Source organism: Trachurus japonicus, chromosome 21 (assembly GCF_045865225.1).
Source record: "Trachurus japonicus isolate A0001 chromosome 21, Traja_1.0".
NCBI classification, from domain to species: Eukaryota; Metazoa; Chordata; class Actinopteri; order Carangiformes; family Carangidae; genus Trachurus; species Trachurus japonicus.
Genome location: NC_140927.1, coordinates 13,251,417 through 13,395,595, shown reverse-complemented (window position 1 = coordinate 13,395,595; position 144,179 = coordinate 13,251,417). Strand labels below are relative to the sequence as shown.

General features: G+C 40.8%; 4 protein-coding genes and 1 long non-coding RNA gene across 5 annotated transcripts; 3 read left to right on the top strand and 2 right to left on the bottom strand.

Moving 5' to 3' along the window:
* Positions 1–35,296: 35,296 nt before the first annotated feature.
* htr1fa (5-hydroxytryptamine (serotonin) receptor 1Fa) lies at positions 35,297–61,358 on the top strand. The gene is made up of 3 exons (XM_085765897.1): positions 35,297–35,515; positions 58,036–58,147; positions 58,786–61,358. The coding sequence occupies exon 3, from the start codon at positions 58,787–58,789 to the stop codon at positions 59,993–59,995; it is 1,209 nt and encodes a 402-aa protein (XP_085622023.1). The 5' UTR covers positions 35,297–35,515; positions 58,036–58,147; position 58,786; the 3' UTR covers positions 59,996–61,358.
* A 1,720-nt stretch (positions 61,359–63,078) lies between these two features.
* On the top strand, positions 63,079–76,219 carry znf654 (zinc finger protein 654). The gene is made up of 12 exons (XM_085764156.1): positions 63,079–63,269; positions 65,661–65,806; positions 66,008–66,089; positions 66,544–66,679; positions 67,398–67,600; positions 67,803–67,939; positions 68,135–68,276; positions 69,584–69,868; positions 69,973–71,151; positions 71,445–72,235; positions 73,048–74,102; positions 74,210–76,219. The coding sequence occupies exons 1-12, from the start codon at positions 63,144–63,146 to the stop codon at positions 74,212–74,214; spliced, it is 4,287 nt and encodes a 1,428-aa protein (XP_085620282.1). The 5' UTR covers positions 63,079–63,143; the 3' UTR covers positions 74,215–76,219.
* A 1,909-nt stretch (positions 76,220–78,128) lies between these two features.
* LOC146964858 (uncharacterized) lies at positions 78,129–85,246 on the bottom strand. The gene is made up of 11 exons (XM_085764157.1): positions 85,041–85,246; positions 83,333–83,574; positions 83,120–83,237; positions 81,652–81,804; positions 81,292–81,486; positions 80,457–80,530; positions 79,956–80,153; positions 79,573–79,710; positions 79,394–79,483; positions 79,040–79,183; positions 78,129–78,511 (listed from the first exon to the last, which is right to left on the bottom strand). The coding sequence occupies exons 2-11, from the start codon at positions 83,570–83,572 to the stop codon at positions 78,383–78,385; spliced, it is 1,479 nt and encodes a 492-aa protein (XP_085620283.1). The 5' UTR covers positions 83,573–83,574; positions 85,041–85,246; the 3' UTR covers positions 78,129–78,382.
* A 505-nt stretch (positions 85,247–85,751) lies between these two features.
* Positions 85,752–89,645, top strand: c21h3orf38 (chromosome 21 C3orf38 homolog). The gene is made up of 4 exons (XM_085765674.1): positions 85,752–86,023; positions 87,474–87,649; positions 87,955–88,187; positions 89,042–89,645. Exons 1-4 carry the CDS (start codon positions 85,852–85,854, stop codon positions 89,403–89,405), a joined length of 945 nt encoding a protein of 314 aa, XP_085621800.1. The 5' UTR covers positions 85,752–85,851; the 3' UTR covers positions 89,406–89,645.
* A 44,634-nt stretch (positions 89,646–134,279) lies between these two features.
* LOC146964856 (uncharacterized) lies at positions 134,280–139,797 on the bottom strand. The gene is made up of 2 exons (XR_015034624.1): positions 139,616–139,797; positions 134,280–134,499 (listed from the first exon to the last, which is right to left on the bottom strand). It is a non-coding gene; the product is annotated as an uncharacterized LOC146964856 (long non-coding RNA).
* Positions 139,798–144,179: the final 4,382 nt, after the last annotated feature.

Genomic DNA, 144,179 nt, shown 5'->3' with positions numbered 1-144,179 from the left:
GTGACTATGACAAATAGCAAATCAAATCAAAATGGACTTTGACAAGCCCCATTTCACCCATTTCAAGGCTGGAAATTAACATGATCAAAACAAATCCATAATATTAAGGAGACATCTGAATGTTTTTCTGTGTGACAACAGAAAAAAAAAAAATCTAAAAATCTCACCAACACGAGTATCATCCTTAAAATATTTTTCTCTTTTCTTCCAGCCAACTACTCCCACACGGGCTAAAGACCATCTTCCCAGCTGGTGAATTCAGGCTTCTTTTTGCACATTTAGACTGAGCCACCTCTGTTTTATATCAATTTGTACGCTAAAAAAAATTTAATAACAGTTTTATATCAAATCGAGACTTTACATGAAAAGGTAAGAACATTGCCCAGAAATGTTCAAATAAATTAATGACGTGTATTTGTGAGTTAGTAGGATATGGGTGATAAGAAAATCTTAACACAAATTTTGTTACACAGCCACTTGTCTTGTGATGATCTGAAGTCTGTTTTTGATATCATGGCTGCTGTTCGGAACAAAGACATAATACTTGCAAATTTTAAAACTACACTGTTGAGAATTATTATAATATACTAAAATATTCAATATGATGTTGAAAATATTTCTGAATGTAAGGGTCAAGGATCTTCAGACCTGGGGAGAAGTAAAAAGAAAAGATAATCAAAGGGCAAGGGAATGGAAAAGGCAGACCTTTCCCATGGATAGACAAGTAGACACACACGCATGTGCACACACACACACACACACACACACACATACACACACACACACACACACACACACACACACACACACACACACACACACACACACACACACACACACATACACACACACACATACATATGCACATAAAGAGCCTAAACTTAATTAGTGAAGAGACTATGAGTCAAAGGGGTTCTCTTAAAGCACCTGTCCTAGATCTACCGCCTCCCTCCACACCCACCTCCAACCCTGCTTTATGTACACACACACGCATGCACACGCGCGTGCACACACACACACACACACACACACACACACACACACACACACACACACACACACACACACACACATGTAAATACATTGTTCCAATGTTCTCATTCACTATAAGTGTAATCTCTCATGCTGGTAATAAAAACAAAGTACAAGAAAAAAGCACAGCAGGACAGAGGAAAGCAGACACAGAGATACAAACACACACACACACAGACACACACGCACACACACACACACACACACACACACACCATTCACTGGGTGCAGTGGGAGCAGAGTGCGGTGACACATTCTCACAGGTATCACATCCGTGCGTACACTGTACCAGGTGGACAGCGTGTGTGTTTGCATACAACCGTGTATGTGTGTGTAAGCGAGAAAGCCGGAGAGTGTGTGTGGAAAACATCTCAGGGGGCTTACCCTGATGTGTAATAAGCTTGCCAGCATGTTTGTGTGTGCCAGTCTCTCTCTTTCTCTCTCTCTCTCTCTCTCTGTATATGTGTGTGTGTATGTGTGTGGGCTTGAGGAAAATGTCATGACTCTTTAAACCACAGGAAGTTGCAGTAAATACAGCCCAGTGGTTCGTTTTGTATGGAACTTAATTACCTGCTCATTAGGAGTTCAGCAGCTTTTAATGGAAACAGTGTATGTGAGTGTGTTCATATGTGTGTGTCTATGCACTGTTGCACAGTAACACTCAGTAAACAACGTGAACAATGATACAGAGCATACAGTAAATTATGTTTATGGGTGTGAAACCTAAATCACCTAACATGATTATTGATTTTGATCTGATACAAACTGTTGCTATGATTTTTTTTTAAATTTTTCATTTATCTACAGGGAGGTAAGTTAAAGTCCCTGTACAGACTTTTCATTTTGGCGGCCCCTGTGGACGAAAGCGGTGGTGTTTTGCCGGAATGAAGACTGCATTTCACTATCATGAAGACATTTGTCTGCCCGGCGCATGTAGATTTGTTTTGGAAACGTCGGAAAGAAGACGGGACTTGCTTTGAAAACTTTTTTTTATTTTTTGCAGTTATCTGCAGCGTGCGTAGTAATGTATCTATTCGTATCATTTTGTCAGTGGTCCAACCCGACCAGGCCTTCCAGAGGTATAGAATTAGACTACTTAGAAATAGCGTGTATTCACACTGATGGGCTCATTTGCTGTTGTAGGTAACAGAGACACATCAGCAGAAACCAGAGACTTTTCTTATCCAGTTAAAAGCTCCGTACTGGGGCTTTAATTGGTTTTACTTGCCTATTACATTTTTCACTGGCCAATGCAGTGTGAGGCATACAGTGTTTTATTCCTGGTGTCAAATATCTCTCTCAGCCAAGAAAACCGAAGTAAGCTTTGTGCTGCAGTCAATTTTCCAGGGTTTTTACTTGAGAAAGGATTTGACTGTTGAGTGTGGGTGGATACATTTCCTTTAATATTGCACAGTAAACTTGATTGGACCTATGCCAGTGCCACAACAGTGAATTCTTTAAAAAGACCTTGAATAACTCATTCCACACCAGTGTACATTTTCCAAATGTACATAAACTTCTAAACTGAGTATTGCCCAAAACATGTGTTTTTACCTAGCTGCACTGTGGGAGAGGGGCGTTGAGAGTGAAACTGATAGCTGAGAAAGGTTTTTTGTCTTGTTTTTGAATCTCTGTGTTCATTCATTATGCAGGGATGAACTCTGAATGAGGGTTGTATGTTTGAATACTTCATGGCAGAGGTCAGATCTCCTTATGAATATCAAGCAAATCTTATGCATCTCTACGACAACCATCTGGCCCCCATCACTAACTGCAGCACAAACACCACCCAAACACATCTGAGGAGGCTAATTTCATCAACATATTCAACAAACCCCGCTGAGAACAGCAAAGGTTAACTGTCCATAGGAGGAGACGAGACGCTGCTCTCCTCGTCTCTCACAGATCACAATCTCTCATCGTAAGTAAATGTCAAATATTTGGTGGTCCTCATATTCACATGCAGTTTTCACTTTAGTATGAAAAGACCACTTCACGTTCGTGTCAAGTGTTTTGCTTTCATTTATTTTTCAACCAAAACAAAAACACTGGAATCATATTACACTATGGGTCTGTTAAACAATTTCTCATTTCCTCCTACAGTACAATACAGGAGGAAATAAAATATGAAGGGCTTTCAGCCACACAGTTACCATTAAGTTAATCCTGTTTAAACAAGGTAAATGGCAAGCATTTTAAATTGGCAAGTAACCTTTAATTCACAATAAGTGCAGCAAATCTTATCGCTTCACCTCACAGTCCGCATGAAAGGTTCCATACAAGGTAATAAAAGTGAATAGATTCATTGTAAACAGTAAGTCATGACAGCAGTGCAGTAAAAGAGAAGAAATACAATGATGGCATAAACCTACTGTGAGATTCCAGCTGGGAAGTTAGCCTCCTGCATTTCCTTTGAACCCTAAAGCCACACTTCAGCCACTGAGCCTGAGCCATCAGCACACCCTGTCCCTGTGTTGCTTCTGAAATCCATGCAAACATTATTGGGCTTGCTAAATATATTTATTGCACAGCGTGCTGAATGTTTAAAGAGACTTTTATTTTACAATCCATATACAATTGCTGCAGCAGACCAGTTTCCCCGCAAGTCTTTACATAGTCAACACTGCTGCTGGCATGCTGCTCTTCATGACTCGGTTCTTGTTATTTTTCCTCCTCTTCTCTTTGCAGTGTGTCCACTGTTTGAAGGGCAAATAAGCTGAATAATGAAATGCTGCAGAATGATAAGCAAATCTAACAGATGTATGACTTTGTCGAAAAGAAGTGAGAGGAATAAAGATGGGGCAACGTTCATATACATGGATGGACCAGACATTATAGAATCATAGACTGGAGACATGTTGTATGTGAAAGTAACATTTGTTGATGTTTTCACCACTCGTGAAGTGACATTTGATTCCTTTAAAAATCATTTCCTCCCAGGCTGCTGTGTGCGCCGCAGTGTTTTCCACTAAGATTAAAAAAAACAACAATAACAAAAAAAAAACACACACACATCAAGTTCAACAGCACAAGTCTCATGTGTCGTGCATCAGGGTTATTTTAAAAAAAAACAGGCTGTTCCTGATGCACAGCATTGTGTCCTAAGGGTTGTGATGCAAAATGTTCAAAGATATGAAATAGAAAGGGGACAGCAGAGGGAGTAGAACAAAGGGACTGAGATGGAAAGAGACTGGAAAAGGGGGGGAACAAAGGAATAAGACATTAAAACACACACAGAACATGATGAACACATATGTACATGTGCTATGTAATCAACTTCATTCAAGTCTTTACTCTGTACTGGCAACAAGAAAAAAAATAATGGTGAAAAAAAGATACAAGATGGATGTAGGCGGTAGCTAGGCAACTGGCACCAAGACAGGGCAGTTTACTCATGTGCCCTGTAAGTCTACAGGCTTTATGAGTTTCCATCTACGCCTTCAGCAGCTGAACGAGGGCTGAAATGAATTGGGTAAATGGTTAAGTTGACTGTGACACCACAGAGAGATATTATACACGAATCAGTCACAAGATTGAAATTCACCAAATTCTAAATGTTGTTCTCACTTTCACTGCTCTAACTAACTTGACATGTAGCCTACTTCAAGATATTGGTCAATGTGATAAATAATTACTTCAAAATACCCTTAAGGCATCTTAAGATACTTGTCTGTGCTTATCATCCTTCACAGCTATACCTCTGAGGCCAAACTGCCCCTCACGGGTATGAAAATCTGACCTTGCCCTCCTCAATTCTACTCAATAGAGTAGGTTTTAAGGCTTCTATTATCACTTTATGCTATTTGGAACATGCAAGGTTATATCTAGGCTTGTCTGAATGATGCATTTGATGACAAAGAAACACCACATTGCAGCACCTGCTACCTTGATGAAGTCTTTACCTCACCTGACCAGCAGGGGGCTACAGTGCAGCAAGCACCTCTTTTTCTCAAAGAACAAGAGGAAAAGAAAAAGACAAAGGGAGATGGAGAGAGATGATTGCACGATTATCAGTACAAGAAACTCTCTGTTATCTTCTCCTCCAACTGAGATCTTCTCCCCAAGCCCTTTAACCCCAGCTTTATGCTCTAGTTTCTCATTCATGAACACAGCTGCAGATTTTACCCTCGCTCCCGCTGACAAGCTCGACTGTGCTCAGCTCATTACGCAGAGAAATTAGAGCTGGTGTTTGAAGGAGAAATCATTACATGTGATCAGGGCATTCGTTAAACTCGAACAAAATGTATTTAAAAAGATGACAGGCTCCTGCCAGTCTGACTGATAGGCTGGTTAACTTGATGTTAGGTAATTTATTTATCAGGATCCATTCAGGCTTGTAACTTACCGACAGCTGTTCACATACAATAAAAGGCAGGATATTATGCACAGGCACAAGCATCACAGTTAAAGCGTAGGGTGGTGCTGCGTTCTTCTTATCCCTCTCTGGCAGACATCAGCTCATACCATAGTGTCTACAGCTGCTGTAAAAACTGTTTACTTCTATTCTGCTGCACTACAAAGCAATGAGTGAATATGTGAAAGACACTGGGGCTGTGGGACTTCAGAGTTTAAGGATTGTTTTGAAAATGTTTGCCTTTTGAATCAACTCTACAAATCATCTCACTTTCAACCTCCTTTTTCACACTGCCTGCTAAATTGTTTGTGATGTTTGTCTTTATATTGTAGTTTTTTTGAAGCTGCTTTTTTTCTTTTATTTTTTTTTTAACCATTTCACAGCGAATTGTTACAACTCTGCAGGACCTTCAGCTCTACAAAGTATCAAAACTCAGTGTACACCCACCCAGCCACAAAAGAGATGATCTAAGTAACTTGCTAGTGAACATAATGGAGCATTTAGCGGCTGGGGAGTTAAACATCACCTTCTGGAGATGATGCAAAACACATTAGAGCCAGGAGGTGACTAAATAATGCTCTCAGATTATTGGGTAGACCCTGCTATTTGTTGAATATCTTAAAATGCAATTGTAACACATTTGCACCATCAGCTACAGAGTGAGATGTGTTAACAGTGTCCAAAAGCAATCAATAAAGAATTCAACCATCAGCACTGCAAACAAGTTAAAAGCACACTGCTAAACTAGTCAGATAACAATTGCCTATTTGCAAATGCAGCAAATAGGAAGCATTGTGCTCTTATTGTGCTAAGCTTTAAAGTTTAATGTACAATACTACTTTCTTTTTGGCCCTTTAGACCCACAGAACCTTTTTAACATTTTCTAAATTCCCTAAAATCCTCACTGATTCTACATTTCAAAAGTTGCACCAAGCAATAAACCAACCAATTTCTTAGTTTCTGAACAGTTGACCTCCCTGAGAGAAGGCTGTTAACTGCCATTGTTAAGGATTTATAGGAAAGTGTCACTCAGCTCAAAGCTTATCCTGACCACACTGCATTAATTCAATAGACCATTCGTGTGCCTGAGTGTCTTTGATGGTGCTATAGGGGCAGATTAAACATGAAAGGATAGCACTGATAGGTATGGGGTCTGCCACTGGTACACTAATAAGCACCAGGCAAGGCAGTGCTGTAGGACAGCTCTGGGTTTACATAATATGCAGGCCGGGTGTTGTCTGTAGTGACAGGAAGAAAGGGAGAATGAGACAGCAGTACTTGTTTTGTGCCTGTGGCTCTTCCCACCTCAATTCAAAGAGCTGCAGTTATAAAAGGAACACAAAAAGTAAATTAAAACAAGAGACAATTACACAACTGATAATGCAATTATTGGTGGAAGCACAATAAATTCTAAAAACAACAAGTCCTCTCCTGCTCTGTTTATCTCTCTCTTAGTCACTGCCTCTGTGTGTAGGAAAGACCAGAGCTCAGATCAAACGGTCGTGGTGATGAAAAGAGCAGGTCTCTGAGGGCTGATAGAGAAAGGAAGGGATGAGACAGAGATCAGAGAGAGGGAACAAATGAAGGCTAATTTGCCCTGATGATCCAGACTGTAACTAAAAAACTTCAAAGAGTCGCAGCTGTAACTCAAGAGCATTCGTCAGATTTTGTGATTGCACTTGGATCATCTCAATCACCTCAAATTCATCTTACTGTTACTTTTCAAGATATTTATATATTACTTACAGGCTTACATATTCCAGTTTAAGTCTTCCCTGCTGTTACCTTGAAGCCACCTCCGCAAGACTGTGTTTGAAAGGAACTGAGCTGAATGGTATGCAATCTAGCTGCTGACAGCAAACTGTTAATTGTTCATGAGGATCCTTCAAAATTTAATATAATTATGAATCTATGTGGATGGAATGATTAACTCCACAATATTTGTTTGTCATGCCAGCAAGTCATAAAAAAATATAAAACAAGTTTTACAAGCTAAAAGTTTATGTTTTTCTGTAACATCCACACATTACATTTATCAAATCTTGTGAGGTTTGGATATACTACAGAGAATAACTGCAATGTTATTACAGTAGGAGTTAAAGGGCTTTATTTTACCAGTCCAAATCACAATGAACAAATGCTCAAGGAACAAGCTAAATGCACTGTGTGCCCATACAACCTGTTATTTTCACAGCAGGAAAAACTACTATGCAGTTCAATGAGGTTTTATTTAGTCTCTTAAACATGGGTGTTTTTTTATTTTATTTTAATAAGGAATCAAGAGTGCCATCTCCTATTTCCTATAAAAGCCAGGTGCATTTGCACCTTGGTGCATTGCTATTAAAATGGCCATTTAGATTCTGTTTGTGGAGATCACATGATCACATGCTGTGTGAGTGACCATTGAGTCATGCAACACACAATATGCCATTCTGTATATATGACCCAACCTTTTGTAATTGTAATGTGCCAAAGAAATATCTCATGCACATTTTTGTTTGTGCTCACATTGTACACCCATAATAATTATAATACCAATAATTTGTTTAATAAAAGTAAACAATGTAGAAAAACACATAATGATAATTATAAACATTCATACATACGGTAATGCATAGGCCTACAGTGTGCATGCACATGCAAATACAAAAGCTTATTCAACTGGAGACAAGTGGAGTCCAAGGCAATAAGAAGGTCTTCTTTGATGAGGTTTCTGCACTGTGTTTTGTCCTAAATCTGGATCGGAACTCTTCAACAGGTTGTTGTGTGGTACATGAGGGGAAGGATAGTATATGATTTGTATCAGAGAGCAGAAGACGGGGAGACATGATTTTATCAGTGATGCAAATTATATAGCTGAGCCCTTAACACACATTTTTAATCTTAGTCTCAGCACCAATACACTCCCAAAAGTTTGGAAATCTGCCTTTGTCCTCCCCCTGTTAAAAGGGGGTGACCCTTCTGACGTAAATAACTACAGGCCTATTTCAAAATTATGCATTGTTGCTAAAATATTGGAAAAAATAATCAGTGAACAACTAAAAGATTTTTTAGACTCAAATAGTATTTTAAATAACTTCCAACCTGGCTTCAGGAAGCAACACAGCACGGTCACGGCTGCCCTGAAAGTTTTTAATGATTTAATTGAAGCACTTGATCTTAAAAAAGTATGTGTTGCCCTTTTTATCGATCTCTCTAAAGCTTTCGACACAGTTGATCACAAGATATTGATCAAAATCTTGAGAAAAATTGGCATTTCTAACCAGGCTTCCACCTGGTTTGCTGATTACCTGTCTAACAGGACTCAGGCAGTCCAGTTAGCCAATGTCACATCATCCTCACTCGAGATCACTAAAGGTGTGCCCCAGGGGTCGGTCCTTGGACCTATTTTATTTTCTATTTATATAAATGATCTCTGTGTCAATTTGTCAAATGCTGCTTACCACTTTTATGCTGACGACACTGTCATTTATTGTTGTGCGTCCTCTGTTGTGCATGCATATGAGCTGTTACAGTCTGCTTTTAATGTTGTACAGGCCCGACTACAAAGTCTCAAACTGGTTTTAAACACCAGCAAATCAAAAATAATGGTCTTCTCAAAAGCTACCTACTCAACTGAAAATTTACCCTCTGTAATAACTGCTCAAGGAAACCCATTCGAGGTTGTTACTAAGTATAAATACTTAGGTTTCCTCCTAGATACGGAGCTTTCGTTTAAATTGCACATTGATAACTTGGTAAAAAAACTCCGGCTAAAGCTTGGCTTCTTTTATAGAAATCGTGTGTGTTTCTCTCTGCGTGTGCGTAAATTGCTTGTGTCGTCAACTTTCCTACCAGTAGTTGACTATGGAGATGTGTTGTACATGTGTGCTTCGTCCAAAAGCCTAGCAGCTTTGGACACTGTATATCACAGTGCATTAAGGTTTTTCACTGGTTGTGGTCGTCTCACTCATCACTGTCAGCTCTACTCGAAGTCCGGGTGGCCATCTCTGAGCACCCGGAGAGAAACTCATTGGTTGCTTATGATCTATAAGGCTCTCCTTGGTATGGTTCCTCCCTACCTCTGTTCACTCCTCCGTCGAACAGAAAATCGATATGCCTTAAGGTCCAGTGATATCTATTGTTTGAGCATTTCTAGAGTGCGGACCGAATTAGGGAAAAAAGCGTTCAGTTATGCCGCTCCATTAACATGGAACAACCTCCAGGCCGAACTGAAATTGTCTGAACTTGTATCTCTTGGTGTATTTCGACACTTCTTAAAGGTCCGACAACAAAAATCATTTGAGCGGTGCCTTTGCTGACCAACCTTGTCACCTTGACCTCCTGCTCCCTGCACTTTTTGTTTTAACCTCCATTGTAACATGGCCCTATTTAATATAATGTAATACTGTAATGTATATTGTTGTATGTTGTATTTTGTAATTTATAATGTTGACGACGTGTGCTGCTGCCCTCTTGGCCAGGTCGCCCTTGAAAATGAGATCTCGATCTCAACGGGTCTTTTACCTGGTTAAATAAAGGCTAAATAAAAAAAATGTGGGCATGGGGTCAAGAAGGCAAGTGGTAGATCTTGAGATTTTAACAAGGTTGATAACATACTGCTCATCAATAGTGGAGGAAACGGTTAGCAGGGAAATTTTGAAACTGCTGTTAGAAGGAAATGGTTTTCCATAAAACCACAGCAGAGTTTTACAGAGGCAGGGAGAGGGGGTTGTTTTGCTGGTTGAAGTACAGTAGCTTGTTGAGTTCCAGGTGTAGCAACTGGGGCCAAATGCAGGCAACCAAGAAACTGTTTATGAGCTTCATTGAGGCACAGGGGGGTTATTGATGACAGGTGAGGGGGCTGAAGGGCAGACAAACCAAACAGGAGCAGACTGACGGAAAGTTGTGGACAGATGGAGAATCGTAGAATCAGCACGTCAGGTCGGACCAGGAGCACTCACTGAGTAAGGAGTTCCTACTGAAGCAAGGGCAAACCACACACCCACAGGCAGACAGGAGATAGACAGATGAAATGATGTTTCCTAGAGCAGCGATGGGGTGAGGTGGGCAGAGACAAGCTGAGTCAAAACCACAGAGTCAGTCGGAGAAAAAATGCTGGAAGGTCTGGCATTGGCGCTGAGACAGTCTGGCAATGTTTGGTATGGCAACTATACTGTCTGCTGGTTTGATCGGTGAGGTGGTGCAGCTGGGAAAAACAGGTGTTAATGATGAGGCTGATGAGAAGGTGTGGCATCATGGAGAATGAAGGCGGGACTGAAGTGACCTTCACAGCAGCAGGCAGAGCAGACTGTAACACTAGGGTTGCCTTGTCCATTGGAAGTAATAGTGGAGTTGTAAGTGGCTTGTTTAGTGCATCCTTATTGGCTCTATGATCTTTGTATTCTGGTGTGATCGGTTGGCTACCAACTGCCTTCATTATATAGTGCTCTGATGTAATCCATCCAATCTCTGATGTAATTGTGACAGAAGGACACAAGTTGAGCAAGATGAGTGTGTCTGCCAGGAACACATCATATTTCTAAACCTAGCCAGTTTGTACCATCATTTAATTGGTTGGGCTCAGTTTCCAGTATATGTATGAGATCAGTATGTTAAAGCTGGGGTATAGGATTTGTTTTCCCATTCAGCTATCAGTAAGGAATAGAAAGGTCTGTGTGTTTGGGGCAAACACAGTGTTTCTGTATGTCTCTGTATGCAGCCGCTTGAAAAGCCTACAGCTCTCAGTATCTTTGAACAATCATCTATTTTGGTCTGGGGGTTCCTGATTGGTTGAGGGGCTGGCCCTACTCTGTCCTCCCAATTAGGTCGGCCCTTCAACCAATCAGGAACCCCCAGACCAAAATAGATTTGATTGTTAAAAGATACTGGGGGCTGTGGGCTTGTTTTAAAGCCTACCCCAACTTTAATGCTCTTTGTAAGTAGCTAATGGTGCAGGAGGAACGAAGCCAGTGAGAAGGGACAAGGATACCAATGCTGAAAAAGACAGCCTTATGATTACCTACAAGTGTAAAATCAGAGCCATATTGTGGGAGGGGTACCAGAAGAGCAGACAAGATCCATTGTATTACTGATGACTGGATGAAAAAATCAAGAGAAAAGGATTGTATAATTGTGAATTCTGCAGTGAAAAAACATTCATTTGAGTCCACATGGTCAGGCCACCAAAAAAGGAAAAGAAAAAGTGACAGTGGCAGATTTCCAAATGATGTAGCCTGATGTGCAGCAGGCACAAATAACTAATATGTGGTCAACCACCCAGTCCATCTGTGAGAGGTTTGTCCATGTACACAAACGGTGGGTGCTCAAGTGGGCACAAGGGTATTTGCTATTTAGACAACATAGCTGCTGGAAAATGACAGCTGCATCAGTCTGAAACATTTGTGTTTTGCTTTGCACCTGGTGTAAGGTAGGGTTAATAGACTCCATGGTTTATGCTTTGACAATAGTTGTAATATTTCCAGCATTTGCCTGTGCAGTATCTTCTCCTGTGGTGTACAAAGAACACACAGAACATCAACATCGACCTCATTGTTAAAAGGTTTTGCTGTAAAAGGTCACTTGTCAGGAAAGCAGAACGTCAAATTCTTTAGGTCTGTGGATGAGTGGCAGTCTCTGCAGGTGTTGTACTCTGGTGGCTCACAGTCATTCTTTGTAGAGCTGATTGGCTTTGAATTGCAGCTCCTGTTGTGCTGTCACACCTCTGTTCAGTCTCTTCCGTGATGTCTCATAGCATTTGCCACGCAGACTAATAAAACGCCTCACTGGGGTGAAATGTGACTCCATTGCCTTGAGGAAAAAAAAAACAAAAAACGGGTAAGAAACAGAAACACACAATTTATCAACAACGCCCAAAGTTACTGAGTCACCATGGCAACAACTGATAGCACAGCAGCAGATCACTTGTCAGTCAAAACATCTCCGGAGAGAAGGGTTTTATGGATGGAAAGGGATGCTGTAAAAGGCTTCGCAGTTAAAAAAAAGATGAATAAAAATAATTATTAATTAAACTGCCGCCAAGGGGAGGCATCTACATAAAACAACAAAAAATGTATATGCTTTCCAATTTCTGCTGTAAATACAGAGTTTAAAAAAGACTCTAAGTATGAAACTATGGTGTTCCTCACAACATCACACGACAACAAGACCAATTGTTGAAATGAGCCTAAGTGTAGTACTGCCTCTTCATCTCAAGAAAGGAGCTCCAGGAAGCACAAGCACATCGTCACCAGCATAATCCGTTTGTCTAAACTACCAAGATGTCTCTCTTTGACTTTAATATGACCTCAGTGTTCCAGAGCACACTGGTGACCTTTAGCCTTTATTATTGACCATGTTTCACAATGTTGCTCAGTCTAAGGTTGAGTTTATGAGTTTATACGGATCAGTTGATAAAATGAGTCATTTCTGTTGTGCTGCTGCTTGGTTGGAACAAAAACCTGCAGCAACACCGGCCCTTTGTGGAATGAGTTGCCCATTCCCTGCTGTAGAACATACAGTGTTGACCCAGCTGTCAGTAATGGCTGACACATCCCTTCCATTGATTTTGTGTCCATAAATAAGCTTTCTTGGAACTGCGCACCTTTGTTGTGCCAAGGAGAGAAACATAGAGTTGTTACTGGTGGACATGGTGATCATATTGGTACACAGTCACCTACAGGAAATGAAACAACATAAGTGTCAAGTTTCTGAACACCTCATTTCTAACATTGGTTGGTCTCCAACAACTACTATGGGAAAAGTCCGTTCCCATGTTTTATTTTGTTTACCAGTTAGCTGGTTTGATGGTCCATAGTAAAATGTTCTATGGAGTATGTAGCATTTTATTCATTTTGAGGCAGTATTATCACCATCATTGTTATTATTTGATTGTCTGATACTGATACACCAGTATGTATGCTGCATTTCAGTACAGTGTCTGGCCAAGTACTAATATACCTTAGGGAACTTAACCATTTACCATTTATTTAATTCCCACAATAGCTTTTTAAAAATTCAAACTTGCAAGTCTCCTATAACCAGTATAGTTTAATAAAGAATCAACTAAACAATCACCACCCAAATTAAGTTGAACTACTATGTATTAAAGGTTCAGTGTGTAAAATGGGGAGAAAACCGTAACATCTAGCATTCAGATTCTAGATCGCAGCACTCACACCCTGGCTTGACACTCACCCCTCCCGTCGGGAAAGTGACGATGGCCTCCGAGGACAAAAAAAAAAAAGTGTTTACCAAGACTGAGACGACTTGCAAAACGTGCTCTCTGGCTGGCTGGATCTTCCGTTCGGGCTGCCATACAAACATGGTGGTGCAAGATGGCGACACTGCAAGACCCTTGCTACTGTATATGTATAAAAGAAGAATTATAAGGCTACGAAAACCAAACAAATTTTATTTTATGGTGATTATACACATATACAAATATATTCATGGGTAGTATAGTCAGATTTTGCCAATAAACCATGCCAATTATTACATACTGGACCTTTAAGCAGCATTGAAGTGAAATATTCACATAAACATGAGTTGAATACTTCAGTGAATGTGTTTTGTTACTTTTAACCACTGTGATATATTTCTACATGGACTCACTCATTTAAGCAACCACTGTGCTAATGTGGAAGACAACTGCTGTTTTTTGTGGGGTGTCGCCGGTACAAAGGTAAAATGTGTCAGCATGGAACGGAAATGAGAAAACGAGCTGTCATTCTCCAGCAGCTCTGATGTTAGGATAAGGTTTGCCTGCTGTTATGCTGTGACAGACTGACGCTCATTCACGAGGTTATCGTCTATAAAGTAAAAATGACAATGCATGGGGGTGGACTGTCAGGGATGAAAATGTATCAAAACTTGTCTTTATCTGATGCTGCAGTCAGGTAAAATCACTGGGAAGATGTTCTCGTCTTATCTGCAAAGTAATTACACCTGAGATTTCCAATCAGTGGTAATTGCATGAACAAGGTTACTGTATATATTGTGAACAGTGCAGCTTCCTCAGTTTTCTCCACATGGTAAAGAACTACTTGAACAAGTAAGAAAGCTGACTGTGAAACTTCAGAAAGACAGGTATTGGGCACAAAAGCACAAGTCTACTGTATGTGAGTCAGAGCACATTTGCAGAGGTGGTTAGGTCAGGGAGAGCCTTTCAACCAATAATAGAAAGGGCAGTGTCTGTAACGCTGCACAATATCTGTTTACACAACTTTGCAATGAAGGCTTCACAGGTACATTCTTCTGACTTGGCTCAACGAGTAACTTTGGAAATGTGTAGATCAGACAATGAGACAGTTACAACAGTGTTTAAAACTGCTGTATTAAACTATTAAACAACATGAAAAGAAGCCTGATGGATGTTGGCCACACATCCTAATGTCATGTCAAACTATATCAGTTTGGCATGGACCTCTTCGCCAGAACTACCACAGTACTGATAAAGAAAGACAAAGGTGGGTGCGTACTGGAACAGGGAATACATGAGTTCAAAAGGTGTTGGCAAGATGACATTTAAAGATGGCACTATGCATTCAGGTTTGTACACCCAATTGCTGAATGAATAGATGACTCATCCCCATTCTCGAGAGGCTTGGCAGCAGAGGAATTTACCAACATGACAGTCATCCCGAATACAACACAGCTAAACCCACACAAGAATTTTTAAAAGAGAAAAGAGCCAAAAAAAACTATGACCTGGTCAAGTATGCCCCTTGGACATGAATCTAACTGAAAACCTTTGCAGTATTTTAAAGACGACGGTAAAACAACAAAAGCCCTGCAGCAAAGAGTAGCCAAAAGATAAGTGAAGAATAGCAGAATATCTCTCCTCAGATTTGTGTAAGACTGTTATCATCCACTCACAGGACCATCAAATCCATCTTGAAATGTAAAGGCTAACACATGTATATAAAATAATATCACAAAGCAACCTCGCTGATGAAGTCAGTACTGACTTTTGTTGCAACTGATTCTTGAACATGTATTTTTCATTGCAGTTCAAAAGACACTTTTCTTCATGTTTTTAAAGCTAACTGGCCTCCAACGTCTTGAGCTTTGGATAAAAACAGATAGAAGTTGAGTGGTATTGATATAGGCAGTTTTGTTGTGTGTTCTCACACTGTCAATGAATATATTTTTCCGCAGAGTCCCAGTCGAGATCCGACGAGCGTTGTGGAGATTTGAGAGGAAATCACACATTGTAATCTGTGCAGCCCTATATTGTCCTTTTCTCTCAATTGCAGTTGGAGTTTTCATTTAAGAAAAACAAGATGTGTTTACATGAGTGTTTCACATGAAAACAATGTGTCAAATTCATTTCTTTCCATGTTAAACTTCTCTTGAGCTCCTTCAAAAGCTGTTGCATTTACTTTCATGTTTCTTGGCTTGTACTCTACTTCACTATCATTTGCTGAGCATTTCATGGATTGTCACAACCAACTGTGAGTCAGTGGAATAGTGGGCAACGATGGTAAGAATGTGTTTGTGTGCATGCAGTTTGTAAAAAAAAATGGGCCCAGTACAAACAACCAGTACAAACAGTGGTCAGGATCACCACAGGATTCCTTTCAAATAAGTGAGAGCAATAAAGCTAAAGAAAAATATAACCTCTTCCCTGATAGTTTGACCTCTTGTCAGTGTAACACAACTTGAAATGATGACAGAAAGTGTCAGAAAGTGTTGGATAGTGTTGAACTCCAGCTGTGCAGATGTATTATACAGCAACCTGCCTGTATTCTTGGCCCAGCTGGATGATGCAGACTCTCAAACGCACAGGCTGTGGAGCTTGTTGCTTCAACAGAAACACAGCGTGATAATGAGGAAACGAAACACTCCAGTGACTCAATATTCTCATCCATCGTTGTGACCTGGACATTTTAGAGGCATGAGCATCTCCTCCTTTCTCCTTGGATTGCATGAAAGCTCCCATCTGCTCGAGAGCATCTGTAAAAGCTGGATCACTGGAAGACACATACTGCATCACAGGTATACACAGTATGTACTTGATTGAACACCTATAACTATGAGCCACATTGTTGTGTCTTCATTTATTTCTTTAAAATAGAAATTCTACTATGTGTTTTCTCAAATACATCCAACATACTCGGTATGTTTGGAAACTTGGGGCTTTGCACTGCTGTGTTTTGGATTGAAAGCAAAGTTAATCATGTATTACCATCTGTCTTGTGACTACTTTATCAGATGGGTGCCATCCTTCATTTCTGTTGCAGTGAAACAGCCAAGAGTAACAACTCTTTACACATGCACAGTTCATTGTAACTTTATTAATATGAATAGCCTAGCTTTTTGTGCAGTTGATGAATCAAATATTTAAATTAATGAATATTTAATCAAATTAATGTATATGTATATGTATAACATATGGCATTGTAATGTCGTCTAAAGACTTTCCCTCTCTGACATGCTCACATATTTATTTGTAAGGACCCAACATTGGGTGTTTTCACTACTGCACTACTACACATAATTCTATGAACACTGGGGCTGATTTTAGTTTTTGTTGGGGGTTATGTCATCTTGAAAACTCTAATTTCTGTTGCAATGAGTATTCGTAGACCAAAAAAAATGGCAATGAGTCAGAAATTGTAGATTACAGGTTTGGGGCCAGTATTCACTTTGGTGATTCTGACACACAGTTAAACACAAAATACTGTATTCTGTAACTACACCTGTGTTCTACATTGAGTTATTCACCGTGGTTTTCTTGAATGCTTTAGACCCAACATGCCTCTTCTTTAAACCCAGAGCCAGTGACTGACCGGCCGCTTCTCTTGGCTGTATCAGAAGATGTAATCCCAGCCATGAATCCCCACACTCTCTGAGTAAACTGGCAGAACATGAGCCCACAAATCCATGGCAACAAGCTTCTACAGGGTTTACACATCGAGTGCAGCCTCAGCCCCAACTGCTCATTCTGTGTTTCTTCTGTCCATATGTCTCATCCTCTGCATCTCCAGTCCTCTGAGTATTGAATGAAATATCCAGTCAGGGGGGTGTTGATTTTGTCAGTTGATCTTCAGTGCCTAAATATACTTGCCAAACCACACCAACAAAATGAAGGTGTTCCTACAGGGACTGAAACATATCAGTGCACAACAGCAAAGAAGACATCCACTAAAATCAAGTTGTGCTTTGAAACTGATGTTTTGGCAATTCATAGACTAGGGTGGCACTGTGGCGCAGTGGATAGCACGGTCAATCCTCAACCCTGGGGCCTCTCTGAGTGGAATTGTGAACAATCCTCTCCTTCCTCCCACAGTCTAATCTCATGCATCACAAGTAGTCAGGCACTGTTCATTTAATATATTATATAATATTAGTACATATTATGTATAATAATATCTCTTATGCAGCTGAAAAAACAGATTGAATTTTGTAGCGGCCTGTTACAGCTTTACAGTTCTCTACACCTTTAATTGGAAGTCCAATGTCTCACCTTGTATAACTTGTGGCTTGTTAGCATATCCAGCAGTTACAAAACAACACATTTATCTGGGGTCAGGTTTCTGGCCATCTAGTTAATATCGGTCTCTGTTTTCCTTTATTTTAATTCTGTTTTTGCCATCTTGAAGAATAAAGCTCCCCTGTTAACCAGCAAGTCACTGCTCTGTCAGTCAGTTGGTGTTGAGTAGGTAGACAGATACAGTGAACCTAGAAGCAGCTGCCTGCTGTGACTGGAATTGAAACAATGGGCTACAACTCATTACGAAGGTCTGTGCAGCTGAGGTGAGCAGCTGATATGCATGATGCTTCTCAGCAGGCTCATAAGTGTCAGAAATGTGACTCAACAAACGTAGACTGTGGGTTTGTGCAGCGTCTGGCATGACATTCTGGTACCATCCTGCTTCCCCTGTCTGTTGCTGCAACATCCCCTTCGCTGTGGGAAACAAACTCTGAGCCAGCAACACGCATGCTGAAAATGGCAAGTGCTGACTGTGAGTGAATGTTTTCTGTGGTGTTTTGTATGGGGAAATTATCCGATTTAATTTATTCATCTGTTAATTTAATGTTCACTTGTTCGAGCAAAACAAGTTCCCCTCTGAGTCACAGACACTATTTTGCAGTGTGTGTTGCGTGTATAATGAATGGTGGAAGCCTTTAAAAAAAAGGAAGATGGCAGAGCAGCTCTCCAGTGGAAATGCAGGACAGTTCAGTCGCCTAGCAGCCTATCTCTGGCATTGCGCTTCCCAGTCCGTCTAGCTCAGGTCGTCTAGCTCAGGTCACCATCGATCTGGATCCATATTGGATTATCTTTACCCTGGGACCTCTACTGCCTGTTCTTCTCCTCTGCCCCCCTTTCACCAGGGACTTCAAGCACAGAAACCCCACCAGAGATCCTCTGTGAACAGGAGATATTCATCAGGTTGTTTGTTCACACCAAAAAGCATCATGAGTGTCATAGGCAGCATTTTCAATTAATGCTGGCGTAGAAAGGCGTCGGGTGTCTGATGACGAGTCGACACTGTAGAGCTCTCAGGTCCTCAGAACAGCCCCTGTTGGAGGTTCCTTTCGCAAATTTTAAACAGTGGGGGGATCGTGCCTTTTCGATAGCTGCCCAGAAATTGTAGAATAGAATAGAATAGAACTCCTTACCCCCTGAATTACATTTTATTAATGACCTGGCACTCTTCAAGTCGAATCTTAAAACTCATTTAGAAAGGCCTTTTGTTTGTTATAATATCCTGTGACATTTGTCATTTGTCATGTATTTTAAAAGTGTTCTCTTTCTCTTTGTATCTGTTATGTAAGCACTTTGTTCATCATTCCATGTTGTAAGGTGTTATATAAATAAACGTATTATTATTATTAGTAGTAGTAGTAGTAGTAGTAGTAGTAGTAGTAGTAATATTATTATTATTAGTATCATTATTATTATGAATGCTAAACAAGTTAATGTTCTCTCCTTTGCCTCATCGGATTCTCCTCCTATGGAAGAGTTGTTCGCCCCTTCAAACACATTCTAGCTGTGGAACCTATTATCATTTTTAAAACTGGAAAAGATCAAATTCACAGTTCAGCACATCTGCATCTAAGATATGCACATGCACATATTTTCAGTGGAGAATGGAAAGTAAAAGTACAAATCAAAGTCATTTGTTTCTTTAACCAATATCACAAAATCTCTTCAAACGAAACAAGGTTAGATCAAAGACACAAGTTTTAGGTGGGTGATCTGGGTCATTTGGGGACTTTCAGAGGATGAGGAAGCTGTTGGTGTGTGTTTCAGTTTGCTCAAAAGACGCTGCACTGTGACTTTCTAATGAGCTCCGCACAGTGTTGAAGTCACCACAGCCATAGCTCATGTTTGCTGCCACAACACACTGTGAGTTTGCCCAATTAGATGGAGTGTTTACAAATGAAAAACACGCTCAGTTTTGGTCTCCTCCTGCCTGTCTTGTAACACACACACACACACACACACACACACACACACACACTTAAAATATTACGCAACAAATCTGCTCATAATTTTTTATTTATTTTTTGTTTTTTGCTACATCATATTGCGGTATATCCCACTAATGGAAACCTGTATGTGCACTCTTTCCCCTCAGCATCACCTTGACATCATGAAATACCATCCTACCTCTCTGCCTCTCACTTGACATTTAGACCAAACCTGAACAACTGAAATGAATCTGCTTTTGTTATTGAAGGACAGATAAAGCTGATAAAAAAAATAGAGAGTCTGACACTAATAACTTCCCCTGTGCACGGACACACTCACACACACAAACAAACAACCACAGTAAATCATCCCTCCTTAGAGCACTGCAGCTCCCTGAACAAACACACGCCAATGCTACTACTGGTGCTACTGGGCAACACTTAGGGGAAGGAGCTGCCCTGTCAGACGGTGGGAAGGACCATAACTAGTTTTTGACGAGATAATGACACAGAGTTGAATTTGCCTGGACAAAAAAAAAAATCAAAGTAAACGAAATGTTCCATTTCCCAGAGAAAGATTCTCTTTTGGGCTTTGAAGGTTTTTTTCTGTAATTGCTAGGTTGTTTCATTCCCTTTCCGTGGGTAATAGATGCTGTGGAAATGAATACAGGTCCTTCTGGAGAGAGAGAGTGGAGCAGGAAGTCACTCAGGCAGAGATAATCCTGCACTGGCATGAATGAAGAAACACACACTGACTCTCAGTCTGGGCACACGGCAATAATCTGAGCTCAGTATATCCCCAGATGAGTTAGAGAGGAGAGGAATGATCATCGTTCTCATCTCCTGCGCCCTTTGGGCTCTTAACCTTTTAACAAAAAGCTTTTCAAGGCTATACCCATGGCAGTTACCTTGTAACAGTCAACAGTTCTGACTTTTATGCTCATGTTAGTTCACACATTGTGGGCAAAAGCATTCTTCTGCTCTGAAGAACATGTCTTGTCTATGTCATTGGAGGGAGCGGGGATTACCTGGCAACATGTTCACTTAAAGGTTTCAACAGTATCAGCGCTTGAGGAGTCATCTCCCACTGAGGCAGGTTAGACAGCATCTTACATTGCCTCACATTGTGACATATTCAATCATCCCTGTATACAGAGATAGGTGCGTATACTGTTGCTGGAGCACGGAGAGTCATCATGGATGAATAGAGCTTGGAAAGTAAAAATACAAGCATGTGATGATACATACTGAGAGATCTGAGAGTGGAGTGGAGTGCAGGAATATCATAACCAATGAGCACTTGGCAGAGTTTTACACAGAAGAAAATGGAAATAACATAACAAAAGATCAAATGAGAATGACCTTGTTCACGTGCAAAAAAACAACAAAGCAAATAGTGGTTTCAACAGACATTTTGAAAAGTGCATGTTTTCTCTTCTTAAAATCTTGTGCACGACCATATATGACTAATTTATCCACAAAGGATTTATTTTACTGGTTAATGCAGACACATTGTGACATTTGCAGTAGGACAAAGTGGGACATTTTATTCACATCTTCAGGTATAGTCTTTTCACAGCCCAGGAGGTTCTGACTCACTTTTCTGGCAAACACCTCCGTCATGTCCAGCTGCTCACTCCAGTGAATACATTCCCTCAAGAAACTGCAGTAGATAGCAGCGTTAGTCAGCCCAAGCCAGACCTGAAATGTCTCAACAACAATTGACTGGAGAGCCGTGAAATTCTGATATTATGTAGTAATGGCATCCACAGAATTACTGCTTTCAATGCTGGTGATGTGATGGTGTAACTTTTCTATAAGTATGATCAAGATCTTGACTTTCTATTTCTTCAATGTGGCTGTTTATCCCCCCAAAAATTCAATATCTAAATTATTCACAAATTAATTTAGAAAAATATCCCATCACCCCCAAAATACCGGTAATCCTGGGACCCTCTGGGGGTCTCAAGCTAATCTCAAACACCACTGTGGTAATTGTGCAGGTAAGTATCACACTGTTGTACTGTTACATAGTAGCTGCTTTCATTTATTTCATTTTTGTGCAGAAATTCTTATGGGGGCATTCACTGAAACTGAAATGAGTGAGCTCAGCTTAATAATTCATGAAATGGAACATAATGCAGTAGCCACAGGAAGAATTTATATGGAAGGTTTGTCTGAGCAAAATGCAGCAGAGCTCATCAAAAGGAGCATTTTAACTAGAGTGAAACTGGGTTTCACTCACACACACCCCCACAAACACACACACCCACATGTATCCCGAAACCCTCAATCACCACTGCTTGTGCTGAAATAATGCGAGTTAGAAAATTACTGCAAATTTCGGAGCCACAGTTGCTTTGTAATAACAATGACAGAAGGCTTGACCACACACACACTTCACAGCTGTACAATGCAAATCATTGGACATATACAAGGAGCATGTTACAGATAGTAATGATGTGCCTGTGCCTGGTATTATGTATGTGTTATGTATGAAACACAGGTGGTTGAGGTGAGAAATTGAGATGGGATCCCCGGCCATTCTGTCTCGTCACCTTTCACCTCACACACTCAAGGTTGTCCACCACATGCCTGCGATACTTGACAAAAACTTAAAGTAGCACTATCGCAAATTCCAATACTTTGTTCAGCCACTAGATCGGGCCAGTGGTGCAGCGTATCGGATATACACCCTTGTCTTCTTTACATAGGGTGCCGTTCAGGAGGTGGTGCTAAGCTTGTCTCATAACAAAAGGAATTCTGCATTTGCTCTACAGGCACTACACTGTTGGCTATATTTTGTGTGCAGATAGTTACTATGGCTCCCCTGGACCTATTTATTCCATATTTCAGTTTTACTGCTACTCCTGTATTTGCGATAGTGCTACTTTAAACAGTGTCACAACAGCAGAGAGAAATACCAAGATAAGCAGCAATGTGTTGGTGTGTTTCTGTGAATGTTAATGGCTTAAAAAATGTTTTTCCTCTCACAGCGACCAGCTGTTTTGTAAATGTCTACCATTTGCTATCAGAGAAAAAACACACTGAGCAACAAACAAAATCAGTGTTTGTCCTCCAACTGAACATAGTTTCATTAATTTCTACTCGTTTATTACTGCAGATGAAAGTGTATGCTGCTGACTCAGTTGAAAAGTAAATTCTCAGTTGTGCATTGTTAGATCCCTGTATTTAGCCCCTTACCAAGGCTTCCTACCGGACCAGCTCTTTGTTCTGCCGGGGGTGATGGCCCTGGCTGAAGGCTTGATTCCTTTTGGCCCCAGGAAATTATTCCTTACATGGGCTGAAAATACCCAAAGAGGAACAACGGCTCTGGCCTCGTTCATCACCAGGCTGATCAAACCCAGGAGGGTGATCACTGCTCTGGGCTCAGAGGGCTCTGTTCCCCCGGCTGAGGCTTCCACACGGGGCGGGACATGGACAGAAATGACAACAATCAGACAAAGACAAAGGGAGAAACTGAGGCTAAATACACAAAGGAAGAGTTGGTGCAATCAAGACAGGTGAAACACATTAGCTAATTAAATGGGCGGGGAACTTCACAGGAAGACAGCAGTAAGACACGGACTTCAAAATTAAACAGGAACTAAACTTAAAGTAGAAGTAAGCAGAATTTTTGTGTTAATATAAGTCTTCAATAGTTATATCTTCCGACAGCAATCACTTCTATAGAGTGTTTGGTCTGAAACACGGGTCTGTCAGTCACTCTGCTCTGCTGAAAGCCGAGGAGAAAACTTCCCTTGTGTCCTACAACCTTTATCCAATGAGGAGAGAGAACGGCATAAAGGGGCGGTCCTCTCTGTGTGTGCAGCCAAGGGATGCATGTGAATGTGGTGACGTAGGGACGAGGGCAGGGACTGCTAACTCTATCGGCTGACAAGAAGTTAGCCAAAACGACCAGATCGCTTACTTCTGCTTTAACTTTACAGGGGAACACAGAGGACATTACTTCCCCATTTCTCTCCTGTCATCATGACTGTCCTTTCGGTCTCCTCTCCTTGGCCTGCCTCAGCCTGTCCCCAAGCCAGGTCTCAATTTCATAACATGCCCCAACCACTGCCCTCCAACTCTGGTTACTTCCTCTAATGGTTTACACTTTACAGCCATCATTTCATCAGTTCACAGGTTTCAACACAAATCTCAAAATAGCAAAAAACACATAAGACTTTCTCACCCTAACCTTACCATTAGTTACAATCGTAACTCAAATGACTATCCCTCCCTATCCTCACCATTGGTTACATGTTGATATATTTACCTAATTTTTAATTAATACATAACTTTATATGGTCATCTTTTCCTTCTGCATACAGAGTGCTAGGTATATTTTCATTGCACACCTCCTATTTCCTAACTGCACTTCCTCTTTTATAGGCCAGTGTATCCGACAGTAGGCCATATATTTCTCAAGTCTTGTCTTGTTACTGTTGTTACCGTTGTTGGTTTTAACAATCATTACTTATAAAGCAAGCAAACACATAACAAACCTCTGCATTCTTAGAATGACATTGATTTTAATAGTCCAGTCCATGCTGTTATAAGAGGCCTATAAGAGGCAGCTGCTACTCCTGATTTGGCTGATCAGGGAAATTAGAGCAATCGTCTTAGATGTCCACTTATTAGAAACCACCACTGAAAAGCTGTATGGTTCATCATAAGGAAATGTTCCTCTTAAGGCCATCTTAAAATAATCTTCCAGTGTAATTATATTTTTAAAAAGATATATGTAAATCTGATTAAATGGCCCCATTTAATAAAATTGACCCCCATGTTAACTTGAGCTCTAATGGAGGTTAAGAGGTAAAGATCCCACCAGAAAAAGTCTTGGACTCAGTATGACAACTACAAGATCAAGCCATAAAGAATCATTGAGGTTGTTACTACTGTATGCTTTACAGTGTTTGTAAAAAGGTTCTGCTTCTAGTGGAAAGAGCCATTTCTGCTGGAAGGAAGACAGCTTCAAATGAAAACAGCAAACAAATTACCTGCCAGCCCCCGGGTCTGCTCCTCACCAAGCATTATCTGTGCTTTCATTATTTGATAGCATATGAGCTAAATGAAGGTGGACACTGAAAATGATTTTGGTGTGATTTTGTTATGACCCGGCCTCTGTTTACTTGTTCAGTGCCGGCAGAGGAAAAGAGAAGGTAAGATAAGCAGAGGCCTCTTTAGGGAATTAAATCCATGCTGGGACGATGTTGTCTGAGCCCATCTGTAAACAGAGCATAAAGACTGTGACAAGACTGCCACATGTTTAATAGAAAATCTGCCTGAAATGTTCCTTGAAGCATTAACTTGTATAATTATAGCTGAGCATCAAAGGAATAGTGATGAAATAATTTGCTTTCTTGGGGAAAATTAGCTGGAGTGCAGCACCCCTCCTCCAAAAACTTGTTAGTATTTATACATCCAATAGATGCAGTATGTACCACCCTGATGGATGAAGCCTCCTTGGTGTCACCCAAAGGTTACTGAAGAACAGTTGTGAAGCTCAGAGCTGGTTGCTCCGTTGTCTCCACCTTATCGGTGTCTGACTCTGTCCAACTCACACCCACTCCAAAAACAGGCATCGAGGAGAGGCAGAGGGCAGGCCCAGACTCTGGTGGATGCCAGTTTGTGGCAAACATACATTCACCCACCTGTCACTCAAAGCAGCATGTCCTCAGTTATGCAGAACTTTAAGCCTTAATAAAATTTAAGTGACTCAGTAAAATAAAATCCCACTCACTCATTAGCTGTTTTGAAACTGGAAACCAGCCATAAAGGCTAAACCTGTTTTTGTACAAGGCTGTTAACATGTTTATTCTGCTGAAAATTTTGATATTTCAACATGGGAAATGAATCACTAATGCTGCCAGCCTCAAGCTTGGAAGAAGTGCAGTTTTTTGGTACTCCTGCGTTGGCTTCATTTTTCAGCCTTGGAGGTTGCTGCTCGGTAGCAGCATTAAAATTGATTTGCAGTCTTGTTTTTGGAGACCTAACAAATCTAACGTCAATGTTCACTCTCCTTGGTTCTGTTTTGGTCTCTACTAACAGCTAAAGGAAATATCTGGCTCTTTTTCTCTTAAATGCTTCATCATTTCCACAAGATAGAGACTGTATAGGGTATTGTACTGGGCCTAAGTTTTGAGAGCCCTTCCCTCTTGTTGCTGTTGAAAACAAGACCTTGAACGCAGTAAGAGCTAAAAAAGAAAAAAAAAAAGAAAAGAAAAAAACTGTTGGGTGCAGAGAAACGTAAAATGAACTTGAAAGAAGTTGTAAAGCTTTTGTAGAGCAGAGAGGAGCTTGAAACATGTTTCTGAATGAAGTTGTGCCATATACAGTAGTAGCTCTGACTTGTACAACTCCACGAATGGGCAGATATGTGGGTAGAAGGAGGAGTGTTTGAGGGAAAAATAAGAAAACCAGGAATGTATGTTTTGAGTCTTTGAGCTGTCACATGCAGAGCTGCTGCTTGTTGTCCCAGCAAATGCCAGTCAGAGCATTCAGCTGTATACTGCCTTTAGCCAAAAGACAGGCTGCAAAACCACTCAAGTGGGCCGGAGACCCATCTCACTTTTTATCAGAAGTCAGCTTTGTTCTTGTTCAGGAAGGGGAGCAAATGCAGGTTCTTCAGCTTTTAAAAACATTAATGCTGTCAGTGTTCAATGTCACCCTGTTTAAACCACACATAAGCAACTGACTGAAGATGCATATTTCCATATCGCTTTTAACTGAAAAATACTATGCTGTGTTACTATTGCATCCCTGATTGAGAGTGTCAATTTAATCCGACCTCGGTGAAATTTAAAGAATCTGTGTGAACTGCCCATTTTAAGGTGCAATGAATCCAAAACATTGGCAAAAGCCAATCAGTCATTGTCTGTGGATTCTACTGGCACTGCAAATCGAGCAAGAACAACAAAAAAAAGATTTGCTATTTCAGTGGCAGGCACCGTGAGCAGTTTGATTCATTTGCCATAGAGAAAGTTTGTGCCCAAAAGAGGTTTGGCAAAGACCTCAAGGACATGGAGCCCATGGGAATAAAAAAAAACACTTGAGCCAATGACTAGATTTAGAAAAAGAGATGCCAGGTGGTTCAATTTGTGTTTCAGCAGGTTTGAATGATGACTATTTCTCTTGCACAGGAGAAAAAATAGCCTTCTCTCAGGGACTATTGTCTTAAATCAATGCTGTGTGTTCCCTTGCCCATTACAATACATCAACGGTGGAAGATGCCCTCATCTCCCCATTCAGTGAGTGTGTGAGTGAATGTAATGGCAGCAGGCATTTGCAGTGCCATTCATCAGCTTGGAATGGTATTATCTGCATCTGTCAGTCTTTTAAGTAATGCCTCAGTCACCACAGAGATATGTGAGAGACTTCTATCAAAGCCTGACTTATCTCCTGTCAACTGAGCTGGACATGCATTAGTGTTTGCGTACAAGTGAGCTTTTGTGCTTATGAGCGTATGTGTTGGCTTGTTAGTGTGAGGCAGCAACCTGTATTATACTGTTTGCGAACCAGCTCTCAGGTGTGGCACTGTGTGTGGCTGCCTCTGTGTTGTTTGGCTGAACTGTCAGGGTAAACCTGCTGCAATCAGCTGTAATGCGTCATCTGGCATCGACCAAAGCAGTGTCGGACAAGTTAGTGCTTTTAGACACATGACACCTATGATCCCTTTTTAGTCTGAAGCTGTCAGGATTTTTATGCTGACACAAAATATACTTGGATCTGACTATTTATATTCCAAACACAGCAATTAAATACAACCACCATGGACGGTTTAGAAAACCCTCTAAATCAGTTTTAGGACCATCAGAGGACATTTAAACACCAGCGGACGCCAGACTAACGAAGCCAGACACTTACATGGGTTCTGCATCTCCATACGGCAGAGTGACACAGGTTTCATCAAAACCTCCTACACAGTTAGCAGTGGTTTGTGCCAAACTGCAAACCGCTATTAGGAGGATAAATGATTTGTAGTAGTTACTGCAGGCTACACTTGATGAACTGTATTTACAGTGAAGCAGTTCCGACAGAGGCTGGGCGGACTACTGATGTGTATGCAGCGTGGGTCTTGGCTTTGTCACTGGACAAAGTGCTCTGAGCAGCTTTTCCTCCCTTGCAATATCAATGAGATGTTGGCTTGACTTAGAGCATTTCTGCAATTTATGGCCCCAGTAGGTGTTTTATTATAGTGGAATGGATTCTTAACTATTTTGTAAAGGAATGTTTATATCTGGTCGGAGCCAAGCCTTGTGTATGTTATGTAAGTCTAAAGTTTATTAGTCACCATAATGGAATTGTCCTCGACAACCCAGCGTCTTGAATATTACATTTATATACAGCTAATTTGCAATGACAAATCATGATGTAATGTTCACAAACTGCATATTTGTTTTCGTACTAAAACATCTGATCTTATTATAATATCCACTAACAGTGACTGCAGCATTATTAAACTTTTTACATAAAGATATTATACAGTCTTTCTAAAACTTTAACGACATGGAGCCGGAGAGTCAAAGGGATTGGATAGAGGGTACGAGACAGAAATTGACCAATATTGGTAAATTTCCCTGAAGACTTTAAGTAATAATTTGTTTAAATGTTTGAGCAATAAGAAGAAGGCTCTCTCTCTGGAAATGCTGTTATAAGTCTCAGCAAATGAGGGCAACCAAAAATATAAGATAAACATTTCTTTATTGAGATTCAGCAGCATTATGCAAAATGCGGAACGTGTGAACGTTGTCACAGTGCAATGCAATCTAAACACAGTCATCCTACATTAAAATGCCTTTAATGGAGGAGGTTTTTTAGTTGATCCTGAGAGTGATTCAGCTTCACAGTGATTTCTGAATCTGCAGTTTGTGTCGGTGCTGCTCGTGCGACATGTTCCTGAGGCTGAAGGCTGCTGGAACACAAGCACTCGTCCCCTGAACATGTCACATCTTGTTCAGAGCTACAATCTTTGAAGCGCATCATATTACATAGTTATAATACAGCGCCATCATTTTCAAAGTTGCTTGCCAGCAATCAAAGTAGGTGCTTGTTAGACAAATCAAGATTTATTTGTGTACGAATCCGCCTCTGCTTCACTCTCACCAATTTTATCACAGCCTGAGGCAGAGGTAAGGAGAAAGTGGCTTTCATTAAAATAGTAAAAATCACTTTACAGGACAGCTCTTTGTGTGCTCACATTACTTTCTGTGTGTGTGTGTGTGTGTGTGTGTGTGTGTGTGTGTGTGTGTGTGTGTGTGTGTGTGTGTGTGTGTGTGTGTATCTGTTTCGAGGAAACAACCTAAGCTGTTGTTTTCTCGAGAGAACAGTCTCCAGGCTGCATGTCAAGCACTGCAGGCCTGGATCTGCTTTCACACTCCTGGATGATATTAGCAGCGTGTGGGCCAGTGAATTGTTTCTACTAACAAGCGCTACCGGTTTAGCCAAAGCCTGATATGGCTTATCATTTCATCTGAAGGGGCTCCATGGATGTCCAGAAACTGTTTAAAAGACATCAGTGACAGAGGGATATGTAGTTTATTTATTATGTAGGCCCTACATACACTGTCCTGCTGCTGTAAATAGTCTCTTGCGCATTAAAATTCATGCACTATTAACGTTTTGGCTAAAATGTGCCCTGTAAAAAACAAAAAACTTTAAAAGATGAAACTGACTCACCAACTCAAGTGCAAAGAAATTGGGTTGTGACTTCCAAAGGGTGATGAAGATGGAACGTATGAGGGATGCACTGTTGAATTTGCTGTGTTCTTTTTCTTTTAAAGTATATTTTGGTGGCTTTTTGCCTTTAATTGACAGTATAGTTGAGTGAGACAGGAAATGAGGAGGCAGAGAGAGGAGGAATGACATGTAGCAAAGGGCCACCAGGGTCGGGATTCGATCCAGAGCCGGCTGCAGCGAGGACTGTAGCCTCTGTATATGGGGTACCTGCGCTACCTAGCCGCCCCTTTGCTATGTTTTTTTGACAAAAGGAAGACATTTTTAAAAATTACACCAGATTTACCTTTTAAGTGCTTCAGGTCAAAGACTCAGAGTCCTTGTTATTGTTCGGACCTCTTGAAGGATTAACGGGTATCTAAATCATACTAGTCTAAGTTGCAAATCAGCAATTGCCAGGCAACAGCACTGAGCAAGTGGTCCAGGTTCTGCTTTGAAGGCTTCAACAAAAGAATGGTAGTGCAGAGTATTATGTCTTTTGTTGCTCAGTCTTCAAAGCAGAGCCGGCTCTATAGTAAAGTCTGTTTGACAGCAAACTATACAGTTGGACGTTATTAGGTAATCATAATGTCACGATGACATTAAAGAAACGGTACCATCCTTCTGTCTCTCTTTCATGACTAATAGCTGATGAACACATTGCTCTTGTGTGACCCAAGGTTGTTTCTCACCATATACCCTCACTACTGTTCCCACGCTGTGAAAAGAACATTTGGTTCAAATTATTTGTGTTGCTCTTGATATGCAATTGTGTAGGTGGTCGAATGGCTGACTTGTTTTGGCAAAAATGGTCTGCAATTCAGTAAAACAGAAGAATCATATCTGACTGCTCTTTTATCAAGTGCTCCTTCATTCTGAAACCTCTAATTTATCCCTCTCATTGAGGAATAGCATTTCAAGAATCAAAGGCCCCAGTAGGAGTTGAAGTGTGTGTACACAAGAGAAAGAATTGAAATTGTAAGTTTGGATAATGAGTGTCCCTGGAGCAATTTTCATAATGTGTGCATTGATCAGACTTGACACGAGCCACACACTCACACCCGTGTGATGATTCAAATGAGTCCTAATCAGCACCAGAGCTGTGTTATGACACACGAGAGGCTGACATCTCTGCAGGGGTGTCATCACAACTTAACCATATTTTACTGATCTAATACCATGCACACACACACAATTCAAACTTTGCATCAAATACTTAGAAAGCTTCTGGATTGACAGAGATATCAGCACTGTGATCAAAGCACTGGAAAACAACAAACTGCAGAGGATTCCCATTCGGCTCTCGGCTTTCCTCAAAGGTTGCTTAAACTCTACACGAGCAGGAGAGGCGATAACGCGGCTTAGTGGTCGTCACAGTAAGACTCATTCAAACGCTCACCCTGCTCCCTCCTGAATTCAGCTTGTGTTCTCATTGCAGATGTATTCTCCTGTCATCCAAAGAGACAGAAGCACTAAAAACAATCAAAGAATTATCAAAGGTGTGAAGCATGAGTATTGGTCACTCTAGCAGCGCTTCCAGAAACCTATAATTTGCATTCCAAGTTAATAATAGAAGCACTTGGTGGGTGTTCAGCCTCCACAATGTGATGAATGCAAAGTTATTTCTGGATGCTCCAATCGAAAGGTGAAGAGATAAGGATGTGTTTTACTCACATGCGGGAAATATAGCTTATGGGGTTTTTTTGCTATCTCTCATGAACTTTTTTTTTTATTTGTTTCATCTTAATTGCCTGAATTGCTCTCAGTAATCTCAGTTCTACTCTGTAGATGCATGTAAAGCATGTGCACATGCACATTTATACACTTCCTCCATGTTTATCCCAACCCCTCCTTGTCACAAATCTTTGCAACAAGACAAACACATTGTGATGCCATAAAGACAACACTGAATAAAACATAAGATTGTCAGTGAGGAGTCCATACTGATGTAACCCCTTGTTATTGTGAGCTATTTAGAAATTCTGTGTTATCTAAATGAATGGCAGACAGCAGCCCAGCTCTGTGGTCTTGCAGGATACCTGCAGAGTGTGTGTGGGGAATCTGCTGACCTTGTTGCGCAACTCGCATGATGACATAGATGAGTGAGTAAAAACTGAATGTGCAGTGGTAGGAGTAGATGAGCAAACCATGCGTTTTCATTTCACTGTTGCAAACTGAACATGACTAGAGGCTTTGTCTCTGAAAACAGATATCTGCAGAATCTGGCTGAAGGAAAGACATGAATGCTCAGAAAAAGCAAAAGTCCTGCAGATACATTATCGAAGCGAGTGATGATTATTGAATGAAATGTTTCAACCATTCAGAGATGGTGCTGTTGTTTTTTTTCATCCAACATCCAATTGTTAACCAGTGTTAAACATTAAACTGGCAGATTTTGTGGAGTATAGACAATGACAAGCAGACATGCATGACTTAACCATAATCATAGTTAATTAATTTCAACCTTCAGATCAGAAATACAATAAGAGAAAAATCTTTAATTGCTAATGGCAACAACAGGGCTGAATGTTATTTTTCTATGCAGGGATCCTGATTGTGCCTTGTAACAGAGAATGGAAATGAAGCCTCGGAGTGTGTGAAAAGCTTCAGTATTTCAACACAATAAGATAATGCAGACAAAGGTGAAGGCCATGTTGGCGGTAAGGGATGGAGCATAAGTTTTTTGAGGTGACAGGAAAGTCAGTAAGACTTTTTCTAAGTGGATTAAGCTCTTGCCCACAGGCGGAGGGCTCAATGTGGTGTCTGTGCAAAAACGCTCTCTCTCTCAGTTCACGAAGCATGATATTATTGTTCACGTTTGACAGCCGCATGTGCAAGACCCCTGAGGACAGGGAACACACATTCTTGTCACATTTACACATTACACATTACGTTTTGTTTTGTTTTTTTTGGATCATTTTTCATGGTAGTTAACAAATTCCTGGTTTCTTTATTGACCAACAGGGAAATTAAATCAGGTCTGCATTTTCTGGGAAAATCCAGGGTACAGTAAACTTTTATAAAGCACAGACTTTCACTGCAATTTTCCACATAACCTCCTTTTTTTGTTTTTCTCCTCCTCATCATTTTAATGCAAGTTGTTTTTTTGTTTTGTTTTGTTTTTTTTGTCTTGTCTTGTCTTTATGACAGACCCACCACTTTCTCATAATATTTGCACTGCAACTACTGTAAACTGCAGTTAAAGCTGAAATCATTTACATTTTTATTGCTATAGTTGTTGTGCTGTTTGCCAAAGCCTCAGGAATGTAAGAAAGGTGCATCACATAATGCTCCTGTCAAATGTATATTAATTATTATAGCCTACCGGCTTTTAATATAAATTAAAGATGTATTTCTTTATTCCAACATTCTTTAATGAAAGTCAGTGCTGAATTATTGGCAAGGGAGTCATTAAAACTTAAATACACAGCATCTAATGTTGTTGTGAGTGTTTACTTGCTTTGTTGACACATTTGAAAAATTACATTCATGGAGTAAACCTACACCTACACAACTCTAGCTGGAAATAATTACTTCCATCATAAAAAGGAATTTTCCCTGATAAGAAGACACAGTTCTGCGAATGAAAAGTTGGAAAGACAACACATTTTTGAGGGATTATTTCCTGGCAGTGACTGCAAATCAAAAAGCTTTTGAATGCACTTCAAATATGTCACACTGAAGCCGAGGCTGTATATATATATATTATAAACATATTCTATCAATGAGTCTAATCATTTACAACAAAAACATAGTCATTTAAAAGCAGGCAGGCGCCATTATTAAAGCCAAAATAAATGTCCTCATGTTAAAGCATTAGAGCACATTTCATACATTCCACACAGGATTATTTAGAGAGTTTATTTTGTTTTTTTTTGTTTTTTGAGGGGTTGTTGATTTTTTTAACAGTGAAATTAATTTTATAGGGGTTCCTAGCATTTCATAAAGATGGAGGAAAATGTGTTAAGTGTGTGGTGACTTCCCACAGTTACTCAAGCGCAGTTCATGAGAGCTCTTACCGCCCACTGTACGGCCACTAGATAAAGAGCCCGAGAGCAACTATAGCAGATGTATTTAAGGAAGTAAGACTCCATCTTTTTGTTGCTGTTTTTTTTTTTAAGCTGATGCACTTTATTTTGCAGTGTAGCTGTCTGCATTTGTTTTGAGTGACAATCAAGCCTAATCCTTGAAATAATTCCAATGGCTGATGAGTTTGTTTCGAGTGTTCACCCAAAGTCCTGCACACAGATACTCACTGCGTAGTTTCATATGAAGACTTATCTCTGAGGAAATTGAACATTTGCCCAAGAGTCACTCCATCTCCTGGCATAATCTCTTATGTTGTCAATACTTGATTAAAGGAGGTTTTGTATCTTTTAGCAGCAGACATTTTGTTCCCAGTGACTAATACGAGCTTGATCTTCAGCGTAGTTGTAGGCAGGAGCCATCATACCACGTTACCTCTGTAGCCAAGACAAGTGACTGCACTGCAGGAAAGGCGAAGCCTAAAAAACAATGTATTTAATTTTTAAGCCTTGAGATGATTCATAATAATAATAATAATAAAACAGTGTTCGATAGGTGGGAAAATCCAACACTTTTCCAACCAGGGCCATACTGCTAATGTTTCAAGTAATGTCAAGGAAAAATAATACGATGAGAAAATGTTTACCATCCATTTATCAACCCCACAGTGAATCATTTATTGTCTGTTGGCCTCTCTCTCGTCAATCCTCAATGCACATCTGCCCACACATCACATCCGACTCACTGTGTGTTATCTTCACAGCACACCACAGAGCCAATCTACATCCTAAAAGGGAATTTGTACATCAATCAGTGATTTCTTGCACGAAACAAAGTGACCACACATTTATATAACACCATAAACAGAAGAGAGCTGCAGTGCTCATGAGGGTGGAGCATGTAACACAACACCTCCAACTAGACATCAGGAGCCAGCTCATTTTATAACCAGTGTTTCCAAGTGCCTAACTATGACCATCATCCAAACCCCTTTTTTTTTTTTTTTTTTTTTACCAAAACTGCACCAACTGTTCAGCTACACAATAAAATAAATGCTGGTGGTTGGTTTCATTTTTGTTCCAACTCGAAACATTAATCGCCTCTGCATGAAAGCTGCCGAGATTTCACATGTACTCTGTAAAATGAAGGAATGTGTTATTGTCACACTGTGAACTCACTCGTTAATGTGTTTTTTTCTGTAGATTCATTCAGTGTGTGCGATAGGGAATTTCAAATGTTGGTCTAAATCTTCACAATAAAAAAAGAAAATATGTCAAACCCTCAAGGATCCTGCTGTATTCAGTGGACTTGTTGGGGAAGGTTTTGGACAAGGCTATTTAATTTCCCTTAGAAACAACCTCTGAGTAATCCTAAAAGATCTAAAGGAATTTGTATCAGCCTTCTGTGACCACATTTATTGAAGAGTTAAACTTTAATTTTTAAATAATTGCATGATTTATGACCAAGATATATTTAGGAACCTCTGGAAAATAAGGAAAATCACTGTTGTATAAGTTGTTTTTAAAATAATGCAAATCATTTACCTCAGATATAAGTCAATGTTAAATTAAATGTGTTATCCAACATTAGGCTGAATGAATAAAATATGAAGTGAGATTAGGCTTTGGCACAGTGAACCAAAGAGATCTATGCGACCTGTGATCTGAGGAAGTTTTTTTTTTTTTTTTTTTTTTTAGAAATATCATAATGACATGCTGGAGAAAACTATTGTCTCTTATTATCCGCCGTTGCTGGCGGCTGTTATTACTCTTGTCTTCACACCTCCTCCTTACTGACGCACCTCTCTGAGCCCTGTCTATGGCCAAGAAGCGCGCTCCCGACTGCGCGTACTCCCTCCCTCGACACTGTAAACGGGTGTCGGCGCGAACGTCGCTGTGCCGCGAATGGACATTAATGGGGACTGTTATATTCTTCTGTCACTGCATGCTTACTTCTGTCGTAAATGTGCGCAACGGAAGCCGGGTAAGTTCCTTTTCTGCAGGTTTTAGTACATTTATGGTGAGATTTAGTAAGGCTGCTGTGCAGTTTCTGAATTGATGGACTGAAATTGGGAAGTAGTTATTTGTGCACATTAGGTTTAATTGATATGGAATAATTATACTGCTGTCATCTTAATTGGTTCTTGAAAACATTGCACCTATGAACGTTGACTGAGCGTTAATGCAGAGAGCTTTGCCTCAGCCTTTTTGCTGAGCATAACTATTTTCATGAATATACCATGATTAAGACAGAGCTGAATGATCCCACAGACTTCAGCATTATTATGCATTTTCAGCCCTCTGCAGCCCTTTGTTGAATGTGTGTGGAGTTGGATCAAAGAACAGTTTTCTTCATTTTTTCCAATTTCAGATCCAAGACAGTGACTAGACTACTGTGCATTGTAATTAATGGATGGTTTTAATTATGTAAGAGAGGGAGAGAGAGATGGGAAGAAAGAAAACAATGCACCTGCTGCTGGTGTAGAGCAGTGGCATGTGGTGACTTTAACAGCAAAGCAGAGCTGAAAAGCCAAATGCACCCCCCACGGAGCAGACTAAACATACCTTTTCATGATAACAGAAGAAGCAACTGTAGAAATTTAGGGCTTGACCCGTTTCATGATTTTGTGTGCCGCCTGTCTTCTATGTGTTGCATCTTTCCTCTCTATTCTCTTCTTTCTCTCTCCTGGATCATGCTGTTCCCATACCTCGACATTGTCACCTGTCTGGTTGAAGAAGTTTTAGGGGGATTCCTTTCACACTGAACGTATCAAATGTGCAACAGCAGCCTTAATAGTAAATGCAGTGGTAAATTTAAATATCTGAAACCACTTCTAATGTGACTGACAGGGTAGCACTCCAGTGACAATGCAGAATCCCGCATTCCCCTGCCTTTATTTGCTGCCCTGAAACTTCTTAAACTTGGAGCAGATCTTGCAAGAAGCTGCTTCTCTGGTTGACAGAAAGGAAAAGATGTCACACATGTTGATTGAGGTGATTAGGGAGACACCTTGCACCCTTATGAAGAGATAAATCACAGTAATTTGCTAATTTACCTGCTGCTGCTCTCTCTTAACAATTTGAAAGAAAATATTGGTGAAGTGATTTTAATACAGTTACAGTTTCTATATGTTCAATTTCATAACTGACCTCAGAACAGTGGAAGCAGAGTCAAGGGGCAGCCTGGCACACTTTGGCTACAGCTAGTCAACCATCAAAGATCCCAGGATAATTTGGAATGCTCATGTGCAAACTTAGAAATATTGCTGCTTGACAAGCGACTGCCTTTGTCAACAGAACGCAGCCACTTCCATAAAAATGGCAGAAATATTAGCTGCAATGACTGGAAATCAAGCTAGCTTTCAGAGACAGTAACTGGCTGTTGCCACGGGAGGGAAGTCAATTACAAGATGAATACAAACAGGCAGAAATTAGATCATGAATGGCAGTGGTTTGAAAAAGTATAGGTTCAGGGATCTTCAGGGGTCCTTCAGGGGGTTCCCGTAAATAAAGGAGAATCATCATCCGTAAGCAGCACGACAACTTTTATAATTTCAACATTTTGTCATAAAGAAATCTTATCATCTGGGGGTCTAATGTCTGTCACTTTAGGGGTTTGAGAACCACAGAGGGGAGAAGAAGGCTGTCCTGTGATAAAAGGAGAGATATCACTTCCACTTCAGTGTAGTTCTAACTGTTGTCTATTTTTAGATCTAACTGGTTAAGCACTGCTGACCTTGTGTAGAGTTAATTTTTACAGACTAGCTGTTGCCTGGATCTTAATCAGACCTGGCTCACCATGAGTGAGAGTAATGATGAGGAGATTCCTCCACTCCTGGAGGGTTTATTTGAGAGTAAAGTGTTGAATATGTCTCCATATTCTGTATCTGCTTAGAATGAACTTTCCATGTGGGTGGACTTGACTAAAAGTACACAGCATGCTCCTCAGAGACCTGCTGGAATCCAGTTTCAGCTGCAAAAAGGTTCTTTGAGCAGCAGATCCACTTAGGGAGCACTCCTGGACCAAGACATGGCAGATCAGACCCACAACGAGAGTCGAGATTATGAAGACGAAGCATATGTGCGGTAGAGATAATAGGTGAAAAGGAGAACACTGCTTCTGAAGGGTGTGTGTGGTGTGTGTGTGTGCTGCAGCATCTGTGCAGGGTTTTTGTTTAATTGTCAGACTGAGCTGGTACAAAGATACGTGCAAGAAGGCGCAGTGAGGGTTTTGCAGGCTTCTTCATGAGCATTGCCATTTGCTTACATCTGTCTGAGTATGTGTGTGTGTGTGTGTGTGTTCATCATGCAACAAGGACGTCAGTATTGGTAACGTAGAATGATTTTGTAAAATCCAAATCATCCTTCTTTTCTTTTTTTCGAATGCCTTGCTCTCTTAAGCAGCAACTACGGTATGGCATAAGTTTAGACAAAAATCTATTTTGTGAAAAATACTTATACAATTAGGCAAGAAAAGCCCTTCAGGTTAAGTTTGCCAACAGTACAAACTGAAAGTTAGGCACGCTACACACACATCCTCCACCTTACTTCTGACCTTACTGCATAAGGGTTATACCACATCCTGCACAGATGCTGGATCTTAATATTTTAAGGATACTGGGCTGGTCCATGCATGGCCCCGCTGCTTTTCAGTTATAAAGCCGACAATTCCCTTGCAGTGGAGGGCAGAATTGAGAACACTTCCTTTTAACGACCTGAAATATTAAAGGGGGTCTCCTAGGCTCATTTTTGGCAAAGGAGACACATTTACTTATGGTATTTAATTACAGTGGAGGAGTTATCTCAGAAAAAAATAATGGACGCCATTGATGAGTGGCAGAGTCAAACCAAGGACACATTGCAGCTGATGATGATATGAGGCCATGGAGCAGCAAGCATTTAGTGTAGCTCATCCTGCACTCAGCCAAGTGGGCTTTTATATAGGGATGCTGCAGTTCTGCTATTTCCTTGCTGATGATGATACGGATGCTTGAAGTGTTTGTGTATTTCGCTTTTCAGTTCAAAATCTACATATCACATGTACAGTGAGAGTGAGTCACAAAATCCATTATTTATATTCAGGATATTTTTGGAGACAGGATATATGTATCAATGACCCTATCACGGTAAATGCACCCAATTTGCCCATTTCCCCTTAGGAGATTAGTAAACCTTGATTTGGCCGAAGATTACACACTTGGTTACAATATTATTCTCCATTTTATACAGGGATATAGGCTAGATGGGAAATGAACAATCTTACAGATCTGTACCACCTTTACAGCTTTATCCCCTAACAAGACTGAAATCTACTTTACAGGGAAGACATGCAGATCAGGTAATAAAAATGAAAGCAAAAGCAAAGAGAAGCCGCTACAGTCACATCATGAAACACGAGGGGGACCATCTACTGACATCAAATTGAAAGCATACAAAACAGAGGTCAAGCACTCAAAAAAAGCTCTCCACTAATTCTCCCAGAGTGCATTATGGTAGTCAAGGTGAGAAAACATAAAAACATCCTTACAACTTTTAATGTGCATTTTTCCATCAATATTTCCACATCAATGACCCCAGAAGTGAAGGGTAGGTGGACAAAAGTTCTGAAGCATGATGTGAGTAATGTTAAGACTGTGGGCTTTATAAAGAAATACTCCACAGGGGATAGAGGGAGTGAGAGAAGCAGTACATCTCCACCAAATCAGCAGCAGCCTATTGTGACAATCATGCAGTCAATATTTTATAAACCTAATTTGTTGAATTACAACCTGTGGCAGCCAAGTCACAAAGGAAATGCTGTAGATCAGACAGTGTGAAAATGTGGAAGACATATTTGCCTTCAACAACGTCTCCCTTCTGTTGACTAGACTGATGTCCTCAGGTAGATTTGTTTTGTGTATTGCCAGATGGATTTAAGTCATCAACTGAGAGTTTGATGATAGGAAATAACAGTTTCTGATGCACAGACAGCCCACAAAGTTCAATTAGGGGTCCCCCGTTTGTGTTGTCATAACACTAGTTTAGTGATGAATCTGGAAGCTATGTGCACTCCTGATAGTATCACATAATTCTACTACCTTAAAATCACAGAGCCTTATCTTCCTCAGTGGGATGGGAGTGTTTGTGTTTACTATTATATTTTAGTTTGTCCTTTGCTGTGCAATTTCTACATTACATAATTTCATCATCATTCATCTGAAAAAAATCCTCTCCTCCTACCATGTACATCAGATTGATGAGAAATGAACCAGCTTCTGTAGTTTCTAAGAGAGACCTTTTAACTAAATTTGAACTTGAAGTCTTTCTTTTTTCCCCTTGGCGATTACATAATACAGTATATCCCAGACACATGTCTGATGTACAGCCTTTCATTGACATGTCACATCTCACCTACTCATGTTAGACAATGAGAAAATGCCTTCCTGAACACTCTGTTTCTCTTGTCTGCAAGCATTGTCATTAATATGAGCAGAAGTGCATAAATGCCACTCTCTGCCACGTTAAAAAGCCCATAGTCTTCAGGAATCAATGTTTAATTACTTGTCACCAGTCCATGACAGATGAGAATTCAAATGAGAGGATTTTAAGACAGTGCTAGCTGCCAATAGAAAGCAAATGCTAAACAGCTTTCATTGTTTTTTCATGGATCTTTGAAGACATTTGAAGGGTCTTCAAACCCAGGGCAGCATTAAGGAAACACCAGTGCTACCATAGGGGTTTTGTTTGTTTGTTTGTGTGTGAAAAGAGAGACAGTACACACAGCAATAGAATATGACAGATGAAGTGAGCACCTATTTGCTGGCTGTTGACTTGCCAGCAGAAATTAGTTCTCGGATTATTCATCAGCTAAATTTGTAATTGTTGTAACCAGTACCTAGCTCTGGATTACCTGTTGGGGCTGAAGTAGACCAGAAGAGACAATCCATCAACTGGACACATCTAATAGAGTGGTCCATGTCTGAGTGATGCTCTCTCCCCATGGCCCTTTTATGAAATTGACTCCTAATGGAACAAGAGTAAAAGCCTAAAGCTCCAACAGCGGCGCCTAGAGGCTCCAATGTTCAGTACATTGCATGAAATAACTGTTGTATGGGATGAACAACATACTGCATTTTGCTCATAGAGCTTCACCTGTAGAAGGGCTACAGATGCAGAGGTTATCTGAAATTATGAGCTACTGTATGTCCTAGTTGAGGGACTGCACCATAACACAGAGGTTGTGTCCTTCAGAGACCCAAGGGTAAGGTACATCACATTCTTCCCAAAGGAAATGGTTTGTAAAACTTCCTTTTTCTGGTCACGTGAACTCTTTGAAATATTAAAGCTTATCTCCCTCAAGCATGAAAAGTTCATTAAATCTTATCAACCAAGTCATCATGTTTTGAAAGTTAAAGTATCACAAAAGGCTTCCCCATTTCATATTTAGCATCTAATATCATAATACAACTTGCTAACCTAGAGCTCTTACAACAGGCCAGTGGTTTTCTATTAATATTAATTTTGTTTGAATAAGCAAATTATTTTCACCTTTGTCTGCTCAAGTGTTCCTCTCCTGGTCCTGCAAACTCTTTTATGGTGCTTTTCCACTAGCGTGGTACAGCACGGCAGGGCACAGCTCTACTAATTTTTTTTGCCTTTCCACTAGTACCTGGTACCTGGTACTTTTTTGGTAACACCTCAGCCCTGGTTCCAAGCGAGCCGAAGCGATACTAAACGTGGCATCAGCCGACTGCCTTCCACTGTCTGATTGGCCAGAGCGTCGTCACTGCTGGAAGAGTCACGAGCATGAATTGGAAATTCTTTTTTTACATGGCCGACAAACAGTTTGACATTCCTCTCTTGAACAGCACACAGAAAATTGAGAGTTAGTTTGTACCTTCCAAAACAAATCACTGCTATAAAAATACTATAGCTACTATGTAAAGTTTGTATTATAGTAAATGGTAATGGTAAATTAAAAAACAACAACATGGACTGTCAGTTGGAAATGATGAACAACTAAACTACCCCGGCCTCATGTGGATGAGGACGTTTACTCTCCACTTTATCAACAAGGTGTTTCTCTTCATAGCACTCAATTACGATCCATTACACATTACACTGCTAATGCGAACAAACATAGGGGTTTATGTCAAGCTATTCCATTTGTAAAGCTCTGATTGTATTATTATCTATCAATAATAGATCACCATCAGAACCAACAAAAAGCACTGACAGGGGTTTCACACTAGCAGGGCTCCGTGCCAGTTCCGGTTTCCGAACCCAATTTTGAACCGGCCAGCGCATTCAGACCGAAAAAAATAATGGGTTTGGAACCTGAAAAGTTGGTTCTCAAAGGAACCAAAAAATAATTGGTACTTTCCTGGGAACCATGACATCATTAATGGGCGTGTCGTATTCTAGCCAGTGAAGACGAGCAGGAAGAAGGACAAGGGAGAAAAATAATTTTTCGTGGTCTGGTTAGGAAACTAAATGTTTGGTGGCAATTTGAGCATCGACAGAATTTCAAGAAAAGCTAGAAAGCAGAACAAGAAAGAACAAGTTGTATGAATTTCCCCTTGGGGCTTAATAAAGTAAATAAATTCTTATCTTTGAACTCTGGGAAGAGAAGGCTAAGGCTGGGTTCACTCCAACACCAGACCAAATAATTCTGAACTTTAAAAAACTGAAGAATGATTACAGAGACAGCAAAAGATTTTGAGTAATGCCGAGTAACGTGCTCCTAGCCTCGTAAACCAGCCTCTCGCGGAAATGCATTTCATTTCATTTCTCGGGAGAGTCTGGCCTCATCCCCCCTGCAAGCGTTTGGGGTGGGCGGGAGCTGGGCGGGAGTAGTAGGAAAGACGGTTTAATAGGTGCGTTCGAGATGAGCCAGGCGTGCGCAGAATCGATCGCCGGTGACCAGCGCACAATGCATGCCGGTTAGATTTGTGTCCGACTTGATCCCGACTTGCTCTGACGTCATGCACGCGCCTGCAACGATAACCTCACGAGATCAAGGCGGCCGCAGTTTTTAGAGCCAGGCGCCGCAGTTGCTCTCCACCGACTGCAACCGCCTGCAAGCCTCAGGGCATGATGGGAAACACACCGGATCACGAGCTGATTGGCTCTTAGTTAGGACTGCAAACACTACGTGTTGTTGTATAATGCTATATGAATCTCATGTTGTAGGCCTACTGCTTAAAAAATATATATTCACACTGAGTCAAACTTCTGTTCTGAGAAATATATTGGTTATATAATATTTATTGGACAATTGCAGTGCAGCATAAGAAATATATACTTTGGTGACTTCCTATTTGTATTGACGGCGGCTGGAAACTGTCCGACTTGACTGCAGCTTTCTGTCACCGCCCCCTGCTGCTGCCGCCTGCTCTCGCCGGCCGTCCAGACGAGGCGCAGTTCATCTCGAACGAGCCTAGTATCTTTGGTAGTAGCGTTGACAACCCCATTCAGCCAATTGGTGTAGTGACGGGGCTTTGCACCAGTCGGTCCCTGATTGGCCAACGTGCTGTGTCAATCACAGCGGGCGACGCTGATTGGCTCGGCCTTCTGAGGGTTTCAGTCCAAACGCTTAGAATGGGGATGAGGCCAGACTCTCCCTCGGAATGAAATGAAATGCACTTCCGCGAGAGGCTGGTTTACGAGGCTAACGTGCTCCCACTTTGGTTCCACTTAAACTGGTGTGACTGCGGGCTGGTTCACCAGAAAGCACCAATTGGTTCTGAGACCCCAGAACAGAACCAGAGCCTGGTCTGTCTGAATGCACCCAAGAGGCTTGTGGATACTGAATGCTGCTCAGGACACAATGGTTTCGTCTTCGAGGCTGTGTCTCTGCAGAATTTGAAGGAAAGACCCTGATTAACCAACATCCCCATTATTTAAACCAACTTCTAAAGATGGAATCAGTTTGTCAGGGTAATGTTGTGTATGTAACGGAGGTCTGCGGGTATAGTCACAGTCACGAGGTACCAGTGAGGAGAAGTGGCGGTGTGTGGCGGTTAGCAGTACTAGAGTTAAACTCACTCGCCCATAAAGGACGCGCAAACCCACTGGCCAAGTGGTCATTGACCTCTTGGCGAAACGGTTTGCATCATCGCCTGCGATGCGCGAGACCCGAGTTCGAAACCCACTCAGGACAGGCCAGACAACATTAGTCATATTGCTCTGTGTACATATTGTGTCTTGTGACAGCGATTAAATCATTTCTCACCAAGCACCTATACTATCGTTGCAAACCTTACATCTTCATGTCTTTGATTATTGAACAACCCCCCCCCCTTCAAATAGTGATTTTTCTGCCACATCAACACATGAAAAAGCTGACTAAAAGCTTGAGTTGCCAATGTGTGGGCGAGGTCAAGGATCAAAGCTACAGTAATTTGTTAGGTTATCACTTGCTGAATAGAGGATTGTGTGAGGACTCAGGAGTATGTTTTAGCAAGCTCATCCTTGAGTGGTAGATACTGAAAAGAAGTCCTGTGCGGTCTTATTAAAAGGCCAACGAGTCTGAATGCAAAGTTCATACTAGCTTTTCCCAGAGGCTCTTTGCAGTTTGGGTGGATACAGCTTCCAATTAAAAGGTCTAGTAATTCCCTCTGCTTCGAGATCCTTTTCAACTGAGTCCCAACCAAGGTGCAGGTTTCTTTGTGTCAGTTCAAGAGTTCGTCAATGACTGTTGAGTAAAAAAAACATGCTGAATAAATTCCAAATGCTTTAAAGACCCACTCCCGTGAAAATCGTGTTTTTTGAGCTTTTCACATGTTCCTGTGGCATTTTTCTTGTGTTAGAGCACTTATCAGCAGAGAAGGAAGTGCAAAATTGCATTTCAGAGTTTTTCTGCCTTCAAACTGCTGTGAACCAATGGCAGACTCAAACTGGCAGTTTCAGGAAGACTGGAGTTGAGGGTGTCACAGCTCCAGGGGAGGGCACTAGTGCTACAAGCTCCCGCCCCGCTCTGCATCTGGCTCAGAGGTGAAAGCCTTCACAGCTCGGTGTAGCTGTCAAGGTATAATAGGTATAGCTCACCTGGTAGAGCAGCTTGCACTGTGAGCAAGGACTATGCACCAGTCTGGGATCGAATCCCAGTGTGGAGTTTTACGTTAAACGCGCTAAATCTGTAATTGTACAATATCCAGCTGTCAGCAAGCGAGGAGGTGGCTGGGCGGGTGCAGAGCAGCGCAGTCTCCGCCCACCCCCCAGAGGTGCATTGCTAATGTGCATGGCTAATGAGCTGGTTTTAAAATGGCCGAAAAGGGTCGCGGGAGTGGGACTTTAAATTGAGAAGTGCTTGATCTGATATTGCAAAAGTGATGTGCCCGATTTTAACACCTCAACGGATAGGGTGTTTGAAGAAAATATATTTGACGGAAATATTTGTCCATTACTCATCTCATCTCATTTTCAGTGACATCCCATCACTGTCATCATAGCTGTTGACTATGTGTAGGAGGGTTGTAGATGTTTGTAAGTGACAGTGTATTTGTGAATGATGCCATAGCTGTGAATTTTATGATTTCCCTTTGATGTGTGCCACAACTCTCTCCTCTCCTCCAACTTCTGATTGGTATACTAAAAAATATATAATCTAAAAGAGCAATGATTCACATGTTACGTGCTTCTTTTGTGTGTGTGTGTGTGTGTGTGTGTGTGTGTGTGTGTGTGTGTGTGTGTGTGTGTGTGTGTGTGTGTGTGTGTTCATAAGACACAAACAGATAAAAACCTAGATGTAGATTTGGCACTCCCATCCAGTGATACTTTGGTGTCTAAAGAGTTGCCTTTTTGTTGTTGTCTCTAATAATCTCACTTTGTTTTTTGCACTTTTATGCAGAGTTACTGCTCTCTGAATCTATGCTGGGAAGATGTTATTCCCTCAAGCTAATGTCAATATTGAGCCAGCACAGAGAAGTGCACTGGTCTGAAATCTGTTTTATGCCTGCTGATTTGAACTCTGAGACAGTTTGAAGTATAAAAAAAACCACTGTTACTCAAAAACCATCAACAGAAAATCCAAGGAACACTGCATTGCAGCTGATTTCCAGGAATTTGGCGAACCAATAAAGGCTTGATTGTGGTTGAGATAATGGATAATATAAATTATGCATTAGATAGCATTAGGGAATGAGACTTTCCCTATCTAAATAAATCAGTATGTTTGCTGTGTGACATAATTCAGTAAATGTAACTTCTGATCACAGACGGTCACGGTTGGGTCAATCAATGTTGGGTTTATGGGAAGTGTCCATTAACTGGCTTCCTCTTTCTCTTATTTACAGTTATATTAATCTAATGTCATTTCCACAATCTTTTCAGAGGAATCCATAACTGGTTTTAGATTGTGACTCAGCGTGCAGTGGATATCATGATATAATCGTAGTGTAAATTTGCCATCAAAGTATGGAAGCCCAGTAGCAATAGGCTAACATACATACATAATGTTCAAAGTATAATTTCATACACTTAAACATTAAGGGAGGTCACCGAATGACAGCTGTCTAAAAGAAATACTGTTTCTTAGCCTATCTGCTTTTGTGAGAATTGCCCTTTTTTATCACCACTTACAACTGTTATGGAGCATATGTCAGGACAGGAGAACGTTCTTCTCACATTATGCCAGTCAAACTGGCTTGAGCCCCCATATAGAGGAAAATTGATGGTTGACACCACTCGATATGTCTGAAGTCATGATGATTGAGGCTCGCAAACCTGTCATGTATGCCACATACATGTACCAGATATCTAGAATGCTCACTATCTGGCCAGGTTGCTGACTAGCTCAATAATAGTCTATCCACCTGTACCTGCACTCTGCAGGACACACTATCCTCCTCCCATTTGGACCCTACAGAAATTCAGTCTGAGTCTAGAAATACTTGCACTTACCAGAGTGGTGAACTTGTGTCACACAGTCATATTCCAATAATGACACTGTTATTGCCATACAGACACCAAGAAAAACAGTTATGGTTGCATAAGAAATGAAGACTGGAATAGTGTAGAGGATGTAAATGGGCGTGCATGCAAATGTTAGCCTACAGTATATAAAATTCATTTCAGGCAACATAACATTCGTCAGCACCTAATGACTTGTGGGGGATTTCTTTGCAGTGAAAGCTATAAATCGCATTACTTTTACAAGCAGATGCAATGTAATCCCATAGGCAGACTGGGTACTGCAAGGCAATGATGTGAATTTACCTGCTGGGAATCAATAATCTTTTTCTCTTCTCTTCTCTTCTCTTCTCTTCTCTTCTCTTCTCTTCTCTTCTCTTCTCTTCTCTTCTCTTCTCTTCTCTTCTCCTCTCTTGATTTTGTCTGAGAAACTGAAATAAGCTTCTAATCCAAGATTTATGGGTTCTGTTAAAATTATCATGGGTTCTGAACAACCTCTCTGATTTTGGTGTCTGCAGTGCACCACGCCAACGCCAACCAATACACATTATGCTCTGGTGGCAACCAGCCACCAGAGCAGACAGGAGATGATAAAAAAGAAAGACATAATGAATACAAACAAAAGATGTAGAGACAAAAGACAACAGAATTATGTTCAAAATATCTATGTATAAAGACTCAAGTATTGTCCTTATGATGATTCTTGTCACACTCCCATTTAATTTTCTGGAGGCCTTGTTCACATGCATACAGAAATATACTTGTGGATTTTACAGTTTATGTGAATTGTTAAAGCACTAAATCCCATTGTCTGAACAAAATCCTCAGTGTCCTAGGCCCTTTATTTGAATCAACCAATCAATCAATACATCTATTTTGGAAAAACTTTTTCCAAGAGTAAAGCTCTTAACACCTTTTCACTCACTTACTGTAATAGCAAACATGGGTAGCAGGTGTTAAAGGTAGAGTCTGTAGTTTTGTAAACTCAACATTCAATTTGGTTCCCTCCTCTCGGCTCAGCAGCTCACGCCCTCTGGCCCTGACAGCAGTTTTCAGGACTCACCAATGTTCAACTGGTGTTCACATGGAACCCTTCTCCACTTTATTAGCTTTTACCACCAAGATAGTGATTTGACGCAGTCAAACCGGGAGAAATTGCAGCAGAACACGATACCTGACTGTCGCCGGCAACAGCAACAGATGTGAAGGAGTCCACAGTGCTCCACCCAGGCCGAGCCGCATCAAAAACAATACCCATCCCTACGCGACGGGCCACTGCGGGGCTAGTGGTACTACCCAAACCACCAAACCACCCGGGCCAAGTAGTCAAGCCACGGGGCTCTGGTGCGAGACCTGCTAGCTGTCGCTAGCCCCTAGCCCTGAGGTAGAGCCCCGCGCCAGTACCCTAGTTTTCCTTGCTCATGTTGGCAGCCCTCCTAGTCATTGCAGCCTAGCCCTTGAGACTCCTGTTGCCAGCTACACTTCATTTCTGGTCATAGACCAGTGTCGTAAGAACTCAGAACTGTTTACCCTTTTGCTGATGAACTGATGAAAGCAACAAAAACTAGGTTAGAGATCACAGGTTGTAGTTGCCTTTTGAGTTTTGTGTTCACAGTTTTGCAGCATTGAATGTTTCATAGGGATACCATTAAAAGTGCAAGTCTAAGGCTTATCCATATGTATGTAGTCTCCTGCCTCTCTAATAACCATTTTCAGTGTATATTCAGTTGTAAAGCTGCAGGCTGCTGCACTCAAAGCCATTTCACTCACCTTGCAGGCTCTAATCATCCATCTGCTTCCAACAGTGAGGAGCTTGCGACTTGACTCAGCAGCATATCATAAGAATATTCAGTAATTTAATTCATGTTATCAGAAGGTTTTATCACTTTTTCCAATGAACATGTGGTTAAAGGGATAGTTCACTCAAAATTGAAATTTCACTCATTATCTACTCACTCTCATGTCGACTAAGGGTTGGGAGAAGTTTCAGAGTCCTCCGTGCCTTTTCTGAGTTACAGGGGGGCTCAGCGCAGCACTGCATGTCCATATGACGGTAGCGAATGGGGCTCACTTTTCTTCGTCCAAAAAGACACACCAAAAAACATCCAAATACCTCCATAGTGCTTGTCTGTAATGTCCCTTTTGTATTGAAGCCCCAACATGAGAAATTGTTCTGAAAAAAATTAAATAAGTCTATATTTTAAGCTTGTTTGTAGCGGAAGCTCCCAGTGTCTCAGTTCCCTGCTCTACCTGTGTCAGTGCAAATCTCGCACGATTTGCATTGACACCCAGTTCACGGCTCCGCAAATCGCGCGAGATTCCTGCAGAGCAACACTGGGAGCTTCCGCTACAAACAAGCTTAAAATATAGACGTATTGAATTTTTTTCAGAACAGTTTCTCATGTTGGGACTTCAATACAAGAGGGACATTACAGACGAGCACTATGGAGGTATTTGGATGTTTTTTGGTGTGTGAGTGAGCCCCCGTTGACATGCAGTGCTGCATCGAGCCCCCCTGTAACTCCGAGAAGGCACGGAGGACTCTGAAACTTCTCCCAACCCTAAGTCGACATGAGGGTGAGTAGATAATGAGTGAAATTTCAATATTGAGTGAACTATCCCTTTAATACAGCTATACTACAAAGCGCCAATCATCCAAGTTCTCCACATGCTCCCTCACACAAATTGATCGACAGAAACTAGGTCAGGGAACTATTTTCTGTTTTTATCACCCACGTCCCTTCATGAATTTGTGTGCTTTTCTGTGCATTTTTCAACATCCATTAATTCTGTGAGTGAGGGTGTGATTTCTGCATCAACCTTGATCTGCACCAAACAGCTCCAAGGAGACTCACAGAAATGATGGATGTGTTTCCAAGCAAACTCTGATGTAGTTTAACAGGCTTTATTTTTGTGACATATTTCTATTGTGAAATTACAATTTGGTTGTTGGGATGCATATCTTTCTGCCAAAAACATTTGAAAGGCAATTCCATTTCAAGAAACATTGAGATGATCCCAAGAGTTGTGTTTGTGCTTCCTTAATTTGATTAGATTTTTTCCACATGCAGCACCATGAGTCTCATTGCATCCACTCAGTTGATTTACAATAAGGTGCCCTCATTACATTGGAAGAGGATATTAGCTCCCGTAGGTTTGAGGAACCATGCCTTATTGCCCGGGGAGGTGTGTATGTGTGTGTGTGTGAGTGGGTGGGTGGGTGTGTGTGTAATTCAATTATTCATAAAGTACTCCTCATGTAGTAAACAGACAGTCAAAACTGCTGTTTCCATACAACCCTGTGTGTTTGTGTGTGAGAGAGAGTGTATGAGTTTCAGTTGAGTAAACTGCTATACCTGTCACATGACTGTGTTAACATACACCCAGCTGTTGTCGGGTTTGAAGTGAAAACCTTTGCATACGTCATTGTGATGTTGAAATACTGGAAGGGGTTCTTTGCATTAATAACAGACAAATAAACTGTGTCTTGGGGTGCGTAACTGATGAAAGGTTCATGCAAAAAAGAAAAAAAAACATTGTTCATACAGAGATGCAATATTCATAGTCATTTCATGGTGCTTCCTCTTTTATCCCACTATAGTGCAATGTCAAAGCGGTTGCTGAGATCATGTGCTGCTGAGATCACAGAGAATTATAAGTCAGTGCCGCAGCTCTATGGATCATTTAAGTCCCTTTTTGTTCATCGTTTTGTTTTCGTACAGTTTCTATGGGAGAGTTTCAGGCTCTCATTTAACCCTAGGGAATCTACCACAAAATCTCTAAATGCAATTAATTTGCTTTGCTAAGTGCATTTTCAAGCAAATGTAATTGCTTCCTGGATTACATTCTCCGGCAATGTTGACTTGAATCCAGGACATATAACATCCCTTTGCAAGAAACACAGCTCCAAATGATGATAATATGTCTCTGCCTGCTGGATTTTGGATTATGGGCATATTTTGCTGACACACTTGCCAAAACAGCTGTAATAAGTGGTGATGCTGTGTGTGGCAGCTGCATATCCATCAGCATGTGTTGATGATTCTCAATGAGGAGGGGGTCGTCCCATTTAAAGAGGCAAACTATTTCCCAGTTGAATGTGTTGAATGAGTTAGCTTCAGTTCATTAGGACCTTACCTTTCCACTTAAACGGCATGATTAGCAACTCTAATAGCTGCAACAGTTTTGGTGGACATTAATTATATCAAACTACATGTTCACCATGTTAAATATTTAAATAAATTGTCTCATTAACTGCAAATACCTCAGCAGCTCTTTAACCCTAATTTGAAGAGAAGTAACAGCTTCTGCTCTCTCCTGGCAATTACTGTAATCAAACAGGTTTCTGTGAAGGAAATGTCACAGATCTGTAAGACTTCTGACACGTCAAGTCCTCTGACAACTCACATTTCGACCTCAAAATGATCTTCAATTTAGAAACTGTTCTGTTTTAACAAAACAAATTAGAAGACTATTCCCGGAGAAAGTCATGCTCTGTCATGCTCACCTGATGTAACACATTTAATATATGGATTAATTTCCTTTCTTTGTGACAAGGCTCCACTGTGTGTTGTTTGTGTGAAGATTCACATCCCTCAATGACGATGTGTGGGATGTGGGAAAGATCATCACCATTTTTCTAAAGATAAATGAAATAAAATACACCTCCAAGCTGCATGATGCAATTAAAGCAAAACTATGTGTGCATGGCACACTCATCTCTTGTGGGTTCACTTCACAAGCTGCCCAATTTCCAGTTGTTGATTTTTCTGCAAATACATTTCTGCTCCAGCTCTGGGTGCTCACAATAATTAATGATGTCTTTCGATTATGGAATAACTGGCTGTTGTCAAAATGCATTTTAAAGGATTATAAATGACTAAAACTGGTGTGGGCTAAAACTGAATAGATGACACATCATATACTTATCTCAGTATGAATAAACAGAGAAACAAATATGAATATAAATGTACTGATGTATTGTCAAATTATTTAAGACATCTATTGAGCTCTACAAAAAATGCATTCTTGTTTTTGTCCTTGAACACATAGCTACTGTGTTCAGGACAATGAGAATGCACCCAAGTGCACCAGCTTTTTGTTGCCATACATACAATAATATGTGCTGCAAGCTAAGCAATAAAGAACTGGGTGATGCTAAGTCACAAGAAGTCAAGCTCCTGCAGCTTTGTAGAAAATATACAGTGACAATTGTGTGTTCACATTATAAAACATTCACAGCCTATACCTCCAAAGCCAAATGAACATGTCATGCTAGGCTATATCTTAAAGGGATAGTTCACCCAAAATTCAAATTTCACTCATTATCTACTCACCCTCATGTCGACTAAGGGCTGGGAGAAGTTTCAGAGTCCAAAAAGACACACCAAAAAACATCCAAATACCTCCATAGTGCTCGTCTGTAATGTCCCTCTTGTATTGAAGCCCCAACATGAGAAATTGTTCCAAAAACAATTAAATAAGTCTATGTTTTAAGCTTGTTTGTAGTGGAAGCTCCCAGTGTTGCTCTGCCGGAATCTCGCGCGATTTGCGGAGCCGCGAACTGGGTGTCAATGCAAATCGCGCAAGATTTGGACGGACCAGGAAGAGCCGTGCTGGGCGCTTTCGCTACAAACAAGCTTAAAATATATACTTATTTAATTTTCTTCGGAACAATTTCTCATGTTGGGGCTTCAATACAAGAGGGACATTACAGACGAGCACTATGGAGGTATTTGGATGTTTTTTGGTGTGTCTTTTTGGACAAAGAAAAGTGAGCTCCATTCGCAACCATCATATGGACATGCAGTGCTGCGCTGAGCCCCGCTGTAACTCAGAGAAGGCACGGAGGACTCTGAAACTTCTCCCAGCCCTAAGTCGACATGAGGGTGAGTAGATAATGAGTGAAATTTGAATTTTGGGTGAACTTCTGATCTGTCTCAACTGAGTCAAATTTAACTGGATTTGAAGATGCTTTACCCATCTGAAAAGTTTTAACCACTAGTGTAGTTGTCAATTTGGTGCTGGTCTGAACCTTTAATTCAATCTGCACCTAAATTTAATACCTCAAATAATGTCTCAGTGTTCAGTTCTTCTTGCATAAATAAAACCAATTGTATCTATTCAACATAAACAGGGGAAAACATAAACTCCTCCGCAGAGCTAAAAAAAAAAAAAAAAAATGAATAGACTTATGTAAGTGTGTGAAGTATGAATTAAAGTTTTGGGGGCTATCCTTAAACATCTGTCTTCTAACATCAGAATGCCTTTTTAAATCCTTGTCATACTGTACTGTGACCGGTTGGTTCACCTCTCTCTGTGGCTGCAGGTCTGTGGAAGTTGATATGCAGACGTAGTCTATACTAATATACCGTATATTAAGAGACTCGGCTGTTTCCCTCCTGGTGATTTGAATGAGGACACAGAGAAACGATTTATAGGGCTGGGATCTTGTGTTGTGAGGATGCTGAGTGAGGAAAGTCATTTTTCATGCAACTGTGTGTCCCCAGTGCCTTTCCACAATGTCACCATCTCCCATCTGCACAAAGGTTTGTGTGGTTGTTTTGCATTGTGTTGATTTAAAAGTGGTATGCCAGGGAGTCAAAAATGTTCAAATCCTGTAGGGGCTTTAATCAAGGTAAAGTGTGCATCAGTATGTTGAATGATAATGTGCTTTGATGCTGTGCTTTAACATTAAAGACTGCAAATCAAAGTGAATGCCTTCATGCAGTCCAAACAAAACTGTTGATGCCAGACACTTCTTAACAGTTACCCGTTTAAATTCGGCACAGACTGCTGATGGCATTTGTTGCAGTAATCGCATCAAAGTCGTATTGATGATGTGGATCCAATTATGTGTTCTGGTGAGAGAATCTCTAATTCTCTGCTCACCTGATTAAAGCTTGAGAAGATGTTTCTCCTTTTTTTGTGTGTGAAGAACACATCATGTAATGTGGGAACTCACCAAGATATGAGCTGTGATGGATGTTACTTTAGGTATTACTATTAATAAAATTAAAATTGTACTGAGATTAAAATATTGTACTGGGAATGGATCAATCTCGGGATTTAGATGACTTTCTTGAAGCCATTATAGTTTATAATTACATACTGTGACCATGCAAAATATGACCTCCTCTACTGGCCTCCCAGCCATCAGACAAGGCTTTGCATGCTTCTGCTACAAATGCTTTGACATTGCTATGTGCCTGTGTCAGTGTTTTTTCTTGTAAACAGGTGACTCTGACCTGGGATCATCTACTTACATTTATTGGTGGAATTAATGTATAAAAATCAAACAATTGTGTCACCCAATTATCCTCTGTTAATTTGTTCTTTACCTTCTCTATCCTTACTGGCAACAGAGGTGGCAACAAGCCAACAATTACTTCCTGTACATAACCGCCCTTGTGCCCCATGCTTTTCAGAGGCAACGGCAATGGTAACAGATATTTGTAATGTCTGCCCTTTTTTTGTCATATAAGCCTGGTCAAGCTGAGGTCCAGGAATTATAGCCTCTATGTGGCGCAGTTGAAGTCTAGAGTGCATTAAATTCCTTGCAGCTTGCAAGTATCGGCAAGAGCTTCAGCCATTGTTGCTTTCACAAGAAAAGAGGTTATGATACTCCCAGTGTGCTGTGCTGCCTCTTCAGGGCAGCTTGGACAGTAAAGTAACAGTGAACCAGACGGGTACTCTCCACCACTAGACAGAGATCATGTCGAATAAAGGAAGTTAGATGTTGAAGCAACATTACTTCTAGACTGGTATGAAACAGCTTTTGATGCTAAAAGTGGCCATGTAGCGAGTCCAAATCACAGTCAGAGTAAAGTCATGCATGTATGAGTTGGGTTGAAAATTGCATCCCCCAGTGCATACACCTTGGGAGGTTGTCTTTCCAGTGCACTTTAAAACTGAAAGTAAAAATAATAGTGTTTGGTTTATGCACTGGCACTTCATGGAGAGAAAGCACAGCAAGCACTATTATTCAAAATAGAGTATTTTGTCTATCTGTGTCTTAAAACAGTTTAAACACAAAGCATTACCGCACAGTATGCCACAAAGTGCCTCAAAGCCATTTCATTCATCACTAGATTTCACGGAATGTAATATTGCTGACACGATATGCAAATAAAAAGAAGTGTATGCAGCAAACAGCAAGCTTAGTTACACAACTAAAAACCCATCAGTGATGGTGTTAAAACCAACTCTTGTCCATGTTTTCCTGTTGCACAAACCCAATGTTTTTTTCAGATGAATGCGCAGTAAAAGCTATCTATCTATCCACTTTGTGTCACCAACGGTACAATACCCACTGTCAAGTGACTCAAGTCTGTAGGATGAATGAAAAACAACCAAACCAAAGCTGTTCCATCTCTCGCCACATTTGGACTCGTTGCATCCTTGAACAAGTTCTGTGAAAATTGAGTCCTCGGGGGTCATGTCACCAGCTAAGACTTCTATCTCTATGAAGCAGGTAGCGAGAGTTGACAGTAACATGGTGTGCACCCGCTCATGCAACGCAACCCCAGCTGCGACACACATGAAGTGACCCAGTCAAGCTTGAAATGAGGACACAGGTCAATGAGTGAGAACAGTAACTGCTGCAAAGTGGACATGACAGTCATTTAGCCCAGTGCAGTGCAGTGGGGGTGATGTCATGTTTTGGTAAAATGCAGCTCAATGCGACAGAGCCACCAGAAAATTATACACATTGCAACATTTTAGTCACTTGATATTGTTTTCCAACAAAGTTTTCTTTGCTTTTTAAAAAAAAATCATTTTTGATATGAAGCTAAATTTCTTGCCAGTGGTCTCTGGTCTTCATGAATCTGTCAAAATGTGATTAAATATTTATACCAGCTGAATTAAAGAAGGACAATGGAAATGTTTAGTACAAGCAGTTCGCTCTATACTGAGCCCTATTTGTCTCATCCCACATATTTATCACTCTCTAAAAGTGCAGTGTACGTTAAAAAAATATTTTGTGTTTTGTGGTTTTCTGTCTCAGAAAGTTAATATTTACTTTCACTTTTGCAGCATTTTGTTTGTCTGTCCACCAAATTAAATCAACACCGAAGATGAAAACTGATTATTTTTAAAAGACAAGCAGACTCACCGCTGAGCTCTATAATGTTGCTACAGTTACTCATTTATTGCACATTCTGCTAGATCTGTCACTCACACAATCAGCTTTTTCACAACTCGCCTCCTTCACAGCAACACTTGGCAGCCTGATGCGCCAAACTGTCTTTCAAACTTGTGCACCACTACATGACAGGTACAGTTCCTCTGTTGTTGTACAGGTAGAGAACTAGAGATTGTGTGTCAGGGGATTGACACTTTTCCTTTGTTTGGGGACTGCAAACCTTGTGGAAATTAGAGCTGAAGCTGGTGTTTGTGTGTGCACACTGTGGATGTGTGCTGGTTTGTGGGTGCTTTCACGTTGGCGTGTTTGATCTGTGAGTGAGTTGAGGCTGGATTAAACTAATCTCTATATCTTCATCACTGAAAGTAAATATTTAAATATTGTTACCATGTTTCTGCTTTGTCAGCCTCCTTCTTATCTGCACAACCTGGATCTGTTCCTTTCAGACTGCATCATACAACACTGGTGCAGCTTATTAGTACACCCACATAACAACTTTGTATTTAAATTTTGGATGATTTTGTAAATGTCATTTGAATGCTGAATAGATATGTAAATATTGTGGGTCATGGAGTTCTTTTAATATTACTGAACACTATAAAGACGTGCTGGTTGTCTGTTATCACAATTTAGCCACTAGATACTTTGCAAAGAAAACAATATAGCAATACTAAAAAAGCACACAAAAATACATGAAAGTCAGTTTATAATTTTGTGGTAAGTGCAATGAAGCTGTTTCCCTTCACGTTCACTGTATTTATGCAAGGCCACTGGGTTTTTATTCTGAATAGAGAGCAGATTCACACCGGCTCACTGGAGCTTATCTTCAGATGGCCTTGAGCAGTCTGTGTTTTAGAACATTTCAAGACAAAAGCAAATGATTTCTTTGTTGCATATAATGACAGGCTGACACTGTTTAAACACATACTGTCAAATACTGAATCTGCATGTATAGATGCACTGCACCATATCTCAGGATACATTTGTGCAAAACACTGACAAAAATAACTGTTTTCAGCTCTGCATCTGAGAATACACCAGTGCACAGCAATACAGGGGGCCACAGAAGTGCAGCAGTGATTATCATCTATCTGTGCAAAGTAATCTGCATATTAAGTCTTATTTTCTTCAACAACCACCCAAGTGTAAATATGAAGTAGAACTGCATCAGAACATAAAAGAAGCAAATTCTATTGACTTTACAGACATGAATCACAGGTATAAATAAACAACTACACTTCACTGGTTCATTTCACAGTGACAAAGCAATTTGTTCTGGATCCGCTGAAACCATTTGTGTTTTAATTGTATTTTGTGACCATTGTGGCATAATGAATTGTACCTGACACACTCAGCAAACAGTCAGCTTTAATAAAGTGCTTGGTGAAACTTCACTTTAGGTGGTCATTTTCTAGACTGATTTCAAAACCAACATCTTAAAGCTGCTGTTTCCAACATAAAGTCTGACACAGTCAACAAAAGCATACAGCTATCTTATACAAATTGTGAACACAGAAGGAAAATTTACTATACATCATTTGTAGTTAGGGAAACTTAAGTTAAACAATATTAAATACATAAATAATGTCAGTATGTGGTATAACCCTGTGATTTGGAACAGTAAGAAGAGATGACTCAGTCTGCCAAAGGGATGGCCAGTGCCCACATCTTGACTTAGGTATAGTCAAACAACACTCATCATCATATACCTCTGCAGTGCTTTGGTGAATTTCACCTGCATACTGTATTATATAAGATTTGAGATAAGAAGATAACCCTTACTCACATAATGCTACAACTCCACCTAGATTTTACATCTAATGCTACTTGACTTGGTGGCTGATGGTAGAAACAGGAAGCTTTCATGTTGAATTGTATAAGAAGGCATTTTGCTGTGTGCGAAAGGTAGCCTACGTGAAATTGAAATCTCTGATCTCATTCATGTGGCCTAGCCAACCCGTTCACCCATCCACCCACGCCCAGACCTACACCCTGGGAATCAAATGGTCTCGGTAGAGACCTGGCAGTCAGAGTTTGTCTGCCTCTGCTCCATCACCACATTAAGTAAAACTACTGTACTTCTTGTGTTTCTATAGCAACAGTTCCCACTCACGTCTTCAGGATACTGAGCAATGCGGCCAGTGAAGGAGATCTGCACTGACAGTCATACCTGAGCAGCTTCATTTAGTTGTTGTACATGTTGCTAAATGTGGGGTAGGGTGGGAGGGTCACATTCATCAAATACTCAACTAATCATCTTAAAAGAAGATCCAAAGACCCATGCTCATTGCAAGCATTTTAAGTACACTTATGTAAATGCAAATAGATAACAAATGTTAACTCAGTTTGTACTGTTGTGTAAGTGTACTTGTCCTTGCCTTTGTTGCTTTGATATGTTTTTTTTTCTGTCTTCAATCTTCCATACCTCCCTTTTCCTTTCTCATCTTCTCTGTCTGTCTCTTTTCCAGGTGTTAAGTGACAGAGGTGATGTGATGGCAGAGTTGGCATGCCGGGCAGATAAGGGCAGACTCTCTGCTGCACACTAAAACAACTGGATGCAACACATTAGAGACTAGTCAGGTAGGACTGGGTTGTTAGATTTGTACATTTCCACATGCTTTTATGGGCATGAGAGTTTAAATAAGAATTGTCAAATCTTTGCCAACCATGCAATGTTTTAGGACCTTGAACAAGTCCATTATATTTGAAAGTACACTTTGAATGAAAAGCTTTCTTTCATCCACTTTGGCATGTTTTATGTATGTCAGTCAGAGAGGAAAATGTTTAAAAGAAAAGGGAAAATAATATTAATTGGGCCACTGTGTGGTGCAGTGGGTTGAGCAGGTACCCCATATGCAGAGGCTACAGTCCTCGCTGCAGTTGGCCCCGGTTTGAATCCTGCATCGGGCACCCCCTTACTGCATGTCATTCCCCCCCTCTCTGCCTCCCCATTTCCTGTCCCTCTCAACTGAACTATCAAATAAAGGCAAAAAAAGCCCTATATATAAAAGAATGATCATTGGTGAGAAGAGCAAATTTTGCCGTACTTTAAAATGTTGATGGTTTAAATCCCCAGACAGATTATGAATAGATTAAAGAACAACAATAAAACAAAAACAATGCAGCAGCCAAAAGAAAGATGCTGACTCATTATTTCATGCACTCCTGTAAAGGAATCCCATATCTAATGCACAACTGTTTTTCCACTTCAGGTGCAGAATGGATTTCCCCAATTGCACTGAAGGGGTGTTTTCTACAAGCAGCGGTGATTATGACTCACTGGAGACCACTAAACGCCCTCCCAGCAAGATCCTGCTTACGTTGACCCTGTCTGTGGTGGCTATCCTGACTACATTCTTCAACTGCCTGGTGATCACAGCTATCGCAGTGACCCGCAAGCTGCACCATCCAGCCAACTACCTCATCTGCTCATTAGCAGTGACTGACCTACTGGTGGCTGTGCTGGTCATGCCCTTCAGTATCATCTACATCCAGAAAGAGAGCTGGGTCATGGGCAAGGTGGTGTGCACCATCTGGTTAAGTGTGGATATCACTTGTTGCACATGCTCAATCCTGCATCTTGCTGCAATCGCCATCGACCGTTACAGGGCTATTACTGATGCAGTAGAGTACTCTCGTAAACGTACGGGGGCCAGGGCCGGTGCCATGGTGGCAGTGGTGTGGCTTCTGTCCATTCTCGTCTCACTTCCTCCTCTACTGTTGCGGCACTACAGTGGGGATGCAGACCAGGAAGACCAGTGTATCATCATCCACCATCACTTGGCCTTCACCCTGTATGCCACCTTTGGAGCATTTTACATCCCCCTGCTGCTCATCCTCATCCTCTACTACAAAATCTACCGGGCTGCTCAGACCCTCTACATGCGGAGGGAGGCCAGCCGAGCCAGCCGTCACTCATGCATGACCAATGGGAGCATGATCCCCTCATCCTGCCCTGCTGGAGACGGTGATGCTGACGAGGGGCCTCGAAGTCCAGAGCCCGTAAGCCCACCAGAGAAGTCTTTCTCTGACCCTTCAACTGAGGAACCTCTGCGCGAGCGTGTACGTGTCTCCGCGAAGCCTCTCAAGAGCAAGTCGCGTCGCTACGAGTCACGTAGTGAGTCACGTAGCGAGTCACGCCGGAGCCAATTTTACCAAGGGCCACGGATCTCCGGCTCACGGGAGCGCAAAGCGGCATCCACTTTAGGGTTGATAATCGGGGCTTTCGTCATCTGTTGGCTGCCATTTTTTGTCAAGGAGGTGATCGTCAACACGTGCAATTCTTGCAGCACTTCAGTGGAGATGGCTGACTTTCTGACGTGGTTGGGCTATCTCAACTCGCTGATCAACCCCCTCATCTACACTATCTTCAATGAAGACTTCAAAAAAGCTTTTCAAAATCTTATTAGGTGCAATCAATACCTCTGATGGTTACAATGGTACATGGTCATGCCAGTATACCATCTCACATATAGGCCTACAAATAACAGGCAGGGGCCAAACTAATAGCTGGAGGGGGTCGGAGAACACTGACTGAGAGAGAATCATCTCCAAGAGGAAAAGATTGACACCCATTTCCAGACACTCCATCAGGCACTTCAACAGCCTGAATGGCACCAGCTCAGCAAAGAGCTTCGCTGCAAAGTTCCACATTGAATCCCAAGTCCTGCTATTAATAGAACAGCCTGAGATCTCCTCGATGTTAATTGGTGAGTGTGAAGGGACAGTGACATGTTGGTTTTTAGAAAATGGGCCATCACTGACCTTTTTGAGATCCAAGGCTCTGAGCATTAATGATCAACCCCATTTTAAGGTCTCAAAATAGCTGACCATTACGTCTGTTCCATCAAATGACCTCTCTCATATCTAGTCCAAGCTGCTAGCTGAAATACAGAACATGTGTAAAATACCACAGCATACCAAGTTGTGACTTTCTGTGGCCATCATGTTATTGGGAGTGGTTGGATGACTTTTACCATACTGTCACAGTAATTGTTAACAGAAGTAGTTGTTGAATGTGGTTTCTATTCAGCCTCGCAAAAGATTCCAGGAAATATAAAACATGAATTTGTAGATTGTTAAAGGTCCATGTTAAATAATGGTAACAATGCTCAATTAATTTATTTGACAATCTGAGAATGGGAAGTTATTGCTTGCTTTTCATAAACTTTATGAGTCTGAACATACCATGTATTAAATGTCTTAGATAAACAGCTAAGAATGCCTTAAGTGTAAAGAAAATGTTTTATGATCTGGGACCAAATCATATCATTAAGAACTCATATAGAAACATAAAGTTCAAGAAATATACATGATATGATTTTTAGTACATAGGGGTAACATTTAGAGACATATTAAGGTGTTGGGTTTACAGGATCTTTAAAATATTGCCACTTTAATTGATATTTTTGCACAAATGTCGTTAATTTCTTTTAAGTATTATTTATTTGTTCATCCTGAAACCCTTTCAGTGCCCCTACCATCTCTATCCCACATCATAGCCAGGTTAATGACTGAGACCCACTAGTGGAGAGACCCTCATTACGTTACTCCCACTCAAGTACCTGGTATAGAACTACTATTTCTTTACTGCCTCTGAGAGGGCACATGATATGCTGATGAAAATTTCAAGGATGAGTCAAGAGAGAGGTTGTACTGTACACCAGGGAGGTAATACATGGTGTGTCATATATTTACATACATCTCTGGCAGTACGACCTGTTTATGTCTACTGATTCTTTCTTTGTTTCTCTGTCTCAATGAACAATAATAAATTGTCCATAACTGAATCATGACCTCTTGTTCTTGTCTGAGTAAATAATAATTTCCTGTGTGATGAGTTGGTGTGTGGGGTGACTAGAGTTACGAGTCGTACAGAGGGAGTTGAAGAGGAAATACGATAAATGATAGGTCACAGATAATCTGTGTCTATTTGACTTGATATATTGGAATTCCATAATTATATAACATGATACTGCTGTTAAATTTGAACAGACATGATAGTTAGTGACCATATTATGATTTAATGGCACCACCTTGTGGCCAGCAGAAAGACTGCAGAGTTTCTAACCGACTGATTAACTGCACTCAGCTACTATTAAGAGATTTCTGGATAAAGAAATAAAGTATCACTAATTTGGCCTCACTGATGCCAAAGTTCAATCACAGTCTGACCATTAAAGCATTTTTATTTTATTATTTTATTATTTATTTTTTTTACCACACTTGAAGAAAATGGTGTTGGAATGCTGTTGTCCATTTTGATAAGGAGAGGCAATGGCCACTATTACTGTATGCTTTTGTTCCAACCTATAACAGGAGAAATTCCAGCTCCACACTCCAGTCTTGTGGAGCAGGTGCAGACAAAAAAGTGTTTAACCTGAAGCAGAAACATGTGGTGTACTGCCAACAGTCCTCATTATGTCAAACAGAGCTTGACATAAGAGTGCCCGTTTCTATTTACAGGGAAGGCTTGAAAGGACTCTGTTACGAAAAGGCCCTGATACCTATTCTATGTCAGCAACACTTAATATAAAGAGGCATAACTGATGCATCTTAGCTGTGTGGACACATCACAGCAGTATCAGGGACAGAGGAGTTACAGCCTTCTCTTGTTCTCCAGCATCTTGCTGAGTTGATAAAGAACCAATATTATTCTCAAGGGTAAAGTTTGACTAACTCATAGTATATTTTTCTGATATTAATAGAGTATCAGAGAGGATATTAATATTAGATACATCTCAACTGACTGCAGTTTACCAGATATAGCCTAGGTTCAAGGACCCCTGGCTGAAAACTTTGGAAAATACAGACAAGAGGCCTTTTTTTCTTTGGTTTCGAGGTCTTGGTATTGTAGGTCTGATACTGTCTGAGTAGCAGACCTGCATGTAGCCCAGAGACTGTTCATGTTATTTGTAATGCCTATGCTTTTCTATGACAACTCTGTAGAAAGCCTCTTATATGCATATGAATTTCATTATTTCATTATTGCACGGAGATTATTATAGGCTATACATTGTATTTTCGCACACATGTTGTTGTTGTTTTTTATCCCTGATTTCATATCAAAAACCATTATTTTAGCATTCTCTTATTTTGGCAACAGGACTCAAAGGGATGGTTTTGGCCAAACTTGTGGACTCCCTTGAGTTTGTAGGCTAATTTTACTAGGTTTGAATAGTTTCTTAAATGTAAGCCTTTCGTTCATATTAATTGAATATGCCTAACCAACCAAATGTGTTACGCCCTCCTACAAGGGTTAAAATGTCATCCAAACTTAATTTTCTTCTGCCAATCAAGATAACCAGTATTCAATTATGAACAACCAGTCTGCGCGTTTTTAATCGTAAGGGGGCATTCAAAAGGTTGGATTTGCTTCTTTTTTTCAACCTTTTTGTTTGTTGTTAATTAGAATTTTTTAAAAAAACTTTATTAACACATTTGTGATTGTGTTGTTGCCAGGTTGGGTGTGTTTTGTTCATAGACTGCATTTAAAAAAGCTTTAATCGTGTGAAATAGGAGGATACTGCTTTACAAACCTGGCAACTTGGGCTATGCGCTGGATATTGCAGCCAGCATGGCGGACAGCGAAAGTGATTTGGAAACAGACGGGCTTGAATCAGCCCTGGACATGTTATGTAGTACACACTGCAGCGACGAATCGTCTCTGAAGAGCAAAGACTATTGCTCTGAGTTTTGCCAGGTATGTTGGGCTCCATTTTGGTGAGGAGTCTACCGACTCGGTATCTGTTTATTGCTAACGCTACTAGCTTAGCTGGCTAACATTAGCCTCCAGGCTAGCTTTACAAACACAGTTGTTTAGCTAGCCGAGCCTGTGCCTTTGCCCACCAGAAACACAACATAGATGGTGAACAGAATATGCTTGAATATAAACCAGATCCCCGGCCAGAAACCCACATGTAGCATCTCTGCTTTTAGAGATCTCTTAGATTTCTTAATGCTTGGCTTTACAGCAAGTTCGTTAAGCTATGCGAATTAACGTAACGAGTTATTCTACCGACCTGTGTAACTAATACCGCCATTGGTGACATTTTATTGATAAATGAGTGAAGAAGTACATAAATCTCATGAGCGGACGGTATGTGGCAGCACATTTACCCTAAATACGAAGCGATTTACAGACATCTTTGTGAAACTTTATTTTTAGCCATTATATACAATGGCGTTACCTACAGTAACGTTAGCATTTATCTAAAGAGTACATGGTGCGCATAATGTAAGCCACAAGCCTGAAATCACTGCATGCGCCACTGTCACATCAGTCTGGTTTCAGTCTTCTGTGATTAGTGTTGTTAGAGCATCGTTAGTTTAGACTAGTCCTTGTGAAACCTTTTGGAGAGGTCTGCTACCATGGAGATGTCAGTCACAAGAGTTATACAGTAACATGATGTACAGTGCAACATGACAAGATGTTTCCCCACAGTATACACAGAGAAGCTCTTCACCATTTGCTAATGAGACTGTATGGCAGCACAAACTGGTTTGTAAGATGAGTCTCTGTGATATTTTGGTAACTGATTTGTGCACAGGGACTATTACATTACAGTAAATGACATTTATAGTACCTTAAGATAGTAACTATATGTGTTCTTATTTTATATATAAAATTACCTTTGTTAAAGACCAAAAACTGAACTCTCTGATTTGGAAAACTACTCAGACCTAGCTCCATATTGTGGTCAGGTACATGAAGTCCCAGGACCTAAAATCGTGGGAAGGCACACATCAGGGCAGGTGTTAAACCACCTCTGAAGCTTCAAGCGTTCAGGAGATCTTGGGATCAACCATTATAAAATGTAGGCTAAATAGTGTGTGACCACCAGGAGTGACTTAGGCAATTGAAGTCTAAATACTCTGTCAAGCAAGCAAGGTACAGCTCCCCATCACAGGGGTCAAGGGGGTTCACCTGCAGAAACATGGAGATCAAACACCTGCCTCAGTTCATGCATGCAGTGAGAGTCCACCTTTCAGCATGACAATGTCTCTGGCTACATGTCTCTGATTGATTGTCCTTGGGTGGCCCAGACTTAAACCTGATAGCATCTCTGTAGAGAGGCCTGAAGAGCGACTTTTCTCTCCCATTCTCTTCCAATTCAATCAGACAGATCTTGAGAGGATTTCCAAATGCTTAAATTTAGGTGTGCAAAACTTGTTGAGACTAACTCAGAGACTCCGAGCTTTAGTTTCTTTCAAAGAAGTTTCTTATCAGTTGTAAAACAAGGGTAAAAAATACTTTTGTAAATAAAGAGATTTCAAATTTAAAGCAGTACTAAAGAACTTTCAGTTTTGGTTGAGTTTGGCGGCACCTGTGGACCAAAGCGGTAGTGTTTTGCCTGAAGGAAGACTCCATTTCCCATGAACACTAGCGTGAAGCCCTGTAAATATCCTGCATTAAAATTAACAGAAGACATCAAAACTAAGTTTCTGTTTCCAGTGGATCATTTCAAAGTGAAAACACAGACATAATCCATTGCTAAAGTGCCGTTTTGCCTGTTCCCTCCTTGTTGTGACTCGCAAAAGTGAAAGTGAAAGTAAAGTGAGAGCAGGGTTCCTACCATGCTCCTCAAAGTTGCTTATGCCAGTGAAGGCAACACAGACCCCCTCAGGCCATGACAGAGGGGTCATTCAACCTGTTGTAAGTCGATGTATCATCACAAAAGTTATGAAAATATTTTATGAAGGTTGAAAAGTTCCTTAGTGTTGGTTTAAAAAGACATGTTCTCACCTTTGGGTGGCTCAGCGGTACGGTGGTTAGCGGCCTTGCCTTTCCCCTCCCTCTCCCCTGCATGGGTTCTCTCCAGGTACCCAGGCTTCCTCCTGCAGTCCAGAGACATGCCCAGTAGGTTGACTGGGTGACTATTAATTGCCTGTTAGGCAAGTTATATGAGTGTTTGGCCCCAGCAACCCTGCATGGATAAGCAGTATAGACGATGGATGTTTTCACTTTTACATGATGGAATGTAGCGCATCTAACATATGACTGTATAAAAGCTGCACAATTTTAAATCTGTGAAGTGAACTGGGACTTAAAAATTGATCACCAAGTTTTGTTTTTCTATGTTCTGCTTCACAGCTGGTTGAGGAGTACACTGGGCAATGGCAAGTTCCTCTCCCACAACTTAAAGTGCTGCGGACAGCACTCTGCAGTTTCACCAAAGCCACTGCTGCCTTCCCTGATGACTGTCAGCACATCCACTATGTTCTCAGTAGTCTGGCCTTGTAAGTAGTTTACTCAGAAACAAAAGTATTTGTTGAACTGTTTATGCATGGATCACACCGCAATTCTCTTAGGTTTCTTAGATGTAAAATAAAAACAGGTTTGAAAAATGAATAAGTAGAGAATATGAAAACTATACAAAAACTAAAAATTTGACATCTAAACGACAATAAGTAACTTTTTTTTTTCTCACTGTCTTGCAGGAGCTTTTTTGAACTGATGCTGTTTTTTAGCAAAGAAGAATTTGTGGAAGACCCTTTAAAAGACATCCTTGATTCCTTTCAGGTGACAAAAATTGACCCACTGTCTTTGTCCTCTGTTTTCACATTCACACCACATACTTATATTAGACCCAGCTGCCCCACATGCCATCAGTAAACTGTGCTAAGTGTTAAATGGCAGATACCAACACTGAAAACACTACAACATTCAGCCGTATCATTCTATAGACGAATTCGGCGAGCGATTTGTGTATGCCGCCAGATCGTGGCGGTGCCATTGCTGCGGTGACTTGTGACTTGTGTCAGTCATCTATTCATTATGCTGTCATTGTAAATTTGTCTATACACAATGAATCCATACCACTGAATTTTTGCTACTAGTATTATGTTTTAATTTTGACAGTTTAAAATGCCATTATGAACCTAAGTATCCTAATACTCAATGTTGTGATGTTACAGACAGATGTTAGTTTGAAAGGAAAAGCGTGTGTTTTATGCTTTTATGCTGCTCTTTGCAGGAGTGTCACACTCTGCTCCTGAGGCACAGGAATGGTTACCTTCAGCATGTGAAGCAGACCATCAAAGCAGGAGGACCATGGGAGAATCCAGTTCTTCAAGGAATCCTGAAGGAGGCAGACTTGCCACCGAAAGACGGTAGAGTCATGACCACAATATTTTTTTTTTTTATTGAGTGAGTTATTAGCTGACTTGTTAGAAGAGAGCACTGCATTTACAAGTGGGGCCCTTGACTTGTGTCAGCAAACTCAGCTGATTGGATCCATTGTTCTCAGGGAAGAGATGAAAGCACACAGCTCTGTAGCAGCAATGCTGATTAATAGAGAGCTTGACAGGTCATGTTCTAGTCTCACTAATGTCACTCACTAATCCCTAATCACTGTCACACTGTCAGCCAACACTGGTAGAAGGATAAGTTCAGCTATTGTTGTGTTCTATTGATTGGCTTGAATTTCTGAGCTGAATACAGATCTAGTCCATGAACAACACTCCAGCATCAGACTCCCAAGTGGCAGGCTGATGTAGTTCACTGGAAGCTGTGGTTGACTGCACCATTACACAGTTTCAGGATTTTCTTTTTTTCCTGTTGTCCGTTTGTTTTGTTCCACACTAGTTTAATAAACTCCCCAGAGCTCATTGACCCAGTGTCCCTCTTGCAGGTCTCAGAGTACCATTTTTGGTTCAGATCAGAATTTAGGTGTATTTTTACCCACCTAATAAAAACTTCCAGCTTATTTATTTCAGATTGACAAAACTCACTGGCTTCCAATGACACCAACATCACGCTGTGCTTCAAATCACCTCATAGACTTCTATGACCTTACTGCCATATCATCTGTGATTCTCTCCCATGCAGTCGAGGACTTCTTGAGCTCAGAGTTGCCGCTATTCTTGGAGCTGCGTGTTCGTTATCTCCAAGCCTGTGAACGAATGAAGGAGGCTATGGCCCTGGCGAAGAGCTGCCTGGAAAATCATGAGACTGGAAAGCATCTGTACTTCCATCAGGCCTACCTCACCTGCCTCTACAAAGCCTCACTGTATGAAAATCTTCAGAAGGAGGTAAGAAGTGACAGAAAGGACTACCAATGTGATTAAAGAAAGGGGGTGTTGTGCACACAATACATAATGAAAATTGTTATAATCTAATTAGAATGAAGAATTTCATTATTTAAAATTGTTTCCTCTTTTCTTGGTATCCCACATTAATTAAAATGTATTTAATTTACTTTTTGTGTATTTTTGTTTATGTGTTCTTCCTCAGATGGCAGAGATAGATGGTCGGGATGCCGTGGAGATAATCTGCAACACAGAGAGCGTTGAAAAGGATGAGCTCTTGTTATCACTGTGTAAAGCTTTCCTTACCCAACATCTACACAACGGGGACATGTATTACATTTGGTAAGTATGATCTTCACACTATGTATATACTTATTTTATTTCCATAACTTGAGATGTTGACAAGGGTGCTGCATACATTTCTCAAATTAGTCCAGCACACTTCTGTTTATTGGCTGAAGAATTTAAGATTGGTTGTTGAATGGAAATATAACACAACTAGATATCACTGACTTGTTAACTGCTGCCTTCCTGCAGGGATCTGGTGTTTATCTGGAGTCGGTTGCATCTTCGGGCCCATCCCTCCAGACAAGGCTTCCTGGATGAGTGCCTACAGTTGGCCTCTTCTGCTACCAATGTCAGAGCCATCTTCCCTTTCATCAAACTGGTCACAACAGAGGTGAGATGTGATGTCACGGCAATGGTTTTTTCCATGTTGTCCTTCTCAGGGTAAATGATGAGAAATGATTAGGCACATCTTAAACCTCACATACATGAGGAAGACAAAGCAGGGGTCGACAATATAAATGGCCCGGACGTACTTTTCAAACCGTCAGGGCCACCAGAACCCTCCAAACACTGGCCCGTTCGGGCCAGTGAAAATGATGCCTTGAAAAAAATATAACAAGTAAATAAATAAATCTAATTTCACAAGCTTGATGAAGGCTTGATGAAGCCCACAGGGTGAAACGCGTTGCTGCTTGACTTTTTAACAATAAATCAGTGTTAAAACGACCACTTTGTGTGTGGTGGAACTCCTTCCCTTTTATTGTTAAAAAGTCAAGCAGCAGGGTGAAACGCGTTGCTGCTTGACTTTTTAACAATAAATCAGTGTTAAAGGGATAGTTCATCCAAAATTCAAATTTCACTCATTATCTACTCACCCTCATGTCGACTAAGGGCTGGGAGAAGTTTCAGAGTCCTCTGTGCCTTCTCTGAGTTACAGCGGGGCTCGGCGCAGCACTGCATGTCCATATGACGGTTGTGAACGGAGCTCACTTTTCTTCGTCCAAAAAGACACACCAAAAAACATCAAAATACCTCCACACAGCTCGTCTGTAATGTCCCTCTTGTATTGAAGCCCCAACATGAGAAATTGTTCGGAAAAAAATTAAATAAGTCTATGTTTTAAGCTTGTTTGTAGCGGAAGCTCCCAGTGTTGCTCTGTCGGAATCTCGCGCGATTTGCAGAGCCGTGAACTGGGTGTCAATGCAAATCCTGCGAGATTTGGACGGACCAGGAAGAGCAGTGCTGGGAGCTTCCGCTACAAACAAGCTTAAAACATAGACTTATTTAATTTTTTTCCGAACAATTTCTCATGTTGGGGCTTCAATACAAGAGGGACATTACAGACGAGCACTATGGAGGTATTTGGATGTTTTTTGGTGTGTCTTTTTGGACGAAGAAAAGTGAGCTCTGTTCGCAACCGTCATATGGACATGCAGTGCTGCACGGAGCCCCGCTGTAACTCAGAGAAGGCACGGAGGACTCTGAAACTTCTCCCAGCCCTTAGTCGACATGAGGGTGAGTAGATAATGAGTGGAATTTGAATTTTGGGTGAACTATCCCTTTAAAACGACCACTTTGTGTGCGGTGGAACTCCAGCTGTTCGCGAACCACCAGATAAGAAAAAAAAAATTTAAGTTGTTGAATGTGTTTTTTCCATTTTACCACATTCAAATCATAAATATTACAATTTTTCAACAGTTGGGTGGTGAAGGAATCCAGGTCTGCGTGGAGCTTTGTGCCAGGGCCTTGCAACTCTGTGACATGCCATCAGACTCTGTAACGCGGTCGTTGGTCTGCAAGACCATCGCCTTCCTGCTGCCTAAGGATCTAGAGATCTGCCGAGCATGTGCCCTGCTGGTCTTCTGCCAGGAACGGAGCCTACAGGCTTACAGAACTGTGTGCCTGCTGTACATGCACCCTGACCAGGAGCAGCAGCCCCACAGCAGCCCTGTCCGGACCAATGTTCGCTTCCATGTTCTGCAGGTCGGAGAGGGGGAAGACGGGAACATCTTGTGCACTATTTGATATATTAGATATACTGTAGCGTTTGGGTTTGTGCTTAACATTCTCTCATTATTGCTTTCCAGATACTTAAGGAGCGCTTGTGCTTTGACCCTGAGTTTTGGAATCTCCTGACCATTAGAACCCACTGCTTGGAGTTGATAAGTGACAAGGTGATGAAGGCTGCTGTTCTAAATGAGATGGAAGAAGAAGAAAAGGAATACAGTGAAGAGATTTTTACAAATATTTGTATAAATGATTCCTGCTCTCAAGGTCTCAATTTGTGCCAGTGCACCGAAGATGCATCTGTGAACCAATGCCCTCCAGAAGAGAAGATAGTAGATGGAGAGGCAGCAAAGAGTGTTTCTCAATCAAAAAATGTTGTCTTGAAGAAGCGAAAATGGAGAAGACGGCTACGAAGAAAAAAACACTCTGCATCTGATGATGAGGTAGACCCAAATGATGATCCAGAGTTCAAATACAATTTCAAATCCACCTCTTCAGGTAATAAGCCTGTGTACTCACTAAGACGCAATCACACTAGCATTGAAAACTCTGCTTCTGCAAAGCTCCCACTAAACCGCAAGAGAGAGTACTTGTCTAGATGTGTGAAGAGCCAAATTCTGAAAAGAAAAGGTCGGAAGAAGAGATGGCTGCAGGGTCTTCCAAGGCTGGAGCCAGTACAGACAGTTAAGGAGAAGAAGGTCAAAGTTAAAGGGAAAAAGCGGGGCAGGAAGCCCTTGGCTAGAATGGAACTATCTTACCCCGATAATGAAATACTCCTTACTGAGGATGAATCTGGTTTTGAGGAGAAAAGTGACACAGAAGAGAAAGAGCCGGAAATGCCTCATTTGGAGAATGAACTTGAGCATAAAAGTGAACACAAAGATTATCCACTAGACCAGATGAATGAACTCGAGGCAGAAAATGAACTTGGGGAACCTGCTGACTTGGTCAGCCTTAGCAGTCTTTGTGAACAAACCCCAGAGGAATCTCAAATACCGCTTTGTGCCAAGATTAGTGAAGATCTCCACAGTGAGCCTCAAGCTGCTGTTCTTGCTGTGGAAGGTGATCCTGAGCTGGATGGACCTCCATTAGAGTTACTGGATTGTCCAATAGAACTGTTACACAATTACTCACTTAAATCCAAAAAGCCTGATGGTGAGAAACTGCAACCTGAAGAGTCCTCGGCACCAGATGAACTCAATGGTGATGCAGAAGACGAGCCCCAGCCCACAGAGGAAACAAAAGTCTCAAATGCTGAGGTCAGTTATTTGTCTGTAATGTACATCCCAGGAATTTGATGGTTGGTTTATGTTGGATAATATAATTTTGTCTGGAAGAGTCGTAAATTTGTCCACACACATAGTAAGTCGAGTATTTAATGGAAAGTGAATGTGAAAATTTGTGTTTTTTAAAAGAATACTAAAACACGAATGCAACCTGTGTATTAGTAAGGACGAGAGAAAGACGAAGCAATTCTAGTGTCATTTATTTATGTGATGGTTTTGTTTTTAACTTGTAGCACTTATTCCTGTGGTTGTTGTCTCATTTCTAGGTGAAGGCCAAGAAAACGTGGAAGGACAGAGTGCTCCGTACTCAACAGTATGCCCATTTGTCATACCACTGCAACTTCTGCCGCAAAGACTATAAAGGCCTAAACGTTATGAGACACGCTCTGTCACACCTCAAGAGTAGCAAACTAAGATGCATACTCTGTGGTAAACGCTTTAAACAGCTTACCTTTGCCAAAAAGCATGTTCTGGACCACATTGATGAAATGTCCAAGCAAAGACCCCCTGAAAAGCAGCCGTGCACCGAGGACACTCCAGCTGCCAACGGGATAGCAGATAATGTGGAAAATCAGAACAGGCCTCAGGATGAAAATCCGACTTCCATTTCTGACGAGGAAACCCCTGAACAAAAACCTGGCAGTAAAATGAAGGTTTCCAGCCTCAAGAGGGAAGACCGAATCATCAGAAACCTCCGCACCCTCATTAAGAAGACATCTGTGCTTCACAAAAAGTGCAAGAACCCGGATGCAAATATTTTCAAGCAGGTCGATTTCAAGGATGATCAGGTGGTCATTCAAGATGGCCTGGTGATTATCAGACATCCATGTGTGGTGGAGAAGGAGGGGGAAGAAGAGGGGAAGGAGAACCCAGTAGGAGAAAACGGTTATGGCGTGGACATCAAATACCACCTATGCCCTTCGGAGTCCTGTGATAGAGTATTCTTGAGGATCAGCACCACACTAACGAAGCATGCCATCAAATGCCACATTAATGAGGAGAAAGTGCTGGAGAAGACTTTTATCTGGGCCAAGCACAAGTGCTCACTCTGCCTCAGGTAAGATGATGACTTACTAACCAAGACTTTATCTTTACATAGAGTGCCGAAGCGGAAGCAGGAAGTAACGGCGCCATGGGTCCTTAATTCAGAAAAACTCTCCATGCAAGTGAACGGGAGTCCAAGTTTTATTTCGTGATCTGATTGAATTGTGCCATGAGAAAAAAATATGTCCTCTACCTGTTTAAAACATCAAGTTTCATGCCGAGAAATCAGCAGTTTATCGTAAAACGGCAATGGAAGAATGTATTTTGTGTGACGACGCTCTACGGACTACAAATCTGGTGTCCCACAAAAAATACGTCACCAACTGACACGGGAAAGGGCGGCATTTGGTGTGTGACGTCACCTACGCGACCTGTAGTCTTTCTGTTTACTGATTCTTCAGAATTTTATTTTACTTTACAATAGGTTTACAACAAACTGCTGATTTCTCGGCATGAAATGTGATGTTATTTAATAAAACTTGGACTCCCGTTCACTTGTATGGAGACTTTTTCCGATTTAAGGACCCATGGCGCCGTTACTTCCTGCTTCCGCTTTGGCACTCTAACTGATAATTAGTACATGTATCTGAGTATTGATTTCTGGTAAAGCTGAGCATTAATACAGATTCCCAGTTCTACATCAATTATAAATCAATTAACAGCTCTGTGTGGGACAGGTGATAGACAGCGTGGGCGATGATGACACATCAGTAAAGATTCAAGCTGCACCTTTCTCGATGTTTTCGTTGCTTTATACTTGCAGCATCGTGCTGCTAAATGTTCTTTACTACTACAGCTTGTGCTCACTGTGCTTCCCTTCAACAGGCCGATGCAGTTTCTCCAGCAATACAAAGATCACATGAAGCTCCACGATGGCCCTCTTCAATACTTCTGCTACCACCTGGATTGTAACGAACATTTCTTGACGCACCAGGAACTGAAGGATCATGTCAGCACCCACCAACCCTTCAGACCACAGTGTCCTTTCTCAGACTGTGAGAAGCTCTTCTCCAGCCTCCAGGGTCTCTACGACCATGAATGGAGACACTACATCCCAGCACCTCAAAGAGAGGAGCTAGAGGTGGGCCCCAACAGACAGAAAAAGCAAAGCGCTGAAGCTCCGTGGAAGCAGAGAGTAAAGGTGGAGGAGTTATGGCTGCAGAATAAAAAGGGGCAGAGCGAAGGTCTCACCCCTGACCAGGTTGAGGCCTCTTACCTCCAACATCACAGCGACATCAAGACTGAGGAGGAGGAATGTGAAGGAAACGTTGCAGACGGTGGTGAAAATCATTCAGAGAAAACAGTCAGTGATGAGCCTCCAGACGTCGCCAAACCCAACATCAACGGATTTGAGGATAAAAATGAGTTGGAAGAGTCAAACTCCTCTTCCCATACTGGTGCTGCCGCAAACACTCCAAGTAAAAAGAGAAAGAAAACACCAGTCGAGTTGGATCCTTTGAATGTCCGAGACGTAGAGGATTTGTCTACTTTGTCTGAGGGAGTCCAGCAGAAACTGGGGGAGCCTCACATCACGGAGCACAAAACCTTCAAACCCGAAGATCCTGCCTACGCGACTTTTGTCAAAGCCCCCTTCATCCGGCCGCCGCCCTCCACCTACCTGGATGAGTCTCTGCTCTCAATGCGTAAGAGGAGGGCCACTGACGAGACCGCCGTGAAGAAGAACATTTACTGGAACAATAAGAAAAAGAAGGAACCGGCTCCAGAGCAGGAGCAGCAGGTGCAAGACGTGGCCCCTGAGCAGAAGACAAGACAGCGCTGTGACAAATGTCTGTCGTCCTTCAGCAGCTTACAAGAATTACAGAAACACCAAGCCCTTAACACCTGCTCTGCACTCTTTGGCTTTGATTCAGACGATGAAAGTAAATGCACTTAATTTACTGATTATGATTCTTAATTCAAAAATATGAATATTTCTGACCCCTCTAAACCACCCTATAATTGTTTTTTGTTCTGTTTTTGTTTTTAGGTTAGTGCATGAAGAGGAGCTGCAGCTGAAATGACCGGTATTCTGTCACCTGGCTCAGGGCAAGCTGCGGAGAGAAATGAAAACTGGAACTTTTCCTCAATATTTGGATACAGTGCTTATTCAAACCGTGGATAGTACCAGTTCATTAACAAATGCAGGAAGTGTGCCAAAATAGTCAACAGGAGGATTTTATCGATTGATAAAACTTCTCAAGCAATAATTTTGACATTTGACATGACAAATTTAAAAAAGAATGAAAAAATTTTTTTTGTGATCAGGTCAGTATTTATTGAACATTACAAGCAACAATGTTATAAAATTATATTTAGTTTTATGAGGATATCTAAAAGTAACTTGGAATAATGTTTGGGAACTGAGGAACCTGAACTGAGAAATAATTTAACACAAATTATGGGCTTGCATTGAAGTTGTTATAACTATTTTCAGTTGCCACCTTACCGTCATGCTTATTCTACAGCAGGTGCAAACAAGTGAAAGTCGGTCTTTAATTTTCCCTGAAAAGGTAGGAGGTGTCAGAGAGTATGTATGGCTGACTGAAATACCTGTTATTTTTATAAGGTGCTGCTGCATAGTCCGATAAACACTTGCCTACAGAACCAGCTGTCAGTCACTCCACACATTAGATGCAAACTGCTTTATTGGGTGTGGTCACACCTATGATTTTATAGACTCGGCCTTCCCAGCAATGAAGGATAAAATGCTTTTGGCAGAGTGCATCCTATTGAGAAGGGTATAAGGGGACAGGAATGACTCTAAATGACATGTCCTTGAAATACTAATGCAATTATTTGCTCCTCTCTGCTCATCTTTCAGTTAAACTTGGTGACACTACAAGGTACATGTCATTTTGAAGCCTTTAACATTTAGTTAAATTGAGCCTGAATGATTGCTATGTTTTTCACGACACTTGAATTTTTAACATACCATGGGTTTCATTTTTTGGGCTTCACTCTGCCTTTTTGGAAATGCTCAATTCATTTTTTTTTTAAGATAAAATTATGGCACAAGTCTCTGGTGACTCAAGGCTGTGGTTTTGGAAATGATCGTGATTCATTGCTTCACCTTTATGATTTCATAGTATTACCCTTCTGTCCTTAGAATGAGGACGTTACCTGCAGTGCAACATAATCAGTGTTTTCCACTTGATAAACTATTGTGAAAAATGACAATAACTGATGGAAAGTTGAGCCCAGTGTGTGTTGCTCTCTGTTCAGAATGTATAGTCTTCCAAATTAATCATGTGCTACTGAGCTTTGGTCTTTGTAGAGGATGTATAAAACAGGTTTATTAGACAACAGAGAATATGTGACTGTTGTCTTCTCTCCACATCTCTAAACTGTTTCAGTTGATTTTAATTTGGGGTAAATCCTCCAAATCTTTGTTACATACAGTACAGCAAAACTGTAAGAGGAGGCGGTTGCAGCTTAATTTGTTTATGCTGTTGTTTTTGTAATTGGGCAGGACTTGGCTCTGTCTTGTCTGGGTCGCTAGTCCTCTGGTCATGGTATGGCAACACAAATCACTTGACTCATTAAAGCCATGACCAAAATGTCTAAACCGATGTAAATCTGCCTTCATATCGTCACACTAATTCTCTGTACAGCATTTGAATTATTCACAATTTTATTAGTGCCAGGACTAAAACAGTGTTAGACTCTAGGTAAAGAGAAACATTTAAGATCAGTTATACCTGTTTGCTTTCATTTAAATTTCAGTTTTACCATGTCACTGAGTTTAACTCGATGAAATTGTATTTTACCATGTAGAATATGATACATTGGTCCTTTTGTTATGTATATACTTCTGAGATGGTTGATCTGTTTGATAACTTTTTAATGTAATGTTTTTATGCAACTGTGCACTTCAACTTGCTTATTTATATGTACAAATGTTAATAGACTGGATTTGTAAAGGTGATGACCCTTCATCTATTTTTCTTAAAGAAAAGTTGATTTAATTTGTTTGAATAAACAAATTATGAATCTAAAAGTCTATTGTCATGGATGATAGTTTATTATCCTTGTACGGTTTTGAAGCCATATTATATGCAGTGAAATGATGCAAGAAAGCGGAATGACTCAATATATACTTTATTGTAGTAGAGCATTGCATATTTACTTACAGAAACGTATTGCTTTATTAGCCCCAGGAAAGAGGAAAATAGAATGATTATATTAGAATTGCTTGTTTAAAAATGTTTTTTGCATCACATTTTCCTGATATACGAGGGCCTTTTGGGAGAAACAAAAAAAGAAATGCAGGATAATGTAAACACAACCCTTCTGTTCCACTTAAGTCCACTAAGTTTCTTCCCTTTTTGTTGTAATCCAAGTCATTCAAAAATGTTGAGTTATGTTTAATAATGCCAAAGGTGCATCGTCACTGAGGGCATTTATTCCATGAAAAAGTGTACTGTAGTTGGTTGTTAAGAATCTACTGCACATTTGAGTCTATTTCTGGCTGGATCTGGGAAATGCTTAACACCCTGTCACTGCAAACAAATGTAGACACAGTGCAGTGATGGTATCAAACAACTTAAATATTGTTTCCACTTTTTATTTCATTTGACCTGAGATAAGAGAGTCCCACATTATGGAAAGAAAAAGTCCCTTTACTAGAAGTTTTTCCAAGTCTCACTCTTCCTTATTAATGTACTTATACTCACCGAATGTGTGGGAAATTACAAAAATGTATCTTAGAAATGTGTAAGGCCAGGAAGAAGATATAAACCAATGAAGCTAAATTTCAGTGTTATTGAAAATATGGAAAGTGGGCTGTACACTTCCATAGGCCTGTTCAGGTGGAAACTAAACACACCAACAAAACTACAAAGTCTACATTAAATTAAGACTAACAGTGCTACATTTAACTGTATTCATGACTATTGATTTGGGCAATGAAAAAAAAAAATTTTCTATTACTGTCCACATGCTGGAATTAGCTGTGCTGAATAAACACAGCACACTATTCTCATATAGACCATTTTCTTTGTGAAAAAGAAAAAGTACAAATAACTCTCAACAGCATTCAGAGTTTCACATGCAAAGTGTCAGAGTGCATCCCACATGGGTGTCGTTTTGATAAATGTTTGTATAATTGTATAATATTACATAGTTTTTATTTGAATTATGTGTTTAAAAAACAGAACGGTAGCAATTTTGCAATTTCAGATGGAAGACCTGGATCAAAAGGAGGGGTTGACAAAGATGTAGGTTGACATGAGAGGAGGAGAAACAAAATGATATCAGCAGGAATAAAACCTGACCGACATATGCAAAAGTCTGAACACTGCATCCGTATGTTCGTTGATTAAGGACAGTAGCTATTGTTTGAACCCGGGCTGGATTCTACGAAGGACACAGTCCACATAGTTAGGAATTTCAGATGATAGAGCCTCCCTCAGAGCCACTGCTACTCCAACGGTGCTGTGGGTTTGTAATGTTTTGATATGGCTTGTCAAGGCAGTGTGTTTGGTTCAGCAAAGTTATCGAGTGCTCTGCTGCAGTAGCCCAAATAAACTGTTGAGCTGAAGTTAGAAGATCACGATCATCTGAGTCCTGAGTTACTGCCATGTTGTTCAAAGACTGGGAAAACGTGGATATCATATTGATGTTGGTGGTTTAGCATTTTCTATGATAATTTAATCTAAAATAATTTGTGATAGATATGCTGTGTAAGGATTTGGCATTTTACATTGTAAACATGGATAAGCAAAGTCAATAACTTGATGTGCATTTTATCTCATTAAATATGCTGCAGCAGTACAAAACATCTTTGTGCAACTTGTTTTCTAAAATAGGCTCTCTGTAGTCATTATGTGAAGCTAATAAGTCTTGAATGAAAAACTTGTGTGTGTATATATAGTATATATGACATACATATATATACGGGGTATGGCTTATGCTTATGATAAGACCTTATGAGTAGAATAAGCCTATAAGATAAACTTAAGGGTACAGTGCAACAAATACGTCCCTTTCATCACCTGTTTTGCATAAAAAACATTTGCATGAGGTTGGGGATCAGTGGACTGTATATGGCGAACATGCCATCACCGTTCTGGTTTGTAAATAGATTCAGCTTAGGAGAAAGTGGAAAGACGCAAAGAGACATAGTGTGTAGCTGGGCCTGTATGCGGTTGTGTGGTCATGCTCAGTGACTGCTGTTGGAGGTCCAGTCGTAAGGGAGGAAGATGACTTTGGTCTTCCCAGCAGAGACGACGCCCTGCAGGCTGGTCTTCTTCGGCGACTCACTCATGTGCTCCATCACCCAATTCAGCAGCTTCAAGAGAAGAGAGACAAGAGTGAGGTTTGTTTGAACATTTTTAGTGTGACTGCTTTTTTAACCTGTCTTCTTAATCCATCATGTTTTCATTTGACCTCATTTGGAACTGTTTTTAGTTTACAAAATATTCCAGTTAAAGCTGAACGGCCTTTGACCGTGGAAAATAAGTAGCCATCTTTCTTCATCTGCCATCTTTCCCCACATGTTGGGTTTGGACTCCTGAGAACTTGGAGCAACCCGCTTGTGCATCCTGAGGGCACCAGCTGCCAGTGTGGGGAGGACACTCCCACATCTTTGTTCTCTATAAGAGACTGAACTGATTGTTCTCATTTCAAGGCTCTCATTTTGAGGGGACCATTGATCTCTGTAAAAGTAATGAGACCGTTTGCAAATGTTATAGTTGTTTAAAACCCAAAAGCAGGCCTTTGTGATTTCCACAACACCAACAGTTGTGTTGACAGTTGCTCAGTAAACATGCTATAGTATACAACCACTAGAGGAAAAAATAGACATCATTGCACATACCTTCTCGTCTGTGCCTCCAAAATCAGCTTTGTACCATTTAAATATCTGACTCAGTCGCACTTCTTTTTTTCCAGAATCCACCATACAGCCATCGTCATTCTCCAGAAAGGCTTCAGCTGCGGTGCGGAGCTGGCTGTCAATGTCCTGATAGGGTTGAATAGATCACACTCAATTTCAGACCATTTACTCTCTTAGAATTAACAGTTACAATGAGTACAAACCACTGCCCAGTGCCACTGCCCAGTGCCCAGTCTATATTACCATTACTTAAGATTATTTATTTATTTTATAAATAAACCCTTATATTTTTTTAATACAAAACAGAAATAAAATACAAAACAGAAATCAACTCACTTGTGGGCTGTATGTTTTAATGGGTGGGCAGCCTTTTGCACCACAGTTCAATGCGAAGTGAATGAGGGGCTCAGCATCTGGGAGAGCCACCTGGTGGACAAGAAGAGAAGTGACATTAAGTTACTCTTAATGACATTGAATGAAATGTTGAGGTGTAATTCGACAGAAAGTCTGAATACTCTGAGCCGTGGGTCTGTTTTGGAGAAGGGCTTTCGAAGCTGAGCGATGCCTTTTCTGTTCCCTCTTAGAATGCCGTTCTCTATGTCCTGTAATGTGAACACTTCTCCTCCAATCAGGTAGCTCACGTAGTTGAAGAACTAAAAAAAACAAAAGGTTTTGATGTGATGGAATAATTTCCTGTAAGTTGAATCAATTATTTTGAAGAATATCTTGACATGGTAACACTCTTGCTCACAAGAGGTAAACATTTTTTGAATATATAGAGTAATATATGCTGTAATTAGTGTAAGTCAACTATATCAATGATAAGGCTAATTGTTTTTCTTGGTTTTCTTTTACATTTGCACATGTATGAGGGATGAGTGGAGCTGTGTGACCCTACTCTGTATCTTGACCACATGTTGGTGGGGGGCCCGAGACGCAAGTACCCATGGATGACCAAGGCGTTGTAGATGTTGATGAAGAAGGCCAGCTTCTCTTCCCGGCTCAGAGAAAGCAGCTCCACCCTCTGCAGCTGGATGGCTAAGTCACAGTAACGCTCAAACGCAGGGTTCGATGACATGCCTTTGTAGTCCACAGACTGTGGGAGTGAGGAGAACATATTATTCACACCCATTTGTTTTCCAAATATACAGGAGTAAAATAACCCTAACCACATAAACACCTGTGCCATTGTTTTAGATGTACAATGTAAAGCCATGTCAATCTCAAGGTCATAAATGCAAACAATGTGAAAACATACTAAAAAAAATCTGTGTATGCAGTCATTTTGTTGGTGCACATGAAACTTCACTGGAACAAATTACCTGTCCTGTGCATCAGTACATGCTACAAAACGAACTTGTGTACAGATGAAAAACACAGTGAGTAATGAGGACATTACCTTGCCATCAGCAGAGAGATGCTCAGAGAACAATTTTAGAATCATCTCTCGTAAAAGCAAAGAGAGCTCAGCCGCTGAGAGAGGAAGAGAGAGAGGGACAAAGATGGTTAATGTTTCATATGCTCGATGGCTTATGATGCTGTAACAAACCAAAACCATGATTTTAATGGAAACTGCAACAAGGCTCAAGCTAACCTTGAAATATCACAATCAATATCATCATTATTAGTAAACTTTACCTGTGAGAAAGAAATGAGCTTAAATTCAAGTGCAATACAGCCAAGCATCACGACAACACTAACAAACTTAGAAAAAGCAGTGATTTTAAAGAGAAGAGCTTGTTAATTAGCCTCTGGAGAGGAGCAAGGTCAGTTAATACAACAATACAAAGCCAGGCAATGTTCCTCAGCACCCACCACCACCACTGCAGAAGGAAAGACTTTGAGAACAAATTAAAAGCTAGATATATCATAATTCTAAACTTAAGATAACTCTTATATAACTTATATAACCTTATTATGTAAACAAATTCATTTGACAATTATAAAAAAAATAAATAAACATAGGGGAACAACATTGAGATAGTGGGAAACAAACTTTTGAAAATGCCGCTTGCAAAAGGGTACCAAAGGGACTACAAGTTTTTGAGTTGAAAATACTACTAGCACTAAAACCACCATCACCATCACCACCACCACCAGCCACCATAAATTTCTCTGCCATAATACACAAACCCAAGCAAACCCAAAAGCCAGCAGCCAAGAACATGGACAGGTGTTAAAGAGCAGGAAGCTACTGAGTTGTGTGCTCAAAGCCTGGTCCAGTCCAGACCTACCCTGGATGGGTGTGCAAGTTGCAGTCTGTCCTGCGTTGAGGGCTGAGTGAGGGTCATCCTCCAGCAGCCTGTACAGTGTCTCCATGGCGTCTTTCCCTTCTCCAAAACTGCCATCCTGCTGCCCATTGCCACGCACACTCACCATGTACTTCTTCTGCAACAATACCTGGCCAGTGTTACAGGCCTCGGCCCTGGCTAGCACACACACATGGCCACAGTCAGTGCTGTACAGATCACACTCTGCTTTGAATAAATCGGGACATTCTGAGATCTTTCGATAAGTTTCCAGTTTGTTCAAATGATAAGGACAAAAAACTACCACAACAGAGAGAGAGCCTGATTTACTGCAGCCTTACTTACCCATGCCCTTCTCTTTCTGCAGCCAGTCAACCAGCTGATTGGCTGAGAAGGTCTTTTGGTATAAAGTCAGCCCCCTCCTTTGACAGCCAATCACACTGCCATGTTTGAGGTCCTCTACCAGGCCGGCCCACTCATCTCTCTCACACTGAAACTCTTATGAGGGAAGGAATATGCCAAAACTGCACATTTACAGACAGAAATACACATGTTCATAGCCACATGAATGATGCTATATTGATACTATATTGTCCAGTGTATCGGGTGAGTGAGAAAGGATCAGGCAATAGCTGCCTGATTTACACCTGTCTTTCAGGATAAATGAAAACAAGTTGTGCCTTTTGAGAGAAACATAATTTTTCAGTACATAGTTCCCCCATTTGATGACATGTAGGTCACAGAAGCTGCAATCTTTGTGGATAAAATGTAAAATGTGTCACATTGTTGTGCATTTTACACCATAGGACAAATCATGTTACAAATCTCCATGTTCTCCAGACTAGGAACATCTTTTCTACAACAAAAATCCCATCCCATCATCATCATCATCATCATCATCATCATCATTTTTTGAGATTTTCTTCAGTCAAAATAAACAGCAAAAACCAGAATTCAATCTAAACTTGCAAAATCTGACAAATAAATTGCAATACTTGTTAGTTACTAGTTGTATATGAAACAGACTTCATTACCATGTAAAATCAATCAATCTGCATCAACTGAAGCTCGCTTCGATTAGACTGCATGGCCTGAAAACTTTAGGAGCTTGTTGTGACAGGATACATTCAGTATTTATAGGCACCACGCCTCAATACCAAAAGATATCTGCTACTCTGCTTCCAACTCTCATTGTTACACTAACTGTGGCAGTAGAATCTGAAACTATATGTTGGTGGAACCACTCCACACCTGCAGCACCTTACTATTTGATCTTTATTTCCCAACCTTTCTGATGGTGTTGCCAATACCACAAAAAAGCTAACAGTGACGCATGGTTGGGAGCTTAATAATCATATCTAATGAGGTAGAGTTAGGCAGCCTGGAGCCACTGGCCTCTCCAGAGTATCAAGTTCCCCATATCAACTCTCTGTGGCTTTAGCAATAGATGAGATAGACACACAACGCACGCACACACACACCCTGCTATTACCTAAACATGTACACATTTGCCAACACTATTTCACAAGCACTCATAGCTCTTACAGAAATGACTGGGTAAAACCAGTTCTCCTAACTCTGGTTCACTCTTATTGTTTAATGCCAAAAGAGCAGCGCATTTTACTTTTTAACTATGGGCTACACCAGTTCCATAGCACACAAAACCACTCTGAAACTTATTTACTGTACATTATTGACATTTTGAAAAGTAGGATCAAGTCTTTCTCTATAGCAAATCCCTCACCAGTAACATAACTAACTGTCTGCTGTAACATGTGGATGCAGCACCTAATCTGCATAATGAATCCCTCACCTCCATCGGTGTCCCCAGCCGTGTCCTCTGACTGGTTCTCCTCCGGTAGCGGTGGAGCATCTGCTGGAAGGGGCTGCTCCTTGACCAGATTCACCAGCCTTTGAAGCTCCTCGGGAGCCTGACGAAGTAAAACAGATCAACACATAGACACAAGTTTAAATAAACTTTTGAATAATGGTAGATAGACTTTGAAATTGCAGATTTCCTCCTTACCAGTTTCTGCAGGTCATCATTGCCCCCAACATGAATGTTGTTAAAGAAGATCTGAGGGACTGAGCTTCGTCCCGTCAGCTCCTTCACCCTGGCTCTCAGCTCTGGATGCTTACCCACATCCACATCACACACTGGTATCTCCAAACGCCCAAGGGTGGCCTTAGCCTGCACACAGTGTGGGCATCCCTGGATGGAGTACACCGTCACCCGACCCAGAGCATTGCTCTCAAACTCCCCCATCTCTGGCAGAAATGGTAAGACAAGAGAGCCAAGAGTTCTAAGCGTTAGTTGTCTGGAGGAAATTGGCTGAACTCCATGTGGTTGTTCTTGTTTTTACTTTTTTTTAGATTAGACTAATTTATGTAAAAACAACCAACAGCTGTCCTCCATGCGTCACTGTTAGCTTTTTTGTGGTATTGGCAACACCATCAGAAAGGTTGGGAAATAAAGATCAATAGTAAGGTGCTGCTGGTGTGGAGTGGTTCCAGCAACATGTAGTTTCAGATTTTACTGCCAGTTAGTGTAACAATGGGAGTTGGTAGCAGAGTAGCAGATATCTTTTGGTTGATTAGATCTTCTCTTCGAAGGGAGATTTGGTGGTTCAAATAGCTGAGGCTGAAAATCTGAGATTTATCTTAAACATGCCAACATCTCTGGTATCTTCACACAAACTGTATGAAAAATGCTTTCACACAATAGGAGGGAAGAGTCATGTTTTGTCCTCAGCTTTCTGTATTTATATAATGGATTTTTCAATATTTGTTTAGTGTGATGTTCTGCTGCCTAATCCATGGCTTCATACCACTCTTGAAGTCAATTTCTACCATCTGTAAAATTGGATGTAAGGATCTTATAATCTATTTGTTCTGCCTGACTGAGTAAATGGATGGGGTCATTTCCTCTTTGCTCATTTCTCAACGTTTCCTTGTATTGAAAGCCACCTACTGTGTGTTTCATGTTATCATGTGATCTTCTTGATGCATTGGCCAATAAAACGGTCTGTCACTCTGACACAACTTTATGCAAAAAGCCAGCCAATATTTGTATAGCCTTATCAAATGCTGGATGATTCATTTCCTTATAATAAGATCAGTATGCAAAAGTGGGTCAAGGGCAAAGGATTTCTTTTCCTTGTTCCTGGCTTTGAACGAATAACTTTTTTCCCTTCTTTTGCTGAAGTTATATATGGTTAAATAATACAGACACAGCTAAACAAGTTTAGCTCCCATACATATACCGTACACACATTACCACATTCACCTAAGGCTATGGTTGGTTATAGAATGATGTCAACAATGATTCATTTGTTCAGATTTTTACATTTTAAATCTCGCTACTTTTTAAAATAAGATGGGAAAAACTTCGTGTTAGTAACCCCGATTTATGGAATAGCGTATATTGTTTTAAAATAAGTCTTTAGTATAATTTACAGGAAGTTATAAACGCTCAATAACAGAGCAGCTGTATTAAATTCCCCATGATTAACATTTAGTTCCCAACGGAGCCGCATTTGACAATAAAACCAACAAACTATCAACAATGATTAAATTATTACACGACTCGTGGACTTTAATACGTCCCTATATCGTTTTAACCGTGCGCTACCGACACTAAATGGTAGAGCAGTGTTTGCTAATGTGAATAACGTTGCATTTGCACATCACAACAACAACATTAACGCTACAATATCTTTAAGCGGTTGACTCACCTGCTTGAAACAGTAGGATCGTATTAAGTAGCACAGCTAATCCTCTTAGTCCTGTTAATTAGAACATACTAATCAATAAATGATTCTGCTGTCTGCTAAAAGGTCACTTGTGTTGGTGGTACGGTATATTATTCAGCGGCTCTGACAGTACATCACCACTGCGCAGGCTAACCCCTAAAAGCTGCTACATGGTCGCTGCTGTTGCTGCTTGAGCTAGCTATATTGTCTTGATGCGTTCAGGTGCTCCTCGTAAACGTAATACTCTAGCTCTGTGGACTATGAATCATAACGCCCATCGTATGTTTGGCTTGTTGGCAGATTCCCACACCTGTAAACTCTAATAAAAGCATTGTTTAACTGTAGAGCATTTGCCTGAAATCAAAAAACAGGGGATGTCGCACACTAACTCTCCTTGTCTTCACGAATTGGATCCGCTGCAGAGCCTCTGCCCCAGACCCAGTTCCCAGACGGGCCTGGACCTCTGCCACATGCGTAGATAGTTTAGCCCTAATCGTGTTGGTATGTTGTTAAACTAAGGCACGTGTCTTTCATTGTGGCGATTGCCATGTGTTTATGCAAGGGCGACTTTTGTCCAAAAGTCTATGATGATTTAATTTTATTTGCAACGTTTACAAACTTGAATGAGATGTTTCAACAGTTACGAAATCGATATTTCCTACAGCTTTAAAGGCAACAAATAAAGGTCCTCCTTTGCTCATGCACCGCAGTGTTGTAGCAACCGCGGCTTCATGCGGAACCTTTTTTGAGTGTCATTTGTTCCTGTACGAACAACTTTCTAGCAAGGACACGAATGGACGAGGAAGGGAGCTTGAAATCCTGTGTTGTGGTGCCAAACATGTCAGTGCTGTCAGAAACAGAGCGCGCTGGATTCACCACGATAATGGGCTTCATGTCAAAAGAAGACCTGCTGTCGCTGAGTGACACAGTCACCAATAAGATGATAGCTGTGGAAAATATTAAAGGTATGTTTTTATTCTTTACCGGAGCGCAAAAAGCTCGGGTCTGTTCCAAGAAACAGGCTTGGTGAAAACTCAGAGTTTCTAACTCCTGGGGAAAGGGACAGTCTGTTTTTAATCCGTAAGAGGAGTCCGAGGTCTCTTCAGCTCTGGGCCAGTTGCCGCAGTAACCAGCAGTAACCAGCAGTGTGAAGCTAACCTGTCAGTCAGCAGGTTAGCTTCAACAGCCACTGAGTTGATCTACAACCTCCTCCCCTACTGCTGCGTCATTTTCTCATTCATACTGTTCAAGTGAAGATCGGGGCGTATTCACTGAATGAATCTATAAGTACTGACTGACCCTCAGTACATAGTCACTGAGATCTAAGATTTTAATTTCAGTTGAGGATGAAGCTTTCGGGAAACCGTCTGTCACCGCATTGACTAGATAATAAAAGAAGTGTCAGTAAAGAAATGTTCTTAAATTGTCGTTCAATTCCTCTGCACAGAAACAGTTAATATGCATTTATCACTGTAAATAAGAAAAAAATCTGTCAAGCTTTAGACACAGACTGATGTATTAATAATCATTTCTCATGTTCTAATTGGTCACAGAGATGAACAGCTCTATCATATGTGTCGAATCATAGATGTAGATGTGTATGATGGAGATGATGTGATGTTTCTGAGTGAGGGAGATGACTTTTGTACTGTTGAAGATACTTTTAAAAACTGGACTACCTTTCAAGGTGATGTTTTAAATATATATAGGCAGCAGATCACCTGAATCTGTTTTAGCACATAGATTTACTGCAAGTTTGTATTCAGAGTCATTGATGCAGTTTAGATATTGGAAAATGTACTCTCAACTTTAATCTTTATGCTTTTTCCAACTAAAAATCACAAAAAATCAAGAATACTGAGTCAGAATCTCAGGTAACAATCATAGATTTACGTATCAACTTCTGTGTGATCAGTTTCAATATCTTTGACTGCTGCAAATAACCGTGCATTAATGTTGTATAGCCTATTATTTTTACTGACTCCCCTGGATTGATGCTCTGATGAAGGTCGTCTGAGACCGAAAGCTTAGCTTTTAATAAAGTGAGATGGCATAGATCTAAGTGTGCGGAGATCTCTTTCTTCAGTTTGGACACTTTTGATGCCTCCAGCACCTTAGCAAAGAACCAGCCGGGTGAAGCGGCAGCCCCTTTTTTGCATGACTCCCCTGGATTAAAATGAAGCGCCTGCTCTGTCCAACAGATCTGCTGCTTGCTCTACAACTGAAAACTCTCAGTGTTCAGGATTATAGTGAAAGTTCGTTAAACCTTCATCACAAGTCTCAAAAACGATTTAGGCATGAGGTGATACCAAAACCAAGATTTCTAGTGTTGTTTCACCTCAGTCTACAGGATATTATTTTCAAATAATGATGCCATTGAATCATTTTGTGTCTAATCTTCATCTGTTTATACAGAGGCCATGGAAACAATCCTTTCATTTACTAAAAATGCAGAGGAACTCTTGAGAAGGAAGAAGGTTCAACGTGATCTCATTTTCAAGTATTTGGCCAAAGAGGGGGTGGTGATGCCCCCAAACAGCGAGAAACACCAGCTTGTGAAGAGAACACTGGAGCTTTGGTCATCAAAGAAGGTACAGGAGCAGGAGGTCAAGTAACACAGGCCTATCACGCAGACGTGGTTGATAGAGAAAATATAGGCGGTTAAGTGGGGGCTTTTAGCCTTGGATGAAGGGACAGCATAACACACATAGTAAACTCGTTGAAAGAGAGGTAACTTAAAGGCTTGGTTGAAGTGATATGGCAATCATGATTTCTTAAATCAGGTACGTAACATTTTAAGTAATGTTAGGATAGGGGCATTATTGAAACATGTCTACTAAAAGGTACTTAGGGTACAAATTGGCCGTCTGTTTGATTACCCTTTCATATCATTAAGGTGGCAGTTGATGAAGGCGTTAAAGATGTGAAGGACGACACTGGACAGACAGGATCCACACCGTCCAGTGCCACCGACCTAAATGTGGGCTTTGACCCACAGACCCTTGGCCAGCAGTTCTGCCAGTGGTTCTTCCAGCTCTTGAACAGTCAGAATCCTTCGCTGGGCCAACAGCCTCAGGACTGGGGACCACAACACTTCTGGCCAGATGGGAAGCTACGTCTCCTTGCTAAGTAAGAACATTATTAACAGTAAGATGGAAACATGAACACTGTTGCTGAAGCAGTGCTGAAGTAGCTGAAGCAATAGGGGTGCCGTGTGGCGCAGTGGGTTGAGCAGGCGCCCCATATGCAGAGGCTACAGTCCTAGCTGCAGTCGGGCCCGGTTCTAATCCTGCATCAGGAGGCCCTTTACTGCATGTCATGACGATTTTTAGACCCTCTCCCGCTCCCATCCTTACCTGTTATTAAATCAAAATTTGTCAAAAATTTGAATGAATTTTAAGCACTAAAATGAAGTAAATGAACTGAATGTTTTGATACGTGAATGAGTAGTTAGAGTATAGCATGTAAGAATAATAATAAGGAGAAGACTTAGAATAAAGATTTGAATAACACGTACTAATTAACTATCAAAATGAGGCTGCTGCTGATTGGGCTGGGTGTTATCTGCCTTTCACTGTTTCAGTTTTTGTACTCTGAGTTGGAGTTAAGCTCAGTTTTTGTTCATAACAAATCAGTTTGAAGATCTGGATTGTAGAGAGCAACATGTTTGATCTCTGCTGAATTCTAAAATATGCAGAGAGTACTGACTGAGGTTAAAGATTTTCTGCATAGGCTTTTGTTTGATTTTTAAGCATGTCTTTCAAGATAAGATAGCACTTTAATTCATCTCTCAATGGGGAAAGTGTCAGCAGCTCAAGCAGACAAGTAAAAAAACAGACAGGAACAAATACAGTAGGTAATGAGAGAATTAAGAGTGCAATAATAAAAAGTATAAAACTGAAGGATTTGTATTTACTGTATTAATTTGAAGCAATTTTGCATTTTCATTTTAATTACATTTAAACTACATCTCTCTTTCTCAGAGCTGGCTGTGAACAGATGGAAGAGTTCCAGGGTGCTGAGCTGGTCAGCCTTCGTCTTCTGGCATTGACCAAGGAAGAACGCCTCCTTCTCAGCCCCAACCTGCAGCCCCACGGCCTCAGGACCCTTGTCTCCCCTCACGGCTTGGTGCTGGTGGCAGTTGCCGGGACCATCCACAGAGATACAGCCTGTCTGGGCATCTTTGAGCAAATATTTGGCCTCATCCGTTCCCCAATGGAAAATAACAGTTGGAAAATAAAATTTATTAATCTGAAGATCCGAGGGCAGGATGCTCTGGACGGGACAGATGTGACAGCACCTTCTTTGAGTTATAACTCCAGTGAACTGCAGCTTCTTTGCAGTTGATGACACTCTTTATTTTACTTTTTTGCGTCATCCATTTAACATGCCCAAAGACATTTGCTCTGAGAGACTGGGACTAGTGGCTTTACTTGCACAAACCCCCTCCCAACGTATATAGCAGCCATGACTGGTTTTGCACTGTTTTACACTGTTACATTTAAATCCACTTTGGCGGTTTATTGGTTATTGCATATAAACGCATGATAAAATGTGGGGGAAAAAAAGCTTCCTCATTATTACACAGATGATTTAAACCTCTGCTGCTTCTTGTTGGGGAAACATTCTGCTCATAATATCCTGGACCTTGACGAAATAAACATTTGTTTTGTGCCTTTTTGTATTCAGTAATGCTCTTGTTGTAAATAAGTATCTTATAAATATAAAGATTATATTAACACTTGTGTACATCTTTCCTTTATGTATCTTAAACTGAAGTCACTCTGTGCCTGTTTGTTTTTGTTATATATTTAAATGGGGGCATGTATGCATGTGTAAAGTGTATATTTTAAGGGCTCAACTTGTGCAATTTTTGTTACATGTGTGTAAAATTGACCTCTCTTATTGGAGTATTCTTTGAGTAATTGTATCTTTTATATGTTTTTTATACATGTCCCAGTCCCACATTTCCTCCATCTTCAGGACTTACAGAAACATAGGTTAGAATTAGGTATAGTTATCACAGGGAGCAGTGGCCTGCCAGCCCGCATATATTCAAAATATATGATTGCACTTGCTCAGGGTAACAGCTGTTATTTTTGTCGTCAATATCCATGCATTGGTTATTGCCGTTCCATTCAGACAGGCTTTATTACAGGTGTCATTCTGACTGACAGCCTTCAGACATCTCGCATACAAATAAACATCTTTGGTAGCAGCAAGGAAAATATATGATGCAACCATCAGATTTTTGTTTCTTATACTGGTCATGTATGGATCCCTCTCCACCATGCACTTTCAAAGTGCATCTTGCTGTTTAGAGTGAAGACAACAGCAGGTTTCCTCACCTCAGTGCAGAGTTCAGAGTCCAGTGCAGCACAGGAGGTCCAGGCTCATTTACTCTACTTTCAGAAATCTCAGGGTGATGCGGGTAAGATTCAGGAGTCGGGGGAAGATCTTGCTGCTTCATCATTAACCCAGAACCTCAACATGCTGTAAAACAGCTGAACAATAATCACAGAGAAGCCTCCACTGACTCCATTAGTTTTGAAAGTGCAAGATTTATCCCCAAAGCAACCCTATACCTTCCTTTGCTAGATGGTATTTTTAGCTACATCTCAGCTGCACAATACAGCATTTTAACTGATATGCTATATAGCCCTATTAAAGCGACAAAACTAAATCATTTATCTACAATACACTCCACAAGCTTCAAATGGACTCCTTATTAATGAAATGGCTCTGGTTTTCCATTGATTCTACTCTGTCATCCTAGTCAGGGCACATGGGGTCTGGTGGGGCACAGAATATGCCAGTATGACTCTGTGGCTTTGGTGGGAAATGTTACATGTGGGAAATTATTCTTGGCAGCCGCTTTCAAAGGCTCCTGGAATAGTTAATATCTGTGACTGTATGGGTCGGAGCCGCATGGTCCTTTGTGCTTTACTGGGCCATAGTTGTGGTGAGAGGAAACCACTGCAGCCATTGATCTCAGCCTGTTCACCTCTCAGAAAGAATAATAACAAGCTGCTCGCCTTCTGTCTTTATGGCACTTGGCTTCTCTGTGTTTTAATAAGCGGTTTGGCCACGGGTGCAGCGCTGACGCACGGGTTAAAGAATACCGCTGCAGTGGCGTCTGGTGATGGTTTTGACTCCGAAGGGCCTTTTTTTCTCCTTTCTTCCCCCCCTCTAATAGGGAAGTGTGTTTCCCATAAAGAAACATGCTAAAACCTAAATCCATGGCTCTTTGAAATAGCTTATGGGTGGTGAACCATGGAGACTGCTGCTTTAATTATCAATCCTTTTTTCTACCTCTTACTTTGATTGTGACTGATTGGATGTTAGTTTTGCTCTGTGAAAAAGCCTCATTAGTTATCAAAGATTACTTTATTAAACGCTTCATGCTACAGCCATTTTTCACTCTCTGACAATATATGATGGTTTTTCAGATCCATTAATGCCATACTGTATTTTTTATTTTTTTCCTACTTAGCAGGGACTCTAAAAATGGGTCTTTGGGACACCTTTGGGTTTCTCTGGGATTTGAAGGAGTCCTTGAAGTGGTTCCAGGCATTTGATGCGATGATGAATAATTTCATCTTGATATTTTACAATGACACATATTTATATTACATAAAAATGCTAATGCTTTCTATTTGGTTGGTGAAAAGTCAATGAGACTTGACCTCATGACAGCATCAGGCCAGAAGAGGGCAGACAAGCTACACCAGAGAAGGGAAAGACTTTGATCCCCAGCCAAGAAAAGAAGAAGGGAAAAGGAATGCTTTTAACACTATTACGTGAGGAAACTCATCAATTCCTAAGAGCAATATGAGTGAGCTGATGTTACGGGCAATTTCTATCTGGCCACAGCCATGAGGAAAACTGTAAATTTTTCCAGTTTGAATTGTCCTCCATTAAAGTAATGGGGTTCTAAGAGAGAGACACGTTAAACTGTTGCCTTTCACAGGCACAAGAGCACGTATTTCACAAGTTATTGAGGTGTCATTAATTTATTGGTACCTGTGATGGTGTCAGAGACCGCTTCAACACAACTCTGTGCAGTCTGCACTCTCCGGACAATAAAGAGCAGGATTTATGAATGGGAAGAGAATCAATCAATAGGCAATGATATTTCTCCCACTGACAAAACATGTTAGGTGGAGAATTCAATCAAAGTTTGACAGAGTTGTCTTGGCATTTTGTTGGACTTGCCCTCCAACCCAGTGGTGTTTCATAAACCAGTACACACTAAAACTTTGCTGAAACAACCACATAACTCGTGGTGGAGGGAATGAGGTCAACAGTGTTTGGCATTGGTGTTAAAGCCACAATCCACAATCCTCCAACCTTTTACTTTATCCCTTGCTGAGAAGGGGTGGGGGTTAAATTTTTGGTCTCTATTTAGTTAATGTTTTTTGTCATACTGGGATTTGAATTGAACCCTGCTGTACTTCTACATAAACAACTTAATTATCTTACATGTTAAGGCGAACTGAACAAAAACTGTGATGTTTTGAGAGTTAAAACATCTACCCCCCCTAAATACCTAAGAGGGGAAAGACATTACATCACAGCATCTCAAACAGTCACTCCTTGCCACAAAGCAATTTCCTGGAAAGGCCTACTTAGACTCTAAATGCAAGTTAAGCACTAACATTTACATTTTAAGGACATTACACAAAGGGAACGAGTTCACAAACATTGTGCTATGTATACAATCAGGTTTGGACTCATGTTAGTTTGACCTTACATGACCTTTAATGCCCTACTGGGAGTGGGCCTAAGCTCTTATTATCTGTGTGCATCACAGATCGCCCCTATAGCATCTCTCTGTATTATTTCCCCCGATGTCTGAGCTGACATCATTGCTCCGTTTCAGTGCAAATTGGTTTGGACCGACGAGGCAGCCGTCACAGTTCATATCAGCCCCTCTCTTGGCCTGGTGGTGTATCCTTACACATGCATCATTATCTCACGTAAACAGTGGAAATGCGAGACCGCCGGGGGAACGAACGCCATTCAAAGCAACAAAGCCAGGGCTGAGTGAAAAGATCCTGGGCGGTGACACTCTCGTTTAGCATCAATTAAAGAACACAACAAGCAGAGCCGTTTCTGAACGCAGCTGGGTCCAATGTGTTTATTTATACTGAAGCAAATATGTATGCTTGAAGGAATGCATGGCTCCATAGATGTTTCAATCAGAAAAACATGGAGGGAACACGAGCTACAAAAATGTCCTTCACATTGAGATGTACTTGAGCACACAATACCCTCCCCCCATCTCTCTCTGTTTATCTCTTTAAGTTCCTCTGTCTCTCTCACATATAGTAGCCCTACTGTGCAGCTTTGCCCCGCGTCCCTTTCGTATGCAGTGCAGGGGCCCCCGGTGAGGGCCTTCCCTTGGCTCTTGAACTAAACAGAGAAGATGGTGTTATCTGAACGCTGCCAGGAGGTTGTCAGCTCGTATTGGGCCCAAGCTGACCGAGTGGCCGGTTGGCGGATGCGTGTCGATGCCAGGCTCACAGTGCCTTCCCTCAGTGGACATCTGCTGTGTGTGGAAAAGCTGTGGAGTTTGCCTGTGGTTGCATCTTAATCCTCCATCTCTTCTGCCCCAGCCATGCCTGGCCGAGCAAACCAGCAGCTCTGCTCGCCTTGCTTGTATTAATTGCCCTTGCTTGGCTCGCTGTTTGCTTCTGATTACACTCATTAATTTCAATTCCCCAGGAAGCCACCACCACCGTAGCTGCCTTTAGACAGCCACACACACACACACACACACATATGGTACACAAACATGCATTGACAGGCATAAATGCATATTGTCCAGGACACAGTCTTGCATTTTCACGTACGCTGTGAAATATTCAACACTGCATAAATTGATGACTTTGTCTGGGCATATTGTACTCATTTGGCACATATAATAATGCTGCCATTATGGTTCCAAATAAGGGGCAGGTTGCCATAGGACAGCTACAGGAAGAAGTGAGCGGAGAAGGTGTGTTTACTCCAAATCTCTCATCTTGAAAAAAAGAAAACTAGTTTGTCATGTATCATATGCACAGATGCCAACACACTATCCCCTGTGTCATCAGTGTCTGGCCATATGTATGTCATTAGCAGCTGTGGTCTGTGTCTGTTCCTACCCTAGTGGTTCTGTTTTTGTAAAACAGGGGACAAGAAGAAAGTTGCCCTGACCTGCTGGTCATAAGTCAGTGTCCTCATCCCAGCAGGTGGACCACATCTGGTAAAATCCCAACATCTGGGCCGGCAGGGTGGCCTCGTAATTATAGCTGTCCTAGAGACTTTGTTCACAATTGGTAGGAAAAATCAATGTCAGGCCATATTATTAACTTTGAGTCATTAAATTTTCGAGCTCATACGCAAACATTTCCACACAGCAAATGCAACATAATTAGAGGAGGTACAACAGCTTAGTGAAAGTACCACTGAATACCATCAGATATTTTAAATTCTGTTCTCAATGAACAAACATGAAAATACTGTGAGTGTTTTCAGGAGCTCTAGCCCTAGGGCTATAATAACACATTAGAGTCAGTTTTAAAGTGTGTGGCTGCCTAGTGTGTGTGTGTGTGAGTGTGTTTATACCGACATGTGTGCAGAAAGTATTTATCACCCACAGTACTATCATCAGCTTGTAGCTTTTTAGTCCTTTAAAGTTGAGAGTGATGTACCAAGTGCTGCTACTCCTCCTCAGCAGCTACTAAGCCGACCTAAGGAGCAGTAAAACCCTGTTGTAATACCAAGCTGTGTGGCCTCTTGCCTCTGTCAACCTATCACCTCAGAACCTGGGATTTTCTGGGAAAGGGAGGCTTGTGGACTGACTCATCAGACAGCTGTACCTTAAAGGCCCTCACGGGGGCGTCACCCCGAGGGTCACTACCCTGGGCTGTGATTTGACGGCCAGGCACAAATAAAAACCCCTGAAGCTTGACAACTTCCTTTCTGAACCCACGTAACCCAATTAACGAACCAGTCCTCAGTCGCAGAAAATGAAAACATTGCGGACACGAACTCCCAAGACGGCTGTATTCATTTATTAAATCCACCGCTAGTTTCACCCTCTTCCTGAGATTTTCTAGGCCTGATTTTAATGGTTCACCAAGGAGTGACTCAACAATTCAATGTCATGCCACTGAGTTAGAAATGTTCTGTACTCCTGGCTGCGCTCAATCCTGCTGACAAGCCAAAGCCCCTCACATCATTACATTAACTTTATGTTATCTTTTTAATGAACATCCAGGTAATGAACACAGACTGCATCAGCTGTGTAGGTGCTAGAAGTTTACATTACCCAGTGGGCACGGCAGAGGCTGAAGATGCTGGAGGGCGAAGGCAAACAGAAGGGTACGTGCTCAAGAAGGTCATATTGATTGATAAAGCACCCTGTGGATTGGGCCGTGGGTTACTCAGCCCCCATAGAATGTTTTTTTCTGGGTTACCAGACTGCCGCCTGAAGGCCCTATGCAACACGGACGAGCAGAGAAAGACAGTGAAATCAATGATTGCCTCACACAGGGGTCTTTTGGGTTCTTCCCAATCATCTAAAGTGGCTCCCTTGGCTCCTACCTCCACTGAAAAAATAGCATTATTTGTTAAAGATACTAGAGTTCAGGGAGGGTTGGAAACCACCTCCTGCACTAAAGCAGCAATCGATGACTGAAGAAAGATCCATTCTCTCAAAAATAAAGGCATCCTGGCATTAGAGAGGCACTCGCAAATACCACAAATTTCAGTCTGTGAAAGATGGATGATGAGGAAAGCATGTAAGGAAGGCTGCATTTGCCTATTGAGACCAAGCCCCTTGTGTCTTCTCATTCCCTTGTGGACTTCTGACAGAGCCAGATAGGCCTCCTCACCACTGACAGCCAAATGTCCTCATCCATCCTCATCCAAAAGGCCCACAGGCGTCATCAACCCCGTCTAGATTTCCCCCGACGAATCCCCATAGCAAAGATGTCTTGCCCCCAACCCCACAAAGCGATGGAGCTGGGAGTATCCCTGTGGAGCCTCTGTCAATATGTCCTCATCGTCATAGCTGCCAGTTGGCAGCATGCTGTAGTAACCCGCTGCAGATGTGTCAGCAAAATAGTTTCCACTTTATTATTTCTTTCCACTGAATATCCATCGTAGTGTACACACTTCTCTATACACCCGTTAGGCCATAACTCAAGCAGCCCATGATGTGCCACCCATTCTTGTGATGGAGAGATATTTGTGATGATGTACAGAGATGTGGGGGAGCGTTTGTTTCGTGCAAGAGGGGAGCTTTTAGCCGAGTGGACTTGCATCAGCAGACGTAAGCACTCCTGGTCCTATACCTGGCTGCCTTACTGCTGACAACCCAACTTCAGCTGGTTTTGGAGAACAAACTGAACATAGGATGATACACCTCTGGGAGAAATGTTGCTCATGAATTATTTTGTCTTTGTGTGTGGAGCTGCTTGTAAAATAAAAAGTCTTCGAAAAAGCATGTATGTATTAAGACAAACAGGAGCCTCCAGCCCACAGACTACTGATGTCACCATCCAGACCCCCACAACAACCTTTTAAGATTTGCAGTAATAGCCCACAACAGTACCATCATACAGAATTAAACAATATTTATTCATTTAGCCGGGAAAGTGCGCTGTAAATAAGAGGCAGTATAGTTAAAGGCAGGAAATGACAGACCTAATCATACAGTGGGACGTTTCTGGGCTTCATATCATCAGGCTCCCGATGGCAATCGTCTATACTGCATTTAGCGAGGGTCACAGAGAAAGCGACACAAAGAGAAAGGGACAAATGAAGGCAGACAAGTGACGTCCGAGTTCTTCTCACAGAGTGCGTCGCAGTGCGTCCTAGCAACTTACAGGAAATTGCAACTTTGCAGCTATTGCGATGAATTTATCCTGCGTGTCAGGGAGGAGAGCAGAACAAGTCGCTGCGTGTTGTTGTAACCTTCCCAAGGCTGTAATGTAATGCACAGCTAATAGGGGACAAGATGACTCTGAGATTTCATTTCAGGAGCAGCAGCGGTAATGGCAGAGATGATGATCATGACTGCATTACATGCAATTGGATTTAAAACATTTGAGATATTTGTTTACTTCCCGTGAAAGTGCCAGTAAATATTTTCTCCTGGCTTTGGGGCAAGAAGCTTTAACTTTCCAACGATGACTTACATAGGATTATGTTTATATTGAGTCTGGCACACAGGATTATAAATCGAGGGAGTCATGTGCTACATGTGAGGTGTGTGACCTTTGACCCAGGAATGTTTTTCATAGGCGGGTCATCCATCTTCATTTTCTCCTGGTGGTTACTGTGCGCACAGCATTAATTCAAACAGCTCGAGGTGTTTGGATAGCTCACTACATTGGAGCAGACACACCCAAGCTGTCTGAAATGACGTCCATCAGTCAGATTTGTTTCAATAAGGGATCGGGTTAACTTCATGTTATCACTTACTGTAATTGAACTTTCCAGGGGTCACATTCTTCAGCTGCATAAAGTGTGGAAACAAGCTTTTCAGGAATGAGTCCAGGGATGTGGCGTTACCATAGGAAACACTCCAAAGACCTTGTTTTCACAAAACATCAGATCAGCCAAATTCACTTCAAAAATTTAGCCCATACCAAAATTGTAACTATGCATTTCCCTGCATTTTTCAAAAACCGTTTGTCAGTAACACTCGCATTTATATTCTAAACTTAAGAAAAGTTCAATTACACATAGAAAAGGTATTCAATTGATGCCAACTCTAAGTAATACAAATTCACAAATCGTCAGATAGTGTATGGAGAACTCAACACACTGCGACCTCAGAAGGCACCTGCAAACATATAAACAATGCAAAAACTCACCTGCAAAAACGCAAACACAACTTGGGGTCACAAAAAAGTGACAGACGGTGGGGCACACTTTTGTTTAATGCTTCTTGGCCTAACTATGAAGTAATGGAAGTTATGAAGATGTCTATGGTGGTGCTTGAAAAGAAGGTGAATTTGTTTGGTTTATTATAACATCGATGTCGTGTGATTCCGATTTTTTAGCAAATATGTGCTGTTAAATTAGCCTTAATTCGCTGGGTGTATCACTTTTTTGTATCCCTAGAAACGCTTCGGTTGATAGTTTTTGCAGCACGTGTTGTCAAATTGATGAAATTGTTGTCAGAATTCATAGCATTTGTTCTGTTTTATTTTTATGAGGTTGTTTTTGTCTGTTTTGTTTGTTTGTTTGCTGGAGTGCAAGCACTTTACACTATAGATAACTGTTTACTTTCTGAATACAAGTCTCAACATTAATTGTTATGTAACCAAACATTTACCACATACTTGTGTGATACTCAAAAATCCCAATCAAGTATTAATCATATCTCCATAGATATAGATATATATAGCATTTGTGTCTTTGCACGTGTTTTGTTAAGTTGCAGTGTGTTGAACTCTCAAGGCCACCATAACAGTGGAGAGGATGCAAAAGTTTCTTCGATGCTGGCATCAAACTAACTAAGAGCAGATAAATCAATCATAATTAGATGAGTGATTTTGCAGTCTACATTAGCAAGGCCAGTGACAAATAACAAACACAACAATGCAAATTTTTCTGGCAGCTGTTGAGATAAAACATCTGTGCACTACGTTGGATGGTCTAAATAAAAAAATTGTCTTTAGTAAACGCTTCTTTGTTGTTCGGGAAGAAGAACCACTGTCTGCAGTGTTTTATCCCTCAGTTTGTCTGATAAAAAAAAAACAGCTGTCTTTCCTGCCTCTATAAATCCCGAGACACTAACAAAGTGAAGGAGCATTCAAATCAGTGTGCTCCAGCAGCAGTCGATGGCCAGCCTCTCAAGGATGCTGATTGACATTTTATACAGAGCCTGCAGTTTAGTGGTATTGATGACATTCAGTTTAATTGTATATTCTTTTAATAAGGGTGCTGGCTGATGCCTAGTGCTTTCAAAGTGCTCTTTAAGAGACAGTGAGATGCAGAGAAAGGGAGGGAGATACAAAGAAGGTCAGGATTAAATGATGTGCTCTCTCTGAAGCAATTATTTTGAGATACTGGCTTTTTTTCCCACTTGGCTGAGTAAACACAGTTGAATCCTGGCACACTGGGTTTCATACATTTGAATTGTAATGAAAAAATGGCTACAAGGTTAAAGTGTTCATTGTTAGCTTTAATTTGAATGTGATACAACCACCTCTGATGACACTGATGTAACTGACCAAACTGTGAGATCAGAGCACACAGCACACAAACATCAGCAGACACATAACAGTGTCTTCCTTACTAACCCTCTGCCATGCTTTCACCTCAGCCATCTGCCTCTTCCCGGACCTTTGCCTTGAGGTTGGAATTAAAAAGGTAAAAAAACATCTGTGACATTTTAGGTCATGTGATGGATTTGGCGAGGCAGAAATGTTCCAGTCCAGAGACCCTGACTACAAGGCCTTACATTCCAGTATGGATGCTTTCCAGCAAAGCTAGAAGTTATTGTATCGAATGTAACTAGGTTTAAGGTAAAATATAACTTGAAATCTATAGCAAGAATCACTTGAAGTAGCAGTTTTTGTTAAGCTTTAAAAGTTGGTTTTGGTTGGTTGGTAAAGAATCCACTGTCCTTCGCAAAAAGTCTAAAAGTGTCAAAAGGCAACTTTGTCCTCCTTTGACTTTTCAATCAGGCCTGGGGTACAGCATCTATTCCCAGTCATGTTTTATTAATCCATCTGCATCCCCAAAACTAGGCCAGTCTCACAGAGACCAGACTATCCACTTGTCCTTTGTACAGATGGCATTACTGTTTTTTTTTTCCATTTTTATACTCGGGTCAAATGCACTCATTACAGCTTTGTAATGAGAGCTGTCTTTCTGGGGGACAAGGAGCTGCAAAAAAAGGTAGCAGTGCACAATGTGTGACTGTGACTGTCTCTCTGCTGCACGAGAACACACTGTCAATATGACTATGCACTCGCAGTCTATGACACAGTAATGAGCAAAAACAGTTTTCTCCTCAGATGATCTTGTGTCGTGTCCAAAAAAAAAAAAACAGTAAAAAGCTGCTTTAATTTGTGAGACGCTCTTGGTTGCTCCCTCCACAGCCATCCCCCTTTATATAGTAAATGCCACTGGGCATGCACTTAGTCTAGACACTCGACCACACAAGGCGACACTGGTTGCCTCTGGTCTTAAGACACTGCCATCTGTGTGTATGTATGCTGTGATTGTGAATATCAAGCCACTTACACGAAAGGAAAAAGAGATTCATACGGCACACATGTGCACCACGTGGCTCTGACAGACAGAGAGTGCCCCCCCCCCTCACCTCATGGGTACAAGAAAATCTGTGGCAGACAGTGTCACCCACCCTGGCTACTGCTTTAATTAAAACCCTAATGATAGGCTTTCAACTGAGAAGCAACTTATCATCGGACATAATCGCTCGACACTAGTTAGCGCTGGCAGAATTGCAACCATCTGCTCCGCTAAGAACACATTCTGATCATTCTTTATATAGCACTAGTAGTTAACGTACGGTATCTATATTAAGAGACCCCCATTATGTGAAGTCTGTTTAAACATTGTACATTAATGGGTCACATCTGTGTTGCAGGCCCTTGAATCAGCAACATACTGTAGCAGAATGGCCAGAAAGTGATACTGGTTATGCTTTTTTTCTTTATTTGCTTATTTGCTCCGTCCTCATGCAGCAGTTCATCAGTTCTCATGTGGATTTACAAATCCTAAACTGTTCTTTAAGTGCTTACTGTGTGTACTTTCATACACAAGCTCAGATCCGTGCAAAACTTGGTGGAACTCAACAGGCTTGTCTGCAGTAGATGTACACATGTACAATATTCAGGTTTGTATATTTCCAAGAAAGAGTCTGGAGAAAACAAAGCCAGGCTTGTGGTTTCCTCCTAACTCTTGTCTTTGATGTTAGCCGGCTGCTGGCGGTAGCTTATGCCACAGCGAGTGGTATCGATCTTCTCATCCGACTCTCAGCAAGAAAGCGATGAAATGCATTTCCCCAAAAATGCTTAACTTTCCCTTTAACCTCACCAAGACATTTATTGTGCTCTCACTAATTGGGTTTTTCTGGGTATATATATGGTACGACTGGACGGGTGGAATAGTGGATATGCTGAGTTGAATAAATATTAAACTTTTATAGCAAAAACCGAAAGGTATGTTGCCCAAGAAGAGTAACTGTCTTGTTTACGCAGACAGACCACTAGTTTTTGTGAAGAATACCTACAAGCTAGATATCTGACGGATTTTGAAATAAGATCATATGGTGAGGAAATCAAAAAGGCTGTGAATTACAACCACACATTATGCTGCATAAACACAACGTTAGATTTGATCTACGGTGTGAGAGAAATGCTGCTGTTTGAAAACCTCAATTTTCTCAGGGCAGTTGCATTCACTTCCACAAACACCATTTAAAATGCAGCTTTTATTAATGTATTGTTTTGTTACAGTTTGATTTGTTGACATAAACCAAATGACTAATTTACAACAGACTGTTTTCACACTCGCATCACAGTGTTTTACTTTTCGTGCAAGATTTACTTGCATCGGATCAATTTGAGGTCAAGTAAGAAGCACTTAGGGATTATTTACTAGCTCTGGGACACAGTCATAGTCTATCTGACAGAAAAGCTGCACCCTAAGAGCTGATGTAATTCTCCTCCATGTTGGGTGCCTCAAATGTTCTGCTGATAGAAAAGGCTTTGGCAGAGCAAAGTGATGAGTGCAGCTCGCCGCCCCTGATGTAAATCCTGCCTCTGTTCACTGAGAGTTCCTGATCAAAGGAAGAAGGAGGATAGGGAGGGTCGCAGTGAGAGACATCAAGTGAAAAGAAAGTTGCAGAGTTGCAAAGCTGAGTCACTGTAGGTGTGTGTGTCTGGTGTGTACTGTGAGGTTTATAGCATTAGAGTGTCTGGGAGAGTTAAATGCAGGGGTCTAATAGCTCAAATTAAGCTGAAAATATTGTAATCTTTTGGCTTTATGAATTCATATTAGAGCAGGTCACTTTCATGGTCTTTTTTTGTGTCTGTTAAAACGATTAAAGTCCTTATTGAGCTCAAAAAACTTGGAGTTCTTTCATGGTTAAAAAAAAAAACTCTTTTATCTTGCCTCTTTGTTTATCTTACCTTTGTAAATTTACCTGAGCTGCTTCAAGTTCACCCTCTGGCACAGCATCTCTGTGTGTCTCCTGCCCCCACCTGAAAGAGAACAGAGGATGACACAACAGCACTGTCTGCAGTGTTTGACAACCTCTCCCTGCAGGGCTCTTTAATCATACATGCTTCATTAACTGGCTATCTGTTATCATTTCGCATCTCTCCTTTGAAGGGGATGAGAAAGGTGGAAGGCTATGTGGCAATAATCAATTTTCCTTTAACACAACAGTAGCATTTTTTCATCAAACTGTGGAGACTAAGATTCAATAACGCAAACTTTTGGACCTCAAATCAGGTCAGTGGGTCCCTGTAACTTTGTAAGGGTCAAGGTCAGGGACACAGATTTACAACCCTTATCACAACATGGTAACAGAAATGGTTCACAAACCTTTATAGTGCTGTAAAGAACTATTAAGGTCTCAAGCAGTAGTCAAGTTGTTCTATATAATCTTTATGGTGTTGTAAGGAAACAATTAAAATGCTAACCACCACCAAGTCCCACACTCACAGACCTATGTCCACAAAATGCTTTAGTGTTGTGTCAGAGCATGTCGCTTTTTATTTTTATTTGCGATGGTTGTATTTTGTGAAGAGCAACTCAAGATAAATCAACATTGATTAACTGACCTCATCTTGTTCAAACAGACAAGTCTGACACACCTGTAACAGCCTCAGCCTATACCAAGTGAAAAAAACAAGAAGAACCAAAAGTGATGTCAATGTGAGGATAATTTGAAATCTGTCACAGGGGACCTGCAAGCATCTGTACAAATCAGCAAAGTAAAACTTTTTCAAAGTTGAAGTAGAGAATCATTTTTAGTGTATGTGAAATAATGGGCATTATGGAATATTGCATTTATTGTGTATTTTCAAAGTCTTATTTGTTTCTGTGTAGGCACAGTGAAAGCAGTGCAGTCAAAGCAAAATAGCTTCTATGTGTATTAGACTACTTCAGGTGTTCTGTCCCGAGTCATCAAAGTCAATGCCAAACCACTGGTAGAAGGGATTACACAAGTGATAGACTTGGCTTTATTTCATGTGAATAATTACATTTTCTAATTAAAATTATGGATCCATATCCAGAAGGAACCAGCAATATATTTCAGCATTCTTTGCACTCACCATGCATAACTGCTTTTAATTAAATCACCAAGTGTACCGAGTATGCATAAATAGGGGTTTGAAATGAACCGTTGTTATGTCTTTACCTTTTTCTAAAACACCACAACAGCTAAACAATGTGTGGCTGTACCTCAAATGGTGAAGCAGAGAGTCAGTCCCCAAATTATTGTCCACTTGCTTTCAACTAATGTTGGTGTGCGTCTGTGTTTAAAAATGCACAGTAGAGAAAGTCAGCCGAAAAGTTGTTTTGCACCAAAGGTACAAAGTATCAGGGCAACTGTGGGAAAATTGATCTATAACGAATGGAATGTGACATGAATTTGATATTGACAGGTGGTGTCTTATGGATAGAAAGACTTTATTGTCCACTGCAGGGCCGTTGTATAGGGGAGAAAGGTGATGATAATTCTAGGGGCCCAGCGCCCAGTAGGGCCCACAAAAACCCCAGTAGTCTGATCTTTGTATGACTGAATTATTCTGCATAAGACCCTGACTGATACTCATAGTAATGCTGCATTAGCATCAAAACAAAGTAGGCTAAATAAGAAATGATAATACATACGTAGTCTATGAAAAAAAGTGGAAAAGTCAGGGGGCAGGGGCCCACTTTAGTAGCTATAGCTACTTTCAGGGGGCCCAGAATTCCTAGCAACGGCCCTGGTCCACTGTAGTGGAAATTTGTCTTCGGCCTCTCCAAGACAAGCACTCCACAACATAGGCTACACATAAAACACATAGATAGGCTACAAGAAACAAACTGAAATGTTGTGCAAAACAGGCATCAGATTAGCCAATCATAGTGAGAGTGAGTGAGTGAGTGAGTGAGTGAGTGAATAAGACCTAAAGGGAAAAAAAGTAGGAACAACAAGGAAGAGAAATGGCAGAAAAGAGTGAAAATAATTTTTGTGCCCTTTGTAATGTATTACGTTTAGCATCTTGAATGCAAAGTTTGTCCTGGACTGTTTTTGGTTATTCTGGCGTGGTGCGTCGGAGTTTTCAATTGGGAGTCTCTGACTTCCGAATTGTCTCGAACGCAGCATGACTTCCGCCCACCTGTGCTGGCTCCACTCCTCACCTGAAGGCCGCGGCTGCATGCGGCCTGCTCGGAGCCCTCATCTGCTCTTTCATCGGCAACAATGGATTAACCAGCCGTTTCCAAGGACCAGGTTCGCCTGGACTGCCCCGTCCTTCAATTTCAAATTTATCGACGGGGGGTAGGCTACTCGCAGCTAGGTCGGTCCAGCGAAAACACAACCACATCAACGTCATGCACGGACTATTCAACATCCGCTCCCTGTGCAATGGCCCTCTCCTCCAAGACATCATGGCAGATATCCGGTAAGTTGGATTTACTGTGTTTGACAGAAACGTGGAAACAACCTAATTATTCCACATAGTTGAATGAATCTGCTTGTCCTGGGTTTGTTTACATCTGCCAACCATGTCTGGTCTACAAAACTGTAGCCTACATCTTTGCTTCAACTGCCATGAGGAAGCAGAATTACTGTGTTGCTGGTTAACTGTGCTGGTCTCATTGTGAGCATTGTGATTGGTTATAATTGTGTCTTGACTTTTCCTGTTGAACAATTGTAGTGTTCAGGCACATCAAGCTGAGTCTGTATGAAATGTTTAATATGAAGTTCCATCTGGCATATGGCTCTCTGGCTATTGTTTTTGTTGCTTTGTTTGATTGTTTAATGTGGTCCCATGGTCCTGTTGAAGGCCCAGATTCGGGAGCCACGCTTCGCCCCTGGATATGCTTATAGTGATTATCAACAGAACCCTCTAACAATATCCTACACAAATAGACTAGATTTGGGCTGATTTGAGGCTACAATGAGTCACTATCAGTTGACATAGGACAGGAGAAAAATGTTGCAATATTTTGTGATCATGGATGATTATGGAATACAGTTGGCTAGATTAGATAACATGATTATGTTGGTTTCTCAGCTTTTCCTGACAGTCTGCACTGGAGCCTACAAATTCTATTCTTGGCTTTCTGTTTGCACTGCAGTGCCTCCGTCACCTCTGACATGTCATCTCACCTATATGTGTACACACGCCTCCATGTTGTTTGTGTGCAAGCAACAGTTTAACTGACTAACAAGGTGACAGACAAAATATATCCATATACCAGTCATGGTGTGTGTGTGTGTGTGTGTGTGTTTTGCTGCAGACTTGCTACACGTTCCACACACAGGCTCAGTAGACTGTAATAATTACAGTCTACTAAGCCTGGCTTCCTTGTCTCTTGGATTGTGATGTCAGATGAAGTTGCTAGTGGTGTTATCCTACTATTCTTGTCAGTCCTGGAGGAATTAGATCTCTGGTACCTCCGACATTTGTGGCACCTTTCACTACCTGTGGGGCTGAAGAAATATAAGTACCATCACATTTTCTGTATTCTGACATCCACTTTGTACTGAAGCGTCAGTTCTAGTGACACTCCTCGCCCCAAACAGAGCCAGAGATGTCTGTCAGACAGTCGTCTCTGAGTGAGAGATATACCTGCAGAGCACGGAGCGGCACACTGTGTGATATAGGAGCCTGGATGGCTTTCATATCATTTTCATAAGGCTCAGTGATCTTTAATAACTTTGTAATGCCGTGGCTGCACCCTGTGCTCACTGTACTCCAACAACCGCTCGGCCAAAATACCTCCAGTTATTGGCTCATACATCACCTAACTGATTTCATCGTATTTACTATTAATATATTTGATATTGAGGCACTTATTGGCAAAACCTAACATCCAGTTATCCCTTCAATTGACAGACTGCTGAGTATTATCTTATAATATCAGACCGTTAGCTTTTTATTCCTCAGTGCTCTTCTTAAAATCAGTGGCACTCAAGTCGGTTTTTAAAGATAAAATCTAACAGCATATTTTCAGGGTGAATTATGTTTTTGTTTAATAACAAACCATCAAATGAATGAATGATCTGAAGTGATTTGAAAGTATGTTTATGCGTCCCTTGCTCGCCGCTTAGATCTCCTCCTCTGACCATTTACCACACTGCCGCTCAGATTCAAATGTGTGGCGCTTATGAGCCATGACATACATTACAATCATCGGTCTTCACGGCTGGCTCTTAACCAATGTATCATGACAGGCAATTGACTCTGTGTGATCTCTCCTGTTCCTCCTGCTGAACCGTACAGATACGATCAGAGCTGGGGTGCAGATGCGAGGCTGGGAAATGGTGGCAGTTGACTGGAGTTAAATTGTGCCCTGGAGAGAAGGAAGTGTAGCTTTTCTATCAGATGGAAAGATCAGAGGAGACAGATAATTCAGTTATCACATCTGCGGTGATTAGGGGGACAGGACGCTGTTTGGCGATAAGGATCTTCAGGGCTTCTTGGAGACTCTGTTCTGTTGTTAAGACGCTGAAAAGACTCTGTCTCCGCGCAGTGGCCTCCTTCTGCTGTGTCATTTGTCAAATTTTTATCTCACCTTGATTAATCGTCTTTACTTCTTTGTCATTTTTTCGTTCCCGCCCCGGTTTGTCTGCTCTCGTCTCATTTATGAAGGGATCGGTGAACTTGTGGGAGACACAAATCAACAGACAGTCGTCCCTCTGCTGTTTCGTTTGGTCTCATTTCATCTAGATGGGACCTGATCTTGACTTGTCCCCCGTCTTATCTGAGGTTACGTTTCCTTTAGACCCCCCACCCTTGTAGTCTGTAGTCGTTGAGAGAATAAATGTCTTGCTACATGTCATAATACACAGTAGCTACACACCTATCATCTCATTTGTATTAGTTCCTCCTTTAGTATTATGTCGAATTTCACCAGTTAATTGCGTTACATGTGGTTTTGTCTGAACATTTCTTATTGTCCTTTTGTCTCATATAGCCACATATTCCCTGGCGCAATCTGCCTTGTCTCATATTTCACCACTTCTTCTTTTATCTTTGTTCCCTCATCTCATCTGAGCTCATCTGTTTTCGTCTCATCTCACACATTTAATCTCATTTTATATTTCAGCATCATCTTCAGCTGCAATCTCTCCTCTAATGTCATTTCTTTCTCTTCTTCTTCATGTTTTTTTTATTTTTTATTTTTTATTGTGCTACCTCCTCTTCTATGCTTCTTCATGTCGGGTAACTTGTTAAGTGGGCTGAGATAAACCCAAAGAAACAGACGGACTGAAACTGTTTTGGATGTTTTTACAAACCAATTATTTATTCAGTGTTTATCAAAAAAAAAAAATCCTTCTCATAAGGAGAATTTCTGTCAGACCTTAAAAACTTCCGCCAAATAATCTTTGAAACACTCTCATTAAAATTCTTCAGAACTTGGAGTGGCTCTCTGTATATTTTAATTTTGTTTCATGGTTTTGCTTGATAATATTTCAAATTAAAGTGCAAGCTGTTTTGGTCCACGTTTTCCACACTGCAGTGTTAGTGGAAACTGCGACGCTGGTACCATGAATGTGTAAATATAAATGACGCTCCTTCCCCCTCTCTCTCTCTGTCTCTGTCAGACTCACACACACCACTTTTAAAGGAGTAATCATCTCTTTCTACCTACATATCCCTCCATAATATCCTCCATGTAAATCACTCTCTACTGCCACTGCCACCTGGGGACTAACGTGATGAGCCTCCTCACACTCTCTATCACAGTAATTAACAGCCGTCTCCGACTGCCTGCGCACACACACCATGAAAAGAGCCCAAATAGCTGTTTTTTTTTTTTTTACTCATTTCTGTTTCTAGCACTGCTCATACTTGTCAGCCTGGTCATTATCCCATCACGCTCGCCCAGTCAGATCTCATCACTGACTGACAAATCACTACTGAGAGCAGATGACACATGTGAGTATGTGTTTATATGTTGTGTGTCTGTTAATATGCACTGTAGATTATTATGTTAACCTGTGTAACTGTCAGGAAGTCGTACAGCATGAAAGGGAATCTTTACAGATTTTCCCATGTGTATTTCATAATATATAACCTTCTCTATTTAATCAGCAGATAAACCGCTTTTGGTAGTATTTTCAGAGCTGTTCATTCATAACAGTTCCATCACATTTTGCAGTTCAAATATCTTTCATCTGTGTTAAAGGGATAGTTCAACATTTTGGCAAATTGGCCCATTGCCATAATCGCTATAGTCACAGCAGTAGGTTCGTTACCTTTAATTGTCGGTGTAAGCTATTTATAGAACCGCCGAGCCGAGTGGCGAGCTGCTCAGAGCTACGCTACGGAGGCTAATGGGATGTCTTGGTTTCCCTCATCAAACTCATCAAATACACAATCTAACAACTCCACAACGCTCTGGTGGACAAGTTGTGACCTGCACATTCACCACGCTATGAGATAATAACAGAACGTTACCAGACAGAGTTGTTTTAGAGGTAAATACAGAGACTGCTTGCTGAAAAACTGTCCCTGAAGGCAACGCACAGCAGCGGTTTTGCATGAAACCTCTCTACTGCTAAGACTATAGCGACTATGGCAATGGGCCAATTTGCCAAAATGTTGAACTATCCCTTAAATAATTTTTCAATTTGTTATCCATATACACACGTATATATATCCAAATCATTGTGCTCAATGACACTGAATCTTTTATTATTGTTATTACAAATCACTGTTTACAGTACTGATAAACAGTAAGTCACTATACTCTTCTTGTCCAACCTGCAGCAAACTTTCCAAAACAGATCACAACTGTTAGAACGTGTGAAGTCCCACGAAACTTTGGGTGGACAAGAGCAAACTACTGCTGGTCCAAAAGCGGATCCAGTTTGCCACATGCATAGCTAACTGGATGTTTACAGTTATATTTCAGTTTGTTTGTTTTTTCTCTCAAGCTGCGCTTCCCTGACGTTCTGTGGCAGCCCCCTTAGAGATGCACATCTCACACATTTTAAAAACTCACTGCATTAGGATCTTTACTAGTGTTGATGAAACACACTACAGTGAGGAGTGTGAACGGTGTTGCTCATGCTGTTTAGAAGAAGTGGGAGACCCTTATCTGCCCTTATGTAGTGCTGTGTCACTGCAAACAGGGTGTTCGTGCAAAGGAGAGCATGGCAGTCTGGGAATAAATGAAAGCTATGTGTTTTTTTGGCAGCTTACACAGGCATCAGACATACACCAGTAAACAAGCAGTCAGATTTATGCTATAGCAATGCAGATGAGGTAAAGAGACACAGGGCCATGACCAGACATATGGCCTGGGGCTGACTAAGCACTACAGATGGGGGCAGGAGGCACAGATGGCACACCTACTGGCAGATAGGCAAAGGTTGACGGTCAAATACAGTGTGTTTGGGTACTACAGCGACCAGTAGGTGTAATGAAAAGAGGAAAACCAATAAGAACAAACACATTAATGTTCCCACAAATATAAACAGAAAATGTAAAATACAGAACATGGATGTTGCAGAGATGCATATTTTTGATTTTGGATAAACTTGATTTGCTCTTTGATGATGCCTTAGAATGAGAATTGTGAGCAAATCAAGGGGCAAATGCACATTTACTAACCTCTGATTAGGTTTAATCCTCTCACCACTGACCTAATCAGCCCACTCAGATCATTTGAAAGCATAAACATTTCAGAAAGTTGATGATGCGTGGTTGTTTCCACTCTCCACAAAACCAGGGCAGAAATTCATTCAGTCTGTGTCAATCTGGGCTACTCAGCACTTTTTATGTATCAGTGGTTTAGGTACTTGCAAGAATTTGTAAAGACCGAGTGAGTTTAAGTTATTATTTTCCAACACACACTGGTACTGACTTGGTGACCATGTGAACTCTATTTGCCTGCATATGATTGGTGGATGTAATCATACATACTAGTATGTGCTAATGCTGTGTTTATGTCATAGGGAGGGTTGGAGAGCTAAGTGTTTAAAGAGGCAGTCATGTAAGGATAAAAAATATTGGTAGTGTGACATTTAAATGTCTTAACTACCTTGAATGCTGGTGGATATTGGTTGTCAGGTATCTTGCTTCTTCTTGTTCTTCTCATTATAAGTAACCATAATTACCGTACATTGTTTCAAGCGTTCATCTCGATCAGTGATTATATTAAATGAACATGTTTACATTACGTCACGTAGTCTTACATTGTGTCTGTCGGCTCCACTCAGTAGACCTGAATAGACCGGGTGCTGACGGTGTTGGTGTAGGGAGCTGTCATGTATGTGAGCTCAGTGGATGCAACATAAAATGGTCCCACACCTGACGTGGTCTCTCTTTCCTTTTTTTGGGTCTTTTCTTGGCTTCGCTCCATCTCTCCTCTGATCGCTCCACTGAATTCTGACAATGCTGTGTATCAGTAATAAAGGTCCACATGTGAAACACAGGCAGAGTGCCGTATAATAGGGCTGAGCAATTTGGGAAATTTATCTAATTGTGATTTTTTTTTTACCAATATTGCGATTGCGATTTAATATGCCATTATTTTCCTTATTCAACAGTCAGAAACACGCCCATACACTTTTGATTTTTTTTCTTTTCTTTACCCGTGCGCGCTGTGCCTGCATCAGGAGACTTGGGTGAGGCTGTTATTACATATCCCGATAATTATCCACGGAGGTAATGTGATTAATTTACACACTGACGGTTTTGCTATGGTGTAAAAATTTTACCGAGGTTGACCGTAATGCTGGTAATCGTTCACACTATAACGAACCACACTAAATGGTGCCTGTATGAATGTAAGATGGTAAGGATTATATCAAGTAAGAGTGCACTCCTGAGTTTGCAAGAAAACATACAGTATTTTGTAGCCATTTCAGCACCACCATGGACCTAACAACTCCTCCCCTGCTGTCTGACGCGATGTTGATCGTTACGCACAGTGACCTGGCTGTTGTTCAGATGCAAGTCAGAGCTGTAGTCTTAGTATTCTTGACCTCTTTACTTTTCCAATACAATAGCCCAAGTCATGTATTTGATTGTAAAATCCAACACACTGTTGGTAAAATCTACCTCGCAGTTTGGGTTTGTGCGTGCGTCTGCACCACGCCTCAAAATTAGTAACGTGCACGTAGGGCCTGTCATTATGTCTCGTACTGGGGCCCGTGATTCGATTGCTATGCTGCTGCATTTATGCCATAGTTGTTATTAGCAACTAAGATACGTTGAGAAAAACAAATTTCCTTTTAGCCATTTGAACTTCTTTAACTTAACCTGATTTATTTCAATTTAAAGAGTGTTGCCGCAAAAAAAATGTTTTGTGGGAACTTAAAAATTCAGAAAATTTGGCAGTGAAAATTGTATTCAGTATTAACATGGATGATATGCAAAAGAAAAACTTTAATCCAGGCAGTATTTTCCCCTGAATGTATTTTTCCAATGCAAATCAGCTGCATATGAGCCTAAATTTGCAGAGATGAAGGCTGGCCCGCAGCTCACTCAGAGCTGCCAGCCTCTCCTTAACCTTCCCTGTCTCTCTCTCTCTTTGCGCTCTCCCCAGCCTCTCTCTGTATGTTTGGGTGTTTCGGTGTTCCCATGATTGCAACCAGTTCCCAGCAGCCAAAACATGAATTTATCATTGCGTCTCCCCGCTCTCATGAAAACTAATGGACAAAAATGAACTGTGCCCACTGGAGGGGGTGATTGTATGGGAGTGAGTGTGGGTTGGAGAGGGTAGTCGGGCCTGTGGCGTAATTAGCTGGAGCCGCTCACCTGCGTGTCGGCTGCGCAGATTTGGGCCACGCTGGCTCGCTAAGTAAGTATTTGCACGCAATCTGGCGTTATTTGATCCACCTCAGTGTCAAGCGCTTCCATAACTTTAAAAAATTGAAGAGGAGGAGGTTCTCCCTTAGCTCTCAGCTGGCAGTTTGATTTAGATTTTATTATCCTTGCTTGGTTCTATAATAAGCAGGAACTGTCCTGTCCGATTAGGCATGCTCAGCGGCGCTCTCGGTCGGCCCCCCGACTCGCTCCGCCCCCTCGGCCCCCTCCGACTCCTGACTGAGTGAGAGGAGCTCCCAACAATCACCAGCCTCCCTTGCCCCCTCTCTCTCTGTCTGCTTGGGTAGGGAGCAGGAGGGGAGTTGCCTCATAGACTTAACCCATTAGTTGCTATAGCGTCTCTCCCTTTCTCACCCCTCCACCCCCCGCCCAGTTTCTGACGTTGGCCCTTGGTTGGGCCTTGCCCAGCCTCTCCCTCAGCCTGACAAGTAGGAGTATGGCTGGTGTATTGGTTCCTTTTTATGCTTAGTTAATCTTTTCATCACAGTTTATTGAATTATCCTATGATAATTATTTATTAATTTTTCATTGTTATTAGTAATTATTATCATTACAATTATGTGTGGCTTGAGTGTGTTACTGTATATGAGAATTTTATAAAACCTGCAATTTTATAAACCCACCTTTTTTATTTATTATTTTTATTTCGGTATGTATTTCTGTGGTGGTGGTGGGACTATTTTCAGCTGTGGATTGATACACTTTGAGTGCAGAAGTTACAGTAGTGTTTGCATACACAGTCGTTGGCTTATTGGATTACTTTGTTGGTTTTTGTTTTATCATGGGGTTTGTGGCAGAGGAGAGAAATTTGAAATATAATCTGAGACAGCTTGTCATTAATGTTTATAAAATAATTCATCCCGCAGGGCGCCCATTCATCATGATTATATGTCCAAATGCTGGACAGACAAGACAGAAGTTATGTACATTGGTTGTATTTGTAGTTTCCTACTGTCAACTTGTCATGTGATTGGTCCTGTGTCTCTCTCTGTCAGCAGATGTCACACTAAGGTCCTGTGCTGTCAACAGCCATGGGTGAACAATGAGGTGGCACAGACCGGAAACACTGGAGCTCACAGTCTCTCCTCAGTGTTATATTGTTTTTTTTTTGTTTTTGTTTTTTTAATCCCTGGAATATAAAATAGTCACTTCTTTAGTGGACATTTATTTCCAATGCGTCATGTTATTACTAGCAAATTAAATAAAAATGACAAACTAGTGAAAATAACTAAAATACAGAGTCATTTTTATTTAAATGTGGAATGAAAGAAACAGCAAGTTACCAAACTGGTATCACCACAATGATCTACAAACCTTTCGACCCCAAATTTTGTCTTTGTTTTACATCAGAACTTCATCAGATGTGTCGATTAAAAAATAATCACCACCCATGGGTTTTCAAAAGACTTTCAAATTCCTCTGTTTTGGAACTCAAGATGCAAAATATGGCAGCTTTGCAGACCTCCTGCTGTCATACACTAAAATAGTAACAGATGATGTAAAATATGGATCTTACGTTCATTTCAGATTCAGCCTTATGTCTGTGCTAAAAGAGCAAAAAAAAAAAAATCCCATTTCAGTGTTTCATAAGAAAGTAAACTCTTGACTATTTTCGATGTTGTATAAACATGATGAGTGCAGACGAGGAGGCGAGTCCTCGAATATTCAAAGCGATGATGGGCTTGTTTGTTTTCCAGTCCAGTCAGATTGCTGCTGATTGCTCAGTCCAGTCAGCAGCTGAGCTATTGACTGCGAGGCTATGATCAAACCCCCGGGGGGACAGACCATCTCCAAACCAGCACCGTGTGTGTGTGTGTGTGTTTGTACAAAGGTAGAAGGATGATACAGTATATTTACAGTGGGACAAAGCATGAAAGATTTTTTTTCTCACTCTCTCCCTGTGAATAAAGAGACGCATAATTATAAAGCTACAACTAAAGACAGAATTTCATAGCTGACAATAAGCTCAAGTTTCATCTAATTACATTTTTCGAAGTGCAGTAAACATAGTTATACATATTTTTGACATTCATTAGCAGCCTATGGCTTATTTGAAATAAACATTAGGTAACATTTCTTGACACAAGGCTACTCAAAGTCAGTTTTGATTAATTAATTTTTTTATTACAAAGACCTCCTTTTATGCACTGGCTGTTCAAGGCGTTCATCATACATCTCATATGCTCTTTCAATATTTAGTCTTACTATCCAGATATCTGATTTCTACAAAGTGTTATTTAATTAAAACGCTGGTGGTGTCCACAGTCGTGCCTGTCAATGTTTGGCACTTAAGCTTATAAGAAGAAGTGCTTGATATAAAGTAACCTGATGAAATAACTGTAAGGAATCTCCCTTCTGCAGTGCGAGGCTGCGTTGCCTCAGGCATCGGGGCTGCTGCTGATGTGGAGGATATATCGCAGGATGTATATCTGTATCCTGGACCGCTTCTCATAGGACCAACCTTGATGCAACAGTATAGCAAAGATCTGTTTTTTACAAAACACGGGACAAGGAGAACGAGGAAGCAACCTTGTGGGCAGTTTGTTCACGTAATTTTCATTCACGGCACCAGAAAATTGACCCAGGACTCGTTTCCAGTAAATAGGACAAGCGTTGCATATGCTGTCTGCACATTTTGTCGTTTTCTGGGAGGGTGGGTTATGCAAGCCCCCTTTTCACTGCTAATTCCATCAAAGCTTTGGGAGCAGTTCTAATTGGGTGTCTCTATTTTTGGTTGTCTTCCAGCCCTGTTTTGCTGCCTTTGAGAAAAGGCAGCGCAGCGAATGTAAAGCTTTGTGATAACAGGGCCATTCGCCACAGTACCGAGTTTGACCCTGCAACCAGCCTCCATGACGGATGTGAGATGATTCCTAGCCCTCCAGCTCAGCAAGACACACTCAGCACAACTCAAATACACTCTCACAATCTCCCCCTCACTTTCTCCGTGTTCCCTGTTTCATTCTCGCGCTCGCTCTCTCTCTCTCTCTCTGTGTCAGTCTCTGTTACTCTACAGATTGACTGCATGCTGTATGCTGTCTATTTAAAGCTGGTGCCATAACCACCCACTGCTGCTTTAAGAAGTGGTGACTCACCTAAACAGATCAGCCCAGTAGACTGTGTGTATGTGTATGTGTGTGTGTGTGTGAGTGAGTGAGGGGATGTTATATCATCTCAGCTTTAGCTCTACTTTTCTCAGGCCGTCTCTGTTTGGTGACAAGTGCAGCTGTTTTGTAACGATAGCGCTCGTCTGTGCGTCACACCGGTATCTGCAGGATCCCAGATTAATGCAAATTCACACGCGCACACACGCATGCACACACGCACACAATCTGTGCACTTAGTGTTACTGAGTTATGTGCTATTCTGGGTGCATCCAGGGGACTTCCAGCTTATGGGAAAAGCAAATGAGCAAATTTGCATTTTCTCTACTTTGCTCAGTAATGGGATATATGTAAGGGGAAAATGAAGTGTGGATGAAGTTTGTGCGTCTGCAAAGGCTAAGTCTGGCTGCCAATTAGAAACAAACAGGGCAGTACGTATGCCGTGTTCTGTATCTGTGGCAAGAGCTCCCAGGCAGCTGGGCTGAGCAGTTTTCACTGCCATGTTTTTGAGTCTCCCCCTCACTTCCCTGCATTATTAAATAATCCCTGAATAATTCACCGCCTCTCGTATCAAACAAATATTTTTACAACTTGCACCTACAAATAGTTTAAGGGACAACCGCTGCACTGCACTGTGTTTATTCCTGTGGAAGGCTAAATTATGGTGCAGTATTTGCTTCAAAACTCCATTGTGTGTCCAGCTTCAGGCATCTGTGTGTGAACGATGGTGTAAACGGGCTCTTTGCTGCTGTATGCCATGACTCACGTCCTGGCGGAGAAGTTTGACTCTCTCTGTAATGTAACTGAAACATACAATACAGAACAATACCAGTGTGTCTCAGCTGGTAGGACTGTCTGCTTCTCTGCTTCCTGACTCCAGATAGATACAGGGAAGAACATGCCTGTGAGTTTACACCATATGGTTTCATTTACATAATGTTGTTGTTTACATATTGCACATGTATATAATGACTATACATTTCATGCTTTTTTTTAACCATCATACGTTTTTTGTTTGTTTGTTTTTCCTTTTCTAACATAACAAGGCATGTTAACTGTTTGGAAAGGAAGGTTTTTGCTATCCAGCTGGTGTGACGGGTCATCTCATTACTGTTAGAAATGTGTTGCTACAGTGTGTTACTATGCAAACACTGCGTGGCGGAGATTTACAGATGCTGCCTGAGCGATGATAGGCGACGTCTAAATCCCAGCGATGACGCCGCAACGTCATGGCGGGGCAAGGACCGACTTGTGTGCTGACTTGTTAGTCACGCTTTGGTGCACAGTTTAAAGAGGACTCCAGGAAGCCTGGCACATGCGCATGCGCCTCACACACACACACACACACACACTCAGACACACACACACTCAGACACATACACACACATTTTTTTTTTGCACATTTGCACAAAAGAACACACAGCCGCTGAGTGCTTAAAAGGAAAGCAGCTGCATCATTTGGTAGTCTGACATGAAACCTTGGTGGTGTTTCTGTGAGGTGACTTCAGAACACAGTGAAGATTCATAAACACTGTCACCATGAAGACAGCATTAAAGAAATATCACCTCGGAATCATGACATGCTTTGTAAAAATGACATGTTCCTGGCTCTCAATTGAAGATAAATGATGCGTTATATATTTTATCATATTATAGCTTGCTGTTTTATTCATGACTCCGCTTTTAAAATGTGTGTCCCATGGTAGGCTCAAGCATGATGGTTGACACAATTACTGGTATGCACTTAAAAAGCTTATTGAAATTCTTCCCTTTTAAGTTAAAACCCATAACCCATTTCAGTTTTACGTATTTTATCATTTCAGAATTAGGCCTGTAGTCTCACAGGACCCTCTGTGAAGCCTGAACCTGAACATAAATGCTATTTGCAAAGTCAAAATATATTTCAATCAAGTATAAGAAAGTTTTTCAGTAGCTTACATATAGTATAAAATGTTTTTTTTTCATGATTTTTTATTTTTTTAAATTTTTTTTAACATATAACTCTATTTATATATTGTTGGTAAGTCATTAAGAGGAGTAGTCCAGGACTAGTGACCATGATGATCTGATTATACAAGCTTTTATTAAAAAGAAAAAAACATTTCAGTTATAGCTACAATAAATTACACAGCAAATATTGTTTTGTTGTAATATCTATAAATCAGAAAATTCTTATCCCAAAGAACTGTAGATTACAATATATAATCTACACTTCTGCAAAACAAGCCAGGGTGATATATACACTAGATAAACTGTATTTATAACAGTGGTTATAAGTCTGGAAACTTTTTTATGGCCTCAGCGAAGCTGGAGCTCTGATCACATACTAGTGTGATGCTGACAATTCATAGGAAAAGAGCTTAACTAAAATAAACATGAGAGTTATTGTGATAGGAGCACAATACTAACTAACTGATTAAAAAAAATGTTCAGGTTTAAGTATTCATAATTTTTTCTGTGTGAACTTTTTCAATGTCGTTCCCAGAAAGGGAGTTAAATAAAATTTAAAAAATGGAATTGACAATATTCATATAGGCTAGTATGACTTGTGTGATTTCAGAATGGAAAGAAATCAATTTTTTCTAACTATGCTTAATATTTTTTAAGATAAATAAACACAGAGTAAAAATAACTGCTGTCATTACAGCTGTTTTTCGATCCAACGTGTAAGCGACCCACACTGGCCTGATGCCAAATATTTGGCTGCCGAGCTCTACACGGTCCATTTATTAGAAAGGTGCTGGCTCATTATTTAACACAACTCCAGCAAACTCGCAGCAGCTGCAGCCGCTCTCTCTCCTCACATGCAATAAAGTTTGCTGCCTCATGTGGGGGATCTCTCCCTCTTTTTGAAGCAGACTTTTTTGGTCCATAATTTATACATTTACCTTACTTGCTTCTGCGTGCGTTGGCCTCCTGCATTTTTTAAAGGCCGGGTATTGAGGGATTTTCTGTCATGCTCTCTTGCTTTGTTCTGATCACGCAAGCTGCTGCCATCCCACATACGGGAACACTGGCAAAAACCAAGGCCTGACTCGTGCCACCTTGCTGAAAAAGAGACACACTCACACACACACATGCATATACACACTGGCACAGTGTCATGCTACAAAATAACACACACGTAAAGAGAGGACGGCCTGCTCCCTCCAGCTAAGGCTCTGGGACAGACTGTCTCGTGCCATCGCGTGAGTGTTTTTCACACAAGCGCGAACCAAACTGAGCCATCCATGTGTGTCTCAGCAAGCGAAGGGGTGTTGAATCTTCCTCTCACACCCATGCATGCAGAAGCAGTCTTCCTCCTCTGCTCCCTGAGGAGGACACATGGCAGACAAAAATAGAGAGAGCGGGAGAGCCCAAGATGAACAGATTAAGAAAACACAGAAATAGTTCCTGGATAAAGTTCTACTACTGAATTATTCTCAACAGTACCTCAGATAACCAAAAAAAAAAAAACGTAAACAAATTGAACACATTTATTATCATCTCAACTTAACCTTAAACTATATCTGTAAAATATTTCATAGGAGTTTATATGTAACTCCACGTCTCGGGTCAAGTCACAGAAAGTTATGTGATTGGAGTAGTTCAGGTGACTGTGTCCCACTGCAACAGGTTCATTACATTAGAAAAACCTACAATAACTGTCCAGTTTGATGAAGAGGGTTCCTCCCTCCCTCCTCAGCTAAACAATTGATTTTACAATATATTTTTTTCGGATTTGTATCCACACACTGGCTATTTTGCCATTTTCGATTGAGACACATAATTTTCATAATCTTTCAGCATGTTAAATTATATTAAATTATTTTTTTTATTATAATTGTCTAATATATTCGTATTTCTCTCAGTAATTGGTGCATAAAAGTGACTTCACAATTTGCTAAAATCTTTGAAGCATTCCTGATATTCTTTTTTTTTTTAATAAACGGTGTTATCATTTTGTATAGGCACTGATTTCCTGCTCTTTGTTTCAGTAATTTTTTTCATTGTATCGATACACAATGCAAGACGAAAATAAAAACAAGACATAAATTACTAAAAAAATAAATTTTAAATATTGTATATTTCACAGTATTAAAGCAAGACTATACAATGAAATAACAACCCTAATTTACGAAAGACAAAGCAACATCTTTAAAATACAAGGATTTACTCAGAGGAGTTATTTCATAGTTACATGAACATCCTGTCCTACACTTCGAAACTCTCACTCATGATATTAGAATTTTTCTCTCTTCGTGTATGTTGCACAACAGATTAAAATCAAAATATATTCCATAAAACAGTGTCAATCCCATAATCTCAGCAAAATATAACTCATTTTCAAAAGATAAGTTCTGTTTTATAATACATTTATCAAATCTTAGTCTCTTCTTCAAAAGGAATTAGTTGCCTATTGTTGCTTACGGTATTCACAATAAGGAATTGTGATGCTTTCTTTTCCTCTACTTTTCTTCCTCTTCATTTTTCTGCACCTTTGCGACAAATTATTTAGCCGACACTATGTATTTTATTACCTTGTAATATAGATCTGTAATATTACTATTAATCTTGTCATAATTATTTATCAATTTGTTTGAAACTAAAGCTATGAATACTTATTAGATTATTTTCATCTGAAGTTTTATCATTTTTTAATCATGTTTCTTAACAAATGTGACCTAGCTACGATGATATACCCTCATGTAGTCTAAAACAGGCAGTGGTTCAAATATTCTAAGTCAAATTAAAGAAAATAAAATTACTGACCTAACTTTGAATCATAATTTTTCACTTTTGAAGTTCATATGAGCAGAAACATGGATTAATTTTTGCTTACTGTCCAAGGAAAGTCCCTGACGCCCCCTCCTCATCTCTTGGTCTTCCTCCCTCTCCCTCCTCCATGTGCTGTCATCTAGATTCCCTCTCTAACATGTAAATTTAGGTCAGGCCACAGTCTCCTCTCCGGGCTTCACAGGAAAATGTGGAAATGGATTGTTTCACACCAGTTAATCTTTTTGGGAGAAAGGGAGGGAGAAGTGAAAACAACAGGGACAAATGTGGAGGACAAGGGAAAGAGAGGAGGGAAGGAAAAAGGACCAAAGATGCGAACACAAAAAAAGAGAGGAAGAGAAGTAAAGAGGAGAGTGAGAGAAGATGGAACGGAGTGGGAGAGAGAGGGGGGCAGATGGGCTGAAGATAAAGTAAAGTACATGAAGTATGAGGAGATGGGAAGGAGAGGGGAGGAGATGCAGGCAAGGATGGAGGGATGGTCATGAGACAACAGGAGGAAGGAGGAGGAGCAGGGAGGAAAAGAAAATAAAGGAGGGAGAGGAAGTTGAGAAAAGAGAGGAAGAAAGGGGTATGCTACTCACGTCTCATCTCAGAGCTCTGCCAGCGTCACAGCTCTGTGCTGGCAGCTCGCATACTAACAGACAGGCCATATGGCTTCATTATGAGAGACACACACAATGCATGAGGACCCACCAGCCTCAACAAACTCATAATACACATACACACACTTGAAGATGCAGACACACACGCACAAACACTACACACGCAACCTCAGGTGAAAACACTTGCAGGGAGAAGAGGAGGTGTGTGACGAATTGAATGAAGGGAGTGAGGAGGAGGATGTAATGGCACGGTGAGTTTTTCTTCCTCCGGGGGCTCTGAGGGAGAGCAGAGCTGGCCCAATTACTGAGGCTTACATGAACACACACACATATGCACGTTACACACTCAGTCACGCACACCTATTCTCAGTATATCTGGTAGAACTGGGAAAATAAAAAATCATCATTATCAGATACAGGAAGAGCAAATATTTGGAATACACAAGTGCAAATCACAATATTTATGTAGATTTATGTAGTAACTACTCTATTTGGCGCACACACACACACACAGAAACAAACACAGATATACACATAGACTTCAAGTGGACACCAGAAAGGACAAGCTTTTCAGCTGTGTGGATGTTTGGGAAGGAGCGACTTTCTGGATAGGTTGCTGCCATGGCTGTGTAAACCACTTGACACATATTACAGTCATTAGTGTCATGATGCAGGGGATGGATGATCCTGGTCATGAGTCCCTGGGGATTGGATGTGGTCCTCAGTTGGGCCCCTCCCCTAAGGGTCTTAGCAGGAAGTGGCCTGGAAGCACTGTCTGTGTGTTGGAGCAGGGACAAGTGTATTTCATGGCAGGGTTGAACGTATGAATGTGTGCACTTGCTAACAGGTGCAGACACACGGAGCTTGGGAGGTGCAATGGACACAAAGGCCTCTTCTGCCTTTAACTCCACCACCGCAGCATCGTATGCCAGTTAGACAAACAATGTACATTACCTCCATTCAAAACAGATGATCAAGTTAAAAATATTAAGCTACAGTTACAGAGCAATGTCTCTGAATCAATTCTGTGTGACAATGAAGTTGAATGTCACTGTAAAAACTAAAACTTATTATATTTAAATAAAAGTTATTTTCATTTTTATTCGCAGACCAAATAATCTCATGAAATTAATTGAGTTTGTTTTTTTAACTTCCTGTCTTGTTCTCTCTTTTTTTTGCTGTAATTATTAACTTGACTAAAATGTAGTACAAAATAACAAGGTGAAATTGAAAAAAATTGAATTATTTTTTTTCAAACTATTAACTTTGAATGAATGCAGCAATTTTTTTATTTCCCATTTTTTCATACTGAGCCCAGTGGACCAGTGCGTGACTCTCAACCTGTTTGCCTTAAAACCCCAACAGCTACTTGTGACCCATTGTTATTGACACATGTCCTTGGGTTATGGTTATTGGTTCAACTCAAAGTGATTTTCTCCCGTTTCAATCTAAATTCTTTTTTACTACAATGTAAAATATCAATTTAAAGCCCAAGAAAATAGTAAAGATAGGATAAATTAAAATGAATAACTCATTTCTGTGTCCTTTTGGAGTTATCTTTCCAATGAACTGTGGCTGTTGTGGTGTGTGTATAATTATATTTTTTAGATAATAATAAGATAAAATGTTCATGGTTATGTAAAAATTTCCAAAGTTCCCTCAAGGGCCACAAAGATTTTTTTTTTCTATCATCATTTCTAATGTGTGTGATATTGTAAATGTGAAGTTTCCCTGGAAGCCCTACAGTATATTTCTCTCCCTTTGACTTTAACAACCGTCTGTATGGAAATATTATCAAAACAAATGCATTTGCTCCTCTGTCTGTTTCTCATATTTCAGTCCCTACAGACACAATCTTAATGATCCGTAGTTCATGGTGTTTTTAATAACTATTTGATTGGTACAAGATGATTTACCACTGCTGTCTGTTATTGCTCCGTTGTAATCAGCATATTATTTTGAAATTAGCTGGAGAACAAAGTGTTTTTAATAGATTTAACAGAGTCCTGCAGAGCAGCAAGCAGACATTTTTATCAGATGATGTGGTAAGTATAGATTTTTCTGTGGTTTCCTATTACAGTATACACCAGCTTATTGAATTCAACTAAGCATATAATCCTGGAATCGCTGACTCCTCTTCATTTCAAATCACTTTGTAATTCACCTGACATTATTAGATACCAAATCATATGTTATTCTAATATAATGACTCAGTTGAATAGCTTGAAAACACATCAGTGGGACGTTTTGATGATGCTGCATTGAATTTACTTAGTGATGCTGTCTGAGTGAACTGGTCTGTGATGCAATAAGGTCGCATCAAGTTCCGTGACATTTAAATCATATATTGTAGAGAGGACACACACACACACACACACACACACACACACACACACACACACACACACACACACACACACACACACACACACACACACACACACACTACTGCATATCCAAAGTGGAACTGTTTATCCCAGGCTAGGTTCATATTTCCTTGTTGTGAGTAAAGTGAAATATGAAAATACATTTACGCATAGGGTAGAAATGTACATACAGTATATGTGTATGGAAATGGTCCAACAAAATAAATTATAAAATTGTTCAATTTTATTTCCTTGATCCGCTCTGCACTTCTACACAAGATCAGGCTTTGAGATTGTTTTCAACCAGAAACAGTCCAAACTGAACATTTTGTTTAATTGCTGTCCATGTTAACAATGGTGAACGCTTTATAGACCTCCCGCTTCTATTGTTCAGGTTAATTCATCTGGGCCAAGTTATAGGAACAGATGAATGGACGCTGATGAAAAGAGAATGGAGCCCTGCAGTCTCAATCACCACTGGACGGGTGCTCTCATGGTTCGGGGTGGGGGGGAGGTGCCTGTTGCCAGGATACTGGCCGGATCCAGTCTGGAGGTCCCGCTGCTCTATTGGACAACATGCTTGACCCTCTGGTGACCCCAAATTGGCCCCTGACCCGAGTAGTCACACCTAATCAATGCAGCCATGCACACGCTGACTCAGGGAAAGGATGGTGCTGTCTACCTGCTGGTCGAGACACAGGGCACCGAGCGGCACCGCGGATCAATATCATACAAAGTGACATCTGCAAGCATTTAAAATCACATTTAGTATAATTACTCTTTTTGATATGTTGTCATCGAGCTGACATGTGGTATCTGAAAAATGTGTTTTAAGTGGTTCCCCGCTAAGGAACCTACAAAATAAACTGAGAGAAACTGTAAGGTATGTGCTGTAGATATCCCTGCATGTACAATCTCTATTGTATCCGTATTTATTGTAAATCTAAATCTTAAATTGAGTGACAGACAAAAAATGTGAAGTGCTTTAAGTCGATCTGTCCCACTGTGATTGTAGGACAGTAAGTTTTCTTTTTTTTTTCTTCTTTTCCCCAGACGTCCTATTATGACAGTGGTTAAAAAGTAACCGTTGTCCTGCAGTGATTTCGGCAGTGGACCAGTGCTGCATGTCATACCCCTCCCTCTTGTTTATATTTTCACCATTAAAACTCATTAAAACTATCTAATGAAGGCTCCAATGCCAATGAATAACCATAAAAACTAGTCCTAAAGGCCAATGCCAAACAAAACCCCAACAAACAAACAAATAAAAAACATGTATAAAAATTCCATTCCCCGTGGGAGGCAACATGATAGCCGGTGATGGACGATGTGATTGGTTACTTATAAAGGACTTGTTTTGGCCCCACTCACTTGATTCTTTTTGAAGTCTAGTCATTTTGGGCCAGGAAAAAACAATAGGTTTTAAAGTATATTCCGGCTTGAATATGAAGTTGTTAACGTTTTTAAAAACCAAATATAGTGCGTATGTCTGCCGGGCGTGGTACACACTGAATATGAAACCCTACTTCATGATCTGGCCTGTCACCAGTCTGTCAGCAAATACAAACCACGCACTAATCCCATGGATTTCTTCATTCTGCGGCCTGACATGAGGAGAAATAGGACGACACGCCCAGTGATCTCTCAGATTGCTTTCGAGTGGCCAGCTGTCTCAGACAGTTCAAACTGGTGGGACAGCCAGGCCGGGCTCTGCACCACACACACTTCTGGAAAAACAGCAGCGAAAATAAACATACAGCACACCTACGTATAGAAGTTTGCAAATTCCACCAGCATGGGAATTCTAAGGGAGGACTTACAAAGTATGGGTAAACTGTGATGACTAGAGTTATTACAGACAAAAAATGAAATCAATTTGAGTCCCTGGGAATGGTGTATGAAATATTTAAAAGTTTACTCTTTTATCTTTTGTTATATGCTTACGTTTAGTTAAATCATTTTATAGGGATTATTACATTTTTAAACGACTGAGAGTACAGTATTGGATATGTCGGTAGTCCCACCATCAGTCAGCTGTTGGTTTCTGCTGTGCTCAGTCCATTGCAGACTTGGCTGCTCTCTGCCTCCAGTCTGAAATATCAATCTGCAGAATCACTTTTTTTCTGGAAATTATTTGATAGAAATTCCACTTCTCTTTGTAATTAATGAGAGAATTGTTGAGTCACTACAGTACCACATTTGACTGTAATGTTTTCACACGGAAAACACAGCATATATACTATATATAAAGCACATGGGGCTGCACAGAGCGATTTATGGGTTCGCCATGATGATTCACTAATGGAACATCCTTGAGAGTCATTTTCTGGTGCAGTGGAGAATCTTTTTTGTTGTGGCTCTACCCCTAATTATGAGAGCCTTCCTGAGCCAGACGGGACAGTTTACTGGACAGAGAGGTTTCCAGTTATTGTGGCTGAAAAAGCAGAGTGTGGAATAAGAGCAGAGGAATTGGCAAGGATCCTCTGGCAGAAATCTAATCTGTTTGGATAAACACACAACACACACCCAAGTATGGACAACGCCAAGTGCTCCTCCACTTTGACTTCATATGCAATAACAACAGATTTCCGATGGTCTGGTCAACATCCAACTTGTTTGAGCCTCGTCCTTAACATTTCCTACTAGCTGACAACTACAACTTAAGAGTCACATTCCTTTTGACCACATCAAATGAGCTTCATTAAAGACATTCCAGAAAAAAAAATGCTGCACAAGTTTTAAGACAAGTTTAAAAACCAACAAACTCTTTGTTTTTATTGGTTATTAAACGTGGGATATTTGCACCGCTCAGTTTGATACAGTTACAAACTCCTGTGTCAGCTCGTCCTTTACAAATCAATATACATTTAAAAAAAAAAATATCACTTTGCTGTTTCATCAGTATTTCATTAAATTTTATATTTCTGTCCACAGAATATTCCACGCTCGCACAAAAGAATATAATGAAGTGATCGATGAATGAGGTAAAGTTAGCTGAGACGGCTCCGCTTCAGACCCAAGTGAAAATCCCACCCTGAGGAGAGGAGAGAGAGGCTGCTAGTGATTTCTCTTTGACATAAAAACTACTTTTGTGGCCCACTTATTCTTCCTTTTTCTGTAGGAAGATTTGAAACCTCAGTGTGAATGCCTTCAGGCTGGGCAGAACCCGTATTGTGGCTGGTTTTTGCTTCCAGATATAATTTATCAGCACAAATCAGCCGGCCTATTGGAATGATTAGAAGGTTTGTCTTGGCCACTGAGGCTATGCAACCCACCCACCTTGCCAGCCAACCAATCTATTCACCTGACCACAGCACCTCTGCTCACATAAATCTGCTCCACTGCTCTGTTTCTGCGTGCTAGCTCTTTTTTTTTCTTTTCTACTACGTGTGTGTTTCTGTGTGGTTTTGCATTCATGTATATTTGCATGCATGCATCTCCGTGTGGAGAGTTAAGTTTATGACCCAGGCCGCAATGTCTGTATTGAAACATTTCTTCTTAGAGACGGATCGGAGGCTTCCTGATCCGGGGCGTGCCGCGCACATCCATCACAGCGGTGGTCTGGTTTCCCAGTGATTTAGGACTTACGAAGCTGCCCTGCTGCCCACTGTCCTCTGACCACAGCTATTCCATCACCCTCCCACCTCCCAGTCTTAATATCACTACACCGACAGCCAGCAGCTCAGCTCTTTGCTTTATCTCTCTCTCTGGTGTGTGTTTTATCAGTAACACTGATTAATCTAAACGTCTGAACAATAAATGAAGTGGATGTGGGACTAATATTGGCAAAAACCATCTGTCCGACTCCTGTGAATTTGATGCACTCTATTTGAAAATATGTATTTATTGTTGTATTTTTTTTACACTAAACCCTGTTTCCATGGAAGTTTTCTTCTTAACCTTAGTTGATTCTTATGTGAATTTTTAGACTTTTGTTGCATGATCATCGACTTTCTTTCTGCACAGTCTCCCAAGATATGCTGAATAATATTTTAGCATATTAGATACAGTATATATTCCTGTCAGAGTTTGTTCATTTGAAGTTGGAGTGTTCACACACCCTTCCCAGAAGTGTTTAAGTTGAGTCTGTTTCAAGTAATATCAGTGTATTGAGAGGACAGTCGGATCGTCCTCGGCTCTGGGCTTGGATTTTTTTTTTTTTTTTTGGAGTGCCGGCTGTCCGTTTACACAAAGCGGATTTTGCATCAGCCAGCTTAGAAGTGAACATTGCTTTGAAGTGGTCTAATCCTTCCTCTACCTTTAGACAACCTCTCCTGGGCCACTGCAGAGTCAGAGTGCCAGCTAACTGCACAGGCTGGACAGCCCGCACCACTTAACCTTACATACATACAGTATACATACATGTACCTACAGGACAACAACATGTAACACAACATAACCTCGCACAGTTGCAGTACACCCTATCATAAAGCAAATGCCCATGCATGGTTATGAGGAAGTGATTCCTCAGGATTATAAAGAAGAAAAAGTAAATATAGTTCATCTACAAAAATGTAACAAACTATATAGCTTGTGACAGATTTAAAGGAAAAACAAAGGACTAGTTTTCTCATCTAAATTATTTCTAATTTTTAATATTTTTGAAGCCCAAGTTAAGATGATTAATTTCTAAAAAAAAGAACAACATCAACAAAAACCAAAAAACATATAGTTTAATCTAATTGTAGGTATGTTTGTACTCTATTGTATTTCTATATCTAAAGGTTAATATTGTGTTCATGTGAGGGGTTCAAATTTCAAGGTTTAGAAGTGCTCTATTGAAATATGTGAAAATATTACAGCGTCATACTGAATGGAATTTTCCATATGAGCCATTCTCAGTTCTGTTTATCATGAACTTGCTTCATTCATGTTAATTTTGCTGCTGTTTTCATTTGAATTGTGTTGTTCAAGTAAGATATTTCTTGGATGGATACTTTCTCACGGAACCACCATCCGAACCAAACAACTCACTCAAGACATTCGCGTATGCATGTGAGTGGAAACAAACACGTACAGTACATTTGGAACTTTCTCACAAACGCTCTCGTCCACATGTGACTCCACACCAAAGTAGGCAAGAATTCTTACATCAGATCCAGCCGAAGGCCCCAAACTCAGTGTCAGTGAAACTCCTGCGCTCCATTGAAGAGGCAGAGCTGTCAGACTGGGTGGCATAACCGAGCTGACAGCCTGCTGTGGGCTGCTGCTCTTTATTCACCAGGCAGAGATCAGCAATTTTCAATTTCCTCCTTGCCGCACGCTTAAGCCCACACACTACCAAGACACCCTTCAACAACAAAGGCCAACTTCTTTGACTGCAGAAGATGACGAACAATTGGACCGAGCGATGGATTATCCAATCCGGGCCGTTGTTGTTGGTGGGTGGTCTGTCTCCTTACATACTCCTCTCTGCTTGGCCCAGGGTTTTAACCAATCCCCTGCCAGATGGGGTCACTAAAGTCACACAGACAGCACCCCTATTGGCCGGGGTTGTCCATGGAGTAACAGTGCTGAGAGGGGAGTAATGAATGACATCAATAATACACCAAGCCAGCCCTGTGCTGTGCGTGTGTGTGCGCGCACGCGCGTGTGTGTGTGCGTGTTCTGGTCAATATATTTCAATCCAGCTGTTCACTAATACCGTAGTCTCATGAATAATCCACATTCCTCTTTTGTTGTCCTGGCCTGACCATTCATATGTGTGTGTGTGCATGTATGTGTGTGTGTGTGTGCTCTTTGCCTACCCGGTGCTAGAAGCAGACGGTGTATGTTGGCTGCTTCACTTTCTCCCTTCTCTATGCGCCAGCTCTCTGTCTGAAAGGAATCTCAGGCTTTCAAGGCTCTTTTTGTGAACTGCTCATCAAAGCCTCCGCAAACGCTCTACTGACGATTTTGAAGTCTGTATCCTTTTTTACTTTGGATGAGATCTTCTGGTCATGGTTCTGTGGCTCTCTCTCCTCATTTTTTAAATTATATGTATGAGCTCCAATGCAAATGAGGCCACTGTTTTTTTTTTCTGTACAGGCCGACAGATTGATTTAAATTGACCGGTAATATTGATTTTCATACCTGGCTTTCTGGTTCATACTTGGTTTTCTTCCTTTTTTTCCCCCACTTTTAAAGAATTCTTTTGGCTTTGTAATCTGCTGCTGAAAACTTCTGGAATAAGCAAAACTAAATTATAAAACTAAATGTAAGTTATTTTATGTAGGCATGTGTGTCATTGGATTTAAGAACTTTTAAGACGAACACTTCCCTGGCTTGACAATATATTTTTTTTGCATTTTTTCCTAAGAATTCTGCCCAGTTACAACAATTTGAGCAATTATAATAACGTGCACCACCCTACTTTCATAGATAAATACCCATGCCCACTTTCAAGTTTCCTGTCTTCTCCCCCCTCTGGATGGCAATCGCAGCCAGAAGGATAACCAATATGGTTGGGTTCTTTCCTCTCTTGTCAGGCTCTCTGATGATTTGGCCAGACAGCTAGTGAAAAAAAATGGAAAATTATTTTTTTTTTCTTTTGGGTGGGTGGGTTGGTTCAAGGAAAACACTGGCAGGACAATAGGGAATGATGGAACTAGCTTATCCCCATGAACACGCAGACAGTAAGATGACACTTCCCCTCCCGTCGAAATACTGAAGGCCGCTTTGTCATTCCCATAATTGGATGTGATTACATTGTAACTGGGAGGGGAATGATCCCACTCACTGGCAGTGGTGCATCAGGGTGATTGTTCTATTACAAATTACCTCTTATTGAATTAATTTTCATTGAATAAAAATTGGCAGAGAGTACATACATCATCAAGTACCATCACTGTATTGTTTGGACACAACACTGACAGTGGGTGGGATCATTTGCCGCTCGCAAACAAAGAAGGCAAAAAAAATATGAGGCCAATGCTTACCTTTGAAAAGTTTGGTTCTGATGAAACAGCATCCCTAGACACTCATTAACTGTGAGCCTGAGTGTAGGCAGCAGACCTGTATGTTGGCAAAAGCATCCAACTTTTTCGTCCTGTGTGGTCCAGAATGACACATGTTAGACAATATGTTTTTTCTTGTAGATGGTGCCACTATGGCACTATGTTCAACTCCTAAATGACTTTAAAGATTAGATATCACAGCCATATTTGTGTCACTTGACTCTATGATATGTTTAAGTGTGGATAAGTGCAGCAGGTATGGCTGGTGAAAAGCTGGCCCAGGAAGTCAGGCTGTGAGTTGTATTTCAGTTTGGGTTTCAAAGTCATCTTTACCAGATGTGAAGGAGGGGCTGGCACTGTTTTCACCTCGTGTGCGTGTGTGTGTGATCTTGGAAACACCTGCTGTTGTGGGAACCACCACAGAGACGTATCTGTGGAGTGCAAAATACAGTCACCAAACTTAACAAGTTCAACTTCAGCCATGAGTGCTTTGTTGTTTTTTCTCATTCCCATTCATTTCTTATGTTTACTGAGTATCGGTGGACAAGTGTTTCTAAACCACAGCTACAGTAGTTAAAGGTAACGATGCTATGCATTAAACTTCCCAGCAGCAGACTGTGGGGCCCAGACAGTATATGGGTTAGTTGGCATTCCTCATATGTAGGACAATAATTATCTGGACCAATGCAAGATGGAAAGCAATAGGTTTACATTGAGAATTGTTAAATATTACAAATGTTTAGAAATGATTAGCGCAGCATACTCGCTAATATGGATGCACACATCTAAATAGCAACCATCAAATATTTTTTCCAAATCATTGTGTATATATTATGCCTTTAAATGTATTTAAAAAAAATCTTGTTAAACTATTTTAAAGCAGAAGTAAGCGATCCGGTCGTTTTGGCTAATGCTGCGTTCCAGGCAGGCTTTTGAAACCGTAAGTTACGGCTTCAAGTCACGACTTACGACTTTGTAGCGTTCCAGGCAACCCGTAACTCGTGTTTTTCCGACCTGTTGCCTGTGAAAGTGCACTATAACGGCCACTCGTAACTTCCTACCCTTGAACTCGCACCAGATCGAACTGGTACGACTTCACAGGTCGGAAAAACACGAGTTACGGGCTGCCTTGAACGCACCATAACTTCTTGTCAGCCGATGGAGTTAGCAGCCCCCGCCCTCGTCATGGATCTATTGGTCCTCGTCCCTACGTCACCACATTCACGCGCATCCCTTGGCTGCACGTACACAGCCCTTCATGCCGTTCTCTCTCCTCATTGGATAAAACTTGTAGGATACAAGAAAAGTTTTCTCCTCGGCTTACAGCAGAGCAGAGTGACTGAGAGACCCGTGTTTCAGACCAAACACTCTATGTAAGTGATTGCCGTCGGAAGATATAACTATTTAAGACTTATATTAACACAAAAATTCAGCTTACTTCTGCTTTAATGTAAGCAAGCTCCAGTTCAGCTCCCTCACCCAGGTTGTTAACAACCTCTCTTTCTGCAACGTTGTGGATTTCATAATATTACTTCCACATTCTGGGATTAAAAATGATAAACCGCCTATTTAATCTATGACTTTCACAAAAAGTCTCATATTAATGAGGATGAATCTACATTACCCTATCTTGTTAATGGGTCAATTTTAAATAAATATATCGTTTTGTCTTTATCGTTATTTTGTTATTATTATTTAGTGGTCGGCTCGCCCAGCATTTCCTACTTTCGGTTTTGCGGACGCTGCCCGGCGGGTCATGGGAATAACGCTGCCAAATCGCCGTTTATGGTCGGAACTACGACGGTATCTGATCGTCTTCGAACCTCTGACTTTTCATTCTTGTTGAATAAAAACATTGGGCCTCATTCACCAATATCTTCTTAAGAATCTTCTTAGATTCTTTCTTAAGTTGTTCTTAAGAAGTTCCTTAAGAAAACCCTACGTCAGATTCATCAACGCGTTCGTAAGCCTCAGAATTGTTCGCAGCTGTGTTCCTAGATCGATGAATGCCATCTCCTCGTAAGTTGAGGGCGTGTGCCAGGTGAGTCTAATTAACATAGGATTAGCATAGGTAACAGCCCCATCAATGCCCGTAAAAGGGCATGAGACTGCAGGGCCGTGTGCACACAGCACCCACAGGCACTGAGCAGAGAAGGTGAAGTGAGAAAGAAAGTTGAAATGTGGGAGGGAGCACCAGACTCCAAACGTAAAAAGAACTTTAGTAGTGAAGTGGCGCTACTGCGGCAGGAATGAAACAAAGAAACAAACAAAAGGCTTATATTTAGTTTATATTTTTATATTTAGGCTATATTTAGTAGCGTCAGCAGTGGATTCAGCTCTTCGGGTTGTTATCAGAGACCAGACTCTCACGTGTGTGTAGTGTGAACACTTACAGTAAGTGCACTGTTGCAGCCCGCAATTAGGAAAAAAAAAATCATATCGGCAGCTGTATGCCCCCCCCCAAAAAAAAGATATGATATGAATTAAGTGTCTATAATGTTTTTTAAGAGACTGAAATGATTTGTCAATTATTATTATTAATATATATGATTATTAAAAACATCATAAAAGATAAGAAAATAATTCTTATTCAAATCATATAATATCATACAACTGCAGAACAAAAGAAAACGATATAATTGGTTATTTTTGCAGAAGTCTCAGCACCTAAAAGTATACTCCTGACTGTTCGTAGATTTTGTTCTTAGTTAAGAACAAATTCTGGATAAGAAAACATTCATGAATGCCACAATCTTCGTAAAAACTTCGTAAGTAGGACTTAAGAACAAATTTGTTCTTAAGAACGGTTCGTGAATGAGGCCCATTCTTTGCAAATGTTTTCGCTTTCGTCCGTCTTGTGCCGGTCCAAGAATTTCACAGTGCGCGCGGAGGCTCATGGGAAATTTTGTGTGAAAACACATCACTTTCCAAAACCCCTCGTCCCTTTAATTGAGCCTCATACAGATGAAAAAATAAAAGTATTATTATGCAAAAATTACAGTTGCTACACTTGCATTTATCAGTAGGTGAGATGCTGAATCATCAGTTTTCCATGAAAACGTATTATTGTTAAATTAAAAAGCATTTATAGCCTTTATCAACCTCCCATCAGACTGTATATCGAGTGAGCTGTTCTGAAGAAGGGCGGTTTGCAGTGGGATCTCTGCCTAAAGTCCCAGGGAGGGACAGTCTCTGCACGTTGTTATAAGCAGTTTTCTTTAAACTTTCAAGTCAAGTTAAAGTTATTGTATATTAATGCAAAATATGCAGTTATTTTGTGCTGCTTGATCCTACCACAGAGCACAAAGCTCTTCAATGTCTTAATAGTTGAAGCAGGCAGCGTCATTTGCTATCACAGTTAAACTGTCATCATAAACTTCAACTCTTTCCTGGCAAGCTAGAGAAAGCATTTCTGCGTCGGATGTGTCTGCCAGAGGCAATTTTCTCATCTGCTGTAATAGATGAGGAGATGATGATAAGGAGGAAGTGAAAGTATCAGGTAAGCAATTAAACCCAAGCGCCCTCTTGTCATCCTCCTCTCATCTCCTTTAGTTCTTCTTCCTCCTCCTTCCTCCTCCTCCTCCTCCTCCTCCTCCTCCTCCTCCCCCTCCTCTGTGCTGCTCAGCATTCATTAGGCCTGGCTTCCCCAAACACTGTTTTATCTACAGGAAACTTTACTGTGTTGAACTCCTGATCACCCTGATAAACCGCCAGGCTAATTAAACAGAGGCCTCATACAATGTGTTTCTGCATGTGTATATGCATATTTATGTGTGTATGTGCGTGTGTAATCCACGGAGTGTGTCTCTTTATCTCCTTTCCAGTTCCTCCTCCACTCTGCCTCTCTCTTTCTCTGTCTCTCTTTCTCTCTCTCCCTCTCTCTCCCCTTGTCTGTCGGGCTCAGGGAAATGATGCTGAATGCTGAATGCTGAAAATATGGCACACGCTGAAAGCAGCATTTAAATCTTGACAGTGGCTGGGATTAGCTAGGTAACGAGGAGGACAGCTTGGGAAAAACAAGCCGGCGAGGTGAACTCGAGGACAGGGAGGCGGAGGAGGAAGATTCTGGATTTCGGGCGCATGGAAAAATGGGACAAATTTCAGCTCTAAGTTTCATAATTATCCCTGAAACTATCTCTAGTGTTTTTTTTCTTCTTCTTTTTTCTTAAAGTTTCACTTTGAAGTTTTTTTTCCACGCTTTTAATGATTGTCAAGCTTTTTTTCTGTGTCCTCCCACCCTAAACCTAAGCTCGAATGGCCTGAAGTTTTAAAGTCATCTTACGGACTTTTTTGTGTGCCATCATTATCTGTGAGAAAAGCACCAAAGTCACTTACAAGAAACACTTGAAGGAAACTCCGGCTGCCTTTAATATTCCACCCCCACCCACCAACACCCCCTCTTTTTTAATCAGCTCACATGTGCTGTGCTAAAAGCAAACATGATCCTGGTTGCGTCTTCGCCCCCATGCTATTGCCTTCGGACTGCAGCCAACTAAATCATAATCCTCTCTCCTATGAGTCCCTCCACAAACCTTGACTTGATGAACATGTGCTGAACTGACTCTGTGGGCTTCCTCTTTGGTCCGGAGAGAGGATGAGGTGGAGAGAAAACGTGAGCTGGAGAGAGATTGAGGAAGAGAGTGGGGGAGAGAAAAACTTTCCAATTAAGCCGCTCTCCGAGAAGGGCACATTGTCTGACACGAACATATGCACATAAGGGCAAGAATGCACATACAGTACATACACTCGGCTCCATGATGGACTTGTGGTTCCTTGGCTGGGCAAAAAAAGGAAATAGGAGGTTACACCATATGCCCGCCTGCCTGTGTGCGCATTGCATATGCATAGCTTCATGTTTTATTTATGAGCTGTTATGCAATCTCTATGTCAGGGCCTTACAGTGTGGCTGTATTTCTATGCAGACAGCGTAGGCATTTTTTCCCCCCTCCCCATTTCATATTCCAGGTTATGCATTGACATCCACTGATATATATTCCATCATGTCAGTCACAGCAGAGACGCAAGCTAAAGTGGTATGAAAGAAGGGCAATCCAAACTCAGCTCAGCCGACACATACTTAACATAAAGAACTGTTTACAATCCTCTCAGGCTGAAATAAATCCATACAGGGTGAATTCATTGCATACAAGTGTATGGAGCCGGTTTTACTCCTGAAGAATATTGAATATCTTTTCATGGTTTTCAGAAAGTACTTTGCGGTTGTAAGAGGTTTAAAATCACAGACTGGAAATCATGGAGTTGTTAACCAAACTTTTTATTCCACATCAGTGGCAGCATGTGTTCCCAGTCATCTACTAATGTGCCCACATTTGCATTTTTGAAAGATTAGACTTTTGATAGGGCTGGTTTTAATTTTTGCAGAGATTTTTATGCAGCTCTTAACCTACAGTATGTGACCCTATGTCAATCACAAGGTGTGTGTGTGTGTGTGTGTGTGGGGGGGGGGGTTTCTTCCGTATTTCCATTGCAAATGTATGACTTTAATCAGGCCACTTAATTGACCATTCAGTCTGGAGCAGAATTGTCTTGCTCTGGTAGCAGGTTGTGTTGTTTTGTGGGAAGGTTTTGGGATCTGATTTGAAACTATGATCAGCTTATTTTGGCTTTTTGAAATTATTTTATTATTTAAAGCTCATTTCCTACTCGCAGCACAACTATTGCTCCAGGTTTTGTGAAGTCTCTCAAGAGTTTCTGACTCCTGTCTATTGACAGACAGCGAGGTACTAGAATCATTTTTTCTCTTACACTTGAGATTTCATTCTGATCATCCAAAGACACTGACACTAAAATGTACGCACACATTATTGTTCATTCTAGGTAAAATGAACATAGGCTCTTTGTATGTGCTGCTTTGTGTGTGCTACAGATTTATCGGTCATAGTGATACTCCGGCCAGGTAATTGCCCATGCCCGCTACTCCAGCATCGTCAAAGACCTTTTATGCTAAACAACTTTTGATACTTTGATTATGGTGTATGTATGTGTATCATCATTGTTTTATTTTCTACTATGTGCCCCTACTGTATACAATACTGTCAGCCACTGCCCTCTGGAGTTTTTCTGTATATTTGCCTTCTCATTCATATCAAGGTTGTGCACATGACACAAACAATTTGAGCATCAGCTAAACAATAAGTTTAGCTTCAGTGGTCAAAGTCTCCACAGGGTTCGTTTAAATGGGACCATTTCCAATCTTCACACACAGAGATACACATTAGTGGAGGCCTGGATAAAGTGTTAGGTGATCCTGGATGTGCTATGTGCAGTGACGATTGATCTCTCTGCTTTAAGACTCTGTCAGCATGGAAGTTATGATGGTTTAATCTCTCTGTGACTCCCAGGGTTCAGCTGGCTCACTGATGTCACAAAGCCTGGGGTTTGATACCAAGATTTTTGGACTCCAGCTGTCAATAGCTGACATTTTAAAACTTAAATATATATATTTCATATGATCATTTTCATGTTTCCGTTATCTCATACTAATACAGATCATAAGTTAGCATTATTGTAGTAGCATAATTTTATTGAAAAAATATATTTTTTAATCTAGAATTTTATTATCAATACTCTTGATAAAAACACTTTGCACATCTATTCTAAACAGACATGCGCGTAGCAGACAGACTGTCCAACAAACAATTTTTTCGTTACAAACTCCCACATACTGTCACTTGCAAAAGGAATGTATTTATTAGTGATGTTTCGGTCCCTGACCTTCATCAGGCAAAACGTTACATACATTCCTTTTGCAAGTGAGGACAGTGGGAGTTATTATCAATAACAGAAACAGGATTTTATTGCATGATATACTTCAGTTGACTTTTTGAAATAGAATAAAAAATCAAGACAGATGTGATTAAACATGACCATGGAACCCAGTGCTCTTAACAAACAGCAAATCTGAAAACCCACTTACACGCTGCTTGAGCTGCACACAGCAAGGTCATATCAGGTAATCAACACCTGCACAAGTGAGCGTCTGGTAATTACATTATCATCAAACTTAAAGTCCTGCACGAACAGATTTTTTTTACCAGTTTAACTCCAAAACTCTTAACGGCTCCAACAATCAATAAGACGGCACATTAGAATCATCTCAATGGTTTCTATAGGACTGGAGTAGTATTGATTGAGTCAAAGTAGGCAATTAAGCAAACCGCCATTACATTTATTGTATTAATGGGGGTGATACCGATGTCTCCAGTTTTCAAAGTGAAAGGGCCACTTTTGGCCCCATTTATCAGTCTAACCTTAGTTGTCAGTGATGTGTCTGTGCTTTGCTGCTGTCACTTTACTGTCTTGTCAAAGAGAAGCCCACAGAGAGAGCACAGACAAGCCCTCTGAACTTTACCACTCACTGGTTCAAACCCTGACACATCAAGCACACACACACACACACACACACACACACATGGACACACAGACTTGACAGACTGACAGAGTTGGCTGTTGGCATACTGACCAGTAGACAACCATGGAAAATGATACACAAGGTCACTTAGGTTTTACTAGTTTCAGTATACCGAATGACTTTGTAAAGCCAGAATTTAGCCTTTTTTCTTTCTTTCATTTTTTCCGTTTTCTTTTCAGCTTGTAATCGAGCTCTGGCTCTGTTCCTCTTTCTGACGTTGATTCTTCTCTCATTGTTGGTCTTTAAAATGGCCAGGGGTCTCATTTATAACCGTTGCGTACGCACAAAACGGGCCTGAAAGTGGCGTACGTGACTTTCCACGCCAAGGTTGTGATCTATAAAAAACAAACTTGACGGGAGAATGTACGCAGCCCTAAGCAAACTCTGACGCATGGTTTGGAGGAAAAGGGGAATTGGCGACACAGACGGTGTGGTGGTGAACTGAAGTCAGACTCAGGAAATGATGATTGAGAAGAACGATTATGTTTTTATTATCGGCCGTCACACATTTAATTTCAACCCGTATGCGTTAGATCCATGTTGCCACGGTGATTTAATTCAACAGCGTTATTTTGCATCGGACTGGTGTTTCAGAAACATCTTCTTGGAATCTAACTTAAAATTCAAAATCAAAATTCCTTCTCTATATTTAATCACCACCATCTCTCCGTCATATTGTCCACTCCCAGAGCGCAGGAGGAGGAGAGGACGGCGGGCTGCATGGGATAAATACATGGTGTAAATAACTATATGTTCGTATAACGTATCAAGAGTCAATTAAATCTCAAAGCCTGGAAAAAAAATCCAATAATCGTTAGCACAATTGTTACATTCTGTTTTCTTGTTATCAAGAGAAGTGTCATGTTTGATCATTCCTCAGAATGTAACTGATTCTGCTAATTATTCAAAGTTTTATCGATCAGTCTAATTACTGTAAATAATACAGTGAGCCCCGTGCGTAATTCTGCACCACGGCACCGCTGGAGGAGAAAGGAGGGAGAGGGAGACCATGATGAATGGTTAAAAACTCATTTCAGATTAGAACTGTTGTCATTGTTGTGACTATGTGCCAAACCGGGTCCAGCATGTGAGAGGGCAGTGCACCAAAACAACACTGCGTGCGCTCCGTGCCGCTGACGCCGTTAACAGCTGCAGCAACACGTCACGTCGCCACTTTCACACCTGCAACTAATTCACAACACCGACAGAACAAGAGCACGTCAGGCTCATTTACATGCAGATCGCATTCATGTGGTGGTTTGCATTGACCATCTAGGGTTAAAACAGGGCGTGTACAGGGCGGAACGTGAAGCTGATTCAGCTGCGCACACTTGTAGGAACTCTGTGATCTATAAAGGGAAGTTTGCCTGCAAGTGTGCGTACGCAGGGTTTTATAAGTCTGAATATTTACTGGCGCACGCAAAACTTGGCTTTTGGGCGTACGTACACTTTTAGTAACGATCCCACACACAGTTTTATAAATGAGACCCCAGGTAAGGTCTGTATTGTTGATGTCTTTCTTTGGTAAACAAAACAAGACTGAAAATCATTGGAAATGTTAATATTTGTTATGGCAAAATTTGAATTCAAACAGCAACAAAGCTTTAATTCTTTAAAATGCGTTTTACTTGACAACTCTCCATTACAATGGTAAAATAAATAAATAAGTAAAAATCTTGTCTGGACATGCGAGGAGTAAGACATAGGAGGAGGTGCATGCTTTTATTCCCAACTGCCAACAACAATGGTGGTTCTGTAGAGGGATGCAGAAAATGCGATAATGACAGAGCAGACGTGAGAATAAGGATGATGTCGGCTTGTGAGAGGTATATTAGAGGACAGGACAGATGTAGGGAGGCGTTGCTGTGAGGCAACAACAACATAATCGACTCAGGAACATTGAACACTCCCCTGTTACCGTGTCCTCTTATCCTTGTGGCTCAGCGGCAGCCTTTGTTATTTCTACAATAGTGCCGTTGTGCTGGCATGTCATGCTTTCACGGTCATTGTTTCTCACCTTTAGCTCAGCAGCGAGGGAGGATGTCTCTGTGGAAAAGACTGTGACCTCTCGTCGCATTTGTCTCATTAAATCATTTCCTCTCTCGCTCTGAACTCTTTCCTCTCTACAAATGTCTAATTACTGTTATTACCCATTATTGCCTGTCTTTTCTTCTCAAGTGGACACAAAATATCTTCCAGAGTGCACCATTTATACAGCCACACAATTTTCAAATTGGAATTTACTATATAAATTGATGAAAAGCCACTGGATTGAAAATTGATTTGATTTGGGATCTTTACCTGTTCAGTTCCACACATGACAGTTTCTCTTTCCAATCTCCCTTTCTCTCCTGCTGTCCTTTAATATCTCTTTCTTCTTCTTCTTTTCCTCTCACCCACATCCCCCATGTGGTACTGGTGATATGTCTGAGTCAGGGGACTAGACACATTCACTCACAAATGCACACACACACATGCACACACACTCATTACAGAGCAGCAGCTGGAGTCTGAGGCAGTATTAATCCTATTTCTGCTTGTTAATGGGATTATGTCTTTTAATTAAAGGCAAGTAGAGAGCAATTATGAGCAGTGAGAGGATGTGGCACAGTTCACTGTCGTGTCATCGTGTCAGTATTCAAGGTGCTCTCATGCAGGTGGACCTGGATACAGTGCTGCTGCTGGGATCTTTTTAGGCATTGCAAATATAGCTCGACTGTATGGATCTGTATTTGTACATGCATTTTCTTAGCAGCTATAGAACTGCGAACTATTGCAGTTAGTCCAAGGCTTGAGATGTAACTGCTGTATTGTTTTGATATATGCAATATTTATAGATGTAGGTTACACAGGCTCCAGTACTGGCAGTCACACACATTTCTGCACCCCCCAAGAGGAACTCCAGTCACTGAGTGGGTGTGTGGAAAATCCTAATACCTCACAGGAGAGGCTCTATCTCAGTTTTTCTCTTTTCCTGGGTTTGTATTGGCAAACTCTGGTAGAGAGGTATTGAAATAGCGGCCAAGTGGGGATTGAGGAGCAGCGGTGAAGACAGGTGAGAGTTTCAAGTGATGGGCCGACTGGTGGGCAGCTCTTGAAGAACAGAAATGAATACATGATGACAGGAATTATACAGTGGAGATAGATACAGAGGAGGAGGGATAAGACGATGGAGTAGCTGTCACCAGGACAGTTCTGCTTTAGGTCAGTTGTTTTACAACCAAATGTGCACCATGACCACTTCTCTTGTCTGGCACACCAATGTTATGGCCATCATTTGCCAACTGCTGCAATGTTACATGATGCAATGTGTGTATTACATGTTACTCTTGAATAATTACATGCCCAATTAGGCTAGGAGCTTATCTACCCTACACTGAAATGTTTTCAGTGAGTGGCTGTGTCTGTAGTGACTGGAGGTGCGACCTTTGTTTGAAATTTGAAAAAGCAAAGAATGTTGGACACTAATGGCCTGTTTGAATCCAAAACTTACAGGCAATAAATGTCCAGAAGTATTTTAACATTCTCCAGTAATATGAATAAATAAGTAAAGGGGATTCTTAAAATTCATTGAAAATTCTTTGCTACTGAGCTATCTCTATGCTAAGTAAAATGGAGCAGGACGCTAGCAAGCAAGGCCATACTAATTGGACTTACTGAACTGAGAAGTGGTGTGAAAGGAATTTTAGCTTTGTTCTCTGAGTTGACCAAATTACATTCAAAGGTAAGGATGTTGACATTTTAAAAATTGCTGTTCTAATCTAAAATGACAGAGAATTTGAAAAGCACCTGCCTGCTAGCTTACCGCTGAAGTGCAGCATGCGGGCACACACCACAGACAAATGTCATCACTCTTGACACTCGTTAAGAGGGAATTAACTACAGGTGTGAAAATGCCCTCAGTTACCGATGAAACCTGATAATTTGGTGTTGTGTTGTCAAGACTAGGTTAGGTTAGTCTTTATTGTCTCCCTTGGGAGAAATTCGACTGCTACATTTCACATGTAGGCCTACAGATAGCCTATTATTAAAATAGAAACAATGATAAAAAATTATAAATAAATTCAAAAATAGAAAATACAGAATTTGTATTGTATCAAATTTTCAATATATATTCAGTTTTATTTAGAGGTATTACGTTTTTTCTATTGCAACATAATCAGCATCGCTTCAGCTTCAGCTATGATTGTATCAGACGAGGTTGAAGTACATCTGCTGCAGTACGTCCTCAAGGAATGAAAGACTAACCTGGGCCAGGACTAGCTGGCTGGCATGCTAACTTAAGTAGAAATGATAGACAAAGAGGCAAAACAAAGGTTCACACTGACATCATTTTCCATGAATGGAGGTATAATTTGGTGAGTAAAAGAGTAATGTTTGATGCTGAATTCGCAGCATGTCTGCTATACTGTTACTGTACCTTTAAGCTGTTAACGTTAATGTTATAGCAAAATAGCTCCTTTAATTTATCAGGATAATAAATTGCATATATTTTAACTGTGTTAAAATGTCCTGTTTAATGTCACATTCTAATGTGTTGGAGTAGCTAAATATATATTTTAAATATATGTTAAAAACACATGCCTCTTTGTCCTCATGTATTACCACATATGTAATTAGAAAGGCTGCACATTTCTTATAACACGTAAGATGAATAATGACAATAATTATACCATATGTTATTTTTTTAAAGAAACCTAGACTCCAGCCATGCCATGACAAAACACAGTGAAGAAACGTTACACACACCTATTTAAATGAATATTTCAGTTATGTTGTTACAGCTGCTTAGCTGTGCATCATATTAGGAAAAAAGTAAAATATTACCAGTGATAAACTGGGATCATTGGGATCATCTGCACTTTGCTGTGTTCCACAAAACAGCTATCAACCATTAGGTGAGAATAGGTCTCTATAATATATTGCACCACATCAAATTCCACTTAGAAGCATCTTAAAGGGAAACATGACAGTGGAGTAGCATTGAAAGCTGTGTTAGCAAGAGAGGGGAGTTACCCCTCTCTTTTAATCACATCTACCAGCTGAGAACTCACTAATGTGTCACCCTAGGACATGCACCACTGCACACACAGGTAGTGCTTCAGACACACACACATGCACTCACACACACAAAGTTCAGTTTCCCCCTCTGTTTGTCAGAGAGCTTAGTTGCTGTCTCAAATCTGAGAGGTCTTTTGACCATTTTCTTTGCCATATCCGTGTGTAACACTTGCACAAAAGTCTAGTAATTTCACCCAAAAAAAATAGTCTGTCAACATTTACTCAGGGCCCATATAAGCTTTGGTAGTAAAGGAAGCTTTAACCTGCATTTTCATCAGAAACACAACAGTATTTTATGTAAGGCCAACAAACTAGCTTCTTGGCTAATGTAACTTAATTGATCAAATGATAATGTAGTTTAGCTGTATCAGCGATTTCCTTAGAGGTAAAATAGACTACATTACTTTTATCTCTGTATGCTATCTGCTATACAAGAACCTTACTATAAAAAAAGCTTTTATACTTGATTTATTCCTATATCAGGGTCTTTATAGCGAGTTGCACTGACATAATCAAAATCATCCCAATGTAAACTCCTAATTTTCAAACATGTTTGATATTACTTGGGTTGATGAGCCCCAATGAGCAGTTTAGGAGGTTTAAGACTAAATCCATGAACCTCTCATGAACCAGATAATTTGGACTGAACATTGGTCTCAACCAAGGTCCAAAACCAGATTTCCTCCCTGATTATCTGGAGGAGCGATTCTGGGTTAAATCAGCCAGAGCCTAAATCTATAGTAGTGGAAACTCTGCACATGCAGACACTAATATACCTTACAAATAAACTCACATTTTTTTGTTTATCACAGTACGCATGGGCGCGCACACACACACACACACACACACACACACACACACACACACACACACACAGATTCTCCTCTCCACCTCTTTTTACCATGCTCCTTCAATTACCTGCAGCTGCAGACATGATTCTGTCTTTATCCTTCTCCGTCTCCCTTTTTTCTCTGAGAACAAGGGAGCGTTTTGTTCCAATTAGTCCCAGCAGACAAGCTTCGAGCAGCCACCCAGCCAGCCCTCGGGATGATTAAATCCAACACACCTTGCACTCCTCCTCCGTCAGATTAACATACAACTACGCTGCAGGCAGAAAGAGAGAGACAGATAGAGAAAGGTAGACAAAGGATGCACAAAAAGAGTGGAGCAGAGAGCTGAGAGGGAGAGAATGAAAAAGAAAGTGTGAGGTAAAAATAATGAAATGAAATGAAACAGATGCAGTAAATGAAGAAGAGAGAGAGATGGTGTGATGGAGAGGTAAATGTGTTAAGACAGTGAAACTAAAGCAAAGGGAACACAGAGAGGAAAACGGATTTGTCAATTCTTCACAAATTGTTTTAAAGTTGTCTCTGCTTTATTTCCTGCATTTCTCTTCCAGTAAGGAAGAATCTGACGCAAAACCAAACCCAATAACACACTGTCCATTGTTATTTTCATCCTGCAACTTAATAAGGTGTTGATTCATTTGACAAACAATTCATTTAGACTTGGCATAACACTAGGCACTTGATAATTTATTGCACTTTAACAAGGAGGAGTGTTTGTGTTGATCACGCTTCACAGTAAATGTTTCAATATAATACTCTATAAAGCTTTTATTAGCACCACAGGGTGAATGTTGCTGTACAAGATGAAACAAATTACATAAATGGAAGGTCTGCCTCAATTTCACAACATCAGCCCCAGACAAAGGGACAGAAGACAGCATGAAGGACAAATGACAAACCACAATACCCAGGCTTGCCTTTATTCCGCATGTCTTCAATTCATGTATTTCCTCTTA

What these genes read in the sequence shown, in the direction of transcription:
- LOC146964858 (XM_085764157.1), bottom strand. Translation starts at nt 83,572, where the DNA reads ATGGGGGAGTTTGAGAGCAATGCTCTGGGTCGGGTGACGGTGTACTCC. An exon ending in AAACAGACCCACGGCTCAGA is followed by an intron (nt 79,484 to 79,572) that starts GTATTCAGACTT and finishes CTTGTCCACCAG; the next exon opens with GTGGCTCTCCCAGATGCTGA. An exon ending in TTAAAACATACAGCCCACAA is followed by an intron (nt 79,184 to 79,393) that starts GTGAGTTGATTT and finishes CAACCCTATCAG; the next exon opens with GACATTGACAGCCAGCTCCG.
- htr1fa (XM_085765897.1), top strand. Translation starts at nt 58,787, where the DNA reads ATGGATTTCCCCAATTGCACTGAAGGGGTGTTTTCTACAAGCAGCGGT.
- c21h3orf38 (XM_085765674.1), top strand. Translation starts at nt 85,852, where the DNA reads ATGGACGAGGAAGGGAGCTTGAAATCCTGTGTTGTGGTGCCAAACATG. An exon ending in AGCTGTGGAAAATATTAAAG is followed by an intron (nt 86,024 to 87,473) that starts GTATGTTTTTAT and finishes CTGTTTATACAG; the next exon opens with AGGCCATGGAAACAATCCTT. An exon ending in AGCTTTGGTCATCAAAGAAG is followed by an intron (nt 87,650 to 87,954) that starts GTACAGGAGCAG and finishes CATATCATTAAG; the next exon opens with GTGGCAGTTGATGAAGGCGT.
- znf654 (XM_085764156.1), top strand. Translation starts at nt 63,144, where the DNA reads ATGGCGGACAGCGAAAGTGATTTGGAAACAGACGGGCTTGAATCAGCC. An exon ending in ATGAAAATCTTCAGAAGGAG is followed by an intron (nt 67,601 to 67,802) that starts GTAAGAAGTGAC and finishes GTTCTTCCTCAG; the next exon opens with ATGGCAGAGATAGATGGTCG. An exon ending in TCAAACTGGTCACAACAGAG is followed by an intron (nt 68,277 to 69,583) that starts GTGAGATGTGAT and finishes ATTTTTCAACAG; the next exon opens with TTGGGTGGTGAAGGAATCCA.